Source organism: Theropithecus gelada, chromosome 15 (genome assembly GCF_003255815.1).
Source record: "Theropithecus gelada isolate Dixy chromosome 15, Tgel_1.0, whole genome shotgun sequence".
NCBI classification, from domain to species: Eukaryota; Metazoa; Chordata; class Mammalia; order Primates; family Cercopithecidae; genus Theropithecus; species Theropithecus gelada.
Window position 1 is genome coordinate 66088612 of NC_037683.1, and position 126428 is coordinate 66215039.

A 126428-nucleotide genomic window follows, 5' to 3' on the forward strand; every position below is an offset into this window, starting at 1 on the left:
CCATTTGCAGAGTTTACTTAGTGCAGTGGTTTGTTCTATGTCAACTTGAGTAAGCTGGATTACATTTCCAAAATTCCCTTCTCTGGAGAGTTCCAAATTAGAATTGGCTAAAAGATGATTTGACTAAGATTTGGGAGGTAGCAGTGAAGCAGGAACCATAGTGTCCAAAAGTCATTGTGGTTAGACACAGAAAGAGGCAGACATAGATGACCAGCAGCTTCCAGTTTGTCCTTATTCTTTTCCAGTTCATATCTGGGTCTTCTTCCCAATTCCTGATCCTGTGGACCAACAATGGTCCCAGACCCAACATATACTTGGCAGCTAACTCACTGAGGTGGTAGCTGAACAGCGGCACAGCTTTCCATGAGTCTTCCTAAAAGCCTTCTTATCGTCCTCGTGTGGCAGCTGGATTTGCTTGGCTTCTCAGGTTGAGTTGTTACTTACTACCGCTCTAATCTTCTATTGTACCTGTTGGACCTTCACTTCCACACTTCTTCCCATAATTGTATAAGGTCTACTTCCTACTACAAAAAAAAAAATAGATGGAAAAGGAAATTCTTGTCCCAAAACTTCTAGTGGTCCTGCTTCCCTAACCAAAAACGTTATTAATGTCAGAAGTAACTAAACTCACAGAATCATTCTAGAATAATTATTTTTGGTTTAAAGTTCCAGTTTAAGAACTCTAGTCAACCAGGCGCAGTGGCTCACGCCTGTAATTCCAGCACTTTGGGAGGCTGAGGCGGGTAGATCACAAGGTCAGGAGTTTGAGACCAGCCTGACCAACATAGTGAAACCCCATCTCTACCAAAAATACAAAAATTAGCTGGGCATGGTGGCACGTGCCTGTAATCTCAGCTACTCAGGAGGCTGAGGCAGGAGAACTGCTTGAACACGGAGGTGGTGGTTGCAGTAAGCCGAGATCACACTACTGCACTTCAGCCTGGGCAACAGAGCAATACTCTGTCTCAAAAATAAAAAAAGAAAAAGAAAAAGAACTCTAGTGTTGTTTGTAGATGTGATACTAGGAGAACACTTAAAATTGCCTGGTATAAAGTCTGAAATGACTAACTCTGATTAGATCTCTGATCTCACAGAACTTTGAAACTAATTAGGGAGATACAAGATTTATCCAAATGAATTACACAGATATTTATGCATATGTATGCCAGATATTGTTTTGCTAATTACATTACTGTTCACTACCCCTTTCTCACTTGTACTTTGCAGTTAGGAGTGACTATGTAACAGAATTCTGTCCAATGAAGCATAACACCTGACTGGCGGACGAGGCTTTTGGGAGAGCTTCTGTTTTCTAAATAAAAAGAGGTGGAATTGACAAGCCTATTCTTTCATCCTATGCCCTTTCTCCTACCTGAAATCCAGATGTGGTTCCAAGAAGAGCAGTCATCTTCTGTTCATCAGTCAGCCCAGTCAACATGAGAAAAATGCCAAGTAAATTCAAAGATACTGGCCCTTAAATCATCCAGCTACAATGCTAGCATCTGTCTATCTCTTGACATCTTTTGCAAAAGCCAGCTGAAAGCATTGTTAACTGAGAAAATGTTAATCTAAAATGAGTACTACAGAAAGAAATGAATATAGGATTTTAGGATAGGATGATGAGGCTTAGAAGAAGAGACATAAGAGGTATGATTAGGTTTGGATGTTCAAGAGAAGGAAAACATGGATACGAAGAAAGTGATTAAAGGGCATTTCAGATGGAGAGAATGGTGTGCAGAGGGGCACATGGAGAAAAGCATAAAACAAAACCAATATTTTAATTCCTGCATGAGGTAAGGAGTTTCTATAGTAGGGTAGTGCACTGAGAATATAAAGAAAAGAAAGTTACCAGGATAATGTAGTGACAGGAAATATTTACCAAAGGCCTTTTATGTGCTAAGCACTGTATCCTGGGGATACAGTTATAAACAAAACAGAGACTCTCCCATCATGGAGTTCAATTCTCTGGGAGATGAAGGGTAAAATATGCATGATGAAGGGAAAGAACAGAATGTAAACTATTTTTTCCCTCCAGAAGCTTGGTGACAAACAAAAGGAGAAAAATGGGTCCACTGGACATTATAAATAAAACAAATAGGCTGGGCACGGTGGGTCACGCCTGTAATCCCAGTACTTTGGGAGGCTGAAGCGGGCAGATCACGCGGTCAGGAGATCAAGACCATCCTGGCTAACATGGTGAAACCCCGTCGCTACTAAAAACAAAAAAAATACAAACAAAACAAAACAAAATCCGGGCATAGTGGCGGGCACCTGTAGTCCCAGCTGCTGGGGAGGGTGAGGCAGAAGAATGGCATGAACCCGGGAGGCGGAGCTTGCAGTGAGCCAAGATCACGCCACTGCACTCCAGCCTGGACGACAGAGTGAGACTCCATCTCAATCAATCAATCAATTAATCAATCAATCAAACAAATATAAAATGTCTCTGAAAGATGGGAAGAAGGCAGAGTAGCTAGGCATCTTGGGATCCAAGACATGACAAGGTGGTGAGTTCCCTGCTGGGTTTCCTTTTGCTTTATATATTTCGGACTGGGTGCTGGATGAGCTAGCAACTGGAAGTACCCCAAGATAAACCTGCTCCCTCTAGCCAATGGACCAGGAAAGAGGAAGTCTAACAAGACAAAAACATTTTAGAAAATTGTTGCCCGATTCAACCAAATGCCTTGGAAAAAACTGTGGCCCTAACACCATGATGAAAGAAGGAAACTTGAGCATCAAGGAAAAAGAAAAAACAATGAAAACAGTGAAAATTTGGGTAAATACAACATACCTTACTTCTCCTCTTGAGTTTTCTAAATTATGTGGGGGGTCTTTTTGTGTTTTTTTTCTTTTTTAAGAAACAATCTCATTCCGTCACCCAGACTGGAATGCGGTAGTGCAATCATAGCTCACTGCAACCTTGAATTCCTGGACTCAAGCAGTTGTTCGCCCCAGCCTCCTGAGTAGCTAGGGCTACAGGCACATGCCACTACACCCAACTAATGTAAAAGATTTTTATTTATTTATTTTTTTTGGAGAGGTAGGGTCTTGCTATGTCACCCAGGCTGGTCTTAAACTACTAGGCTTAAGGGATCCTCCTGCCTCCTAATCCCAACTAGGATTACAGGTGTGAGTCACTACATCCAGCCCCTCTAAATTATGTTTGATGATTGAAGCCCTCATGTGGCTGTAAGAAGGCGCCCTACCCCCCAGTTCTGCTGCAGTGTATCAAAGATGCTCAATTGGGAGCCTGACTTTTATCCCTGTCTAACAGTAATGTCCCCAACCCATAGTTAGTGGGAGCCTGATGGAGAGTAGTAATGAGGCATTCTTTTCCCTCTCAGCCAGGGTGACGTCAGCAGAGGCCTAATGGAGAGCCTGGATCACCGTCTCCACTTAGCAGTAACAAGGCAACAAAGCACCTCCTAGCCCTCCATCCCAAAGAGATGGCCAAGTGGGGAACCTGGGCTTCCACCTCCACCCAGCAGTAATGAGGTAGCACTCTTCTCCTCTCACTGATGCAGTGTCAGACAAGGCCTGCTGACATAAATAAGATCCAGAGTCTCAAAACATAATTCCCCAAATGTTTCGAATATAGTTGAAAATTGCTAGTTATATGAAGAACTGGGAACATCTCAAACTTACCGAGAAAAGAAAACCAGGCCGGGCGCGGTGGCTCAAGCCTGTAATCCCAGCACTTTGGGAGGCCGAGATGGGCGGATCACGAGGTCAGGAGATCGAGACCATCCTGGCAAACACAGTGAAACCCCGTCTCTACTAAGAAATACAAAAAATAGCCGGGCGAGATGGCGGGCGCCTGTAGTCCCAGCTACTCGGGAGGCTGAGGCCGGAGAATGGCATGAACCCGGGAGGCGGAGCTTGCAGTGAGCTGAGATCCGGCCACTGCACTCCAGCCTGGGCTACAGAGCGAGACTCCGTCTCAAAAAAAAAAAAAAAAAAAAAAAAAGAAAACCAACAGATGCCAACACGGAGATGACACAAACTTTGGAATTCCCTGACAATACTTTAAAGCAGCCATCATAGTCAAACTTCGAAAAACTAAAGATAAGGAAAAAATATTGAAAGCCATGAAAGAAAAATGAAGGAAAAAGACCCGCTCAAATGACAGCCAGTTCCTCATTGAAAACCATGGATGTTAGAAGGATTTAGCAAACAATTTTCAAGTACTAAAGGAAATACCTGGCAATGCAGAATCTTATGTCTTAGGAAAATGCGTTTCATGAATAAAGGGAGGCTATCAAAATACTCTTTTTTTTTTTTTTTTTTCCTGAGACGGAGTCTTGCTTTGTCACCCAGGCTAGAGTGCAGTGGTGCAATCTCGGCTCACTGCAAGCTCCGCCTCCCGAGTTCATGCCATTCTCCTGCCTCAGCCTCCCAAGTAGCTGGGACTACAGGCGCCTGCCACCATGCCCAGCTAATTTTTTGTATTCAGAATACTCTTAACTGAAAAAAAAACTAAGAGTATCTGTTGCCAGCAGACCTACTCTGAAATAATGACCAAAGGAAATTCTTGAAACAGAAAGGAAATAATAGAAGGAAACTTGGGACATCATGGAGGAAGAAATATTGGTAAATGCAATAGACTTTACTTCTCCCCTTGAGGTTTCTAAATTATATTTAATGGTTGAAGCAAAAATGTGAAGCCTGTCTGATGTGCTCCTCAATGTATATAAGGGAAATATTTAAGACAATTATAAATACAGCAGGGTAAATGGACTAAAAGTTTTGTATACTTCACTCCAACTGGTAAATGTCAACAGAAGTAAGCTATGTTAAATTATGTATGTATAATGTAATACCTACAGCAAACATTAAAAATTTATATGAAGAAATACACTCAAAAATACTAGATAAATGAAAATGGAATTCTAAGAAAAAGTTCAAATAACCTGCAGGAAGGCAGGAAAAAGAAAATAAACCAAAAACAAAGGGAACCAACAGAAAACAAAAAACAAAATGCCAGAATTTAGCCCTAACATATCAATATCATATTTTTTTTTTTTTTTTTTTTTTTTTTTGAGACGGAGTCTTGCTCTGTCACCCAGGCTGGAGTTCAGTGGCCGGATCTCTGCTCACTGCAAGCTCCGCCTCCCGGGTTTACGCCATTCTCCTGGCTCAGCCTCCCGAGTAGCTGGGACTACAGGCGCTCGCCACCTCGCCCGGCTAGTTTTTTGTACTTTTTAGTAGAGACGGGGTTTCACCGTGTTAGCCAGGATGGTCTCGATCTCCTGACCTCGTGATCCGCCCGTCTCGGCCTCCCAAAGTGCTAGGATTACAGGCTTGAGCCACCGCGCCCGGCCCAATATCATATTAAATGTAAGTAATCTAACCATATCAATTAAAAGACAGAAATTTGCAGCATGGATTAAAAAATATGGCCCAACTCAAGAGGCTGAGATGAGAGAATTGCTTGAGCCCAGGAGTTCAAGTCCAGCCTGGGCAACATAGCAAGACCCTATCTTAAAAAATAAAATGTGATCCAGTTATCTGCTGTTTACAAGAAACGTACTTTAAATATTAAAAGATTAGTTGAAAATAAACAGCTGGAAAAGTCATATGGTTCAAACATTTATCAAAAGAAAACAGGAGTGGCTGGCCGCAGTGGCTCACACCTGTAATGCCAGCACTTTGGGAGGCTGAGGTGGGCAGATCACCTGAGGTCAGGAGTTTGAGACCAGCCTGGCCAACATGGTGAAACCCCATCTCTACTAAAAATACAAAAATTAGCCAGGCGTGGTGGCAGGCACTTGTAGTCATAGCTACTCGGGGGGCTGAGGCAGGATAATCATTTGAACCCAGGAGGCAGAGGTTGCAGTGAGCCGAGATTGCACCACTGCACTCCAGCCTGGGGGATAAGAGTGAGACTTTGTCTCAAAAAAAATAAAAAAGAAAACAGGAGTGACTTTATTAATATTAGATAAAGTAGACCTCAGAGGAAAAAAAAATATACCAGAGACCGAAACATTATTTAAGGACAAAAGGGTCCAGCCGAGCTTGGTGGCTCACACTTGTAATCCTGGCACTTTGGGAGGCCGAGGCAGGCAGATCACGAGGTCAGGAGTTCAAGACCAATCTAGCCAGCATGGTAAAGCCCCCTTTCTACCAAAAATACAAAAAGTAGCCAGGTGTGGTGGCGTGCGCCTGTAGTCCCAGCTACTCGGGAGGCTGAGGCAGGAGAATTGCTTGAAGCTGGGAGGCAGAGGTTGCAGTGAGCCGAGATCTGTGCCACTGCCCTCCAGCCTGGGTGACAGAGTGAGACTCCATCTCAAAAAAAAAAAGAGAATTCTGGCCAGGTGCAGAAGCTCATGCTTGTAATCCCAGTGCTTTAGGAGGCCAAGGTGGGAGGATCACTTGAGCTCAGGAGTTTGAGACCAGCCTGGGCAATATAGTGAGACCTTATCTCTATACAAAAAAAAGAAAAAAAGAACTCAACAACACCATCATCTGGAAGGATCTAATTGACATTTATCAAATATTCCATCCAACAAAAAGCAGAACATACAATCTTTTAAAGCACCAAAGTAACATATACAAGATAGACCATATCCTGGGCCAGAAAAGTCCTCAGAAAACTGAAAAGTGTTGAAATCACACAGAGTGTACTTGTTGTCCCTATTTCAGATAACATGACGGTTTATGTAAAAGATCCCAATAGATCTACAAAAAACAGAGAAAGGAAAAGAAAATGAAAAAAAAAACCTTTAAACTTAATTGGTGAGGTCAGCAAGGTCTGAGATACAAGCTAAACACACAGAAATCAACTGTATTTCTATATCTAGCATTGAACACTGAAATTAAACAATCACTCCGAAAAATAAAATACTAGTTGTAAATCTAACAAAACATGTATGGGACTTGTAGGCTGAATGCTACAAAATGCCAGTCAAAGAAATGAAAGAACGAAATTAACAGATATACTGTGTTCAAGGATTAGAAAACTCAACCTAGTAAAGATCTTAATTTTCCTCAAATTTATATATAAATATATGACATATTTTTGATGTAATATCTAATTATATATAATTAAATATATAACTTATTTCTATAATATATGTTTATATATCTATGTAATATGTAATATAGAAATGTATACATATATGTATATAATATAATTATATACATATAAATTTATATACAAATATATAAAAAATATTTTTTAAAAAGCTAGGTGTGATGTATACTTGTAGTCCCAGCTATTCAGGAGGCTAAGGCAGGAGGATTGCTTGAGCCCAGGACTTCCAGGCTATAGTGCACTATGCTGAGTGATCAGGTGTCCACATTAAGTTCAACATCAATATGGTGACCTCTGAGGAGTGGGTGACCACCAGGTTTCCAAAAGAGGGGTGAATTGGATAAAGTTGGAAATGGAGCAAGTCAAAACTCCCATGCTAATCAGTAGTGGGCCCTTGCTTGTGAGTACCCAAAGCACTCCAGCCTGGGCAACATAGTGAGACCTCATCTCTTACAAAAGAAAAAAATCCCAGTAAAAGTTTTACAGATACAGACAAACTTATCCTAAAGTTTTTGACAAAGGTGAAAAGGCAATTCAAGAAAACAAGAATAACCTTTCTAACAAAGGTGCTAGAGCATTCAGACATCCATAGACAAAAAAATGAACCTCCGCTTAAACCTTACAAAAATTAACTCAAAGTAGATCACAGGGTTAAATATCAGACATTAAATGCTAAAGTTTTAAAGAGAAAACAGAAGAAAAATCTTTGGGATCTAGGGCTTAATGAAGAGTTCTTAGACATGACAACAAAAGAGTAATCCATCAAAGAAAAAAACCTGGTAAGTTGGACTTCATCAAAATGTAAAACTTTTAGTCTGTGAAAGACCTATAGGGAAGATGAAAAGACAAGTTACACAGACGGAGAAAATATTTGCAAATCACGTGTGTGACAAAGAACTCTTATCTAGACTATATAAGGAATGCTTGAAACTGGGTCTCTTGCCATGGCAACATGATTGGGAGCACCAGGAAGCCAGGGTTGGAGCAGGATGCCATGGATTGCTTTAACCCTTTTCCTGTTTAGAAAAACAAGGGGCAGCTCACTGCCAGTGCTCATTTAATTTTACATAAACAGGCTCTTTGAGGCTGAAGCAAATCTGACTGATTTTCGATGTGAAAATAAAATATAAAAACCGTTCCTGAAGCTATTTCTAAACAGAACTAACATAAAAATAGTCTGAATCATCAGAATTGTCTATTTTGGAAAAACCAGATTCGTCAAATGAATCTTCGGGCAACAACTGTTTGAGAACGATGTTAACATCATGTGTAGGAATGTTATATTTTCTAGGATCTGGCAATTTCAGTGATTGAGAATCACTATATTTTGCAAAAGGAAATACCACTACTAAAAACAAAATATATAAACAGAGTGATGTCTTTTGTTTCCAAAGGCAATATTCTAGAACTATGTGAAAATAGTAATGAAAGTGAGATATTTTGTGGCAAAGTTATCTCTGGGTAAACACTGCAGCCACAAGTGCTGCTGGAGAGTGTTCTCAGAGCAAACGGGAAAGGGGTTAAGAAAATGGCACACAAACTGGACCTGGGGGAAATTGCCGGCTTGGATAAGGTCAAGCTGAAGGCCACAGAGATGCAGAAGAACACTCTGCCGACCAGAGAGACCACAGAGCAGGAGAAGAGGAGTGAAATTTCCTACGCCTGTCATCTTTGAGCCCTGACTTGAGATGTGGAGGAAGAGCCAACTACAAGTTGGATACGCCCCGCAAACCGCACTGTGAACCAAACCTGGGCTCTCCGCACCGTGCCACTGACCTGTGAGTCTCTGAGGGGCGCTCCAATGGGACTGCCAAATTCTCCGGCTTGCCCCTGAATATTATAGAAAATTATCTGTGGCCGGTTGCGGTGGGTCACACTTATAATCCCAGCACTTTGGGAGGTCAAGGCAGGCAGATCACCTGAGGTCAGGAGTTCGAGACCAGCCTAACATGGTGAAACCCTGTCTTTACTGAAAATACCAAAATTAGCCAACTGTAATCCCAGCTACTCGGGAGGCTGAGGCAGGAGAATCACTTGAACCCGGGAGGCAGAGGTTGCAGTGAGCCGAGATGGCGCCACTGAACTCTAGCCTGGGTGACAGAGGGAGATTCTGTCTTAAAATAAATAAATAAATAAATAAATATGTATATATGAAAATTATTTGTATGAATAATGAAAATAAAACACAATTTGTGGCCAAAAAAAATAAAAAAAGAATGCTTGAAATTCAACAGTAAAACCACTCTAATTAGGAAACAAGCAAAGGACATGAAGAGACATTTCATCAGAGGATGTACAGATGGCAAATAAGCACACGAAAAGATGTTTTATATCAGTATCCATTTGGGAAATGCAAACTAAGACCACCCTGTGAGTAGAGTGTAAAGAAAAAATAGTGACAATACCGAATTCGGTGAAGATGTGGAAAAACTACATTTCTCATACATTGTTGGTGAGAATGTAAAATGGCTTAGCCATTCTAGAAAATAGTTTGGCAGTTTATTTTAAAAACTAAGTGTGCAACTATCATACACTTCAGTAATGATACTTCTGACCATTTATCTCAGAGAAATAAAAACTTATATCTACACAAAACCATATGTAAATGTTCATCAAACCTTTGTTTGTAATAGGGGAAATCTGGAAACAACCACAATGTCCTTCAATAGGTGGATGGTTCCACAAATTATACCATTCATACCACGGAATTCTATTCAGAAATAAAAAGCAATGAATTATTGATACATAGATAAACTTGGATGGGTTTTAAGAGCCTTAAGATGAGTGATAAAAGCCAATCTCAGAAGGCCACATATTACATGATTTAATATAGATAATATTCTCAAAATGATGAAATTATAGGAATGGAGAAATGATTAGTGATTGCCAAGGGTTAGGAATTGGGAGGAGGAGAAAATGACTCTAAAGGGGTAGCACAAGGGGTCTTCATGGTGGTGGAATAGTTCTGTATCTTGATTGCGGTGGCAGGAATCTGCAACGTGTGATAAGTGACAGGTAATTATACATACACATTGTTCCGAGATCAACTTCCGGATTTTGTCATTATACTATAATTAAGATATAACCATTGGAGGATATGAGTGAAGGGTTCAAAGGACCTTTCTGTATTATTTTTGCACCTTTCTGTGAATCTATAATTATTTCAAAATAAAAAGTGAAAACACACAGATCTATACACTGTAGGTTCAAGAGAAAGGTTTTGTTTAAGGTGAGGAAAATCTGCCTTGTTTATAGATATTATGAAGGTATCAAGAAAAGGACCAGCAGTGAGAGAAATACAGTATTTGCAGTGTTTACTCAGCCTTTTTTCTAACAGATGACCCCTACAAAGCTTCATTTTCTTCTCTTCTCCCACAGCGAAGTTTTTTTTCAGAATTCTATTTCCTTGAGTTTGTATTGTGAAATACAATACCTTGGACGGTATGAGGGAAATACCTTGGATGGTATGAGGGAAATTCTTTACTTTTCCATCGAGGTAGCAGGGACAAAGACAGACAGGTACTACTTTGAGAAGAGCTTGATGGCAGATCTTCTCTGTGGGGAAAAGGTTATCTGCTAAGACTGAGGATGATTCAAGGTTAAGTGTGAACCTGAGAAGTATTGACATGACTTGAAAGAGTCATAATGGGTTATACAATGGAGAGGAAACAAAATTTAATGAAGGACCAGTTGAGTGATCTTAAGAGTTCAGTGGAAAAGTGGTAAGATACTTTGTTGAGCGGTAAGATACTTTATTAATCTTTCTATGAGTGGTAAGATACTTTATTAATCTTTCTATGATTCTCTACATTTTTTTGCTATCTCCAGGGCTACCAAGACATTCAAGGGATCATCCAATCAGGATGGTCTGAAGATGAGGAGGCTTTTGTATGTACCCAGCACACATCAGCCTACTTCTTGTGAACTTGTAGAAGGAGGAAGGAAACCCTACAGTGAGACTGAATTTCCTGCTAGTCAATGTATTAAAGTCAGAGTTGTTCGTCATAATAGATAAAATGTTTCTTATATAGCTGCTTTTGTGAAATATGATTCAAACTTGCCACATTAATATGAATTTTAACTTAAGGGACCTACATGATTTTGCTGCATTCTTTAGCAACACTTGTGGCCTAGGAGAGAGAAAGCAGACATGGCCCAATTCTGCCTCTTCTATCTTTTGAATTGTATAAAAAGAGTGAGAAAGACTCCCACATGAGCAAAACAAACATAGCATTGATAAGAAATATGGAACATTAAAGTGTTTCTCACTCTCCCTTCAAATAAACAATTTTGTTTGTTTTGAGACAGGGTCTTGCTCAGTCACCCAGGCTGTGGTACAATGGTGATCATAGCTCACTGTAACCTCGAACTCAAGTGATGGTGGGTTCAAGTGATTGTCCCACTTCAGGCTCCTGAGTAGCTGAGACTACCACACGTGCCACTGTGCCCTGCCAATTCTTTTTAGATGTTCTAACTACTCATCTCTAAGACTTGTCATTAGAGCTGGTAAATAAATCATCTCTGCACAGATGAAGTGGTATAAACTGGTGAAACTTGATTCTTAAAATGTAACTGGAAAGTTTCCCATGACTACTAAATATTTCCAGATACACTGATTAAAATCCAGGGTAAAAATTTAAGTGATTCTCTTAAATTTAATATGTTATTCAATAATATACAGTTGGCCTGCCCTATCTGTGGGAGATTGTTCCAGAACCCCCGTGGATACCATAATCCAAGGATACTCAAGTTCCTTAGTTAGCACTCACAGGGGGAGGTGGGATGGAGGGGGTGGGGTGAGGAGGTGCCAGATTCTGCATCCGCGGATTCTACCAATGCAGAATGCAGGTACTGTTTTTTCCATCAGGGTTGGGGTTGGTCGAATCCACGAATGTAGAACCTGCTGTTAGAGAGCCAACTGTATTTCAAGAACCTATCATCATATAATATTTTTTTCTAGTTTATCTTTATCTTATAAAATGTTTAAGCTAGGCAGTGATGCGTGCCTGTAATCCTGGCTGACATAAGGGGATAATTTGAGCCCAGGAGTTTGAATCCAGCCTGGGAAACATAGCAAGACCATATCTCTAAAAAAAAAAAAAAAAAAAAAAAAAAAAAGTTAAAAAATTTAACTCCTAGTAAGAAAAAATTAAAATATATACTAACTGCCAGACTGAATAGTATTTACCATCTACGCCTTTCCTTTTCATTAAATATTATACTTAGAAAAAATCTGATCATGACTCATCTGCTTGAGAAGCATTTCCAATATAATTTTCGTGAATGTATTAAAATGTGTAACATATGTTGATTTGGTCAATTATATATGACTAACTTTAATGAAAAACAATCTGAGGAAAAAATCTATGTCTTATAATCACAAGAAAAAATGTGCACTTTATAATTTCAATTTATATACATATTACAGTTACAGAGAACTATGATGGGTTCATCAATACTTTCTTTTTTTTTTTTTTTTTTGGACACAGAGTTTCACTCTGTCACCCAGGCTGGAGTGCAATGGCATGATCTTGACTCACTGCAACCTCTGTCTCTCGGGTTCAAGTGATTTTCCTGCCTCAGCCTCCCGAGTAGCTGGGATTACAGACACATGCCACCATGCCCGGCTAATTTTTGTATTTTTAGTAGAGATGGGGTTTCACCATGTTGGCTAGGCTGGTCTCAAACTCCTGACCTCAGGTGATCTGCCCATCTTGGCCTCCCAAAGTACTGGGATTATAGGTGTGAGCCACCACGCCTGGCCCTAAAGTACTTTCAGATATAAAATGTATTGGATTACAACAAAATTCTACAGGGCAAGTAGAATGGGAATTAGAGTTCAAGGAGAATAAGCAAATATGGAAAAATTTTAAATGCTAATAATTTTTATTAAAGAGCAAGAATTCTGTATTCCTTAAAATAAAGATGTATTTATTCACATTTTTCTGAAAATGAATAATAGTGGCTATGAAATCACTGTGGGTATTTATACTACACTTCATGTAACATTTTTATTTTAAAATATCTCTAATGTGCTAGAAATTGCATCTTTTGGAATGATTAAAATGTTGAAAAAATGCTATATTTCAACTTAAAATATTTGGCAGGGGGAATTATAGCAGCAAAAAAATGTGAAGACTGTTGTCATAGGCATCATCTAAGGCTGGAAAGTGGGATATGCTGAGTGAAGCGGGATGCAAAAATGACTAAAGTCAAGTTAACTGAGAAAAAGAGGTTCAATGGATAGAACAGTGCTGGAGAGTTGCCTGGATTATGATCACAGCAGAAAGCTCCAAGTTTAAAATCTTGGAGATAAAAGAGTTCTCAGTCAAATAAAATATGCAGGCCTATGCTCGAGAGGTATTGATTTTTTGAAATTATAAATATATGTTCCTTGGGGCAAGGAATGTCTTTAAAACACTACAGATAAAAATGCAAAATTTAAAAACCCATCATATGATTATAAATTATTAATACAAAACTCTCTAATTAAAAAATTGCATACCACCTAAATGTGCAACATTTGAAGACTACTTAGCTACATTATAGTATAGCCAGTAATGTAGTCACTAAAAACAGTATTTATAAATAAGGGGGAAGAAACAAATCTTTTTTGTAGAAGAATTCCAAATTATATATACAGAGAAATACTCCCCTCTCTAGGAGGTGAAGCTTCATTCCTGGGTGCCCCTGACCCCCCTGGGAGTGGGCTAGACTTAGTGACTGTTTCCAAAGAATAAGTAGGGAAAGGAAAAAACAGTAACTTTATAGTGGGGAAACCTAACAGACATCACCAAAATCATGATGAAGGTTAACATTACTCATGGTGTCATGTTCATATCATATAGCTGATCAGATGTGACCAGAAGGACACTTTACTTTGGGGTATTCTTTCCAAAATCCCATATCACCAGTGTAATCATGAGGAAAACATAGACCAACTCAGATTAGGGGACATTCTACAGTGTATCTAGCCAGAACTCCTCAAGACTGTCACGGTCAGGAGAATGGCTTGAATCTGGGAGGTAGAGGTTACAGTGAGCCAAGATTGTGCCACTGCACTCCAGCTTGGGCGACAGAATGAGACTCTGTCTCAAAAAAAAAAAAAAAAAAAGACTGCCAAGGTCATGAAAAACAAGGGAAGACTTAGAAACTGCCATAGACTGGAAAAGACCGGGGAGGACATGACAACTCAAAATAATATGGTATCCTGGACAGGATCCTGTAACAGAAGGAGGACATTAATGGGAAAGTTGGTGAAACACAAATACACTCAGTAGTTTAGGTAACAGCGTTATAGAAATGTTAATTTCTTAATTTTGACACCCTTACAATGCTAATATATTAACAACAGTGAAAACTTAGCAAAAGGTATACAATAACCCTCCGTACTATCTTGGTAACTTGTCTGTAAAATAAAATTATTCAAAAAGAAAAAGTTTATTTAAAAACAATGATTACAAACTATGTTTAAAAATCCAGGTGTGGTGGCTCATGCCCGTAATCCCAACACTTTGGGAGGCTAAGGAGGATTGCTTGAGCCCAGGCATTCAAAACCAGCCTGGGCAACACAGAGACCTCCTCTCTACAAAAAAAAAAAAAAAAAAAAATTAGCCAGGCATGTTGGTGCACACATGTAGACCCAGCTACTCGGGCTGGGAAGATCACTTGAACCCAGGAGGGTGAGGCTTCAGTGAGGTGTGATTGCACCACTGTATTGCAACCTGGATGACAAAGCAAGACCCTGTCTGGGAAAAAAAAAAAAAAAAACTATACAAATGAAGACGGGAAGATAATTCACAAACATTTTAACAGGGTAATTTGTGGGTACGGAAATTTAAAAAATTCATCACTACTACTTTGTATTTTTTTTTTTTTTTTTTTTTGAGACGGAGTCTCGCTTTGTCGCTCAGGCTGGAGTGCAGTGGCCAGATCTCAGCTCACTGCAAGCTCCACCTCCCGGGTTTATGCCATTCTCCTGCCTCAGCCTCCCGAGCAGCTGGGACCACAGGTGCCTGCCACCTCGCCTGGCTAGTTTTTTTTTGTATTTTTTTTAGTAGAGACGGGGTTTCACCGTGTTAGCCAGGATGGTCTCGATCTCCTGACCGCGTGATCCACCCGTCTCGGCCTCCCAAAGTGCTGGGATTACAGGCTTGAGCCACCGCGCCCGGCCCTACTTTGTATTTTCTAAATATTTTGTTATCTGTACATAAACTCTGTTTTCTCCAAGCCACCTTAGGTTTCCACATTATTCTAGGTTAATGTCTTAACAAATCTTAACAAATATTTTCTTGACTAAAGGACACACATAAAACATACTTAAGCAGAAATCTTCTACTAACCACTGCGGAGGAGCTAATAAGTTATGAGCTATAATATAAAAAAAAAAAAATAGAATAACAATGAGATACCTAATACACATCTAACAGAATGGCCAAAATCCAAAACACAACACCAAATGCTGATGTGCATGTGGAGCAACAGGAACTCTCATTCATTGCTGGTGGGAATATAAAATGGTACAACCACTTTGGAAAACAGTTTGGCAATTTCTTAAAAGCAAAACATATTCTTAAACATAAACATATGAATCAGCAATTACAGAACTTGGTCTTTACACAAATAAGTTGAAAACTTATGTTCACACAAAACATGCACATAGTTGTTTATGGCAGTTTTATTCATAATTGCCAAAACTTGGAAGCAACCAACATGTCCTTCAGTAGGTGAATATTCGAATAAACAATGGAATATGATTTGGAACTAAAAAGAAATTACCTATTAAGCCATGCAAAAACATGGAGGAAACTTAAATGCAGATTACCAAGTGAAAGAAGCCAATCTGAAAAGGTTACATACTGTATGATTTGGAAAAGGTGAAAGTATGAAGACAGTAAAAAGATAAGTGGTTGCCATGACTTGGGGAATGGATGGATGAATAGGCAGGGCAGAAAGGATTTTGAGGGCAGTGAAACTGCCTCATTCTGTATGATGTTACAGTGGCAGATACATGTCATCATAAATTTGTCCAAACCCACAGAATGCACAAAGCAATAGTGAACCCTAATGTAAACTATGGACTTTGGGTGATATGTCAATGTAGTTTCATCGATCATAAAAAATGTAACACTTTAGTGGGCGATGTTGATAATGACACAGGCTATGCAGGTGTAGGGGTAGAGGGCACATGGGATACATCTGTATCTTCTCAATTTTGCTGTGAATCTGAAACTGCTCTCAAAAAAATAAAATCTTAAAAAAACAAAAACAAAAACAAAAAAAAACAAAAAACAAAACAAAAAAAAAAACAAAAACCCAGGCCAGGCACTGTGGCTTACGCCCATAATCCTACAATTCTGGGAGGCCGAAGCAGGAGGATTCCTTGAGACCAGGAGTTTCAGATCAGCCTGGGCAACATAGGGAGACCTTATCTCTACAAAAAATTAAAAAAAAAAAAAATAGCTGGGGATAGTGGTATGTGACTGTATTCCCAACTACTCCAGACGTTGAGAGGCAAGGATCACTTGAGCCTGGGAGTTTGAGGATGCAGTGAGCCGAGATCAGGCCACTGTACTCTGGCCTGGGCAACACAGCAAGACTCTGTCTCAAAAAATCATAATAAAAAAAGACCAATCCAACAAGAAAAAAAAAAAAAATCCCCAAACAGCAAAGTCAAACCAGTAATTTGTCATTCAGCAGTCCTTAGAAGTGAAGTTTTCATACAGAACTTTTCCCTCTATATCTAGTTGGATTTTAGACCCAGTCACAGCATAACCCTATGCATACATGGAAGATAATTATTTATTTTTCCCCTAGGTTGTAAATATGGCTAAGATACTAATATGCACATTATATATGTATGATCTAATTTAATCCTCACAATAGCCCTCCAAGGCAAGTGTCCTTATTCACATTTCACTGATAAGAAAATAAGTACATGAAGTTAAAGGAGTTGCCTAATAGCACTTGTGGAAAGTGACAGAGCCATGATCAGAACTCATGCTTGACTCCAAAGCCTGTGCTCTCTTTTCTTATGTCATATCAAAGTTGTAACTATTAGTTTTTTCTTTGCAATTGAACATTGAGCATGTGAGTTACTTTTCCTAAATATTAAGATACATTAAATTTGCGTTTAAAGTAAAGCCTCTGGTGTCTGTCTGGCTATCAGAGCTCAACCTCACATCCCCTGCTTATCAATGAGCTCATAAGAAAGCACATCGCCAAAATGTTGCATGGTACAATATTTACCATCACTAGTCCTAGGTGAGGGTTTTCCAGGAAAAAAGAAAGGGGGGTTCCATTATCAAATAACTTTAGACTGATGGCTAAAAACCCATTTTAGAAATTCACAAAGCAAATTTAATATATTAACAGCTTTGAGATGTCTTACTTTAAAGAAAGCCATGCAACTTTGACTTGGTGTTTCTCAAATTCACTTGCCTATAGAATTTCCTTTTCCCTAATTTACGCCTTTTAACTTCTCAAGCTATACTATTGTTCTCAAAAAACACTCTGAGAAAGCTGACCTAGAAGAATCAATGGCACAAAGACAATAAAAGACATCAGTAGGTTGGTAGGTCTATTGACCAGAGCAAGAGATCATTTTACTTTCAAAGCTACACACCTCACACACCAAAATCACGGAGTAAGAACACGGAGGAGAATGAGAAAGAATGTAGACAAAGGAATAAGATGAAGAATGGACAAAGGCAAAATCAGGCAGCAGAGTCAAAGAGGAGTATGGCATACACACATGTGGGATAAGAGAAGCCTTAACTGAGACTGGAGATGGAGATATAAGAAAGCAGCAAACCAAGTACCTGAGATGAAAAGTAATCAGGTCATCTAGTGATTAAAAAAAAAATCCCACTGGAGGTTGGGCACTGTGACTCACACCTGTAATCCCAGCACTCTGGGAAGCCACGGAGGGCAGATCACCTGAGGTCATGGGTTCGAGACCAGTCTGGCCAACGCGGCAAAACCCCATCTCTCCTAAAACTACAAAAAAAAAATTAGCCAGGCATGGTGGCACAAGCCTGTAATCCCAGCTACTTGGGAAGCTGAGGCAGGAGAATCGCTTGAACCTAGGTGGAGGTTGCAGTGAGCCACGACTGCACCACTGCACTCCAGCCTGGGCAACAGGGTGATATTCTGTCTCAAAAAAAAAAAAAAAAAGAAAAAAAAAAAACAAACAATGCCGGGTGCGGTGGCTCACTCCTGTAATCCTAGCACTTTGGGAGGCCGAGGTGGACGGACGACTTGAGGTCAGTAGTTCAAAACCAGCCTGGCCAACATGGTGAAACCCTGTCTCTACTAAAAATACAAAAAAAATACCTGGGTGTGGTGGTGGGCGCTTGTAATCCCAGCTACTTGGGAGGCTGAGGCAGGATAATTGCTTGAATTCAGGAGGTGGAGGTTACAGCAGGCTGAGGTTGTGCCAGTGCACTCTAGCCTGTGTGACAGAGCGAGACTCCATCTAAAAAAAAAAAAAAAAAAAAATTCCCACTAGAACAGCCCACAGTCTAGGCAGTCTTCACAAAAGGCACCAATAGTACACACAGGTCAACTGTCAAACTCTGTCTTTGCCTTGCTTCTTTCTAGTCTTTCTAAAGAGCATTCAGATTCCTTAAGACTTCTCTCATCTCATGTGCCGAAAACAACTCTCTTCTAAACATTGGTAAAGCAGCTCAGCAGTAAACCTAGTTATCAGCTCATAAGCTAGTACATCTTCGCTTTTGCCTACCTAAGAGCCAAAGCTTCAAATGCTTATTGATTTTCATGGGAAGCAAGACCTAGATTGGATTTATGACATCCCCAACTAAACTAGCTCTTTGATTAATGCTCTTTATTTCCCCCATATTCTTGCTAACTTCCCACTATTTACCCACCATGAGGATTTACATATAAAACATGAGAAAACCGTTCAATACTTGTTCATACCAATAAGTTGAAGGTGCATCACTAACACTGTGTATCAAGGTAGGAAATTATGTAAAAGATACGAAGGAAGAGACTGTTGCTACTTTAGAATAGAGATCTCATTTAGAAAGATTTTCATTAAAATGGTTAAAATGAATGTATTTGTAGTGAGTGAAAAATGTCACTGCTGTTAAAGGGTTAACCTTCAAGCACTGTACCAGAAAAGTTCATAAAGTCAAAACAAAAACTTTCATGTGTCATACTTACCTGCTTTCTCACCCTAAAGGATTAATGAGTCTGTTGGGGTTTTTCACTTGCCACTCCCTCTCATTCATTCAATAAACATTTTTGAAAACAAATTGTTTTTTTTTGAGACAGAGTCTTGCTCTGTTGCCCTGGCTGGAGTGCATTGGGGTTATCTTGGTTCACTGCAACCTCTGCCTCCCAGGTTCAAGGGATTCTCCTGCCTCAGCCTTCTGAGTAGCTGGGATTAACAGGCGCGCACCACCACGCCCGGCTAATTTTTGTATTTTTAGTAGAGATGGGGTTTCACCATATTGGCCAGGCTGGTCTTACCTTGTGATCCGCCTGCCTTGGCCTCCCAAAGTGCTGGGATTACAGGCATGAGCCACCATGCCCGGCACTTTTTTATTGAGTACCTGCACCGATGAATAAGATAGTGCCGACTTCTAAGCAGTTTACAGATTAGTAGGAAAGAGTGTAAATAAGAAATTGTTACTCTAAGATTAGGTCACAGCCTTTCCAGAGGTGATTTTTGGGTTGAGTTTCTCAGGACCAGAAGGAGTTAAGTGCTGGGGACAAGCTGGGGAATGGCATGGCGTGGAGGGAGGTTGTTAGGCAATTTTAAGCTGGGAATACTTTCAAGCCCAAAGGCGGAAGGTGGAAGAGTAAGTACTGGGCTGCTTTTCCTTCCAGCATCTTTTTCTAATTATAAGCCACTCCTCCTTCAGCCTTGCTGACTCCCTGCCCCACCTAGAGGCGATGTGGAATCGCGAAAAGGCATGGGCAGCTAGCCAGAGGGGCCAGAATGTTACTTCGGCCCCTGGACTAGAGTGTGATCTTGGGCAAGTTGCTTATCTCCTGTGAGCCTATTTTCTCATCTGTGAAATGGGGATAGTGGCACTTTGGTTAAATGAGAGAATGTAGGCCAAGTTCCTGCCTCAACTCATTTAGATTTTCCTGCCCCCCACCTTTTCTTCAGTTGTTTTGGAAATTATATTCTTTCTCCTTATAACTTTTCCCATTGCTCCTCTGATCTCCATTTTGGTATACTTTTTCAAGCATCCCCACTAAGGCGGCTGACTATGGGGGAGGGCTGCACCAAGCATGGCTGGAAAAGATCACAGCTGGAGAAGAGCACAGAAAAGTTCTCCAAGTCGCTAGGATGTGCCCAGCTTTCCTTCCCTGTTCCCTGCCCTCCCCTCCCCCTTTCCTCTCAGATTCAGAACTGTTGCTCCCAGGGATCCTGGGCTTTTGTTCTTTGGAAGCTTAAACCACCACCTGTTTTGCCTTTATTGTTTAAAGGGTATCTCCTGTTGTCTACAAACTACCACAGGTTGAAACGGACAAAACTTAAAGGCAGCAAGAGCTAAGTATGGTACTTCCTTTTTAAAAAAACAAAAAAACAAAAAAACCCAGTAATACTAAAACATCAACACTTTTCCATTTTCTCTTGGTTTTTTCTTTTCTGAGGTCCCCCCCAACACTAACTACCCCCTCTTTACTTGTTGGTCCTACCATTAGTACTAATGGAAAGTTATCTTTAACATTAATTATAACTTATTTTATGTCTGTTTTCCTTAGTTTGAAGTTCTTACAGTCTGAGGTATCCTCTAAAGCAATTTCTCAAACTGAATATGCGTAAGAATCACCTAGGGATCCTGTTAAAACGCAGATTGTGATTTAGAAGGCCTCCGGAAGGGCTGAGCTTTACCTGAGCTCCCAGGTAGCCCTTGCTGCTGGGCCCTGGACCACACTTGAGGTAGCAAGGCCTTACAGGGTTTTGAACAAATAAAGTGAACACAAACACACACACAAAAATTATTGCTGGATGATGCTTTGGTCTCTCACTCTGTATCTTGGGCTTTTCTTCAATACATCTTTTTCCACATTTTCTTATGCATAATTTATAGCCAACACCTGACAACTATTCCGTTGTGTAATTACTTAGTTGTGCTCTTCCTTCCCCTTTCTTAGTCACCAGTCTCACTGAGAAATGGGTCATTTCGTGAGTACTCCACTTACCCCCAGCCTCTTTCTACTATAATTTACCTTGAAACATCAAGAACTGGTTAAATAATCATTTTTACCCCTTTCTTGCTCAGCAACCTATAGTAGCTTCCTACTACACACATGAAATTCAAATTTAGAATGAGAAGCTTCAAGACATATCACCAACCCTTCCTTCTCCTTTGCCAGCCAATTTCTCTTTTGGCTCCACTTGGAACCCTCCGTGTATTGCCCAGGTATAGTTTCTCGAAACTCCTTGCAGGACATTTTACTTTGGGACGGTCTTCTTTCATTCCTATTTAAAGACATGCTGTATTGCTTTCAAAAAATTCTCAATTTTTACCAGCTCAAAACAACTTTTCCTAATTCATTTCCAGTTGAGTCCCGTATTTAAAGCAGTATTATCTAGGTGCTAATATATGTCTTATTATTCCTATTTTTATGTCTTAACATTCTGTTTAAAAATATTTTCAGCCTCTCTAAAGGATCAAAAAATAAAATAATCTTTAAAATCCCTTGAAGAGCATTTTAAGAGAGAAAATATTTGAGGTTTAGTAACACTTATACATTGTACCACCTACCAGCTCCTATTCTACTAGGGAGAAAAAATTTAGATGCAGCTAAAATTTAGTTAGGGCCCGAACCCACATCCTATCTAAAAGATTTCTGTTTTCCTGTCATTGTTTTCCACCCTTCGCATTTTGCATTCGGTAGGGTTGCATTTTTCTTAATAGTTCTTGGTGATTCAAATGTAAAAGAAATCAAATAGGGCTCTCTCATATTACAATTTCAAGGAAAAGGAGACTACGAGGCCCATTCAGCGAGGTGCAAGAGGCCTACATGCAGCACACCCTGCAACCGCCGCATGCTCCAATTTCATCTTTGGGTTTTCGTACAGCTCTTCTTTTTTGGATGATGCAAACCGCGCAAAAGCAGCCTTCAAGCCTCCCCACCCTGGAAAACGATACAAGAACATGAAGCTTTACTGCCAGTTTCTCCCTAACACGCAGCCAAGGGATACAGGCCCGGATACCCGCCCCCAAACCGCGTCCACAACAATCATTTCCTCCCTCCCCGCCTTTTACATACAGTACACATACAAATACACACACGCAGAGAGGCCAGCAGGGGCGGGCCGGGCCCGACCACTCTGCAAACCGCAGGGGGAACTTGCGGCAGGCCGAGCTATTTTCGCCCAGTCCTTTCTTCTTCGCTTGCGTCTCCCTCTCCATCTGCACGCACTTGTTACATGAAAGCGAACTTGGGGACTTAGGGTTTTCAGAAAATCGGCTTCGGAGCCACACGCCTTCGCCGGGTGCTGCATCATCCCCCCTCTCTCGGTAAGCAGGTGGTCGCGCCCCAGTGCTAGCGGGCGCCGAGCGGGAGCCGCGCGGGAGCAGCGCAGCTACGGCGGCGGCAGCGGCGGCGCGGTTGCGATTCCGAGTCGTTGAGACGCCTCTGCGGCAGCTGGTGGCGCAGGTGGCTTGCGTGGACGCGGGTAAAGGCGACCGGCCAGCAACCGCAGCGTCGGCGCCCGCGGCCCCGGCAGGTGAGCGGGCGACGGGGACTCGCCCCGCCCCCCCCTCGGTGGCCTCGCTCCTGGCTGTAGCGGAGAAGTGGACGCGGCCCGCCCGGGAGCCGAGGGGGCCGAGGCTGCAGTCGCTGGGCAGCAGGTTGCGGGGGAGGCCTTGCGTGGGCGGAAGGGGGCCGCTCGCCTCTCGGAATCCCTGCCTTTTTCTCTCCCATGCAACCCCTCCCTTCTAGGGCTTAAGCCCGGTGGAAAAAGCCCGGAGAAAGATGGGGCGAGCGGACGGGAGATTTCGGGCCGGGCAGCATCCCCGCCTCAGGTGGTGGCGTCTCTTCGGTGGCGGGGCGGAGGACCTGCCCCGGCGCGGAGGCAGCGCACTGGCGGGGGAGGAGCGGGAGGCGGCCCTCCCCTCGCTCTGCCACCCCCCCCCGCCGGCTCCCCTCCCCCTCCCCTTGCGGCCCCTCCCTTCGGGGTTCTTCGCTTTAACAGCCCTCGGTGCTCTCCCTGGCAGGCGCGTCGGGACGCCCCGAGGCATCATCCCCCGCCCGTGGGCGGCCAGTGTCCGCCGCCCGCATCCCCGCGCCGCCGCATCTCCTCGCTGCCTCCCGGGCTTCGGACCCCCGGTCTCGCCCCCGAAACATGACTCGCGATTTCAAACCTGGAGACCTCATCTTCGCCAAGATGAAAGGTTATCCCCATTGGCCAGCTCGAGTAAGTGATTTGTAGCCCTTGCGCTTAGCAGTGCTACCCTCTTCCCCGGAGGCCTGCTGCCCACCGTGTCTCTTCATTTTTTTCCTCTGTCCTTTCTCTCCCTCGCTTTAGTCTCATTTGTAACCTGATTTTTCATTTTAGTTTTTTACCCAATAATCTCCCATGTAATTATAAAAATTCAGACATTTCTACATACCTGTGTATTTCTCTATGGTTTATTGGCCGACTTGGACAGATTTTTTTCCTAGGAAATATTTAAATACGTTACTAGTTAATATTCCATTGTAGGTGAAATAATGAAGAATGAATTTTGTTTAAAAATTATTGAAACATTGACATTTCCGTAATTTTGGATCAAGTACAAAATATCTGGAATTTGTGCAGATTACACACAAACTCTTGGATGTCAGAGAAGTGCGTATGTGGTTAAATTGCATTTACAGGGTTTTAAAAAAAATACCTTGTACTTGATGAGGCCTTCTGGATTTGCTTGTTTAATACAGAGATTCAGGACTGGATATTCTTGAAAGTATTACAGTAGTTTAGCACCGAGGAAGGGCCAGAAAATTCATTTCCCCCTTTTTATTTGAGGTGTTTATGACCTTGAAGTTGTTGTTTTACCTTTTTGTTTCCAATAGGCAAAAAGGAGGTGTGGACCAGATTCCTGAGTTCACATCTAGTGGTACAGAGAAATGATTAAGGACCCAGGATGTTTTGTGACATTTAGGAATTGAGACTGTTTAAAAATATACGCTCCATTTTTAAAAAAAGGGGTATTTTTGTTTATGGTGGTACCCAGGCTCTAAAACAGTGATAGATAGGACCTAAAATATGTTGCAGTCCATTAGATTGGGTAAACTCGAGATCCTTTAAAAATATACTATATGGTGTTCTGAAGTTGTATTTTTCAAAGCCATTTATTTTCAACTAATTTACTCTCCTTTGAAAATGTGTTTCTTAAAAATAATTAAATTCTATAGTTTTAGTTATGTCAGCAGGGAAGAGGAATGGGGGAAAACACCCATTAGATAACAGAGTCCTGTCTAGGAGTTGAGAGTGCCATCCAAGTGTAAAATGATCACTGTTCCTTGACTTTCTTCCATCTAGCTGCTCTACGTAGACTCCTGTTCACAAGTTTCCTTCCAAAGCTTTTTTCCTTGCCTATAAAGTCTGCCTTTTCGGTGCAGTCTTACTTGAACAATCCTTAGTCATAATCCTTGTCTATATATTTTACTTTCTAATCTATTCCTTTCGTGATAATCTTTTGTTTTAATTCTTACTCTGTGTATGCTTTGACTTCCAAGTATATTGTGAGCCTGAGGGCAACAACCTTAAATGGAATTTCTTTATACCCTCCACAGCCTGTAGTACGTATAATGCACACAATTCATGTTCAAATGGAGCCTAGGGAAACTGATCAGGTTTAAGGCCCCTCTAATACACTTTTTCATGATTATCGAGGTATCCTTGTTTATTTTGAGGTGTTTGAAAATCTGAGGTTGTCTAATACATCTGTATTCTGATTTGCATGCCACAGTGCAGTTGAAAGCCAATGAAATGTTTTAAAAATCTCCCAAATCACCCTCCCCACGCTCACGTTAAGTGACTAAGAGTGCTACTGAAAATAAAATAGGGTAGCCTTTGGAAGACCACAGTGTTTTCCTTATTTAACAATTCATTTGGATTGGAAGGGAAGTGTTTGTCTTTTCCCTTTTCCCCGTCATTTTGTTCTGAGAAACAGCTGCATTTAGTTTTGGTGTATTCTGTGTCCAACAATGATTTCCTTTTTCTGTCTTCATTAGAAATTTGAAATCTTTGCTCTAGAGAGTTTAGAGTACATATTTAAAGTCTGAGCTGTAAAGGTGACACCTCTTGTTGCAATTTTTGCTTTAACATTTCTGTCTACATGTCCCAGACTTTAATTTTTAAGTCTTAAACATTCATGTACATAATCCTTTACCAGTAATAATCATTTAAAAAAATCGAATTTTGCCTGGCATTTGTTAAAGGCTATAGGTGCTAGGTATTTGCATAAACTCTTAAAGCTGTTTGCTAGCAGAAAGAAGCATATGAACTGGGTTAACAGAAATTATATCTTAAGGGATTAAGCATTTTTGCAATTATCGGGACCTTCCCACAAAGTTCAGATAACAGGTGTGATCTTCATATTGGTGGGGAAATAGGTCCCTAGAGATACTGGGTGGTAATGATTCTGTTGATGTGTGAGAGCCTTTAGACTTCCCTCACAAATAACCAGTTCAGTCATCCTCATGGTCTTTTCTGCAACACCATAATGATTACAGAGGGGATAGTAGGTCCTCTAATGGTCAGCCCCCTTCTTAACAAAGTCAGCTGATTTTCAAATTGAAGTGTTTCTGAAATTATGAAAATTATGACATTTAAAATAGATATGATGTTAAATTCTTTTTTTTGTTTGTTTTTTGTTTTTTTTTTGTTTTTGTTTTTTTTTTTTTGAGACGGAGTCTTGCGCTGTCGCCCAGGCTGGAGTGCAGTGGCGCGATCTCGGCTCACTGCAAGCTCCGCCTCCCGGGTTCACGCCATTCTCCTGCCTCAGCCTCCTGAGTAGCTGGGACTACAGGTGCCCACCACCGCGCCCGGCTAATTTTTTGTATTTTTAGTAGAGACGGGGTTTCACTGTGGTCTCGATCTCCTGACCTTGTGATCCGCCCGCCTCGGCCTCCCAAAGTGCTGGGATTACAGGCGTGAGCCACCGCGCCCGGCCTGTTTTTTGTTTTAAGACAGAGTCTCACTCTGTCACCCAGGCTTGAGTTCAGTGGCGTCATCTTGGCTCACTGCAACCTCTGCTGCCCAGGTTCAAGCGTTTCTCCTGCCTCAGCCTCCCGAGTAGCTGAGATTACAGGCACCTGCCATCGCGCTGGGCTAATTTTTGTATTTTTAGTGGAGATGGGGTTTCACCATATTGCTCAGGCCGGTCTTGAATTCCTGACCTCATGATCCACCAGCCTCAGCCTCCCAAAGTGCTGGGATTACAGGCGTGAGCCACCATGCCTGGCTGACATGTTGTTAAATTTTAGCTAGGTAGTACTGCTTTAGTCCTGAGGTCTGCTTTTCCTTTATTGATAAGGGAAAGTAACAAGTATTATGGATATATTAGATGTGATAGCACCTGATGATTTCTGCCTTACATAATTTAAAAGGTTGAAAGAGCAGTGAAAAAGGAACAGCTAGCCTCATGTGATTCAGGCATATTAGCGAAGGATCTTTTCATAAGCTTTTCAGACTTCGGGAGGTACTAATTTAAACTTTTGTCAATGTCTGCTTTTACATTATTCTGTTATTTGTATAGATTTCCTGCAGAACTAACATTTAGGGTTGTCAAATAGATTCAGACTCCTTACCTGAAATGATGATATGATTAATAATTCCAAATTTTGGGATTTTAGGAAGGCAGGGAGAGTACATATACCATATATTTTGCTTCTGGTGTGGTCTGGAATAGCACATGATAATCTTAATTATCTGCAAAGAACAGTGGAAGCAGTAGGTGGACAAAAGAAATGACTGATACCCGCAGTGTCAGTCCAGGTTTTGCCACCAAATGAGTTTTAACAGAAATTTTGGTTTTCAGAGTTTCTTGGGTTTCAGATTTGGGGATAGGAGATTATGGGCCGGCAGAACTGGTCCATTTTATAACAGATCCTTTTTGGATGTTTTGCTCTCGTTTATTCAGATAAATGTTGAGGTGTGTGTGTTTTAAAATATTTTAATTTTTCTCACTTTTCTTTTAGGTAGATGAAGTTCCTGATGGAGCTGTAAAGCCACCCACAAACAAACTACCCATTTTCTTTTTTGGAACTCATGAAACGTAAGTCCTGTTAGCTTTAAAGGCAAATCAGAGCTAATTTAACAGGGTTATTTGGCAGTAGACATTAATTCAAGGGGGAAATAGTAACGTAATAGGAAACTTTAAAATCTTTGAACTTTGGAAAGAGCCTTTAAGTCTCTATTTTTAAGGTAGTGTTTACAGATGCTGTAGGTTTATTTTTTATTGGAATTGATGTTTCCTTAACCAAAAAGGAAAGTAGAAATTCTCTCAGCAATAAGAATGATTGATGGATGAAAATATATAGGGAAAGTTTTAATAAGTTATCTGATATTCCTATGCAGTAAGTGCTTTTTATAAGGACTACTTGGTACCTAATTTTTGGTTTTATGATATCAGATATACAAACTGTGTATATTGTGGGGAAGGTGAGAAGAGGAAGTCTAGATAGTTCCCTCCTTGTGTTTATATCGTCCCTGAAGCTCTGCTGCCTCTGATGGATATGTGGGCAGAGAACTAATGTGGTGAAGCAAATTTTTCAAAAATTGCAGCTGAATGTTGAAGCATGTTACTGCCAAGTGCATGGGATCACTCTGGAGGCTACCATTAATTTCCCAAAGAATATTCCTACGTACCTATAATTTAATGGCCTTGCAAATACTATATGATCTGGTTGATTTTGGACTTGAAGTTTGGAGTCTGTCATAATTTTGGTAGTGTTGTTTACCTGGGATGAGGAGAAACAAAACTATTGCTATTCTGATTAGAATTACCTATTCCTAAGAGTGGCTACGATGGCAATATTTGGTTTAATGTTGCTTAGCTACTGTATAAACTTTCACACAATGTCTTTAATAGCTTTATTGAGATGGAATTTACAAAGAAGTTCACCTGCTTAAAGTGTGTAAGTCAATAGATTTTAGTATATTTACTATCATAACCTATTGTTGATCACTTTCCCCTCTCCAACCCTAAACGACCACTAGTCTACTGTCTGTAGACTGACCAGTTGTGGATATTTTATTTTAAAGGTATAGTACAATATTTCATAATTAGTTTTTTAAAAAATACAACTTTGGATCCAGAATTGATTTGGCCTTCATCATAATTAGAATTAGGTTCAAGTGTATTCTATGTATAATAATAGAATTTTTAAGAAGTGATAAATTTCTGATTCCATGGGATACTCTAAAGAAACTCTTTAGTAAATTTAGTAGAGGACAAAGGTATCTTTTAATGGAAAATTGTGCAGTGTATATTAGAGTAGGGCTTTTCAAAGTGTGTTGTCAGGTCTAGCACCATTAGCATCTCATGGGAACTTTAGTTAAAATGTAAGTTCTTGGCTTCGTGTGGTGGCTCATACCTGTAATCCCAACACTTTGGGAGGCCAAGGCGGGAGGATCGCTTGAGTTAGGAGTTTGGAGACCAGCCTGCAGCATGGTGAAATTGTGTCTCTACAAAAAATACAAAAATTAGCCGTTTGTAGTGGCACACACATGTGGTCCCAGCTGTCCGGAGGCTGAGGTGGAACCATCACCTGAGCTGGGAAGGCAAAGCTTGCAGTGAGCCAAGATCTCACCATTGCAGACCTTGTCTCAAAAAAAAAAAAAGTTCTTAGGCCTTACCCTAGACCTACTGAATCAAGCTGTGAGTGTGGAGCCAAAAATCTGTTTTAACAAGCCTTCCAGATGATTCTGATCTGGAAGTTTGGATTCTGATCTGGAAATTGAAGTTTGGAAATACTGTGGTAATGTGAGTGGACATTCCTTAGCATTTTTCAGTTTTATAAGCTTAGAATTCTTTAATTCTGATTTTTGTCTGAAATGGAACAGATCTTTTTTTTTTTGAGATGGTGTCTTGCTCTGTTGCCCAGGCTGGAGTGCAGTGGCGCGATCTCCGCTCACTGCAAGCTCCGCCTCCCGCGTTTATGCCATTCTCCTGCGTCAGCCTCCCCGGTAGATGGGACTACAGGCACCCGTCACCATGCCCAGCTAATTTTTTGTATTTTTAGTAGAGATGGGGTTTCACCGTGTTAGCCAGGATGCTCTCGATCTCCTGACCTCATGATCAGTCTGCCTCGGCCTCCGAAAGTGCTGGGATTACAGGCGTGAGCCACCATGCCCAGCCTGAAATGGAACAGATTTTATACTTCTATATATCCTTATAGTCTTACAGAACACACAGTCCCTTCTTACATTACTATTTTAAATTCAGAAGAGGAATGATTATCCCTTCCCTAGCATTTGAAAGGATTTTCACATTATAAATATATGTACCCTTTTTTTTTTTTTTTTTTTTTTGAGGCAGAGTCTCACTCCGTTGCCCAGGCTGGAATGTAGCGCCGTCTCTGCTCACTGCAAGCTCCACCTCCCGGGTTCATGCCATTCTTCTGCCTCAGCCTCTTGAGTAACTGGGACTACAGGTGCCCGCCACCACGCCCGGCTAATTTTTTGTATTTTTAGTAGAGATGGGGTTTCACCGTGGTCTCGATCTCCTGACCTCATGATCTGCCCACCTGCCTCCCAAAGTGCTGGGATTACAAGCGTGGCCTGGCCAAATATATGTACGCTTTAAACCAAAGCAAACTAAACCAAGTAACTAAACTTAACTGTTGTTTAGTTAATAGGTAATTAGGTAGTTAATGAAGACAATGAATTACTAATAATTCAAGAATTTAGGATATATTCAAGGAGTTCAAATGTATTTAACTTTAAAGTTAATGATACTGAATTTTCATTTCCAAATGCACTTGGTTTTTGCCTAAGTGTTCTTATATCATTTGTCTTTGGAAAAGCAGTGCTGCCCCATATGTATGTTGGTCTGGCAGTGACTTGAGATTAATTTTGGGCTGGGCGTGGTGGCTTAGGCCTGTAATGCCAGCGTTTTGGGAGGCTGAGGCGGGAGGATCACGAGGTCAGGAGTTCAAGACCAGCCTGGCCAATATTGTGAAACCCCATCTCTACTGAAAATATAAAAATTAGCTGGGCGTGGTGGTGTGTACCTATAGTCCCAGCTTCTCGGGAGACTGAAGCAGGAGAATTGCTTGAACCCAGGAGGCAGAGGGTGTGGTGAGATCATGTCATTGCACTCCAGCCTGGGTGACAGAGTAAGACTCTGTCTCTAAAAAACGAAAAAGATTAATTTTTGGAAACTAAGTTGCTGATGATCTTTTTTCCCCTCAAAATTTGGGAGGGTAGTTATTTGAAGTTTTTTTTTTTGAGATAAGTCTCATTCTGTGGCCCAGGATGCAGCACAGTGGTGATCATAGTTGACTGTAGCCTTTTAACTCCTGGGCCCAAGTGATGCTCCCATCTCAACTTCCCAAGTAGCTGATACTACAGTAGTTGACTAATTTTTGTATTTATTATTATTATTATTGTTGTTGCTGTTATTTAGAGACAGAGTCTTGCTACATGGCCCAGACTGGTCTCCTGGGCCTGGTTTCAAGTGATCCTCCTGCCTTAGCCTCCCAAAGTGCTGAGATTACAGGCTACTTGATTTTTTTTTTTTTTTTTTTTGAGATGGTGTCTCCTCTGTTGCCCGGGCTGGAGTGCAGTGGCACAATCTCCGCTCATTGTAACCTCTGCCTCCCAGATACAAGCGTTTCCCCTGCGTCAGCCTCCCAAGTAGCCGGGATGACAGGCACCCGCCACCACACCCAGCTAATTTTTGTATATTTAGTAGAGATAGGGTTATCACCATGTTGGCCAGGCTGTTCTCAAACTCCTCACCTCAAGTGATCCACCTGCCTTGGCCTCCCAAAGTGCTGGGATTACAGATATGAGCCACTGTGCCTGGCCTGTTTGAACTTTTTAGTTTGGATTTTGCATAAGTAGTTTAGTCTGCTAGCCAGGAGTTAGGGAGATGGGATAGTAAGAACATACAAGAAGAAAGGGGTATTTGGAAAATTGTACTAATTCATAACTGATTTATAGATTAAGATTTTTTAATTGTTAATTTAGAGCAGAATTCTTTTGTAACTGCATTCTTTTCCTGGCCTACAAACATCTGATTTTACTTAGGACATTCATAGTAAATGTTCAGCAATCAAGTTTTGAATATTAGACAATGAGCCCTAACTGTGACCGTGTACTAGATATTTTAAACGTAACATATTCAAGGAGATTTTTAGTAAGTGGGAATGACGTAGACTCAATTCTTGCTGAAGCCAAGTCTTGGTATTATCCTTGATTACATATTACAGTCTTTCCCCTTTCTACATCTAGTCAGTCAGCAAATCTTCTTTTCCTTTCAAATGCATTCGGATCTGTCCACTCTTGATCATCTTTGTATAATTCAAGTCCATGCGTAATGACTTCTGTAAATAATGTCCTAAGCTGGGCACACTGGGACATGCCTGTAGTCCTAGCTACTCAGGAGGCTGAGGCAGGAGGATCCCTTGAGCCCAGGAGTTCAAATCAGGCTTGCAACATAGTAGGACCCTGTCTTGGGGGGTAAAAAAATTAAATTTTTTTTTTACTTACTTACTCTATGTTGGTTTCAGTTTCCACTCTTCATATACAGTTGGCCTGCTGTATCTGTGGGTTCTGTATCCATGGAGTCAACCTGTCACAGATAGAAAATATTTGGGGGAAAAAGATGGTTATGGCTGTACTGAATATGTATAGTTTTTTTTCCTTGTCGTTACCTTAATGCAATGTTAACAACTATATAGCATTTACATTGTATTAGGTATTGTAAGTGATCTGGAGATGATTTTTAAAGCAGTGGTGGAAGACATTTTTTCCGCGGGGGTTTGCGGGGATGGTTTTGAGATGAAAACTGTTCCACCTCAGATCAGCAGGCATTACTTAGATTCTTATAAGGAGCACTCAGCCTAGATCCCTCGCATGTGCAGTTCACAATAGGGTTTGTGCTTCTGTGAGGATCTAATGCTGCCACTGATCTGACAGGACACAGAGCTCAGGTGGTAATGCCTGCCTTCTGCTGTGTAGCCTGGTTCCTAACAGGCCACAGATGGGTACTGGTCCTTGACCCGGGGACTGGGGATCCCTGATTTAAAGTATATGGGAGGGTGTGCATTATATATATGTGCTGTTTTATGTAAGAGACTTAAACATCCATGAATTTTGGTATCTGTAGGCGTGGGGGAAGGATAATCCACAATCTTACGGATACAGAGGTACAACTGTCTAGTCAAAGAGATCTTTATATCCCAATTAGATCATGTCATTTCACTGAAAACTTTCAGTGACTCCCTATTTTAACATTAGCAATGAATCAAAACCAAAAACTACCTACAAATGCTATTTGTAAAACCCTATACGAACTAGCCCATGCTTACCTCTCCAGCCTTATTACATTTTTCACCGCTTATTTCTGTTGTACAAATAAGCCTCATCTTGTCTCAGGTCTTTTGTTTTCCCTTTGCAGGAAAGGTTATGCCATCGAATATTTGAAGTCATTTAGATCTTAGCTCACATCCTCCTCCTCGTGTTTATTTTCTCCATTGCAACAATGACTGAATTTTTTTTTTTCCTTTTTTCTTTTTCTCACCCACACTCGAAGAGCTGGATCAGCAGGGACCTTGTCTGTCTTGTCATCATTAACTTAAGTGCCTGGCACTTAGTAGCTGTTAAATAAATATTTGGTGATTGAAAGCCTCGTGCACTAGATAAAGTCAGTTGTCGATTATGCATCTGCTGTCCATTAGCCAACGTTTATGTAGAGTTTAAGACAACTAGATCAGAAGTTTGTTTTTGAATCCTGACTGCCACTTACCTGCTATATAATCTTGGGCAGGTTACTTATATTTGTGTTTTTTTCTTTCTCGTTTGTAAAGTGGGGATAATAATATCTTGCCTCAGAATTATGGGATGCTAGTAAGACATGACATGAAAAATGCTTAGAACAATGCTTGGCATGTATTGAAGACTAAATAGCAGCTATTATTTATTTAAAATGTTCAGCTTTGGCAAACTTATGTTTCATTTTGGGAACAAGACTTGTGGGGATTTACCCATTTTTCTAAGACTTCTACTAGTAGTATTTATTAAGTTGAAATGCAGCTCAGTTTGAGGTTTGCTGACTAATTACCTTTGCTAATTCAGGGAATATTCCTATCTAGCTCTATATCTTTGAAGTCTAGAAAATTTAAATAAAGATATTTTGCTGTTTTTTCCTCCTTACTGCTCTTAATTGTCTTAATGCAAAGAAGTTGGGTGCTTAGTTTTAGGAACTTTAAATATACATCACAGGCTGTTTTAAAACCCATCTAATTTATAGTTTTAGGAGTGAAGGTCAATGCAGAGGTACTGACAGTGGTCACAAGAAGAAAATAAAGTAATGAATCATAGGATAGGGTTTTTTTTCTTCTACGGTAGTTCTTCTATACAAGTTTCATAGCTGCATGTATTGGTGTGGGACTTGTATGATTTCTCTTAAATTTTACACCAAATAATGAGATGAACTGTTTATTCATCTCTTTTTTATTTTTATTTTTTGAGGCAGAGTCTCACTGTCGCCCAGGCTGGAGTGCGGTGGCAGTGGTGCGATCTCCGCTCGAAGCAAGCTCCGACTCCCAGGTTAATGCCATTCTCCTGCCTCAGCCTCCCTAGTAGCTGGGACTACAGGTGCCCGACACCATGCCCAGCTAATTTTTTTGTATTTTTAGTGGAGACAGGGCTTCCCTCTGTCAGCCAGGATGGTCTTGATCCCCTGACGTCATGATCCGCCCACCTCGGCCTCCAAAGTGCTGGGATTACAGGCGTGAGCCACCACGCCTGGCCCTATTGATCTCTTTTTACCAGCAGGTTCATGACTAATAGTGCATGCATATTCAATTGTCTGTTGAATCATTTTTCTATTATAGAATAATACATGCTATTATAAAATATAAAATATTTATAATAAACTTTCATATTTTGTGATTTAGTAACGTAGAAATGAAGCAGCAAGTTAGAATCAATATGTTGTTAAAGATGGGATTTTTCTGTTTAGCAATATTACTTGGCAACAGTTATTGTTTTGAGCTTCATATATTTGGCTCTGATAGGATTTCTGTTTTGTATATGTGACTCTTTTTTTTGAGACAGTCTCTCGCTTTGTCACCCAGGCTGGAGTGCTGTGGCGTGATCTTCGCTCACTGCAACCTCTGCCTCCCGGGTTCAAGTGATTCTCCTGCCTCAGCCTCCTTGGGTAGCTAGGATTATAGGCACGCGCTACCAAGCCCAGCTAATTTTTGTATTTTCAGTAGAGACGGGTTTCACCATGTTGGCCAGGCCGGTCTCGAACTCCTGGGTTTGAGTGATCCTCCCACCTCAGCTTCCCAAAGTGTTGGGATTACAGGCATAAGCCATCATGCCTGGCCTGTGACTTGTTTCTTTTAAGCGTTCTAGCCGGGCGCGGTGGCTCAAGCCTGTAATCCCAGCACTTTGGGAGGCCGAGATGGGTGGATCACGAGGTCAGGAGATCGAGACCATCCTGGCTAACATGGTGAAACCCCGTCTCTACTCAAAAATACAAAAAACTAGCTGGGCGAGGTGGTGGGCGTCTGTAGTCCCAGTACTCGGGAGGCTGAGGCAGGAGAATGGCGTAAACCCGGGAGGTGGAGCTTGCAGTGAGCTGAGATCCGGCCACTGCACTCCAGCCTGGGCGACAGCGATACTCTGTCTCAAAAAAAAAAAAAAAGGGTTCTAGTTGGGTAACAGCTGAATTTTTGTGTGTGTTCTTGTGGGTATACATATTACTCACAAAAAATGAATTAACAGAAATAACTGCTTTTCTTTGTTTATAAATCATTAGGAAAATAGGGATGCACATGTGTACACTTAGGGCTTCAAAGTGTGTGCCATGTAAGAAACACATTGTAGGATTTGAGTTGCCTCAGTATTACAAAACTAGTATTGAATTCAGTTAATGATTTGCAGTTTTCTTAGGATGTTTTACATTAGTCTTGACTCATAAGCTTTGACATTGGTGTTTGAGGTCTGAGTTTGTACATATAGAGAAATAGCATGAATATTTTATTCGGAGATGTTTCAAAGACTGTATTACAGTGGTTAAAGGAAAGCCCAAAACCTCTTTAAGGAACACTGCAAGTTAAGACTCTGCTGTTTTAATAGGTAGATGACCTTGCCTGAGTCCGTCTTTTTGAATTTTAGTTTTCTAATATTTAAAATGAGGTTTTGGTGATCCCTCAGTTTCCTTTCAGCTCTGAAATTTGGTAGATAAGTTACCTTGAATGTGTATCTTGTTAAAATTTTTTAAAATATAAAAGGAAACAAATCATTTTTATGCCTATTTTTAGAAACCCCTAAACCTGGTAATATTTTGGTGTATTTTTTTCAAACTTGTCTATGCATTTTTTAAAGGAGTTTCTGTCGTATATAGTTATGCCCTGCTTTTGTGTGCATGTGCGTATTAAGCATTTGGTATGTTATTTTAAAATGAAATGCCTTGAAGAATGAATCAGTCAGACCTACTGTTAACATTTTGATATATTTTCTTTCAGACTGACTTTTACAATTTTTTGGTATTTGCTATTATGTATAATTATATCCTGCTTTTACTTAGCATATTAAGGATTTTTTTATATGTAATTTTAAAGTGGAATGCTTTGAAGAATGCATCAAAAGCACAGCTGCATAAGGTTGTACCCTTGGGAAGTAGTATAGTGATGTCTCGAAAAACTAATCTGGTTCATTGTTTACCAAACCCGTAGGACTGTGTGCCCAAGGAAGATTTTTTTTTTTCATCTTCTGTCATTTTTAAGTCTCATTAAGAGCTCATGAGTCTTGAGCATATCTTTGACCTACTTACTCTTAGTGTTTTTGTTTTGTTTTGTTTTTTGAAATGGAGCATCACTCTGTCACCCAGGCTGGAATGCAGTGGCACAATCTTGACTCACTGCAACCTCTGCCTCCTGAGTTCAGGCGATTCTCCTACCTCAGCCTTCCTAGTGGCTGGGATTACAGGTGCCCGCCATCACGCCTGGCTAACTTTTATATATTTAGTAGAGATGGGGTTTTGCCATGTTGACCAGGCTGGTCTCGAACTCCTGACCTCAGGTGATATGCCCGCCTTGGCCTCCCAAAGTGCTGGAGCTGGGATTACAGATGTGAGCCACCATTCCTGGCTTGACCTACTTACTCTTTTTTTTTTTTTTTGAGACGGAGTCTCGCTCTGTCGCCCAGGCTGGAGTGCAGTGACCGGATCTCAGCTCACTGCAAGCAAGCTCTGCCTCCCGGGTTTACGCCATTCTCCTGCCTCAGCCTCCCGAGTAGCTGCAACTATAGGCGCCCGCCACCTCGCCCGGCTAGTTTTTTTGTTTTGTATTTTTTAGTAGAGATGGGGTTTCACCATGTTAGCCAGGATGGTCTGGATCTCCTGACCTCGTGATCCGCCCGTCTCGGCCTCCCAAAGTGCTGGGATTACAGGCTTGAGCCACCGTGCCGGGCCGACCCACTTATTCTTAGAATTTATTGTGAAGATAGATGTAGAGATTGAGCAATATGTTTATTACAGCAGTGTGATTTTATAATATAAAATTTGGTATGGAAAATGGCCCAACAGTAGGTTTAGCTATTTAGTGAAGTACTGTGTAGGTGTTGAGTAATTGTTGACATAAAAAGATGGCTCACGCCTGTAATCCCAGCACTCTGGGAGGTCGAGACGGGCGGATCATGAGGTCAGGAGATCGAGACCATCCTGGCTAACACGGTGAAACCCCGTCTCTACTAAAAAATAACAAAAAACTAGCCGGGTGAGGTGGCGGGCGCCTGTAGTCCCAGCTACTCGGGAGGCTGAGGCAGGAGAATGGCGTAAACCAGGAGGCGAACCTTGCAGTGAGCTCACATCCGGCCACTGCATTCCAGCCTGGGCGACAGAGCGAGACTATCTCAAAAAAAAAAAAAAAGATACTCATTTTAATTTGAAGAGGTCTGCTTTTGAGTATGTTTGTATCATATACATTAAAATTGCATAGTTGTGTATGTATATATACAAATAAGTGGGCTGAAAACAGATTGAGTTAGTGAAATTATGGATTGGTTTTCTTTGATAGGATATGTTATTGTCAAAACTTTTAACAGCTTTATTAAAATATAATTCATTTCTCCAAAAAGAGACCATGTATCCATTTACTTTCCATTTCTACCCAATCTTCTTTCCCACCTTGGTCTAGGTGGCAGCTAACCTCCTTTCTTCCTATTCTGGGCACTTCATTATAAATGGAATCCGCCGGGTGCGGTGGCTCATGCCTGTAATCCCGGCTTGTGGCAGGCGGATCTCGAGGTCAGGAGTTCGAGACCAGCCTGGACAACATGATGAAACCCCATCTCTACTAAAAATAACAAAAAGTAGCCAGGTGTGGTTGCACATGCCTGTAATCCCAGCTACTTAGGAGGCTGAGGCAGGAGAATTGCTTAACCTTGGGAAGCAGAGGTTGCAGTGAGCTGAGATCGCGCCACTGCACTCTAGCCTGGGTGACAGAGCGAGACTCTGTCTAAAAAAAAAAGATGGAATCCTAGAACAAGTGGTCTTCAGTGGCTGGCTTTTCTCACTTAGGATGATGATTTTCAAGGTTCATCCATGCTCTCGCCTGGATGTGATAGTGCATTATTACTTTTTATTGTCAAATATTCCTTTATATTGAGTTACCGTATTGTATTTATTCATCACTTGATAGACATTTGAGTTATTTTTACTTTTGGCTTTCATGAATAATCCTGTGAACATTTGTGTCGAAGTTTTTTTGTGAACATAAGTTTTCATTTCTCTAGGAGAAAATTCCTGGGTCAGATGTAACTTAATGTTTAGTATTTTGAGAAACTCTCAGACTTTCCAAATCAGCTGCACCGTTTAACATCCAACCAGCAATTATATGAGGGTTCCAGTTTCTCCACATCCTTGCCAACACTTGTTATTATTTGTTATTTTTTGGCCGCCTGAGTGGCAGTGAGGGTGGTATCTTGTGATTTTTGATCTACATTTCCTGAATAACTTAATGATGTTGAATTATGTGAACTAAAAAAAAAAATGTGCAAATTTAAAAGTTTTCTGTACTTATCATGAATTTACATTTGTAAAAGTCTTTCAGTTGGAAGGACATAGTTAATTTTTGGTATATTAAGATTTGTGAATTTATGTATGACATCAGTTGAACCATAATGGTTAATGAAAGGTACAGGGCCGGCCGCAGTGGCTTATGCCTGTAATCCCAGAACTTTGGGAGGCCGAGACGGGCAGATAATGAGGGCAGGAGATCGAGAGCATCCTGGCTAACACGGTGAAACCCCATCTCTACTGAAAATAGAAAAAATTAGCCAGGCGTGGTGGCGGGCGCCTGCAGTCCCAGCTTCTCGCTCGGGAGGCTGAGGCAGGAGAATGGCGTGAACCCGGGAGGCGGAGCTTGCAGTGAGCCTAGATTGCACCACTGCACTCCAGCCTGGGCGACCGAGTGAGACTCCCTCTCCAAAAAAAAAAATTTGTGAAAGGTACAACTTGTAAATCTGAATCTGGGAGTAGGAGTAGGGGTGAATTTTTTTAAAAAACTTACTTAGCAAAATTAAAAACCAATTGTAATGAAAAGGTACGTGTAGAATGAGGTGGTGTGAATAAAGCTAAATGCAAACATTACATTTTATGAATAAATATAGTTTCATTAATACTTTCTGTGTTAATAAACCATTTTGCTATGTCTTTTTTTTTTTTTTTGAGATGGAGTCTCGCTCTGTCGCCCAGGCTGGAGTGCAGTGGCCGGATCTCGGCTCACTGCAAGCTCCGCCTCCCGGGTTCACGCCATTCTCCTGCCTCAACCTCCCGAGTAGCTGGGACTACAGACGCCCACCACCTCGCCCAGCTAGTTTTTTTGTATTTTTTAGTAGAGACGGGGTCTCACCGTGTTAGCCAGGATGGTCTCGATCTCCTGACCTCGTGATCCGCCCGTCTCGGCCTCCCAGAGTGCTGGGATTACAGGCTTGAGTTTGCTATGTCTTAATTTTGTGAGACAAAGCTCAAACAAAACAAGACCAAGTAATGATATAATGTCACAAAGAAAGCAGGAATGGCAATACTGCTGTCTGTTAAAAGTGGAATTTAGGCCGGGCGGGGTGGCTCAAACCTGTAATAGGCAGTCCTTAGCTTTACATAGTTCCTGTAGGCACAAATTTCAATTGCCATGACTTAGCTAAATAACAGTCCCCTAACAACATTGTTAAAATTTCACCTACCCTGCCGTATTAACTGTAATTGCATCAACTACAAAATTTACTGCTAGTCTTTCAACCCACAAATTGAGATGTAAATTACAGGTACATATAATGTCACTTTCAAAGTTTCTTGGTGATGGGTCACCGTGCATCAGTTTCTCAAAATCATGCACAGTGGGATGTGTAGTTGGCCTCTCCTAATGATGTCCCCATGTGACAGTTTACCAAAATAAATGAGGAAATTGATCATCAAAGATGATAGTGCGGCAAAAATCATAATGCTAGATGGGAAATTTGAATTTAATATAAATGGAATAATAGAATAAATAGCTTACCTTGTAAATATAGATGGTTTGCAGTTGGACAGACACTAATTGTCCAGCCAGAGAAACTTAGTGGAGGCAAGCTTATCAGCATAAATGAAAAAGGTAGTTGTAATGGAAAAGATGAAGATATCCTATTAGTAGAGGTGATACCAACAAAAAACATTGAGGATATTTCACAACATTGAAAGCATAAAGGGTAAAATATTGGAATCTGATCCAAACTTAGAAAGGAGTATAACAATTTGCCAAGGCATAGAAGATAGACTCATGCCATATCATAATTAGTATCACTAGAAGAAGGCAAGCACTGTTCAAACTATTCTTTTTTTTTTTGAAGATGGAGTCTCGCTTTGTCACCCAGACTGGAATGTAGTGGCGCGATCTCGGCTCACTGCAACCTCTGCCTCCTGGGTTCAGGCAATTCTTCTGCCTCAGCCTCCCGAGTAGCTGGGATTATAGGCATGTGCTACCACGCCCAGCTAATTTTTTTGTATATTCAGTAGAGATGGGGTTTCACCATATTGGCCAGGCTGGTCTCGAACTCCTGACCTTGTGATCCACCCGCCTCGACCTCCCAAAGTGCTGGGATTAAAGGCGTGAGCCGCTGCACCCGGCCCTGTTGAAAACTATTCTTGATTGTTTTGTTTTGTTTTGTTTTGTTTTGTTTTAACGAAGAAATGATACACTTTAATCTCAGTGTTCCTAATGTTTTAAGTTACAGCATACTAAGTAAGTATTGGTTTTACTATTTCGTTTCCATATGCATTTACATAACTGTCAGTAACAGACTGCTTAATGTTCTGACAGTTTTTAAAGGTCACAGAACAGTTGTAACTTTTCCAATTGATTATTAAGATTGCCTTGCTTGGTCATTTTTAAGAACTGCTTTGAGGTTAAGAAAAATGATTCATGTAAAAAAATTTATCTCTAATCTTTATACAGTAACTTTATGGTAGATCAGTCTTCAGTGGCTTTTAGACTTAGAGCCAGCCATACCGTTAAAAAAAATCCACATTTGAGGTTTTAAAACATTTTCTTGTAATTATTTTTGAGGTCTTTTCCTACACCTGAAGTTCCTGGTGACCGCAATTTTGAGCCCTTGGGGGATGTTAATTTAGTAAATGGGGGTGCTTAAGATTCAACTTCTTCAGTCTTGTTTTTAGCTTCCAAATTTTATTTTTGTCTTAAGAGTTTATACTTTTAAAATAATCTCTTTACTGTTGTTTTTCAGGAGGGAGAATTTGTGTTGAATTGGTTTGTTCTGACCAGAAATACATTTTCATGGAGATTTAACTCAAGTCATTTACTTGGAATTTGAAACCTGTTACATAAGAGGAATGTTGTACTGCTATAGCTAAATGTGTTAATTTTTCTAATTTGAGATTATGGACAGAAATTAATGATATCTAGTAAAATCTTCAGTTTTTGATGGAATGAGATGATTTCAGTTTAACTCCAAAGTAAATTTGGTAAATAATTGGTTTGCCTTAATCCTAGCATAATATTACTTTGAAAATGGGATGTACAGTTAAAATACATGGATACAATGAACATTACAGAATTTAAATATTAAAGCTGACTTTTATATACCCTAATTTTATATATATATTTATTTATTTTATTTTTTTGAGGCGCACTTTTGCTCTTGTTGCCCAGGCTGGGGCGCAGTGGTGCGAACTTGGCTTCCCACAACCTCCACCTCCCGGGTTCAAGCTATTCTCCTGCCTCAGCCTCCCAAGTAGCTGGGGTTACAGGCGTGCGCTACCACGCCCGGCTAATTTTGTATTTTTAGTAAAGATAGTGTTTTGCCACGTGGGCCAGGCTGGCTTTTGACCCTGACCTCAGGTGATCCCCCCAGCTAGGCCTCCCAAGTGCTGGGATTATAGGCATGATCCACCACTCCCGGCCATATTTAAATAGAACTCTTAAGCTTTCTTTTAATTGAAATTTTATTTTAGAGCCTTTTAAAAATTCTAACTAGAATGTTAACTTACTCATTAGTTCCCTAATGCTTAAAGAATTTTAGCAGATAAGGAATTTGTGATATACATCTAACGATAGTAATAATTTTAAAAGTTAGTACATTTTAGAGGAAAAAAGTATCAATTCCATTTTCCTGTTGCTTTGGGGAGTGTATGTATATCAGCTGTCATAGTAAAATTATCAGCATACTTATGTCTAGCTTTATAGAACTGACAGACTTCTATATGACTCACTGATGTGGGGAGGAGATGTACAGGGTCCGTCCTGGATAATGCATCTAAATATATATGTACAGATGGTCCCTGACCTACTGATACGATTTGGCTCTGTGTCCCTACCCAGATCGCACCTCGAATTGTAATAATCCCCACAGGTCAAGGACAGGACCAAGTAGAGGTAATTGAATGATGGGGGTGATTTCCCAAATGCTGTTCTCATGATAGTGAGTCTCATGAGATCTGATGGTTTAAGTGTCTGGCATTTCCCCTGCTTGCACTCATTCTCTCTCCTGCGCCCCTGTGAAGAGGTACCTTCTGCCATGATTGTAAGTTTCTTGAGGCCTCTCCAGCCATGCGGAACTTTGAGTCAATTAAACCTCTTTTCTTTATAAACTATCCAGTCTTGGCTATTTCCTCATAGCAGCGTGAGAACCGACTAATACGGTAAATTGGTACCAGAAAGTGGAGTGATGCTGTAAAGATACCTGAAAATGTGGAAGTGACTTTGGAACTGGGTAACAACAGGCAGAGGTTGGAACAGTTTGGAGGGCTCACAAGAAGACAGGAAAATATGGGAAAGTTGAGAACTTCTGGAGACTTGTTGAATGGCTTTGACCCAAATGCTGATAATGATATGGACAACGAACTCCAGGTTGAGGTGGTCTCAGATGGAGATGAGGAATTTGTTGGGAACTGGAGTAAAGATCAGTCTTGCTATGCTTTAGCAGAGAGACTGGTGGCTTTTTTCCTTTGCCCTAGAGATCTGTGGAACTCTGAACTTGAGAGAGATGATTTAGAGTATCTGGCAGAAGAAATTTCTAAGCAGCAAGGCATTTAGGAAGTGACGGAGCATAAAAGGAAAATTTGCAGCCCGATGATGCAGTAGAAAAGAAAAACCCATTTTCTGGGGAGAAATTCAAGCTGGCCACCAAATGCTAATCACCAAGACAAGGGGGAAAACGCCTCCAAGGCATATCAGAGACCTTCATGGCAGCCCCTCTCATCATAGGATCGGAGGTCTAGGAGGGAAAAATGATTTCCTGGGCTGGGTCCAGGGCCTCCCTTGCTGCGTGCAGCCTTGGGACTTGGTGCCCTGTGTCCCAGCTGCTCCAGTCTTGGCTAAAAGGGACCAAGGTATAGCTGAGGCTGTTGTTTCATTGGGTGCAAGCCCCAAGCCTTGGCAGCTTCCACGTGGTGTTGGGTCTGTGGGTGTGCAGAAGACAAGAATTGAGGTTTGGGAAACTGCCTAGATTTCCGAAGACATGTGGAAATGCCTGGATGTCCAGGTAGAAGTTTGCTGTAGGGACAAAGACTTCATGGTTCAAGAACCTCTGCTAGGACTGTGTGGAAGGGAAATGTGGGGTTGGATCCCCTACACCGAGTCCCCACTGGGGCACTATCTAGTAGAGCTATGAGAAGAAGGTCACCATCCCCCAGACCCCATGATGGTAGATCCACCGACAGCTTGCACTATGCACTTGGAAAAGCTGCAGACATTCAACGCCAGCCCAAGGTGGGGTGTGTAGCATACAAAACCATAGGGGCAGAGCATTTTAAGGCTATGCGAGCACACCTCTTACATTTGCATGATCTGGATGTGAGACATGGAGTCAAAGGAGATCATTTTGGAACTTGACTGCCCCTATTAGATTTCGGACTTGCATGGGGCCTGTAGCCCCTTTGTTTTAGCCAATTTCTCCCATTTGGGATGGGTGTATATAGCCAATACCTGTCCCCCCATTGTATCTAGGAAGTAACTAACTTGCTTTTGATTTTACAGGCTCCTAGGTGGAAGAGACTTGGCTTGTCTCAGATGAGACTTTGGACTTGGACTTTTGGGTTAATGCTGGAATGAGTTAAGACTTTGGGGGACTGTTAAAAGGGCATGATTGTGAAAGGGGCCGGGGCAGAATGATATGGTTTGGCTCTGTGTCCCCTCCCAAATCTCACCTTGAATTCTAATAATCCCCATGTGTTAAGGGCGGACCCAGGTGGAGGTAATTGAACGATGGAGGTGGTTTCCCCCATGCTGTTCTTGTGATAGTGAGTTTCATGAGATCTGATGGTTTCAAAAGGGTCTGACATTTTCCCTGCTTGCATGCATTCTCTTCTGAGGCCCTGTGAAGAGGTGCCTTCTGCCATGATTGTAAGTTTTCTGGGGCCTCCCCAGCCATGTGGAACCTGTGAGTCAATTAAACCTCTTTTCTGTAGAAATTACCCAGTCTCGGGTATTTCTTCATAGCAGTGTGAGAATGGACTAACACGCCTACAATGGTTCAACTTAGATTTTTGACTTGAGTGGGTTTTTCATGGTATTTAAATGGATTTCTGACTTAAGATATTTTAGATTTACAGTGGGTTTATTGGGACATAACCTCTTAGTAAATTAAGAACTGTCTGTGTATATATGTACACACACATGCAAACAGTTGAGGCTCATTATTTGTGGATTCCATATTTGCAGTGTACCTACTCACTGAAATTTATTTGTAAGCCCAGATCAGTAGTACTTGTTGTACAGGTCAGTCACAAACATGCACTGAGTAGCAGAAACATTTGAGTGTCCTGATACAACACATTCTTAGCTGAGATTGAACAAGGGAATGCTTGCCTTCTTTTTTTCAGCACTCATACTGTAAGCAAGTATCTTTTTTGCAATCTGTTTATTGCCATGGGTTTTTGCATTTTTGTGCTTTTGTTGGTCATTTTGCCAATTAAACCAGCCCCCAAGCCTAATGCTAAAGTGTTCTTTAGTGTTGGTAAGTACGAGAAGGTTATAATGTGCTTTACAGAGAAAGCGCATGTTACATACGCTGTTGGCTATGAGTTCAGTGTTAACGAGTTAGCAATCTGTATTAAATAAGGTATCTTTAAAATGGAAACACGTAAAATGAGTTTATGTATTTATTGGTTTATGAAAACCTTGTGATTACAGGAACTTAACCCTGTATTTCCCCAGGAGCAATGGTTGAGTTATTTGCTAATTCAGTTTTCACAGTGACTTTATAGAACATTATTACCGCAGATAGCAAGAATTGATTGTACATATATGAATGAATGGGTTATAACATGTCTGATTCTCTCATTGAGTAAAATAAAATTCTTAACATACTCATTGATCATTTTAAAAACGTGGTAAGTTTTGTGAGTTGTATAATATACGAAGTTATTTTGAAGTGAAACTATATTTGGGGTGCAGTTAAATGATTGATTAATGCTAATGTGTCAAAGTTTGTAGTTTATCATTGTAGGTTAAAAAAAACCAAATTTATTAACTTTGTGTTTTTTGAGATGGAGTCTGACTGTTGCCCAGGCTGGAGTGCAGTGGCATGTCAGCTCACTGCAACCTCCGCCTCCTGGATTCAAGTGATTCTCCTGCCTCAGCTTCCCAAGTAGCTGGAACTATAGGCGTGCGCCACCATGCCCGCCTAATTTTTGTATTTTTAGTAGAGACAGGGTTTCATCATGTTGGCCAGGCTGGTCTCAAACTCCTGAGCTCAGGTAATCCACCCGCCTCAGCTTCCCAAAATGGTGGGATTATAGGTGTAAGCCACCGCGCCTGGCGATTTAACCATTTTTAAGTGTATCATTCAGCAGTGTTAAGTACATTCACATTGTGCAACCTCTGTGGTTTTACTTAATAGAATTACAGATTTAAGTAGTAGCTTGTTAGTGAATTTAATGAAAGTATTTGGAATTATTAATTGTCCTTTAACTTATATAAGATTTGTAATGCAGTTTAGATTATGCATTTTTGATAATTGCATAATAGGGTGTATTATTTAATAAATTATATATTTGAGCTTGCTTTGTACTCACGTCCTCCCTCCTCCTTTTTTAGTGCTTTTTTAGGACCAAAGGATATATTTCCTTACTCAGAAAATAAGGAAAAATATGGCAAACCAAATAAAAGAAAAGGTTTTAATGAAGGTTTATGGGAGATAGATAACAATCCAAAAGTGAAATTTTCAAGTCAACAGGTAAGTCATTACATAAAATTTGGTATTGCTTATTTAATCCTGGGGAATAATCACTATCCTGGCTGTAGGAAAATAAATACTAAAAGCCTTGTAAATTTCATATTAGCTTGTTGTGTTCTTATTTGTGAGGTTGAACCTTGGACATTTTATATCAAAACGAATTGACGAAATCATTATTTTGTGTAAACAGATCTCAAGAAACTGGGAACTATTCAGTTATTTAACTCTTCCTGATTGAGGGTTTAATACATCATTGAATTTAAAGCTGTATGTACTATTCTCCTAAATTTAGGTTTTGCAACTTACATGATGTGTGCTTTAATTTTCTTATTCTCTAATTAATTAATTAATTTTTTTTTTTTTTTTTTTTTTTTTTTTGAGATGGAGTTTCGCTCTTGTCACCGAGGCTGGAGTGCAATGGTGCAGTCTTGGCTCACTGCAACTTATGCCTTCCGGGTTCAAGTGATTCTGCTGCCTCAGCCTCCCGAGTAGCTGGGTTACAGGTGCCCGCCACCACACCTGGCTAACTTTTTGTGTTTTTAGTAGAGCCAGGATTTTGTCATGTTTGCCAGACTGGCCTCAAACTCCTGACTTCAGGTGATCCACCCGCCTCAGCCTTCAAAAGTGCTGGGATTACAGACGTGAACCACTGCACCCAGCCTTTAATTTCTAAATCCATAGAATTGTATTCAAATATGAACCTCATGAGTTAAATTAATATGTGACAAATATAACACTGTGCAAATTATATTTATTGGTGTCAGCAGCCACCTTATACTTTCTTTTCTGTGTTTTTTTCCATGGGTCCAGAGCTTTTATTAATTTACATGTGATACTAAATTTTCATGGAGTGGTTTGCCTTTATCCAATTTGTTTCATTTTTATCATACTACAGAAAACACTTGTTCTCTTACTTTTCCTTTGTGCTGGTATTGATGTGATTTAGAGAAAAAAAATTTTTTTTTTTTTTTTTTTGAGACAGAGTCTCGCTCTGTCACCAAGGCTGGAGTGTAGTGGCGCCATCTCAGCTCACTGCAAGCTCCGCCTCCTGGGTTCACACCATTCTCCTGCCTCAGCCTCCCGAGTAGCTGGGACTACAGGTGCCTGCCACCACGTCCGGCTAATTTTTTGTATTTTTAGTAGAGACAGGGTTTCATCGTGTTAGCCAGGATGGTCTCGATCTCCTGACCTTGTGATCCGCCCGCCTCAGCCTCCCAAAGTGCTGGGATTACAGACCTGAGCCACCACGCCCAGCCTAATTTTTTGTATTTTTAGTAGAGACGGGGTTTCACTGTGTTAGCCAGGATGGTCTCGATCTCCTGACCTTGTGATCTCCCTGCCTCGGCTTCCCAAAATGCTGGGATTATAGGCTTAGAAAAATTTTTTGTAATGTCGATTGCACTCTTCAATTGTTGTACATATTCCCAAATGAATGTCTCAGAGCTCTTACGATTTAAAGTAAACAGATGGCTTTATAATAGGATCAGAGCGCTATGAGAGGAGGTCTTTATGAAGATAATTGGGACCGTTTCTCATTCATCAATAAATGTCCTCTTTTTAAGACCTGAGGTCCAAAAATTGGGAAGAGCATGAGTAAACCTAAAGAAGGGAGGTAGCAACAAAGTGGAAATTCTGCAGCTTTTTAGCCTTTTTAATTTTATTTTTATTTATTTATTTATTTATTTTGAGACAGAGTCTCACTCTGTCTCCCGGGCTGGAGTGCGGTGGTGCAGTCTCGGCTCACTGAAGCCTCTGCACCGCCCCCCCACCCCGGGTTCAAGCTATTCTCTTGCCTCAGCCTCCCGAGTAACTGGGATTACATGCGCCTGCCACCATGCCTGGCTAATTTTTGTATTTTTAGTAGAGACGGGGTTTCACCATCTTGGCCAGGCAAGTGTTGAACTCCTGACCTTGTGATCCACCCGCCTTGACCTCCCAAAGTGCTGGGATTACAGGCATGAGCCACCATGCCCGGCCTAGCTTTTTACTTTTTTTTTTTTTGAGATGGAGTCTCGCTCTGTCGCCCAGGCTGGAGTGCAGTGGCGCGATTTCAGCTCACTGCAGGCTCCGCCTCCCGGTTTACGCCATTCTCCTGCCTCAGCCTCCCAAGTAGCTGGGACTACAGGTGCTCGCCACCTCGCCTGGCTAGTTTTTTGTTATTTTTTAGTAGAGACGGGGTTTCACCGTGTTAGCCAGGATGGTCTCGATCTCCTGACCTCGTGATGCACCCGTCTCGGCCTCCCAAAGTGCTGGGATTACAGGCTTGAGCCACTGCGCCCGGCCCGCTTTTTACTCTTAAACCAGTAAATTTTATTTCTTCACATGTGCCATGCTTTTTCTTAGAGAACTTTTTAGATACTGTTCTATCTGGAACATATAAATCTTTCATTGATGCTCCAAGGCCACATTAAATGATCATAAGTGACTTCATTATCTCCGAGTACTTACTTGTTAATGGATTCATCAAACCATATCATAACTGTTTCTGTACTTGTCTGTACCTGCTACAGAGTTATGTTGCCTCTGTGAACAAAGGTTAATGTCCTGTGTGCCCAGCATGTGCACGTGTGAGAAGAATAGCTAATCACTAAATATTTGTTGAATGGCTACATGGTTTCTCATCATTATTGCCTTGACTGTGTAGTGGGAAGACATCTGTCTAACAGACGGAATTGATTGTTTTCTGAAAATTAATGTCTTGTAATTTTCTTTTCTTTTTTATTTTTTTTCCAGAGACAGAGTCTTGCTCTGTCACCCAGGTTGGAGTGCAGTGGTGCAATCTTGATCTTGGCTCGCTGCAACTTCTGCCTCCTGGGTTTAAGCTATACTCGTGCCTCAACTTCCTGAGTAGCTGGGATTACAGGCGCATCACACCGTGCCTGGCTAATTTTTGTATTTTTGGTAGAAATGGGGTTTCACCATATTGGCCAGGCTAGTCTTGAACTCCTGACCTCAAGCAATCCGCCTGCCTCAGCCTCCCACAGTACTGGGATTACAGATGTGAGCCACAGTGCCTGACTACGTTTTGTAATTTGTCTTGGATCATTTGTCCTGTGATTGCACCTTTATGGTCTTTTTCATCCTCCAAATTGCCAAGCCTTGTCAGCATATAGTCTTGGAATTTTTTTATTTTTTGAGACTGCGTTGCAGAGGCTAGGGTACAGTGGTGCGATCATGATTCACAACAGTCTTGACCTCCTGGGCTCAGGCTTAGGAGGGAGGATGCCTTGAGCCCAGAAATTGAGGCTTCAGTGAACCACGGTTGCACCACTGCCTCCAGCCTGGGTGATAGAGTGAGACCCTGTCTCTAAAAAAAATAAAAATAAAGAATTGCGCATATTATTGGGGTAAAAACTTATTTTGCAAAATTAATAGAGTTGATTGCTCACAGGCAGCAACTAAACAATCAAATGCATCATCTGATGTTGAAGTTGAAGAAAAGGAAACTAGTGTTTCAAAGGAAGATACCGACCATGAAGAAAAAACCAGCAATGAGGTATGTTCTATTTCTCCTAACATTTTAAACCCGTTTTGTTTCAAGGAACAAATAATGAAATAAGTTGGCCATGATTATTAGTAAGTAATTTTTAAAGTACTTAAAAAGTGAATTAGAAAATATTTAAGGCTTATTTCCTTGTGTAAGTATTAAATACAGTATTGCTAAACAAGTTGTGCATCTTTAAGATGCATACATGTTATTATTTGAAGTTATTTTTATGCGTAAAACATGAAGTACAACTATAGGGTGTGGTAGTGTTAAGAATATTTTTTAAAGGGAAGTATTGTGGGATGGATGTACTGGAAAGAGCATTAGACTAAATTTTTAAAAACCTAGATTGATGTCCAACTGTATATGATCTGTGTATAAAGATTACTCATTTAGCCCTTCTAGGCCTCATGAAGTGGTTGTTAGACGATCTTCAGAGTCCCAGCCACCCTTTAAAATTCACAATCCTAAAATTCAGAATTCTAGTGTAGAAAAAGTAGTTTTATAAATGTAAATAGACAGAATTCCTGGTGTACTAGCAAGCATGACTTTTATATTTGATCTGACAGTGGAAATGCATTTTTCTCACTTTATTAATTTTGAGACATAATGTTTATAATTTCAGAACTCTACAGAGCAAAACAAATTTCCCCAGTGCTTTTAGTTAAACATGCTTGTGACTGTTAGTTTAAGAAGGTTTCTTTCATTCCTGGAATGATTTATTCAGTATTCAGTTTTCTTTTTTCTTTTTTAGGATGTGACTAAAGCAGTTGACATAACTACTCCAAAAGCTGCCAGAAGAGGGAGAAAGAGAAAGGTAATTTCACAGACTTACCAACCACAGGGATCTGAAAAGAATTTTTATTTCAGTTGGGTTGAGGGAGAGTAGATATAATGAAACTTTAAACTTCAGCTTTTATTCTAAACCCTTTAATTTTTTATGGGTTATGTTTTACTTGGCAAAACTATCTGTGTTTCTTTCTTAGTGATGTAGCACCTTTAAAATAACTTGAGTGGTAAAGGAAATGAAATGCACCAGTTTTCATTCATTTTAATGACTGCTTCAGTTTCTCTAAAATGGCTAGAAATACATACTCGAAGGTTGTGGAGGATGAAATGATTTAACATATGTAAAATGTTTATGCTAAATCCTGGTACCTAAACACTAGTAAGTGCTATATAAGTGTTGTCCATTATGTTTTTGTTATTGTTACTTCACAACATTGTTGTGAGAAATGAGTGTGAGTGACAGTGTGCAAGGTTAGGTACATAGTAGGCTTTTAATTAGTATGAAACTTACGAAGTTTTGTTCACACCCTTTTCTGACCTATTTATGTCTCAAATTATTATTATATACCAAAGATACAAAGAAAACCAAGAGTTCAGTATCTCATGAGGAGGTAAACTGTGAAAATAAATAATTATAGTGGCTTATTTGCTATGTAGTGTGGGTTGGAGGTGGTGTGATAACAGGATTTTAAAATACAGGCAGAATTTTGTCAGGCAGATGAAGGAGCAGGGAAGGACACGTGAAGCAATTTGAATAGCATATACAGACACATAGCAGAAATTCCGTTTCAAGCATCTTGAGTATTGTATTTCAGTATTAACACACCATAAAGTTTGAGGGAGTAGGTACCCAAAAAACCTGATGTTGTCCTAAAGACCTTGGAACTTAAAGAACTGATGGGAAATGATTGAATTACTTCAAATTTTAGATACCTCCTTTAAAAAATTTTTTTAAGGGATGGGGTTTCGCTCTGTCACATAGGCTAGAGTAGTGCACTGGTGCAATCACACCTCACTGCAGCCTCAAACTTTTGGGCTCAAGGGATTTTCCCATCTTACCCTCTCTAATAGTGGGGACTACAGAAGTGTGCCACCACACCCGGCCTTTTTTTTTTTTTCTGAGACGGATCTCGCTCTGTTGTCCAGGCTGGAGTGAAGTGGAGCAATCTTGGCTCACTGCAACCTCCACCTACCGAGTTCAAACAGTTTTCCTGCCTGGGCCTCCCAAACTGGGATTACAGGCACACACCACCATGCCTGGCTAATTTTTGTATTTTTTGGTGGTTTGTTTTGTTTTGAGATGGATTCTCACACTTGCACCAGCTGGAGTGCAGTGGCACCATCTCGGCTCACTGCAACCTTCGCCTCCCAGGTTCACGTGATTCTCCTTCCTCGGCCTCCCGATTAGCTGGGATTACGGGTGCACACCACCATGACCGCCTAATTTTTTTGTATTTTTAGTAGAAATGGGGTTTTACTATGTTGGCCAGGCTGGTCTTGAACTCCTGGCCTCAAGTGATCCACCTGCCTTGGCCTCCCAAAGTGCTGGCGTGAGCCACCGCGCCCGGCTAATTTTTGTGTTTTTAGTAGAGACAGGGTTTCACCATGTTGGCCAGGCTTGTCTTGAACTCCTGACCTCAGGTGATCCGGCCACCTCAGCCTTCTGAAGCGCTGGGATTATGGCACCGGGCCTGGCCAATTTTTTTTTTTTTTTTAATAGAGATGGGGTTTTGCTATGTTGCCTAGGCTTATCTCAAACTCCCAGCCTCCGGTAATCCTCCCAAAGCACTGGGATTACAGACGTGAGCCTCTGTGCCCAACTTGATGCCTCATTTTTTTCTTTTTTTTAATATAAATTTGGTTTTTTTTTTTGGATACAGAGTCTCATTCTGTCACCCAGACTGGAGTGCGGTGGCGTGATCTCAGCTCACTGCAACCTCCACCCCCTGGGTTCAAGCGATTCTCCTACTTCAGCCTCCTGAATATCTCGGATTACAGATGTGCACCACCACGCCTGGCTAATTTTTGTATATTTAGTAGAGATGGGGTTTCACCATAGTGGCCAGGCTGGTCTCAAACTCCTGGCCTCAAGTGATCCGCTCACCTCTGTCTCCCAAAGTGCTGGGATTACAGGCGTCCGCCACCATACCCAGCTAATTTTTTGTATATTTAGTAGGGACGGGGTTTCACTATGTTGGCCAGGCTGGTCTTGAACTCCTGACCTCGTGATCCACCTGCCTTGGCCTCCCAAAGAATGCATCATTTTTTAAAGCAGTGTGAATGGGGACTGGATTGGGGCATTGAAACCAGTTCACTGTAAAATTCTTTCAGAATTTTAGTACTAACTTTACTGGCCTTGGCATGGATTTGAGTAGTTAATAAAGAAGACAAGGTCTTTGTTTCCATTGAACTTAATGTTTTTGGTTTTTTTTTTGAGACAAAAAATAAATATTTAAAATAAGAGGGTCTAAATGGGGAGTTAGTGAGTTGGCAGCCAACTAGGCTACAAAAGGCCTTTCTAAGGAGTTGGCATGAGACTGGAAGGACAAGGATCTTATAGCAGATTTTTTAAGTGGTATAGAGGAGAGATGGGATTTAAGAGCACTTAAAGAGGTTAAGTTGATGGTTGATGAGAAGTGGCTGGTGAAGGCGGGGGGCAGAATCTAAGGTGGCTCCAAGGTCTTTACTTGAATAACTAACTAGTTATTGGGAGTGCAGAGGATGTTGGTTTGGAATCACAGGCATGAGTAAGGGGAAGGTGAAGCACCTGTGGGAATTGGAGTGAAGAGATATATATTTTGTGTATATATTGTTCTGGCACCAAAAAGAGAGAAGATGTAAGTTACAGATGCAGTCTCTGGCATGAAGACAGGGTAATAGATGAGGTCAAAGGAGAATTGTTTATTGAGAGGATGCAGAAACCAGAATCCTGAAGGAATATAATGGAGAGCGGGGGAGGTTGCTCTGTGAAATTATGGCTGAGAATGAACTGTCAAGAGAAAATCTAAGAGGATATCAAGCTAAACAAGGGAAGGGAGAACGTTCCAGAATGAAGAAGTGGTCAGTAATGTCCTGATTTACAGAGGGTCCCAGTAGGATACTTGCCAAATAGACTCTTCTAGGATACTTTCAGGTGAACTCCATTTAGTTGAATGGTAAGGACAGAAACTAGATTAAGGGGTTAGAGAATAAATGTTTAATGGTAAAGTTACACTGTGCTTTTGAAATCTTTGAAGGAAAGGAGAATGTGGCAACTTAATAGGGGTTTTCATGGCTAAGGGAAAGTGTTAAAATGACAAAAGACAGTAGATGCCCTAACACTTTTTCTTTGCAAAATTAGGAAAGCCTGTAATGCCAGCACTTTGGGAGGCCGAGACGGGCGGATCATGAGGTCAGGAGATCAAGACCATCCTGGCTAACACGGTGAAACCCCGTCTCTACTAAAAAAAAAAAAAATACAAAAAACTAGCCGGGCGAGGTGGCGGGCGCCTGTAGTCCCAGCTACTTGGGAGGCTGAGGCAGGAGAATGGCATAAACCTGGGAGGCGGAGCTTGCAGTGAGCTGAGAACCGGCCACTGCACTCCAGCCTGGGCGACAGAACAAGACTCTGTCTCAAAAAAAAAAAAAAAAATTAGGAAAGATCAAAGATGTAGAGTCAGTATAAATTATTTTACATAAATATGTGTTGGATGAGAGAATGGAGGGGACATTGAAGGAATTGACTTAACAAGGAAGAGATGGATATTACAGTCTCTAACACTGAAGGGGAGGGATGAAAGAGGCTCTGAAAATTTCTTGGGACACTAGGAAATTAAGGGAATTTCTTTCTATGGCCCTTACTCCCTTCTGCCCTACCCACATCAAAGCAAGACTTTGGGTGTGGTACAAGTCAGGAAGAATGGATTGAGTGTTGATGCAGCTGTTGATGGGAGAAGGAGGCCTGATCAGAGAGGGTAAAGTGACTTTGAGATCTCAACTGAGATTGCATAAAATGAATGCATGTTTGTACATTTTTTTTTTTCCAGCAGGCCTCAGCAGCTGGGAATAATAGAACAGAGAAGGTAGAATTGTATAGTAACCTCTTTCTTGAGGATTTGTGGGACAGATATAGCAAAACAAGGATGTGGAGGACTTATGAATGCATTTGAATGGTAATCCCATGAGGTTTTTGTGTGAGTGTGAGGTGGCATGTTTTTAGTTAAGATCAAGGAAGCTGTTAGAGCTAGAAAGTGGGGTAAAAAATGAAGAGAAAATGAATTAAGGGGTTAGAGGTCTCAGAGCAAGTAAAATACGGAAGAAATAAATCTGTAGTCAAGAGTGTAAAATATTTGCATTTAAGATGTTTAAATATTTAAGCATATCCTAAGAGTGGAAAAAACTTTAAATATGTGTATTTCATATAACTTCATTGGTCCTTTCTTTAGATAAAATGTTTCTGATTTTATTTTCATGAGGAATGATTCTGACTTGCATGATTTTGCTATAATAGTCGTGAACACACATGCATGGTAGGGCTGATCTCTTAGTGTTAATATATTTTTAATTATTATCGATGAACTTGTTACGCTTATTGGTACCTCCTTAGAAACCATCTCTTCTACCTATAATTTTTTTTTTTTTAACTTTTTTATTTTTTTCTGAGATGGAGTCTTGCTCTGTTGCCCAGGCTGGAGTGTGGTAGCAGGATCTCAGCTCACTGTAATCTCCACCTCCTGGGTTCAAGTGATTCTCCTGCCTTAGCCTCTTGAGTAGCTGGGATTACAGGCGCCTGACTTATTTTTGCATTTTTAATAGAGATGGAGTTTCACCTTGTTGGTCAGGCTGGTCTTGAACTCCTGACCTCAAGTAATCTGCTCGCCCCAGCCTCCCAAAGTGCTGAGTGGGATTACAGGCATGAGCCACTGCGCCCAACCTTACCTATAATTCTTATTCAGTGTCTTGATTTATTTCCAAAACCAGAAAGTTAAGTGAAGAGAGTCGTCTTTGCACCAAAGAATTGATCAGTTATAATTTTAGCCAAATTATGCCCTCTTCTCAGTAGGAAAAGAGCTCTCAGTCTTGAGTTATTAAGCTTTGTTACCTGGGGAGCTTTTTAAAAACACAGAATCCTGGTTCCCTGACTCAGAGCTATCGAATCAGGATTGGGGCAGGTCAACTTTGTAAGTTCTTAAAACTCTAGAAATAAAACCTGAGCTAATAATGTTCAGGGAGGAATTTTCAGTGTTCTCTGAGAACAACTCAAGGGTTACCTTAGATGAGTTTTAATAATACTTTTAATATGCTTCATTATGTTTCAGTTATTAAAAGAAATGTTTAAAAACGTAATAAAGAAATGGATACATTCGTAGAAGTGGAATTGCCGTATAAAGATTTTTTTTGTTTGTTTTTGTTTTTTGAGACAGTCTTGCTCTGTCGCCCAGGCTGGAATGCAGTGGTACGAATCTCGGTTCACTGCAACCTCTGCCACCTGAGTTCCAGCAATTCTCCTGTCTCAGTCTCCCATGTAGCTGGGATTACAGGTGTGCACCACAAGCCTGGCTAATTAATTTTTTGTATTTTTAGTAGAGAAGTTGGTCAGGCTGGTCTCGAACTCCTAACCACAAGTGATCCACTTACCTTGGCCTCCCAAAATGCTGGGATTACAGGCGTGAGCCACTGTGTCCAGCCCTATATAGAGATTAGCACATTCTATATTGCCAATACTCATTCATAATTATGCTCTTTATCATAAAGTATTAGTTTATTGGTACCAGCTTATTGATCATTGATAGTCAATGTATGAATGCTTCTCCGCCTGCTTACCAACACTGGGCATTATGTTTACAAATCAAATCATTGATGAAAAGGCATTAATTTTTTTAATCAATGAGATTGGATTATGCATGTTTTTGAGTGCCTTGCTTATATCTTTAGTGATACAGTTAATGCTGAATCCTAAAGAGTTGGGGGAGATGGGAAAGGAGCCCATCTCCTTTGGTCTCTCTTTTTCCTCCTCTTGCAGTTATGATCAGTACCAACTGCTGCCTCATGTTTACATTTCGTTTCTAATTTGTGGTTATTAACCTTTGTTCCATGCTAATGCTTAAATCAATAATACTGATTCTCTTTTGAGGCCATTCTCTCCAGGAGAGTCATACCAGCAATTATCAAAGGGCATTAGAGTTTGCAGATGGTCAGAGGATTCCTTACTCTATGCTGTAGTAAATCCCTTCTTATGGGAAATGAGAATAACTCCTAGAGAACTGTTAGGTCACAGTCGCAGTTTAGAAATGAAACGTGTCTATATGAACGAAGAATTAGAAAAAGCAGTGTGTTAGTTGCAGTGTAATGACATACTTTGTTCTCCATATTGCATCAAGAATATTAGCTTTATTTTTACAAATGACTTCATTTCTAAGAAGTTAATTTTTAAGAATTGTTCACTAGAGTTATAAACTAAGTTTGAAGATGTTACTCTGATTGTTGAAAAATAACAAAGATCATACAGAGGTTATATCTGTACTTGAATTCACGTTACCGTAGACTGGCATATTTTTGCCATGGAATTAAACTTTCTGAGTGCCTACTATTTGCTAAATAAGTTAATTAAATTTTTGTAATTCAGGCAGAAAAACAAGTAGAAACTGAGGAGGCAGGAGTAGTGACAACAGCAACAGCATCTGTTAATCTAAAAGTGAGTCCTAAAAGAGGACGACCTGCAGGTAGGATTACTGATGTTTAAATATCTGTTTGGCTTGTGATTAATATTCCAGTCCATTTAAAGTGTTGTTGCCTCAAATATTTTGGAATGAAGCGAATAGGCAATTGATTGTGTGTAACATACAGATTTCAAAGGAGATAAACATGATTTGTGCTCTGTTTCAAAGTATTTAAATTTGAAATAAACTTTGCTTTATCTCTGTTGTTTTCCCTAAATAGTGGTAAGAGAGGCTGTGGTGAGGTTAAAATTATCATGAATAATGGGTTTATTTTACCTTTCACTTAAGAGTCATAAGATTTCAAAATGGAGTTATAATCAGAGAGTGAGAAATAGCATTTGATTAAAGCCATTAATATTTTAAATTTTTGCGTTCTCTGTTGATAGGGATTTTGATTTTTACAGTATGCAGCTCTGTAAAAGTATTTTCTTAATTTGGCAAATTGGAAATATTTTGGAAAGATCTTCCTAATACAAAGTAAAACAAAGAAAACCAAAATTGAATTTTTTTCTACTTTTTACTGGGATTCTTACTGAAAATGGGGGGTAAGATGAGTAATACCAAGAAAAGAAAAAAAATTTTTTATTTACATAATATTTTGGAGTTTAATATTGTAGTGGATAAAATAGTGCTAGGAAACTCAGTGAATTCTAATATGAACTTCCAAAGATACGTAACTGCATAAGTAATATTATATATAATATGTATATGAATATTAAATATAAGTGCTGCTTCCTATTCTAAAGTTGAATTTTGTGACATTACTGTCAAAATGATAGAGAAAAATGTTTTAAGCCCTCTCAGTCATAATAAGGACAAATTGAGGATTACTCAGTTTACCTCTTTATAAATTTTTTGTTGCTCATTTGAATCATGGTGGGGAGGTGTTTTTTAAATTTAGCAATAATTGTATCTAATAAGCTACTCATTCTTATATAGTATGTATCATTTCTAATATTTATATCAGATTTGTATCTTAACTAGAAACTAGTACTGATTTTTTTTCCATGTGTATATTAGCTACAGAAGTCAAGATTCCAAAACCAAGAGGCCGACCCAAAATGGTAAAACAACCCTGTCCTTCAGAGAGTGACATGTGAGTTTATTTTTAATGTATAATTAGTTACGCAATAAATGAGACATTTGACTTTAAACAAGCACATATCTCTGCATTTTTATCAGTTTTCTCTTACAGGATGTTTGTTATTTTGATATTTCTTAAAATTACAGAAAAAACTGGAAAAATTTTGTAAAGTAAAAATTGGTAAGGAATGGCTGTTTATCATTTCATTAAGTAAGACTTTTGGGTATATCAATTTATATAGATACTTAGATAAAACAAAGTAAAATACATAATAGAGAAATTGGGCAAGATGTTATGTTTCGGGAATTTTACACAGAATATATTTGAAGCAATGTCAAAAAAAAAAAATTTTTTTTTTTTTTAAGATGGGGTTTCACTCTGTCACCCAGGCTGCAGTGCAGTGGTGCAGTCACACACTGTAACCTCAAACTCCTGGGCTCAAGGGATCTTCCCACTTTAGCCTCCCAAGTAGCTGGGACCACAGGCATGTGCCACCACACCTGGCTAATTTTTTTTCATGAGACTGGGCTCATCTTTCCCAGGCTGGTCTCAAACGATTCTCCCACCTCATCCTCCCAAAGTGCTGGGATTATAGGTGTGAGCCACTGTGGCTAGCCTACAGATCTTTTTTTTTTTTTGAGACGAGTCTCGCTTTGTCGCCCAGGCTGGAGTGCAGTGGCCGGATCTTGTCTCACTGCAAGCTCTGCCTCCCGGGTTTACGCCATTCTCCTGCCTCAGCCTCCCGCGTAGCTGGGACTACGGGCGCCCGCCACCTCGTCTGGCTAGTTTTTGCTTTTTTTTGTTTTGTTTTGTTTTGTTTGTATTTTTTAGTAGAGACGGGGTTTCACCGTGTTAGCCAGGATGGTCTCGATCTCCTGACCTCGTGATCCGCCCGTCTCGGCCTCCCAAAGTGCTGGGATTACAGGCTTGAGCCACCACGCCCGGCCCAGATCTTTTTTTAAATCTCCTCCAGAATAGATGCTTTATTTAAAAATGGGCTAAAATAATTTTTGTATGTAAATTTAATTTTTAAAGCATTTCAGAATAATTATTCAGTTATCCAGGAAATACGAGTGTTTTTTGTTTTTTTTGCATTTTTCCCTTGCTGCCTTTTCTACTTGGATCCTTTTTACTTTGGCTTTTTGGGGGCATCTTTGCCAGAGGGAATACAGTATATTTAGACAAAGGAGGAGAAAAACTTCTTGTGGCTATTGTGTTTAAAGATTTGAAAGGCTTAAGTGGGGTATGTCTATTAAGCATAGATTTACATTGTTTTGAATGAACTGATTATAGAAAATTCTAATTGTAGAACACTATTAGATAATTGGTATGTTTCAACCAAAATATATTTAAAGAATTTTACTGCCGGTCTGTATTTACTTTGAAAAATAGTGACACATAACAATATATTGTATACTTGAAAATTACTGAGAGAGTGGACTTTAAGGGTTCTCATCACGAAATAAAAATACGTATGTGAGGTAGGTAGTACATTAAATAGCTTGATTTAGCCATTCCACAATGTATACATACATCAGAACATTGTGTTGCACACCATAAACACATAGAATTTTTACCTGTCAATTTTAAAAAATAGTGGCAGAAAAAATACAGTATACTTTATTGTAGTGGAATTAAGAAATTGGGTACTTAACAGGTGAGTTTGCAGTCATTATTCCCTTGGAAATCTGAAATTCTGCTGGGAAAATATTGTGAGATCCCTCAATTTTGGATATAATTAGTGTTCCCTGATTAGGTCCCAGTTTTCCCTGGGAGTATGCTTCCCACTCTGTTTGTATTCATGGCTTTTGGCTGATTCCTCTGGAACTTCTCTACTTTTTCAGTATCATCCTTTGTTGCATCTGAAAAGGTCAGTGGAAAATACCGCCCTGCTTATCAGCTGAGCAGCTTTCTCAGCCTGCTTTCAGACCATAGTAATCTGAGGGCCTGGTGTTCCTTTTTAGGAACTTATCCTTCTCTCACTTTCTCTTGATGCAGTCTGGTGTCACTTTTGGTAATATAATACTTTTGTATGTGTGTTTAATTCTGATCAGCTTCCTATGCAATTATTCGTAAGGCTTTTCTCAGACATGCTCATCTTTATATATTTAATAACAGATACTTTGAGTTTATAGGTTTTTCTGAGAAACCATCCCTCAGGAATCATTTGTCCATCTGAAGGATTAAGGAAGTCCAGTTTTAATTCTTAAGGATTGCAGCTATACCCTTTACTGGGTCTTTGACTCAGGCTATCACCCTGTTCGAAAGTCCTACCTCCTTCCTTGAAAATAGGCTAATCTTTTTTGAACACATCTCTTTCTTGAACACTATCAGATTTATCTTGATGGTCATTTCATGCTGCCAGTATTCCATTTTGAAGCTTCTTCATCCAAAGCCACAAGTTCATTGAATGTATTTTCTTATTTGTGCTACTGTCCAATGGTTTTACCCATTGTATAATAACGTATTGGGTTTCCAGTCTCCCAGCCCCAAAGCAAGTCACTACATGTTTTAGGTTTTTGGTCCTGGTGTCAGTTTCTCTATTAGTGAGCTTTTTCCTGAGGCAATGGACAACCCTAAAACAGCAGTAGCCTTTACAACATTTATTTCTTATTCATGCTGTACGTAGGCTAAGTGTGAGCTGTAACTACTCTTGGTTGTGTATCTGGGCACATACTCAGTGGAGTGCAGAAATAAACTGTGTAAACTCTTTTTAAACTTCTGCTCTTCACCATTAGAACACCATGTATCTCTTAGCGTCTGTTTCTTTGCCATGGGTACTGATGTGACACGACAGTAAAATAGAGCCCAGAAGAGCTAAAAACCAACTCACAATCCTCAGAAATGTTTGTTAAAGCCTACTGAAGTATTTGGGGTTGTGTTTACATTAGTCTTTGCTTATATTAACATATATTAAAATATTAAGAAATTTACAAATACAACTTTGCTAATATCTCTTGAACTACTAAAAAGGGAAATTGTCACAAGTCTGTATTTTACGAAAGAACCACTGGGAAAAGACTCATTGGTAGCAAGCAGTGATAGTCATGTTTATGCAAATTATTTGTTTTGGCACAAAGATTATTTCACACCTTGAAATAGTCTTTTTTATGACCTTAGGATAAATTTTTAAAATAAATCCTTAAAGTCACTTTTTAAAGACGTGCTGTATGGTATCCCACTGTATATGTTTTATAATTCTTAAGATCTATCCTATGTATTGATACACGATTTTAAAAACATTGTCATCTATTCTTTTGTACATAATGCAAATATATTGGTTAGGATACATTGTTAGAAGCAAATTTGCTGGGTCAAATGGTATTTGTATTTTTCATAGCTATTTCCTTCCATACAGGTGTAACATTTTGGGAAAAGTAGTTGGCCAGTATTGTTTAAGAGACAAAGAAATGCCTTTTTAAATGGGACTCTAGTCCCATTTTTAGGAAACTGATTATCAAAAGATATACATCAGTAGATATCCTGAAGAAAGCAAATAGTTTCACTTGCAAGCTTTTACTTTCATTTATTAAAAGGATGGTTTTAATCCCAGAGAGGCTAAAGTTAAAAGGATGAAACCCATAGGACCATTAGAAAATAAGCATACCCAATGATAATTATGTAATAAAAAGTTTGTAAAGGGGCAAAAGTAAATTTATTCTCTTCCAATTTAATAGTTCTTAAGTGGTCAAGGAATCATCACTTGTCTGGAAAGAGGTTAATGGATTTGGAATTCAGATACTGGGCTTGTTATTTGACCTTTTGCATCATCATTTTCTCATCTGTCAAATGGAAGAGGTTGAACTGAATAAGTCTCTTTGAGCTCTCAAATTCATTGATTTAACTGAATAATTTGAGAAAATCTCAATGAAATTCTTTGGACAGTCAAAAGGTTATAGTTTTTAAATAGCTTATTCGAGCTTTAAGTGTTTATTTATAAAGGAATTGTTTTGGAAGAATATGTATCAACCATAAAAGTAATTACGTGGTTAGTATTTGCATAATTTGATTCTCTTAGAGCCTATTTCTGTAGTACCAACTTGCATAAATATGCAGCAGTAATTAGGATTATTGAGCAATTTAGGTAGTTTCTCTTGTTTTAGTGGTCTCTGTGAAATTCAGTGGTGATAGGAATACTTAGGTGCTAGTCAGCACAGCACTGTCTGAAAACATGCTTAATTGGCTATGTATTTATCATTACATGTTTAAGTTGCGACCTTTTTACCCTGCAAAGAATATTTGTATGAGTTCTAAAATGACCGTATTTGATTTCACTTCTGCAATTCCAATTCTCCCAGTATATCTACTTTTTAAACATAGTTTATTCTTAACAAATATGTAGAATTTAAGTTCTATAAGAGCCAGGGATCTGCCCACCTTGTATCTTCTAATTTATACCAAAAGGATGTTCTGGGACAGAATTCCTTTTATGATTGGATAGTGAAGACACTCTGTTTTACTTTAGGTTGCCTTTAAATTAAAAATTATAGCTTACTGATACCTAAAATACTGTTCACTTGACTGGGAGAATATAGTTGAATGACAAATATACATTGTTATGTTCTCTGAAATAGCATTACTGAAGAGGACAAAAGTAAGAAAAAGGGGCAAGAGGAAAAACAACCTAAAAAGCAGCTTAAGAAGGATGAAGAGGGCCAGAAGGAGGAAGATAAGCCAAGAAAAGAGCCAGACAAAAAAGAGGGGAAGAAAGAAGTTGAATCAAAAAGGAAAAATCTAGCTAAAACAGGGGTTACATCAACTTCTGATTCTGAAGAAGAAGGAGATGATCAAGAAGGTGAAAAGGTATAAAGTCTACATATATAAAATGGCTGTTCTAGTCTTAGTTTTTATGTATATTTTTTTCTTTTCTTTTGAGATGGAGTCTCGCTGTGTTGCTTAGGCTGGAGTGCAATGGCGCGATCTTGGCTCACTGTAACCTCTGCCTCCTGGATTCAAGTAATTCTCCAGCCTCAGCCTCCTGAGTAGCTAGAAGTATAGGCGTGTGCCACCACTACCGGCTAATTATTGTATTTTTGGTGGAGACGAGGTTTTGCAATCTTGGCCAGGCTGGTCTTGAACTCCTGACCTCAGATGATCCTCCCACCTTGGCCTCCCAAAGGGCCTGGATTACAGGCTCCACACCTGGCCGTTTATGTATTTCTTAATCTTTACCTAGTTAAGGAGCTTTTAATATTTTGGAGGAAGTCTATAAATATCAGTGGCAGTTAAACTGAATTTGTTCAAGTTTTTGAATAGACTTGAATTAGCTATGTTACAAAGCATATTTAAAATGTCCCTTTATTGTCTGTTCTCTAAATTTATCTTACCGTTTTACAATTATGATCTGGAAATTAAGTAAACAGTACCTTTCCAATAACTCCATCTGTCTAGAAAAGGTAGATGAAATAGGCTGTGCCCAGTGAAGACACATGTTAAAAGAGGTGGATTTATATACAGATTTTTGTTATTTACCCCCAAGAAATTATTATTATTATTATTATTATTTTTTGAGACGGAGTCTCGCTCTGTTACCTGGGCTGGAGCGCAGTGGCCGGATCTCAGCTCACTGCAAGCTCCGCCTCCCGGGTTCACGCCATTCTCCTGCCTCAGCCTCCCGAGTAGCTGGGACTACAGGCGCCCGCCACCTCGCCCGGCTAGTTTTTTGTATTTTTTAGTAGAGACGGGGTTTCACCATGTTAGCCAGGATGGTCTCGATCTCCTGACCTCATGATCCGCCCGTCTCGGCCTCCCAAAGTGCTGGGATTACAGGCTTGAGCCACCGCGCCCGGCTACCCCCAAGAAATTCTTAACACTCTTCAGGCCTATTGTACATTTTATCAGTGGTATGTAACTTTATTTGGACGCCATAGTGGTTGGGAATCTTACTAAAGCTGTGTATCCTTTTGTGTAGAAAATAAAATTTTGTGTATAGCCTTAGAGATTTACAGATCCAGGTCATGCAAATCTTTTGTTTGCTTTTATCTGATTTTTGGCTCATTTCTTAATCTTTTAGAAACCAAAAATTTTAAACTGGATAGGTCATGTAGTGTGCTTGTCACTACTCAAGTTAACTCACTCTGTAGAGAGGCAAACAGAGAGACATACTACATTTTATCCAAAGGACATCACTCCTATAGCCGGGCATAAAACAAGATGATTATTTCACGGTCATTAATCAAAGTTAAACTTGCAGAGATAGGTGTAATTCAAAGACTATTTTTAGGTTGCTAATTTGAGTATTCATCCCTTTTTTAAAAACTAGCTGCTGCTTTTCACAAGGTTGTAATTCCATAAGCACTAGTCACTGACTTTATAGTTAACTGAAACCATCCTAATTCTCAAAACAGAAGAGAAAAGGTGGGAGGAACTTTCAGACTGCTCACCGAAGGAATATGCTGAAAGGCCAACATGAGAAAGAAGCAGCAGATCGAAAACGCAAGCAAGAGGAACAAATGGAAACTGAGCAGTAAGTATTTTTTTTTTCCTAAATTTTGGGTTCTTTTTAAAGGCTAGCATGGAATTTTTAAATAATAGACTTTCATTTTCCAGACTTTATGAAGCCTTTTGAAGAAGTGACTTTTCCCATGTGTTAGAAAAATCTTCAATATATGATGATGATCTTATTTCAGGCTTCATTCTTTTCTGAGAGGATGAAATTGACTCAGGCAGTCACTCTGTAAATTATTTTTGAATTTAAACAAAGTGCAGATAGGATTTGATAGTGGCTTTGCAATAAGTGTACTCATCCTCTACTATTTGTTTGTATGATATAATACATATAGAAGGAGGGTTGATAATATACTGGTGGAGAAAGAATGCAGGAAATACCCTTATTCACCACACCACCAAGCAGGCCTCACCCTAAAGACCAGCAAAAGTAACAAAAGCACATTTGGAAACCCAGGAAGCCAGTAAAAGCAAATCTGAAGGCTGACAGGGTGTACATTATTATATATGTACAATATAAATCAAATTCAAAGCTGTTTTCTCTTAAATTTTGATAGAGACCGTACTTGCCATGGGGAATTTCTTTCCCCTTATTATTTTATTACTAGAAGGAAAAGTAATAGCAATGATAATAAACAGACTTCGTGTCTTTATTACATTTGCTTTCCTAGTTACCTTTAGACTGTCACTTCTGAGTTCTTTCTCTGACATGCTTTTCTTTCCTTGTGAAGCGTCTTACATTCTGACTAAACTTTGTTTTTTTGTTGTTGTTTTAGTGAGGTGATTTTTAAAACATGCTCTAGGTCAATGAGACAAAGTTAATCATGAGCAGTGAAACGATTCTTGGAATAATTTTGTACTCTTTTTCTTTATATAATATATCCGTAAGCCAAAGTCTTTCTTGACAAGTACAGTGTTTTACTCTGCTTTCTTAGTTTGGAGGATATACAAGTAGTTTTAGCTCCTTGAGGGAGTAATTTAAATAACTTATCTAAAGCTCAAAAATATTATTCCCTCTAATCTGTTAGACTTTAAGCACTTCTGTAAATATTTAAGTTATTCTTTGTCACCTATCATTTTCTATTCTATCTTTTCACTGAAAAGCTGTTGGACTGTTTGTTGCTTTTGACTTTATTGTGCTCCCAAAATTAAGATATAAAATTAGTTGTTATTAGTATATGTAGCCCAACCCTTCTTTAGTATCTTAAAGTTAACTTTATGTATTTCAGTTTCTTTTGAATGTCCTCCAATGTAACTTTCTCAAATTCTAATATTTGTGTTTTCTTTCCTTCTCCTGTTATTACAAAACTTTGTACTTGGACAGTTTTGCTCTGTAAAGCATTTCAGATGCAGCTTGTGTGAAATGCATTATGCAAAATAAAGTTTATTGTATTGTATTCCCAGCCAAACAACATGTAATCTACAGTAATAAAAAATATATCTCATTTTGGGCTCAAAGCATTAATCCAGTTACTGAAAAGAGAATACAAGTGGAGCAAACAAGAGATGAAGATCTTGAGACAGACTCATTGGACTGAATTTCCCCCTTCCCCCCATTGATGGAAGAATGTTCCAGATTCTAAATTGAGGACTTCATTATTAATGGCATTACTGTGTTATGATTGTTAACAAATTTCATGTAAGGTACACACTACATACTAAGGTCGGCCATCATTCCTGTTTTTTTTTTTTTTAAACCAAGCTTAAAATGAAGCTTTGTGTTTGAAAGTAATAACTCAGACGAAGATGGTGGTTGTACATTATTCATTTAGAAAATATAAAAATTCATTTTGTTTTGAAGCTAGTTATTAAACTGGAATAGCAGTTATACCCCCTGAGAATGGGGCCCTTCCCTTGACATTCCTTTGTTGTTTAATTCTTTAGAATCTTAATAAATGTTTTTTTAATCCTGAGAGATTAAACAGTAGTAGACTTGTTAAGAAAAAAATGAAACTGTAACCAAAATTTTAAAATAAAGTTTTTTTAAAAAAAAAAACCTGATTTTTAGATATTTTTTGTTCTTGTCTATTTGAATTGGTTCATAATATGGCCTGAACTCTTAAGCTAAGATACTAGAAATTAAGATTTTAATTTTAAGTGGTGATTTTTGTGATTGACAATAAAATGGTACCTTTTAATTTGTGAAATGTTAGTGAATGTTACTGGACGTCATTCAAGTTTGATATATTGGCCAAAATAAAAAAAAAAAAAGGTATCTTACGTCTATTTAACGTTAAAGCTAACTTCAAAACTCATTTATCTACGTGTTATGTGCACAACAATTAAATTGGTCTATTTTAACATGCAGCTTTTAAAAAGAATTGATGTAGAAGCCATTAAATATTTATAGGTATTATCTTCCCATTGTGGCCTATTTGTCCAGTGACCCTGAAATCGTTCTTCTAGCAACACACTATAATGTCACTGAAAAGTTAGATATGATTTAATTTAGCATGTTAATTTGAGTTTTGCTTATATTTATGCTATGGAACTGCACCATTCAATTCCTACAGTCAATTCCTTTGCAGTCTAGGTTATTGACTTGTTTTAAGGAAAACATTTTTAGTTTTTGCATAGGGATTGTGGGCATTTAGTGATCAGTCACAAAGTTCCAATGTTTTGAAATATTTGTGTTAACATTTGATAGGCAGAATAAAGATGAAGTAAAGAAGCCAGAAGTTAAGAAAGTGGAGAAGAAGCGAGGTTAGTTATTTCACTTTCTAAGATACATAAAATTATACATGGAAAGGAAGTTACATAGACATAACTTTTCGTGTATTGGTTTTGGAATCATTTCATACTCATATCCTACAAATATACTTTTTCAAATCCCTAATGGGCTTTATATAAATTGCATTGTATTTTCAGCATAATCAAGTGAACTTAAGTTGTCTTTGTTTAATGCTCCTTAATTATTTGACAGCGTCAACTTTTAGTACACTTGCTGAAAGCTGGATGCTTTCCCATTTCAGACAAATCCCTTGGTTAAACATAAGGAAAAGGCGGTGTTTAGGGACTGGAGAGCAGGAGTTATCATATGCAGACTATTCATTGTAGAAAAAACGCAGCCAGGTGGTGGTTTTGTGCTTTTACACTGCATGTTGTTTTCCGCATACAGACGCTAAAAATGGCAATAAGTACTTATTCTTAGTTAAGCTATTGTGTGTATCTGTGAGCTTCTTAGTAAAGATCACTGAGAATTTTTTTTTTTTTTTTTGAGTCCACTAATTCACTATACTTAGCCTGTATACAGAAATACTGGTTTTGGAAAAACTGTTCACTGTTTTCCACATATTTTAATTTATAGAAACATCAATGGATTCTCGACTTCAAAGGATACATGCTGAGATTAAAAATTCCCTCAAAATTGATAATCTTGTAAGTGTTTAACTTCATTTAAAACTACAGTACTGCATTTATAGCTTCATCTTTGATTTTCTCACATGATCTTATGAGTATGTAAATTTAAGATAAGGGATAAATTACTGGTCATTTTGCACTACCTTATTTTTTTTAAGTGATCTTTAGAAACAGATTATAAGTATTATGATAATTAACAGCTATGAAATTACTGTTTTGTCATGAAGGATGTGAACCGATGCATTGAGGCCTTGGATGAACTTGCTTCACTTCAGGTCACAATGCAACAAGCTCAGAAACACACAGAGATGATCACTACACTGAAAAAAGTAAGTGATTTCAAGTCATGTAGATTCTTTGAATTTTGTCATTACTTCATTTAAAAATTATTTAAATCAATTAGGCAAACAATTATGATGAATGTATATTGTTTTCTCAGATACGACGATTCAAAGTTAGTCAGGTTATCATGGAAAAGTCTACAATGTTGTATAACAAGTTTAAGAACATGTTTTTGGTTGGTGAAGGAGATTCCGTGATCACACAAGTGCTGAATAAATCTCTTGCTGAACAAAGACAGCATGAGGAAGCGAATAAAACCAAAGATCAAGGGAAGAAAGGGCCAAACAAAAAGCTAGAAAAGGAACAAACAGGTATGTGATAAAAAGCCAACAATTTTACGCCAGTTTTTTGAACCATTTGCCAGGACTGCTCTTAAAAATGGCTTTGATGCATAGTTTCAGTGTTAACACCACAGAAAAAGTATACATAGGCAAAATGGTGAAAATGTGATGGGCTTATTGAAGGACTAGAGCAGTGTGCATTCAGAACAAAAAAGTCCTGTCAGTTTCTATTAGACTTCTAAGGCAGAAACCATTGTTCATGAGGCAGATGACTCTGGATAAACATTTTAAAAAGCCATCCATCACAATGCCTCCTCATCCCTAGAGGACCCACTTCCTGGTTGCTCAACTGCTTCTGATGTTTTCTTCTCACCTAAAAAGTAAAATAGCATACAGTAGCCTTTTAAAACACAGCATCATAGGTGGAGACTACACCTGCCATTATTTGTTGCTGTTGACAGGCTAATACAAGTATTCTGATGATGCTGCTGAGTTACCCTGAACAGACTGTATTTTCACTGTATTTTCACTGTATTATGCCATGTCATATTTTTTACTATAAAGTACTTATGTGTGAATAAAGACAATGATTTCTCATCGGTAGCATATAAATTTAGTCAACAGTGATGGTGATGCCAAGCAACCACAGATTGTCCATATGGGTCGCTAAGATACACCTTTGCTTTCTAATGGTTTTAAATGTACACAAACTTTCATATATAAAATTAAGATTGTGTGAAATTACCTTTAGGCTGTGTTTATAGGTGTGTACAAAACATAAACTAATTTCATGTTTAGAGTTGGGTCCCATCTGCAAGTTAAACTTACGTATATTCAAATATTTCCAAAACAATTCTGTACCTTACCTACATTAAATGAGAAAGTATTTTTGGTTTTTTTTTTTAAAGATGGAGTTTTACTCTTGTTGCCCAGGCTGGAGTGCAGTGGTGTGATCTCGGCTCACCAAAACCTCTGCCTCTTGGGTTCAAGCAATTCTCCTGCCTCAACCTCCAGAGTAGCTGGGACTACAAAAATGTGCCACCACACCTAGCTAATTCTGTATTTTTACAAATTTACATGGAAAAATTACAGATTTCTCCATGTTGGTCAGGCTGGTCTTGAACTCCCGACCTTGGGTAATCCACCTGCCCCGGCCTCCCAAAGTGCTGGGATTATAGGCATGAACCACCGCACCCAGTGAGAAAGTCTTATAAAGCACTTAGATGTGTAGCATATATGTAAAGCACTCAACCCTAGCTTCTTTTTTACTAACTTTTAGTAGTAGTTAAATCCTGCTAGTATTTTTTACTAACAGTAGTTATTTTCATTTGTATTAGTAAAAATTTATAACATACACAAATAGAAATAACTTCCCATATCCCTGTCATCCAGCTTTGGTAGTTCAGTTTATGATCATTGTGCTTTTGTAGCCCAAAAGCTTTCTCTGTGCCCCTCTTAAAAGTTGTTTTATGACAAATCCCAGACATATCATTTCACTCATCAACATTTCAGAATGTATGAAATACTCTTAAAACAGAATCATAGTACCATTATCAGCTCTTCCAGTCTTGTTACTAAACATCTTAGTGGCAGCTGCTTAAGTTCTGCTGGCATTTCAAAAGCGGTTGTTTTGTTGTTGTTGTTGCTTTTTTGGGGAATGATATGGGTCCCCTTAGAGAATTATTAATATGACTTACAGGAAAACCCCCCTTTTTTATTAGGCACAAAAATATCAATTAGGAAATACTCCTTTAGCGCTTTGTTCTAAAATAATGAATTTTAAAATTTGATTCACATTGCTTTTTCTTAGTAGTAGAATAGATCAATATGCTAAGAATTGTAACACCCTGTAGTCTTCCTGGTAATAGTAACCACCAGAATAACCAGATTAATAATCCACTTCCTGTACCATAGATACAGTTAAACTGCTTTTTATGGTACCTTAGCTACCCAAAGCCTCCGGTGGTGATCCGCTCCCCTCTTTTTGATAGAGCATCAAAACCCAATTCTAACATTCAAGAGAGGGCTGTATTACAATGTAATTTCAAATAAAAGAAACTAAGTAGTAGAAACACGAGGGCCATGTTGTATTTTGATTTTGGAACTTTTTAGTAGACACCTTCACTTATTATTTTGTAAGCTTTTAACAAAGTTTTTCCATTGGATTCCTTCTCAAGGGTCAAAGACTCTAAATGGAGGATCTGATGCTCAAGACGGTAATCAACCACAACATAACGGGGAGAGCAATGAAGAGAGCAAAGACAACCATGAAGCCAGCACAAAGAAAAAGTGAGGAATAGGTTTTAATGGGTCTTGTGTCTTTTTTTATTCAAGTTTTTAATCACAGTTCTGTTCCAAGGTTATTTTAGTATAAGCAATTATCTTTTGATCACCCAATTCCTGAATTCAGTAAGCAAGTTACAATTCAAAAAGGCAGAAGAGTAAAAACCTTTTATTGACAATGACTTTGCCACTGAATTCAAGGGAATGGAGCTAGCTCGCTGGGAATGCAGTTAAAAAGAAAATATTTGCTCCTGGACTTCTTTTACTGAGATACTGTTAGTAATGACTTGCATTCACACTTTTGTGAATTGTGAGAGGATAATTGTAAACAGTTAGATGGAGAATCACAGGCTATTTTTTTTTTCTTTTTTTGAGACAGAGTTTCTCTCTTGTTGCCCAGGCTGGAGTGCAATGGCATGATCTTGCTCACTGCAACCTTCACTTCCTGGGTTCAAGTGATTCTCCTGCCTCAGCCTCCCCAGTAGCTGGGATTACAGGCACTTGCCACCACGCCCATCTAATTTTTGTATTTTTAGTAGACAGGAGGTTTCACCATGTTGGCCAGCCTGACCTCAAACTCCTGACCTCAGGTGATCCACCCACCTCGGCCTCCCACAGTGCTGGGATTACAGGTATGAGCCAACACACCCGGCCATCACAGGCTGTTTTTTAATACCCACCCTAAAATAGGCTATGGAGCCATAGTTGAAGTCGTGGTTTGTTCCATTGTGTATTTGAAGGACTTTGAAGCATCCCTTCTAATTCTGAAATTGAGGGAAATCTTGTTGTCTATGTGTATATCAACCTCACTTTTTGTTAAGATTTTGAAATGTGTTGGTATCACAGATACAAAACATGCTCATGTTCTTTAATAATCACTTTTAAGCTAGAAATGATAGAAAAGGCTTGGTCTGTGACACTTTCCTGAGTTATTTTGCTTCATCTGCATATTACTTTGGGAAGAAGATGTAACAGTTTTGAAGAAGAAAAAAATGACTGTTCTAATAAGTCAAGTTTAATTTTGGTTTGATTTCAGTCTTTTCATGAGTTTAAAAATATAATGCAGACTTAATGTCTTTTTTTCTTCATTAGGAGAAAATCCTAATTCCAGTTATTGTACCTTTCTTTCCCCCTTTTCTTCAGGCCATCCAGTGAAGAGAGAGAGACTGAAATATCTCTGAAGGATTCTACACTAGATAACTAGGTTGACATACCGGGAATATAGAGAACACTTGAGAAGTTTGTAATGGCTTTCATTTGAAATAGACTGCTGAAAGTTTTAAATTTTTATAAGCATAGGTTTGATGTTGAAAATTTGTTACGGGGGAGAAGATCCCTTTATCTTTGTTTTAAAGTAAACATTATCGCTAAGTATACTTGTGCAGTATTAACAGCTACATTATATACAGTAAATGTGGGATAAAATCCATTGAGAAAATGTTAAACTGCTTTTCCAGACATAGTTGTAGCATATTTTCAATTAGTGTGTGTATGTTAATGTGTAATTGATAGTAGAACAAAGTTACATTTTTAAAACTGCTACTTGTATAAACCTTGCCTCTTTCCCCAAATACCGTGGGTTTTGTGCATAGTTTTTACAAACCTTGGATTTACCAGACTGTCTTTTCACTGTTTGTGGGTTTTGTAGAAGTTGAGCATTTTTATGGTAGATAAAATGTTACTTCTATACAAGTACTCACTCCCTTTTTATCAAAAGTCTGTATGGTTTGTTTTGGTATGACAACTAGTTAAGTAACTGACATTGAACTGACTGAGAAATCTACAAACTATAAAACATGATGTTAATTTTTGAAGGTAATTTAGTTTTGTGGCTGGACATTCAGTGAAGTCTTAGGACTTCTCTGCAGATAACTGACTGGCTATATATAGGAATGAATCTGGCTTTAGGGTTAAATCATTTAAGGTCCTTTTATAGGCAGGCACTAGTAATTAAAACTGAAAACTAAGTAAGTTTATTTTTGAGAAATATTAAAGATGTCTTCAGGAAATCACTAAGTAGTACTTAATTGGAAGAAAAAATCATGATGCTTAGACAATAAATATAAATAAATGCTATATAAGGAAACTCACCTATTTAAAATTATGGCTATATTATTTTTATTTTCTAGATTCCAAAAATACAAACACTAGTTCTTCCAACATAGTACTTTGATAGTCTACATTGACGTGTATGGACTAAATCCAGGGTGAAATCAATGTTACAAAATTTAAGGGTATGTTAACTAAATGATAGCATTTCTAAGATATTTTGAATATTAGGTCATTTGGCATTTTTCAGTAAGTAGGATACTTCTCATGTTTTGAAACTATATGAATATGGAAAAAAATGGCTTAAGACCAGTGTCTGTGTATGACATTGTATGGTTGACTCTCTGGGATAACTGTTTTCATCTACAGAATTGAAGTTTTGCTTTTATGAGGTCTTATAGTGGAACTAGGAATCACTGTTTTGAGAGAACCTGCATATATACCAGTCATTATCTGTTTGATCCTTATACAGTTTTAACTTAGATTTATTCTAGTTAAGCCATAAGTTCAACGTGTAAACTTGTTTTGATTAAAGAATTTTTCTACCAAACTCTACTAGTAAATTACTTTCTTCCTATTTACAAGAGTAAGTGATGAAATTCTGGGTTTGCTGCCAAGGAAATAATTTCTTAGTTAACTGGTCACAGAGTTTGTGTTGTTTTGGGAAACAGGGTTAACTAAACAGTGAGCTCAAGATGATAAAAATAAAGGAAATATTTATCTTTTGTTCACCCTCCCTTTCTTCCCATAACCCACTAGATCTATAGTTTTACAAAGAAGCCACAGAATATTCAACTTCTAGAGATACAGCATCATTCTCATAATTTATGTCAGCTTGTACAAGCTGACCTTGCTCTAACTAGTTGATGTTCGCTTCAAGCATAACTGCCTTTTAATTGTAACTCTCAAGAAATTTGCTTTGTCATAGGCTGATTTACAGATAACTATCATTCTCAGAACTCTTGATAATTATTCATAAGACTTAAGAACTTTCAGGATCATTGAAATTGTTCATTGGCTCAATTGGTGTGTGTGGTCAAAACTCCACAGCTTGACAAGGCACCAAGAGGTAATTTTGAGATAGCCCCCACCCTGCCCCACAAAAAGTATGTGTAATATGTATGTTTTAACACCTCTTTTGGGCTGGTGTGTGTGTACGTATGTGTTTTGATTACTGGGTAAAAGAGTCATACATCAGGTGGGCACAGTGGCATGTGCCTGTAATCCCAGCTACTCGGGAGGCTGAGGCAGAAGAATTGCTTGAACCTGGGAGGCAGAAGTTGCAGTGAGCTGAGATTGCCCCACTGCACTCCAGCCTGGGAGACAGAGCGAGACTCCGTCTCAAAAAAAAAAAAAAGTCATACGTGACTGAGCAGAACTATTGAAGGTTTTCTTGGCTGCTTGGAGAAATCGCAGATACATCCATCTGGATTTGGTATGTGAACAACTGGAGAGAACCATGCACTTTAATATTATATCCGGTGATTTCAAATAATATGATAGATTTTGCTGATACAGTACTGCTGTCTATGTTCCTACTCACATACACTTACCTGGTTACAGATGTCAGGTCAAGATGAGGTCTGCATCTAATCCTGTATAAGAGCAAAGATTTTTCATAGGGTGCTGTGAGGGCTTCGCTAACTTTATTTTGTCCGATTGGCCAGAGAAAGGATGCTCTAATGGAAATAGCAAACCCGTATCATTAAACTCTTTAGAAACAAAGAAGCTGGTTTAATAGGCAGAAGTGTGTGTGTTTGGGCTGTGTAATTCTGCACCACAATGTTAGAGATGACCTTTCTCCTAGTAAAACTAAAATGTCTAATTATCCTTAAATGGTACTGAGGCCTGAAGAACGTTTAAATAAATAGCTATTGCTTCTCTGGTGACTTTTGTGCATGTGCATCCACTATTATATAAAAGTCAAATTCAACCACCAAGCACGTTGATTGACATGTTCATGACAACATTTTCACATTTGCCTATCTTCATTAGATAATGTGTTACATGTAATTTGACAGGTGTGTTGTTTTGATTGAAATAAGCATAAAGAAAAGCTGTCTCGAAAAAAGAGAAAAGCTGTCTTAAATCAGGGGTTTTATAGCTCCAGAAATATACAAAGTTAGAAATTTCTTTTGACTTGAACTTGGTTGGATACCTGTATAACCGATACATAACACATGGGCAAACTGGGAGTAACCTGGTTAACTTTTCTCCTCAGTTTCACCAGGAAACAATAATAGGTACCTGAGTCTTTGATGAAAAGATTAACCTTAAGAACTAGCAGAAAAACATTCTCAAATAATAGAATGCCAGTAGCAGAAATGTTTTAACTGGCATGTTTCTTCTTTGTCCACTAAAATGAATTGACACCACACATGGAATAATGCATTATGACAATACTTAACTTTTTGAAGTTTGAGAGTATGAAATGAAAATGAATAAAATATCCTTGCATATGCATGTAAGACCTATAAGGAATGCAGTATTACAAATAAAGGAATCAAAATTTTTACCCATGGAATTTTAGGGTTGGGTAAATCATTTATCTTAAATCTATGGTTTGCTGGCTGTTATCAATCTGCTCAATTTTAGCATTGTGGTATACAAGAAAGTAAAAATTTAGGTATAACATAAGCCAGCCTCTGAGTTCTCTATACTGATTATCTGCGTACTGACTGAATCAGTGAATGAGAACACTAGACATACCAGAAGCACGTGCTTGTCCTCTCCAAGCCAACGGACTTAACTTTGTGGCATTTAAGTCCATAAAACATACTTCACTGTCAATCTTTTAAACACATAGGCTTATAGGTTTCGTCAGTTTTCCATTTATATAAATGTCTGTTCTTAGCCATCCATTTTTCAGTCAAATTTAAATACAACCTAGGAGAGAAAAAGTGGAATTTATTTATTTTAAATGATGCATTTGAAATCTATAGTATTCCTAAACGTTTTTAAACAGTATTAAATTTTCTACCCATAAAGGTTTCCAGAAAATATTTGAATGTAGATAGTTATAAATCTATCTGATGGTCTAAACCTGAAAATAAATAGTTTCTTTTGCTGGGTGCTATGGCTCATGCCTGTAATCCCAGCACTCTGGGAGGCCAAGGCGAGTGGATCACTTGAGGTCAGGAGTTCGAGACTATCCTGGGCAACATAGTGAAACCCTGCCTCTACAAGAAATAAAAAAATTAGCCCGCCATGGTGGCCTGTGGCCTGTGCCTGTGGTCTCAGCTACTTGGGAGGCTGAGGTAGGAGGATCACCTGAGCCTGGGAAGGTCAGGGCTCCAGTGAGCCAAGATCACACCACTGTACTACAGTCTGGGTGACAGAGTAAGACCCTGTATCAAAAAATAAGTTTAAAAAGTTTTTTTTTTTTTTTTTCTCAGAATAAGATGAGAGTAACTAGGATTACTATAGTAAGGGGACCAGAAATATGGAAGACCTGGGCCAGAAAAACTTATTTTTTTCTTTTTGCTTATAGAATACTGGTATATATCCAATAGTATCATTACCCAAGAATAAGTGAGCCAGAGCTAGCATATCAATAGGATCTTGATTTCTCCATGTCTCCACAGTCATACGAAATCTATTGTTTTTTAAATCACAGTATTAAATTGACATATTTTAAACTCATAGCATTCATAAAGCTTTTGTCAAGAAATAAAGCTTCAAGCTAATGTTATTTCTGGAGTTGTGAGTATACACTCAGTATCTTTTTAAATCCATTATTCACAAAGTCTTATTAACATGTCTTGTATGCCTAGTTTCCTTCAAAACAAAACCTAACATTACTCAACAGCACACGAACATTAAATTACCCCAAAGCAGCCGGGCGCGGTGGCTCATGCCTGTAATCCCAGCACTTTGGGAGGCTGAGGCGGGTGGATTGCCTGAGGTTAGGAGTTTGAGACCAGCCTGGCCAACATGGTGAAACCCCGTCTCTACTAAAAATACAAAAATTAGCCAGGCATGGTGCCAGGTGCCTATAATCCCAGCTACTCGGGAAGCTGTGGCAGGAGAATCACCTGAACCTGGGAGGCGGAGGTTGCAGTGAGCCGCGATTGCCCCGTTGTACTCCAGCCTGGGCAACAAAAGCGAGACTTTGTCTCAAAAACAAAAATAAATTATCCCAAAGCTATTAATTTTGTCTTATTTGTAAATAATTCATTCTCCCTAATTTCCGTTACAGATATTTGAAGGATCTTTACCTTGGAAGCCTCATGGTAGAAGGTGTAGCTCTCACATTCTTCAAAGCATTTTCAAAACACTTCCACTACTTGATGTATCATTAATTCTATCTTTAGCAAAAAAACACTCTGGACAGAGAATGAATAGGGAAGGCATGGATTGGGAGAAAGAATATGTGTGTCTGACAAAGGATTTAAAGTCAGAATATATAAAGTACTACAACTCAATGGGTAAAAAGCACTAAATTAAATACTCTTTGGAATAAATATGAAATTTAACTATGTTATAAACATTTAAATACAATCATTATAAGAAAATCTGTGACTTGGAATTTTTTTTGGTAGCTTTAGCAGACTGTTCAAAGTGGATCCTGCTCCTCAGTGGCATTTCTTAGAAAAAAGGTAATCATCCAAGAGAACAGTTATTTCATGAGGGGGTACTTTTGTGAGTGTAGCTATTCTTAATTAAAGGTTCCAGGATCAACATAAGGATAAGCAAGGAATTCCCCCAGTTTGTTGCCTTCTGAATCATAGTGGAGCATTCGGAAGCAAACATCACAAAAGAAACATGGGTCCTCTGGTGCAAAACTGTCATTGTTCGTCACCCATCTGTAGTTTTTAAAAAAAGAAGTACATCATTACAATCAAATTTTCCATACCTTAACATGCTTTAAGTTATGACCTGTAGCAATATGTAAATATTACATTCTCACTATTTCCTTATCAGTCAGTTGTTAATGCATAATCTTTAATTTTGTATACATAGATACAAATACCACCAATACTCTCTACAAAGCCAAAAGGTCATTTAATATTAAGAAACACTGCAGAATGCTGTTTCTCTGTAATAGTTACCTTTAAAGGAAGAATATAAATCTACTTGAAAGCATCACACATTTGCCATGACATACCTATCCTCCAAGTATGAATATAGTCATTTTCTTCTAACAGACCATCTTGAAAAACTGTAACAAAATTAGATGCTACAGATCTGATACACTTTTGCTTAATATACCTTCTTAACTGATAAATGAGTACTGGTTACTTTGAAAACTTATGTAACTCTATTTACCTATAACTCAAGATTATGTTATAAAGTATATACAAATGGCAATATGGGCAACATTATTCAACCAAAATGTTGAATGGCATGAAGATGCTATTGTATGGTATGTTTGAATTATGCATCTCATGGAATGTTTGCTTTTAACATTATTTTCCCTTTTATCTGATTTATCATGTTTTCCTGTTGATCTTTTAGAAAAGAATATTGTGGGGTGGCGAAAACAAACTGAAGATACAAGCTGAGTATCCTTTATCTGGGCTGGGTGCGGCGGCTCACGCCTGTGATCCCAGCACTTTGGGAGGCCAAGGTGGATGGATCACAAGGTCAGGAGTTTGAGACCAACCTAGCCAACATGGCGAAACCCCATCTCTACTAAAAATACAAAAAAAAATTAGCTGGGTGTGGTGGTGTGCGCCTGTAATCCCAGCTACTCAGGAGGCTGAGGCAGGAGAATTGCTTGAACCCGGGAGGCAGAAGTTGCAGTAAGCCGAGATTGTGCCACTGCACTCTAGCCCAAGGGACAGAACAATACTCCATCTCAAAAAAAAAGAGTATCTTTTATCTGAAATGCTTGGAACCAGAAAGAAGTATTTCAAATTGCAGATTTTTAAATATATTATGCATATATTTGCCGGCTGAGCATTCCACTGAGAATGTGAAATCCAAAATGCTCCACTGATCATTTCAGCATCAGATGTTGCCACTCAAAAACTTTCAAGTTTTGGATTTCTGATTCTTGAAATTTGAAATGCTCAACCTATACTAAATTTCCTGTCCTCTGAGTGGCTTTCAGATTTTTTTTTTATAGTTATTGCTGTGTTGTCCAGGCTGGTCTCCAGGCCTCAAGTGATCCTCCCACCTCAACCTCCAAAAGCAACAAACTTTTTTTTTCACTGACCCACAGTAAGAAATGCTTTATAATCTAAACATGCAGAATCACATGAAATAAAAATTTTATAAAACTATATTTTAACTTCATGTGATGTGCTGTGGTATTTTTTTAATTGATGAAGTTTTATTGATGAAGCTGATTATGTAAACTGTGTGGACAAGAGGCAAAAAGAACATGGTTCCCCAAGCATTTTGGATTAAACAAGGTTTTCTTTCCTTAGACTTCCCAAATCCCTTTATGGTAATGTACACTGTGACCCTCTAACAGGGAGTTACTGTACAGAGCTTTTCTTGAGTGTATTCTATCAAAGAATCCTTGCTTTCTTAACACTATTAACTTTTATTTTTATTCACCTAGCTGTATACATTTTACAAGCCTGAAATTTGACCTACCCCTGGACTTGTGTACATATAATATTTCCTTACTATTTAAGAATGTCAGTTTTAACTCACTAAACTAGTTTTGTGGCACTTCCCTACTACATGATACTTCATATTTATAACCTAAAGTACAAATATTCTTAGATCCAAAGTGGAAAACAAGTACCAAAAGTCAAAACTACCATTTCTCAGAGAAAAAAAAATACATTATCACTCACCTAGCTGTATACATTTTACAAACAAAACATTTTCTGGTCCATAGCCAATGCTTCTTGATAAGGAGGGGATACAGTGTCCTATCCAAGCAGTCATCATGATGCACAAGCCTTTTGTTCATGGGAAAATAAAGATATTAAGGTGATAAATATTAAGTGACAAATTTTTATGAGCTATTAAATAAATCTGTACCTGAGTATTAGGAAAATAGATACTTTCAATTTTTGCTTACAAGATGTTGCTAAATTACTTGTTATACCATGTTTGACCAAACTGTGTTCCACAAAATACTTTCTCCAAGAGCATTTTGGATTAAACAAGGTTTTCTTTCCTTAGACTTCTCAAATCCGTTTACGGTAATGTACACTGTGACCCCCGCTAAGGGGGTCATCATATAGAGCATTTCTTGAATGTATTCTACCAGAGAATCCTTGCTTTGCTTAACACTAGTACCTTTTATTTTTATTTATTTGAAATGGGGTCTTACTCTGTTACCCAGGCTGGAGGACGGTGGCATGATCTTGGCTCACTGTAGCCTCCTCAAACTCCTGTGCTCAAGCAGTCCTCCCACCTCAGCCTCTCCAGTAGTTGGGACTACAGGCATGCACCACCACACCTAGATAATTTTTAAAATTTTTGTAGAGACAGGGTCTTACTATGTTGTCCAGGCTGGTCTCAAACTCCTGGCCTCAAGCAATCCTCCCACCTCAGCCTCCCGAGGTGCTGGGATTACAGGTGTGAGCCACCACACCTGGCTAACATTTAGTACCATATAATGAAACAATTTGGGCAAAGCTACTCCGTAATATTTTACCTAGATTAACTGGTTGTTAGAATGAGGCTCTTGTTTTTTTAATGTCTCCTTTTTATTAAAATCTAATTCTGACTCATGGCATAATATGAATTGGTAGAATCTTAGTTTTAAGTGTCAGAATTATGAAACCTTTAAGAAGTTTCATAACTTTTATTAAAAAAAAAAAATTGAAGTCAGTCTCTACTCTGCCACTAATCAGCTCCACGGCTTTGGGTAAATCCTGTAAATCATGACAGACTTCAGATTATTCTGAAAGATGAAAGGACTACACAAAATTGTTCTAAAGGTCTCTCACAATTCTAAAATACCACTTTTTTTAAATTAAAACTTTCACCATCAGAAAATAATTAACCTTTTGATAGCTGGTATTATGGAATGGCACTGAATGATTAAATCCACCTGTAAGATAAAAATGACTTCTCTAAATTGCCTTTTAAAAAGCCCTACATTGCATACTCTTAATAAATGTAAACTTTTTTAAAAAAACAAAAGGGCAGATGTGGTGGCTCACACCTGCAATCCCAGCACTTTGGGAGGCCAAGGCAGGAGGATCACTTGAGCTCAGGAGTTAAAGACCAGCCTGGGAAACAGAGTGAGACCCTGTCTCTACAAAACATAAAAAAATTGGCCACGCATGGTGGCATATGCCTCTAATCTTAGCTATGGGAAAGACTGAGGGAAGAGGACTGCTTGAGCCCAGGAGGCCGAGGCTGCATTGAGACATGATTTTGCCACTGCACTCCAGCCTGAGCAATAGAGTGACACCCCCTTCTCAAGAAAAAAAAAAAAGTGTAAATTGCTTTTTCTTTGACATTCAAACAGATCATGTTTCTTTTGTTGATCATTGTATCAAGAAGTTACCATGAGTTTAAGGGTCATGTTTTTATCCTTCAGCCTTGGAATCACATTGTTTATAGAAACAGGCCTACACTATAAGAAATGTACGGAAAAGGCCAGGCACGGTGGCTCATGCCTGTAATCCCAGCACTTTGGGAGGCTGACGTGGGCAGATCACCTGAGGTCAGGAGTTCGACACCAGCCTTGCCAACATGGTGAAACCCCTTCTCTACTAAAAATACAAAAATTAGGCCGGGCGCGGTGGCTCACACCTGTAATCCCAGCACTTTGGGAGGCTGAGGCGGGCAGATCACCTGAAGTCGGTAGTTCAAGACCAGCCTGACCAACAGATAGAGTAGAAACCCCATCTCTACTAAAAATACAAAATTAGCTGGGCATGGTGGCACATGCCTGTAATCCCAGCTACTCAGGAGGCTGAGGCAGAAGAATCGCCTGAACCCGGGAGGCAAAGGTTGCGGTAAGCCGAGATCGTGCCACTGCACTCCAGCCTGGGCAACAAGAGCAAAACTCGGTCTCAAAAAAAATAAATAAATAATACAAAAATTTGTCGGACAAGGTGGCACGCACCTGTAATCCCAGCTACTTGGGAGGCTGATGCACGAGAATTGCTTGAGCCCAGGAGATGGAGGTTGCAGTGAACTGAGATCATGCCACTGCATTCCAGCCTGGGCAAAAGAGCGAAACTCTGTCTCAAAGAAAAGAAAAGAAAAGTATGGAAAATAAAGCCATCAGAGAGAACTGGGGGTTGCCTTCCATCTTATGTTTATTACAAGGCTAGCATATTTTACCACATTTGAAAGGAAGAGCAGGCAGAACAGCTTATATAATTTTTTTTTTCTTTTGATACAGTCTTGCTCTGTCGCCCAGGCTGGAGTGCAATCTTGGCTCACTGCAACCTTCGCTTCCCGGATTCAAGTGATTCTCGTGCCTCACTCTCCCAAGTAGCTGGGATTACAAACGTCCATCACTACACCCAGCTAATTTTTGTAGTTTTAGAGACAGGATTTCACCGTGTTGGCCAGGCTGGTCTCGAACTCCTGACTGCAAGTAATCTGGCCACCTAGGCCTCCCAAAGTGCTGGGATTACAGGCATGAGCCACAGTGCCCAGGCTGCTGATATAAAATTTTAGTAACATCCAAGACATAAATGTACTGTCTATAATTTTAAAAGCCATATAAACAAGGTTTATATATGCTTCTGGCTCTTGCCTCCCCATTCTTCTTCCCTAGGGGCAACTGTTTTCCATTCTTAATTGTTTGTTTAGAATTTAGCTCCTCAACTTCTCCCCACAGAACTACCATAATTTTGGTTAAACAGATATTTAATTCATGACGAATTAGTGCTATTTCTACCTAAGCCACACAGTTGACATTTATGGGACGACATTTTGTTTTCTAGCTATTAATCTATTAGTTCTCTCCCATTTACATTTGCTTAATTTTCTTTTCTTTTTTTTTTTTTTTTTGAGACAGAGTCTTGCTGTTGCCCAGGCTGGAGTGCAGTGGCACAATCTCAGCTCACTGCAAGCTCCGCCTCCGGGTTCACGCCATTCTCCTGCCTCAGCCTCCAGAGTAGCTGGGACTACAGGCGCCCGCCACCATGCCCGGCTAATTTTTTTTTTTTATTTTTTAGTAGAGACAGGGTTTAACCGTTGTTAGCCAGGATAGCCTCAATCTCCTGACCTCGTGATCCACCTGCCTTGGCCTCCCAAAGTGCTGGGATTACAGGCATGAGCCACCACACCTGGCCCATTTGCTTAATTTTCAATGTACCTATCACGAATTCAGTCACCTATTTTCTCACAGAACAGTGAACAACCGGGAGTCAACCAGTTTATTTCCCCCCCCAGACATCCTTCCTGAGTTCTGTATGCTCCTGGCTCCAGACCCTGGATCAAATCTCCAGATCTGGTACAAAGCTCTCACACTGGGATTTCACTTTTCCATCATTCTGAGAATCCCTTTTATGTCTATTTAATCTATTCTGCCTATTCTGTGTTGCATTCCATGTCTTTCTTGTTCATGGTGTACACCTTCTGTGAAGCACTTTTACATCTTCTGGTAGTTTCCGGAGATGGAGTGCATGAGATACAAAATTTTGGAGATGAGTCAGTAAGACCAAAAATAGAAGCAGGGACTTTCTGAAAGCATCAGTTTCTTTCTTTCCTATTTTTTATTTTTGAGACAAGGTCGCACTCTGTCACCCAGACTGGAATGCAGTGGCATGATCATAGCTCACTGCAGCCTTGACCTCCTGGTCTCAAGCAATCCTCATGTTTTAGCCTGAGTAGCTGGGATTCCAGGCATGCACCACCATGCTCAGCTAATTTTTGTATTTTTTGTAGAGAGGATTTCACTGTGTTGTTCAGGCTGGTCTCGAACTCCTGGGCTCAATCTGCCCACTTCAGTCTCCCAAAGTGTTGGGATTATAGGCGTGAGCCACTGCACCTGGCAGGCATCTGTTTCTATTACTGGTATAATAAATTACTAACTAATACTAGTAATTACTGGTTTCTAATTACTGGTCAAACATAGGTACATTATTGTTCCACCAAAAAGTTTTAAATGGTCTCTCATAAGGAATCAAACCAGCACTGGAGCAGGGTTTATTCGTACATAGTATTCCTTCTTAAACAGATTTCCTAAATAAAGAGGAAATGAATAGCCTTATTCATGGAATAGAGCTATGAGCTGTTTAAATTTATAACTCATCCCCAAATCTCATTTTAGACTATCTTAGCTCCTTCCCAATTTAAATCTTTGTCAAAGCATTAAGACTTCACATTTGTCAAATATTAGAATTACTCTTCCTCCAATTCCCTTTTATCTCCTTCAAATTTTGGCAAAAAGAGAAACCTAAAAACAAAGTTGCAATGTTATCTGTAAATGGATAACTACTACCTGAATAACAGCTGTTTAATACAAAATGGAGATACTTTTTAAATTATTAACAGATTTTTAACCTTCTAATAGTAAAGTATTTCTTATAAATTTTCCAAAATAATAAACAACAGAGGATGCAAATGGATGGAAAGAGTTGGTCTTTGCATGGAAAGAAGACAGCATTTTTGCTGCTTCCAAGTCAAGTTGCAATGATCATTACTTTTACTCCTCTTATTTTTAAAAAAACTATCTCTGCTTTTGTACTCTGAAATAAAGGAAAAAAAAAAGTAACCTACCTTATGTCAGTAATGACAATGACATGTTCACAGTCTCCCTGATGACAGTATAAGTAAGGAAAACCCAGTTTAATACACAAGTCATTGAAGGTGAAATCTTCCATTCTAGCAGTCTGAAACTTTCCATATCCTCTATCATGGGACTCTGACCACTCAATGATAGTTCTAAGGGGGAAAAAGGCAAGGATATATCATTTTTCCAGAAAAACTTAAAAACTACAGAAAACAGTTTGTGACTGCAGTAATTCACATTAACCTAGCTCACTCAACTAACTGGACAGTTGCCATCTTGAGATGAAGACCAAAATGTTTGATACATGTTGAGATTAGGAATGCTGAATTTTCATAAGGGATCAGTTTTCTGCAGGTTACATGATGTGTATCACTTTAGCTTAAATGCAGAATGTGTAACAATGTCACTCATTATTGAGTTTTGAAAAATATTTTTCACAAAATGTTAGTATGTAATGAGATTTAATATTTCAAATATTTCTTAGTTTCAATGTTTAATATCATAAATATTGATAGTTATAACCCACATAAGCAGAAGCTCATCAGAATCTTCAATTATTTACAGTATAAAGAAATGCAAGGCTGGGCACGGTGGCTCACACCTGTAATCCCAGCACTTGGGGAGGCCGAGGTGGGCGCATCACTTGAGGTCGGGAGTTCGATTCCAGCCTGACCAACATGGGGAAACCCCGTCTCTGCTAAAAATACAAAATTAGTTGGGTGTGGTGGTACATGCCTGTAATCCCAGCTACTTGGGAGGCTGAGGCAGGAGAACCGCTTTAACCCGGGAGGCAGAGGTTGCACTGAGCCGAAATCACGCCACTACACTCCAGCCTGGGCAACAAGAGCAAAACTGTCTCAAAAAAAAAAAAAAAAAAAAACCCAAAAATGCTGAAACCAATAGGTTTGAACTGTTGGGTTAGAATACAGATTAAAAATGGCTATAATAGGCTGGGCATTGTGGCTCACACCTATAATGTAGCACTTTCGGAGGCTGATGCAGGCGGCTTGAGGCCAGGAGTTCAAGACCAGTCTGGCCAACATGTCGAAATCCTGTCTCTACTAAAAATACAAAAATTAGCCAGGCATGACACACACCTGTAGTCCCTGCTACTTGGTAGGCTAAGGCACGAGAATGGCTTGACCCAGGAGACACAGGTTGCAGTGAGAGCTGAGATCGTGCCCCTGTACGATGACAGAACGACACTTTTATTTTTTTTCTTAAAAGGCAACAATAATATATATACTTATATACTCTAATTGCTAAGACATTGATAATGAAAGTATGGTCTCATTAAAATGAGCTTAGGTATAGATTTTTTTCTATATTATGTACTTAAGCAACATATATATCACCATCATCTAGCACAAACAATAGTATATACTAGATAGGCAAAAAAACAGTGACAGGTTAATTTACCACTATTACTTATATGTAAAGGCCAGAGACTAATAATGCATGTTAATAGGATTTAATTTATTATTATTATTTTTTAGAGACAGAGTCTTGCTATATCACCCAGGCTGGAGAGCAGTGATGGTATTCACAGGTGAGATTATAGCATGCTATACAGCCTTGAACTCTTGGTCTCAAAAGATTCTCCTGCCGCAGCCTCTGGAGTGGCTGGGACTACTGTACCTGGCTGATTTTTTTTTTTTTGGATGTATGTAATGCTCAAGACAAGATTTATCAATAATTCCTCGGCAAAGGTCCTTAATAGGCCAATAATAGGATTTGTGGAGATAACACTACTTTGATAACTAGAAATAGGAAGGACTTCGAGAAGATTTTTGGAAACTATACCTGCTCAAATCTCTGCATTCCGGGTATCTTTTATCATTATAAAATGTTCCTTCAAAATAAAAGAAGGCTGATTTGTATAGGTCCTACAAGAAAACAGATGGTATTGAGAGAAAGTCAACTATTAACAATTATGAAATTGCTCTAAGTATTAATTCAAAATTTATGTATCATAAAATCACACTAATACAGGTTACAAAAACTGCTGCTACTTTCAATTTTACCCTACTGCTGTTTTAATCACTACGTTTGATTGAAATGTGTATATTCTCCCGAGATTCATGAAAGAAACCCAATTAGAAATCAAATAAACATCATTATTTTATCATATGAATACACAGCAGTAAGTAGTGTTGGATACTAGAACTAAAAACTAAACAAAGTCCTATCTTTAATGTTTCCCCAGTGATAACAATGATCATCAAGTTATGTTTTTCTGGCATTTTTTGTATTTGCAATGTTTTTACAAAAATTCTCTCTTTATATTTTCAGTAACTCTCAGGCAGACAGAATCTGAATTTCTATTTTTACTCAAGCAATCTTGCCCCAGGTACCACAGTTGTACCACAACTGGTGGGAACCTTCAAGGTTTCTTAACTCATTCTACCACAGCTTCCGTCAAAGGAGTGGCTCTCACTCCTGACTGCAAAATCAAATCACAAAAAAACCAAACACCAAATGTCAACTCGGACTCATTAATTAAGAATCTTTGGGGATCAGTATTTTTCCAAAGCTCTCTAGAAAAAAACATGCAACCAGAGCTGAGAAGCACTCTGTTAAACTGTTCCTTCACCATCTATTTAGACCCCTGGATGAGGGTCAGAAGACCTGAGTTCTTTTCCTTAACCTACCACTTACTAGCTTTGTGATTCTGGTATGTAGCAATCACTTCTCAGAGCTGTTTTCTCATCTGTGAAATAAGAATAATAGTATATGCCACGATGTCTTACAGGATTGTGGTGAAGACCAAAAGCAATTTATGTATAGGAGATATATGCTTCAGGTACTAAAATAATTTTACCCTAATATTTTATTTTTTTCTCTTACTTCTTTGAAGCTTCCATTTTTCTTTCTTGTCTTCATTCCCCCACTTACAGATCATCTTGTGTTCGCATCAGACACTCTTGTAAGACTGGCTATCTTGTTTCTTCTTGGACCAGTCACTAAATCTCACTCACCCTCTGTTCTCCCATGTAAAATGTGAGTAAAGCCTTTACCTTTCTCATTGGTTGTTATGGAGATTAAAATGTATAATGTACTTAATGTCATATGACCAGCTGCTACAATACAAAATCTGCCACTTAATATACTTCTACACCCTCAAAGAGGTAAGCAGGGTCTGAAATAAAGGTTCTAAATAAATAACTATTGACTTATTTTGGAAACAAAATGAAGTTTAATATATATAATTGTGTTTTACAAAACACTTCCATAAAACCTCATCTTAGGTGATTTAAGCAACTTAATATCTTTTGGCATAATTATTAATTACAAGGTGAACTCTAAAAGAACAAGAATGTTTTCCATTTAAATCAAAAGTCATCCACTAATAAATTTCCCTGGCCGGCATAGTGGCTCACGCCTTGTAATCCCAGCACTTTAGGAGGCTGAGGTGGGTGCATCACCTGAGGTCGGTAGTTTGGGCCATCCTGGCCAACATGCTAAAACACCGTCTCTACTAGCCGGGCATGGTGGCTCATGCCTGTAATCCCAGCACTTTAGGAGGCTGAGGCAGGTGGATCACCTGAGGTCAGGAGTTCGAGACCAGCCTGGCCAACATGGTGAAACCCCGTTTCTACTAAAAATACAAAAATTAACTGGGTGCAGTGGGGCTACCTGTAATCCCAGCTACTTGGAAGGCTGAAGCACGAGAATCACTTGAAACTGGGAGGTGAAGGTTGCAGTGAGCCGAGATTGCATCATTGCACCCCAGCCTGGGCAACAGAGCCCCATCTAAAAAATAAATAAAATAAATAAAATAAAATAAAATAAATAAATCTCGTATTTCCTGGTTCGCATAAAATTTTGAAATTCTACTTTTCTTTTTATCCTAATGTTTCTCTCCAAAAGCACTAAGATGGCAACCCTGAAGAACCTAAATATCTAAAAACCATTTTTAGCATAACTCAACAGGTACTTAAGTGAAATCTACATGTGAGCCATGATGCTAGTCTCCACACTGGTCACCAAAAACTGGAATACAGTCAGCCTGTGGAGCAGACACACACACATTACACTGAATCAGCATACTGAAATATACACTACAATGGACAAATGAAAAGGTGCCAGGGTAAAAAAGAAAGGAGTCAAGAAAACTTGTATATAATTGGTGAGTTTTGAGCTGGGTTTGGAAATCTGAGAATGAACTCACAAAATGGATGGAAGGAAGGAAAGGGCTTCCTACCATGTTCAAATACTCAGAAACATGAAAAAGTATGGTACACTGATGAAAATACACAAATTCACTATGGATGAATAAGGTGTAAAGGCAGTAAGTGAACAGTACAGAAAGTTAATTTGGGAATCATCATTATAAAAGGTCTTATATATCAGCCTAGGGAGAAAAAAAAAAAAAAAAGCTAACATTAAACCTAAGTTATACCAACATTTATGTGGCTGGTGGAACAGGAACCAGGAAAAAAGAAGATTGTATTGGTTCCTGTCCAAACACTATCTCCATCCTTGTTGTTCCAAATATCTTTTTACTTATCTCTAGGAGATGCTATCCCTCCCCTGAAATGGCCCTGTAAACCTGAGGCCCTCTGCCAGAGTTGTAGCAGGTATAGTTCAATCCTGCCCTATGATGAAATGTGGAAGGGATCAAGGCCCTCCTGCTTTATTAGGTAAACGATCCTTTCTGAAAACATTGTGGGTAGCCAGTCTACCACACTGCTCCTTTCCATCCTTATGGTATGCAGGACTTCTCTTTCCTTTTGAGAGCAACACATTGGGGAAACACCAGCAAGGACCAACTTTATATGGTCTCTCCTTGTTTGGTACTGGTCCTTGGGCAGCGAAAGGCAAAGAATGGGTGCTAACTATTAAGGCTCTCAGGTCGACTCCAGCCTTTTGCTGGGGGCAATTACGACAGATCGCAATGCTGACAGAGCTTAAAACAAGAGTGAATGAACAGCAAAGTCATATGCTACAGTGAGGTCAAGTTATATAAAAATGGAAAAGTGACCAACTGCTTAGAAAATTAGGTGGTCACTATTAGCCCAGAAGGAAAAGTCTCCATACAATAGTTTAGAAACAAATGAGAGATGAAGAAATCAAAACAGAGTCTAGCCTCTTCTTTGGAAAAGTTCCAGTGATAAAGGGAAAAAATGAGATAGTGTAGTAGCTTGATGGAATCCCACAGGAGAAGAAAAGGATTTACTGGGACATTTATGAACCTGCTAGAGTAATCACTATTTTCTTAGCTTGCTATTTCCTCTTGTTTTATGGTAGGAAATCACCTTACTTTGCTGATGTGCTCAGGGGCTTGGTCAGGAGTGTTGCTGAATTCACCACCAATCTGGAGGTCACTGACACAGCGAATTGAATCCCTCAGTTCTGTGAGCTTTTGACTGCCCAACACCAGCATTGTTTGGTATGGTTTGTGTTCTTTGTGCTAAAAGTCAAAGAATAAATAAGTGTTCATTTAGAGACAAAGCAATAAAACTACAAATCCTGTCATGACTAGAACAAAACTAAATTGCTGATTTTCTTAAGTTTTTTTTTTTTTTTTTTTTTTTGAGATGGGGTCTTGCTCTGCTGCCCAGGCTGGAGTGCAGTGGCACAATCTTGGCTCACTGCAAGCTCCACCTCCCAGGTTCACGCCATTCTCCTGCCTTAGCCTCCTCAGTAGCTGAGACTACAGGCGCCTGCCACCACGCCCGGCTAAATTTTTGTGTTTTTAGTAGATACGGGGTTTCACCATGTTAACCAGGATGGTCTCGATCTCCTGATCTCAAGATCTGCCTGCCTCGGCCTCCCAAAGTGCTGGGATTACAGGCGTGAGCCACTGTGCCCAGCCAGTTTTCTTAAGTTTAAATTGTCCCCATAACTTGATGTTCTATATTTTCACATCCAATAATTATAATTAAATAAATATAATTATAATTAGCCAAACTAATGGTCAAAATTCAGAGTGGCTCCCCTGTGATCCAGAGCCACTCTGAAACCACCTCCTTTATCACACAACAAGCCACTATTTCCCTCAACCTGGTATTCCCTCAACCTCAATCCACCCAGGGCCCAGCACCAGGCTACAAGGGACAGCCCCTCTGCCCCCAAACCTACTGGAATTATTCAAATTAGCCAATCCTAAACTGTTTACTCTTCCCTACCTTGTCTTTCCCACAGAAATCCCCAATAAAAACTGTGGTATATGCCTTCCCCTCTCCCCTTTCAGCCTCCTGACTGAGAATGGTGCTTCTTCCTGTGGCCCTACATGGTATGCGCCCTCCTCTAAGGAAATGTAATAAAAATCTTCTTTCAAAGGCATTACAGCCTCTCCATGTCATCACTCAGTCACCTCCATAAATCAAAATAGTATGGAATGGCCAAGCACAGTGGCTCATGCCTGTAATCCCAACACTTTGGGAGGCCGAAGCAGGAGGATTGCTTGAGCTTAGAAGTTCAAGATCAACCTGGGCAACATAGAAAAACCCCATCTCTACAAAAAATTTAAAAGTTAGCTGGGCTTTGTGATACATGCTTGTAGTCCTAGCTACTTGGGAGGCTGAGGCAGGAGGATTGCTCGAGCAAAGATGCAGTGAGCTGCGATTGTACCGCTGCACTCCAACCTAGGCTATGGAGCAAGGCCCTGTCTCAAAAACAAACAAGCAAACAAAAATCCCATAGGTACAACCGACATACTTAGCCATGGAAATTTTCTGGTTTAAACTAAAGCTTATAATCAAGATGATACCAAACTGACATGAGCATTAACAGTCACTGGAAAATAACTTCATTTAGCAAGACTGTCTTAAAATTTCCTAAAAGTTACTTCATTGAGGTCAGGCAATCTATACTACAACCTAAGGTTATAAACCCAGATACATTACTTTGGTTTGGTTTGTTTTTATGATTGGTCATTTGGGATCTTTTTTTGGGGGGAAGGGAGCGGTGGAGGGAGCAGAGTCTCATTTTGTCACCTAGGCTGGAGTGCCATGGCATGATCTTGGCTCACTGCAGCCTTGACCTCCCGGGCTCAAGCAATCCTCCCTAGTAGGTGGGACTACAGGCACAAACCGCCACACCTAGCTAGTTTTTGTATTTTTTGTAGAGATGAGGTTTTGCCACATTGCCCAGGCTGGTCTTGAACTCCTGAGCTCAAGTGATCAGCCCACCTCAGCCTTCCAAAGGTGCTGAGGATATAGGTGTGGCCCATTACACCTGGCCAGCAATTTGAGATCTTAATTAAATAAGATAATTAGTACTAACTACATCCCAGATGCTTCGTAAAAGCCTATTTATTCATAAGTGCAATTTGTATATATTAATATTTCAATGACAACTCATCAGAATTTATGACACATCTATTTAAGGAATCAAGAATATATACACTCTGGGCTAGGAAAGAGTTCTTTCTCCTAAGAGAGTCTTGGATACCCTTGACTTAATAACGTTCTGGGCCGGGCGCGGTGGCTCAAGCCTGTAATCCCAGCACTTTGGGAGGCCGAGACAGGCGGATCATGAGGTCAGGAGATCGAGACCATCCTGGCTAACACGGTGAAACCCCGTCTCTACTAAAAAATACAAAAAACTAGCCGGGCAAAGTGGCGGATGCCTGTAGTCCCAGCTACTCGGGAGGCTGAGGCAGGAGAATAGCGTGAACCCAAGAGGAGGAGCTTGCAGTGAGCTTGCAGTGAGCTGAGATCCGGCCACTGCACTCCAGCCTGGGTGACAGAGCAAGACTCCGTCTCAAAAAAAAAAAAAAAATAACGTTCTGTATTTTCATCAAAGAGTCATCTCTGGTCAGTTCAATAACTTCCCAAGTATTCTAAATTAGTGAACATAGGTCACTCCATTTCTCCGTTAGCCACCTATTCTGCAAAAATCTCTCAAGAATTTGTAGAATTAGAATCATTATGGATTTACATATACTTTCAGTTGCTTCTAGTGTAGAAATCAGGCATATATTTCAATACTATAGCTGTAATCCTATTGGATCGAGAGATTGTTTGAAATTTGACCTTATTTCAATATTCCTTATTAGAACAGATGACACAAGATTACAGATTGTCAACTCTAAAAAGAAAATGTCAGATAGGCAGCATATACTTGCATTTATTAGACAAAATCTCACTCTGTCTCCTAGGCTGAAGTTCAGTGGTGCAATCAGCTCGCTTGCAACCTTGAATTCCTAGGCTCAAGTGATCCTCCCACCTCAGCCTCCCAAGTAGTTGGGACTACAGATATGCACCACCATGCCTAGCTAATTTTTCTGATTTTTAGTAGAGACAAGGTCTCACTATGTTAGCCAGATGGGTCTCAAACTCCTGGCCTCAAGTGATCTTCCCACTGTGGCCTCCCAAAGCGCTGAGATTACAGGCATGAGTCACCATGCCCAGAGCATTTATTTTTTAACGTAAGCATAGGGACATGACTCTTCAAATAATTAAACACTTGTACAAAAGTTACTATTATCCACGAAATCCAAAAGGTTTTACTACTTACCTTATGAAATATAACAGGGTACAGGATATTCACAGATAGGATAAGCTCCCCTTCTTCAATCATGTCTGCTGAATTTTCAGGCTTTTTTCCTATGGCATGTGACTCCTGAAGAAAGAAAAAGAGACAGTGAAATCAGATACTATAACTCAGGTAAGATGCAGTGTGGTACAATGGCTCTCAGCAAGGGACTGAGTCAAGCAGCCTTGGGTTTGAAGCCTAATTATACTCCAGGAAAATTGTTAAGACATCTCTAAGTTAGTTTCATCTTCTTTCAATAAACAAACAAAACCAGAAAATACTTACTTTACAAAACTGTTGCTGGGAATGTGTACATAATGCATCTAATAAGATGTGTGGTACTGAATACTTAGCAGTTGATGAGCAAACAGGAGTATCAACTAATGTTGGTATAACACTGGCATTTCCAATTATATTTTTACATTCCTTATCAAATATTCCTATGAAAGCTATTTTACAGATAAAGCTCACAGGTTCAGTGATTTACTCAAGGCCATACCAGAGAGTTAGGATGCAAATACAGATTTGTTTGGCTCTAAACCCCATGCTTTTTATAACACCATGACATCTTTAATATATTTTGATCTTTTATGTGTGCTGAATTAATATAAAACAGGGGCCAGGCTGAACTGGTTTAGATGCAGGATGTTTTAAAAATAAGTGGGAATGATGTCACAAAATAGAGTACGCAGCTCCAGGGCTCAGTCCCTCTAACAGAAGCAACCAGTAAGCTGGAATGAAAGACTGGAATAAACTACTTTGGAACTCTGGAACTTAATGGGACACTTACAACAATCAGGGGAGTGTTTGATGAAGGGAGAAGTTGCTGCTTTTTATTAGTAAGCACTGTGTGCAAATCAACTACCACCCTCACTCCCTTCACCCCTCTGTTGATGAGACAGCAGCCTGAATTCCTGGAGAAGCTGGCTGGTGCCAGGGCAGACAGTGAGGACCTGTTCTCTAAGAACTGGGGATTGTATGTTCTGGTTGGTGTGGTGATACCGAGTGCCTGGCCCAGATACGTGCATTGGTTTTGACCCTCTTGGTGGCAGCAGCTTCCCCCAGCAGGATCTATATTGGAAGACTTAGAGACAAGATGCCTTTTTTCTTTTTGGAGCCAGGTATTTAAGGAAATCTTTGTCAGATCACTGACCGACCACAGAGATAATGAAACAGAAACATCAGTGACCACGTACAGTAAGTAATACACATGCTGCAATAATTGTTTGGAAAAGTCACAGGCAACTCCAGCAATGCACAAGAAAAAATATACCTAGAATGTCTAGTTCTCAACAAAAACATATAAAACACACGAAAGAGGAAAGTATGGACAATTCTTAGGAAAATAAGAATTTGACAAAACCAACCTTGAGGAGGCCCAGACACTGGAATTACTAGTCAAAGTGTCAATTAATTATTCCTACAGGCAATAACTACATTCACATATAAATAAAAGTCCACTAAACAAAGATGTTAAAGCAACTGACTTAAATGTGCTCAATGAGTACCCCAGAAATTTGTACAATTCATTATGTATCAACTTTAAAAATGTGTTCAATCAGCTAAAGGAAACCACAAATACTTAAAGAAAATCAGATTCCTCATAAGATTAACAGCAGTTTTCTCATCAGAAGCCATGGAGGTAAGAAACCAGAGAATGGGCAGATAGACAGATGAACTGACTGATTTTTAAAATCTATCTATCTGTGTACTCTAGGTTGGCCTCAACCTCGGGATCAAGTGCTCCTTCTGCCTCAGCCTTGTGATAACTGAGACTATGGGAACCCACTACTGTGTTCAGCTTTTAACTTTTTTTTACCTCTGGATGACATATTTAACCCCATGAAAGAAAAAAAAAAATCCTGTTAACCAAGAATTCTGTATTTGGCAAAACTATCCTTCAGGAATGAAGGAGAAATTAAGCCATTTGCAGATAAACAAAAGCTAGGGGAATTAATTACTACCAGTAGACGTGACCTGTAAGAAGTGTTAAAGAGGATTCTTCAGGCTGAAATGAAAAGACATTAGGCAGTAAACTGAAGCCATAAGAAGAAATAAAGAATACTGCTAAAGGGAACTACATAGGTAAATATAGAAGCCAGTATCACTCTACTTTTGGTTTGTAACTCACTCCTCTACGATTTTTCTGTTTTTCCAATATAATTGCAAAATAAATGGATTAAACAATACTTACAAGGTTATGTTAATGGACACCCAATATATAAAGACATGATCTGTGACAACCCAAAGAGGGACAGACAAAGATGTGGAAGCAGAGTATTTGAATACTATGGAAACAAAACTGACATAAATGCTCAACAATCATGGGATGATGCCCCACTAAACCCCATAAATAAAAAACATCACAAGTGGAAAATGCATTTAAGACCCCAATAAACCCATCATAAAAACACCCTAAGTCAAACCACTGTAGGGTAAGGACTGTCTGTATAAAAGGAAGTTGTTTCAATTTTAAGACTTAATTGTAATCCTAGCTGGGCACAGTGTTTCACACCTGTAATCCCAGCACTTTGGGAGACTGAGGCAGGCAGATCACTTGAGGTTAGGAGTTCCAGACTAGCCTGGCCAACATGGTGAAACCCTGCCTCTACAAAAATACAAAGATTAGCCAGGTGGGTGCTTGTAGTCCCAGCTACTCGGGAGGCTGAGGCACAAGATTCACTTGAACCGGGTAACAGAAACTGCAGTGAACCAAGATCAGGCCACTGCACTCCAGCCTGGGCGACAGACTGAGACTCTGTTCAAAGAAAAAAAAGTAATCCTTAAGTTACAGAAAAATAAGATGTTTTCACATGTGTTTGTAGTCCCAGCTATCAGAAAACTGATGTGGGAGAGTCACTTGAGCCTAAGAGTTTGAGGCCAGCCTGGGGAACACAGCAAGACCCCATCTCTAAAAACAAAAATTTTTTAAGGTTTCAATAGACAAAGAAAGATATTATACATTGGGAAAAGAAGCCATCCAGCAAGAAGATATATACATATACAATTACAAACTTATATACAGCTAACAGAACTCTAAAATTTAAGAAGCATGGGAGACCAAGGTGGGCAGATTGCTTGAGTCCAGGAGTTCAAGATCAGCCTGGGCAACATGGCAAAACGCCATCTCTACAAAAAATACAAAAACTTAGCTCAGCATGGTGGTACACGTTTATAGTCCTGTCTACTCGGGAGGTGGAGGTGGGAGGATAACTTGAGCACAGGAAGTTGAGGTAGCAATGTGCAGTGATGGCGCCACCACACTCCAGCCTGGGCAACAGAGCAAGACCCTGTCTCAAAAAACTTAAGTAAAATAAAATATATGAAGCAAAAAGCCAAGAGAATTGAAGAAATAGACAGTTCTATGGTAATAGTTGGAGACTTTAATATTCCACTTTCAATAACGAGTAGAACAACTAGACAGAAGATCAATAAAGAAACAGGAGACTTGAACAACTGGAACAATTAGACCTAACAGATATACAAAGAACTCTCCATCCAACAACAGCTGAGCACAGGTTCTTCTCAAGTGCATATGAACCATTCTCCAGGATAAATCAACAAATCTTAAATTAAAAAAAATTAAAGTAATAAAGGTATCTTTTCTGATCATAAGTATCAGAAATCAGTAACAGGAGGAAAATTGGAAAATTCACAAATATGTGGAAATTTAACAACACACTCTTGACAAAAATCACAGCACAGGAAACTTAGGGAGATGCAGTAAAAAGAGTGATTTTAAAAAGTTATAGCTGTATAACTTTATATAAAAAGAACAATCTCAATAACTAGATAAGGAATTAAAAAGAATAAACTAAACCCAAAGCTAGCAAAAAAAAATGGAAATTATAAAGATGAGTGGGCCGGGCGCGGTGGCTCAAGCCTGTAATCCCAGCACTTTGGGAGGCCGAGGCAGGTGGATCATGAGGTCAGGAGATCGAGACCATCCTGGCTAACATGGTGAAACCCCGTCTCTACTAAAAATACAAAAAACTAGCCGGGCGTGGTGGCGGGCGCCTGTAGTCCCAGCTACTCGGGAGGCTGAGGCAGGAGAATGGTGTGAACCTGGGAGGCGGAGCTTGCAGTGAGCCGAGATCGCGCCACTGCACTCCAGCCTGGGTGACACAGCGCGAGACTCCGTCTCAAAAAAAAAAAAAAAAAAAAAAGATGAGTGGAGACAAATGAAACAGAAGAGAAAATATAGAAAAATCAATAAAAACAAAAACTAGTTCTTTGAAAACATCAAATTTGACAAACTTTTACTGCACTGATTAAGAAAAAAGAAGACTCAAATTACTAAAATGAGAAGTAAAAGTGGAGACATTACTACTGATTTTACAGGAAAAAAAGGATTAGAAGACAAAACTATGAACTACTGTTTGCCAACAAACTGGATAATCTCGATGAAAAGGACAAAACCCTGGAAACATACAAACTATCAAAAGTGATTCAAAAAGAAACAAAAAATCTAAATAGACATGTAACAAGTAAGGAGGTTGAATCAGCAATGAAAAACCTCCCAAAAAAGAAAAGTTATCAGAACCAGATGACTTCACTGGTAAATTCTACCAAATATTAAAAGAAGAATTAATATCAGAGTTTCTCAAACTCTTTCAGAAAATTTGAAAAGCAGTAAATACTTCCTAACTCATTCTATGAGACCAGCATTATCTTGATACCACTGTGAGAAAAAGACACTACGGGAAAACTACAGGCCAATATCCCTTTATAAATAGGAATGCAATAATCTCAACAAAATACTAGCAAAGCAAATTCAGAGCCATATTAAAAGGATTTTGTCAAATGCGTTAATTTTTGTGAATTTTCCAACTTTTCTTCTGTTTATAAGAAAAGGTACTTTTCATGATTACAATTTTTACTGAATTCCACAACCAAGTGGAATTTATTTATCCTCAAAATGCAAGGGTAATTTAACATTAGCAAGTCAATCAATATAATACACCACACTAATGGAATCATGAGGAAAAAAAAACAGATCATGACCTCAATTGACACAGAAAAGCATTTGACAAAAATCTAATACCCTTTCATGATAAAAACACTAAATAAAATAGGAACAGGGCTGGGTGCAGTGGCTCATGTCTGTAATCCCAGCAATTTGAGAGGCCAAGGTGGGTGGATCACCTGAGGTCAGGAGTTCAAGACCAGCCTGGCCAACGTGGTGAAACTCCATCTCTACTAAAAATACAAAAAGTAGCCAGGCATGGTGATGGGTGCCTGTAGTCCCAGCTACTTAGGAGGCTGAGGCAGAGGTTGCAGTGAGCCGAGATTGCGCCACTGCACTCAGCCTGGGCGACAAAGCGAGACTCTGTCTCAAAAAAAAAAAAAAAAAAAAAGGAATTAAGAAAACAATTTCACTTACTATTAATAGCATTCAAAAGAATAAAATATTTAGGATAAATTTAACCAAGGAAGTGAAAGGGTTGTATACATAAAAAGTATAAAACACTGCTGATAGGCCGGGCACGGTGGCTCACGCCTGTATCCCAGCACTTTGGGAGGCCGAGGCGGGTGGATCACCTGAGGTTGGGAGTTTGAGACCAGCCTCACCAACACAGAGAAACCCTGTTTCTACTGAAAATACAAAAAATTAGCCAGGCGTGGTGGCACGCACCTGTAATCCCAGCTACTCAGGAGGCTGAGGCAGGAGAATCGCTTGAACCTGAGAGGCGGAGGTTGCGGTGAGCCACAATCGCGCCATTGCAATCCAGCCTTGGCAACAAGAGCAAAACTTAGTCTCAAAACAAACAAACAAACAAACAAAAACTGCTGAAAGAAATTAAGTATCTAAATAAATGGAAAGAAATCTCATTCATGGATTGGAAGACTTGATATCATTAAGATCTCAGTACTCCCCAAAGTAATCTACAGGTTCAATGCAATCTTTATCAAAATCCCAATGGCATTTTTTCCAAAAATAGAAACACCCATCCTAAAATTCATAGGGAATTTCAAGGGACTCTGAATAGTCAAAACAATCTTGAATAACATGAACAAAGCTGGATTTTGAAATCATACTCCCTGATTTCAAAATTTACTACAAAGCCAAAGTAATCAAAACAGAGTAGTTCTAGGTTAGAATAGACATCTAGACCAACAGGATATAACAATGAAACTTATATGGTCACTGACTTTGGACAAAAGTGCCAAGATCATTCACTGGGGAAAGGACAGTCTGGAAAAATTAGATATCTATATGCAAAAGAATGAAGTCAAACCCTTACCTTACATCATATAGAAAAATCAACTCAGAAGTGGATCAAAGACAAACTTAGGAGCTAAAGCTATAAAACTCCTAGAAGAAAACATATGGGAAAATCTTCGTAATGCTGCATTAGGCAATGTTTTAAGTATGACATCAAACACAAGGACAACAAAAGAAAAAGAAAAACTGTACTTCATCAAATTTAAAAACTTTTGTACATCCAATAACATTATCAAGAAAGTAAAAAGGTTGGGTGTGGCTGCTCACACCTGTAATTCCAGCACTTTGAGAGGCCGAGGCGCATCGATCACCTGAGGTCAGGAGTTCGAGACCAGCCTGGCCAACATGGTGAAACCCCATCTCTACTAAAAACACAAAAATTAGCTGGGAGTGGTGGCGAGCGCCTGTAATCCCAGCTACTTGGGAGGCAGATGCAGGAGAATCACCTGAACCCAGGAGGTGGAGGCTGCAGTGAGCTAAGATTGCTCCATTGTTGCTCCATTGTACTCTAGCCTGGGAAACAAGAGCAAAACTCTCAAAAAAAAAAAAAAAAAAAAAGAAAAGAAAAGAAAGTAAAAAGACAACATATAGAATGGGATAAAATATTTTTAAATTACATATACGGTAAGGGTCTAGTATGCAGAATATACAAAGAACTCTTTTTTTTTTTTTTTTTAGACAGAGTTTTGCTCTTGTTGCCCAGGCTGGAGTGCAATGGCACAAATCCCAGCTCGCTGCAACCTCCGCCTCCTGGGTTCTAGTGATTTTTCTGCCAGCCTCCAGAGTAGCTGGGATTACAGGCACCTGCCACCACGCCCGGCTAATTTTTTTTTTTTTTTGAGACAGAGTTTCATTCTGTTGCCCAGGCTGGAGTGCAGTGGCATGATATTGGCTCACGGCAACCTCCACCTCCCAGGTTCAAGCAATTCTCCTGTCTCAGCCTCCTGAGTAGCTGGGATTACAGGGGCATGCCACCACGACCGGCTAATTTTTGTACTTTTAGTAGAGACGGGGTTTCACCATGTTGGTCAGGCTGGTCTGGAACTCCTGACCTCAAGTGATCCACCCACCTCAGCCTCCCAAAGTACTGGGATTTCAAGTGTGAGCCACGGCACCCGGCCAAGAACTCTTTATGACTCAACAGGATAAACAACCCAATTTCAAAATGGACAAAATATTTCAATAGATCTTTTTCAAAGAAAATATACAGATGGCCAAAAACCAAATAAGAAGATGTTCAGTATCACTAGTTATTAGGGAAATACAAATCAAAACCACATTGAAATACCACTTCACACCCACTAGGATGGCTATTATTTTAAAAAGCTAGAAAATACATGTTCACAAGTACATGGAGAAATTGGCACCTTCATGCATTACTGATGGGAATGTAATATGGTATCATTGCTATGAAAAACAAGTTTCTCAGAATTAACCATACAATCCATCAATTCCACTCCTAGGTGGAGATACAAAAGAACTGAAAAAGGACTTAAAAAGATACCTGTATACCAATTTTCATAGCAGCATTATTCACAATAGCCAAAAGATAGAAACAACCCAAATGTCCATCAACAGATAAATAGAACAAAATGTGGTATATCCATACAATAGATATTATTCAGCCATAAAAAAGAATGAAGTTCTAATACATGCTACAATATGAATGAACCTATAAAATATTATGCTATGTAAAATATGCCATAGGCTGGGTACCGTGGCTCACGTCTGTAATCCCAGCACTTTGGGAGGCCGAAGTGGGCAGACTGCTTGAGGTCAAGGGTTCGAGACCAGTCTGGCCAACATGATGAAACCCTGTCTCTACTAAAAATACAAAAATTAGCCAGGCATGGTGGCAGGTGCCTATAATCCCAGCTGCTTAGAAGTCTGAGGCAGGAGAATCGCCAGGAGGTGGAGACTGCAGTGAGCCGAGATGGTGCCACTGCACTCCAGACTGGACGACACAGTGAGCCTCTGTTTCAAAAAAAAAAAAAAGCCATACAGAAAAGGACAAAAAAAGCATTCCACTTACATGAGATATCTAGAATAGGCAAATTCATCGAGAAAGAAGGTAGAATAGAGGTTAGGAGGGGCTGCAGGAGGAAAAACTGGTGAGCTATTGATTAATAGGTATAGAACTTCTGTTTGCAATGATGAAAAAGTTCTGGAAATAGTGGTGATGATTATACAGCATTGTGAATGTACTTACTGCCACTTAATTGAACACTTTAAAATGATCAAAATGGTAAAGTTTATGTTATGTAAATTTTACCACAATAAAAGTAAAATAAGTGGGAGAGACAATAGGTGCTCATATGCATGATCAAGTGCCAGCACACTGATTCTGAACCCATCGTGTCTACTAGCTCCCAATTCCTCAAGAGTCATCACCTTAAATTTTCCCAGAGTTTTACACAAGAGACAATAGATAAGGATTAAGAACGTGGTTAAACCAAAATCAGGAGCAGAACAAAAAGACCAGAAATAGGGCAGTGAAAACGCATAAATTTAGCCTAATACCAACAGCAAGATAAAACCAAACAAGAATAAAGGCAGAGATCTGAAAAAGTCAAATATGTAGTCACTTGAGTTCTAAGGGTCCTCTTCTCTCACTAGTTCCCAGACTCAAAGGAGTTTCTCTAGTTTGTTTTCAACTAATCATATCCAGTATAAAGCTACCATACTGTCATTACTAACCCTCAGCCAATGTCAGTTTACTGTTTTAAGAGAAAAGGGTGAAAAAGATGAGACTCTTAATTACCATCTCATAAACGAATGTTTCTTGTCTGCAGGCTCGATCTATTGTAATGGTTTCTTCCCGATGTTCCAAGAACCTTTTTCTAACCCTGTTGTAGAAGTAAAAGGAAAAAAAAAAAAATCAAAGTTCAACATTTGTTATTCAGACTTCAAAACATTCAGTATATTTTATTTTGAACTAATTTTAAGTAGCAAAAGCAGGAAAAAGTTCCCTTCTCTTGTTCAGCTTCCCTTATGTCAACATCTTATATGATCATGAGACAATTATCAAGAACAGGAAATAAATTATTATATAATATTATTAGCTATAGGCCTTTTTAAAATTTCACACAATTTTTAATTTACTCGGTTTTTTTTTTTTTTTTCTGTTCCAGATTCCTATTCAGGATCCCACATGGCATGTTATTTGTCCTTAGTCTCCTTGAGTTTGTTAAAGTTCTTCAGTCTCTACTTATGTTTCATGATCTTGACAATTTCAAACAGCTCTAATCAGTTATTTTATACAATGTCCTTCACTTTGTGTTTGACTGCTAGTTCCTCATGATAGGAATAAATTTAGCATTTTGGTAAGAACACTACAATGATGTCCTTCTCAGTATATCATATCAAGAGGTTCATGATATTAATATGACATTTTACTAGTGATGTTTAGCTTATTTCTGTCTGCCAGGTTCCTGCACCAGAATGATACCTTATTTTCTATGAACTTGGTAAATATTTTGGGGAAGATACTTTGACACTATGCAAATCTTGTTTCTCCTCAAACTTCACCCAGGAATTTTAGCATTCATTGATAGATTTTCTCTGCAATATTTGTTACTGTGGTGTATGCCTAACAGCAATTCTGTCTTTCCTTTCTTCTACATTTATTCATTGGAATTATATTTTGAGGAAGACCTGCCTCTTTCCTCCCATCTGTCTACTTCATCATTTCTATTAGTATGAACCTACAGATAATTGTTTTATTCTGGGGTTAAAATCTAATATTACCATTATTTTGTTGTTCAAATTGGTAGTTTTAGTCATTAGGAGCTCCTGTTCTTTCAGCAAGTCCTCTCCTTTTTAAAATTATTTTTTATTTTTTGAACATTCCCTTACTTTCTGGCACCACAGGATGCTCAAGGCCCATCCTGTATTTTTCTTGTCTCATCCCAGGAATCGACCACTTGTAAGAGCCCTAGTTCCTTTACCGGAAAAAGGTGTTTGGAGACCAGTATCTGGGTTCTAGGCATTCTCATTGTCACTGGAGTCACTGCTTCTAGGCTTCTCAGCTGAGATAGGCAGGAAATATATGTATGTATACTAACCTATACATGTATAAATATCTGTATTTCTGTATTTTACTGTTACACATTTAAAACTATGAGTTTATACTGATACTTCTGATTCCAAACTAAAACCACAGGATTCATTTTAGCCTTTAACATTTCCTTGTTTATAACTTCTTTCTCCACAAGTGAGAAATCCAGCTTTCACTGTCGGCAACTTATTATTTGTTCAATTCTAGTAAATACATAAAATGGTTACAGAATTGCTAACCTATACCCCTGTGAGAAACACTAACTTATAAAAAGTTCTGTCTTCACCCTTACATTATATCAAGATATGCCTTTGGTAGCATTTTATTATTTAAAAATCGGAACAATATAGTTAAGATTAGCACAGCCCCTATGCATGGATGATATGCAAATTCATGAAGTGCTCAAAAAAAAAAAAAAAAAAAGATAGGCTTTAATAAAGACTTTAGTTCTTTCTTCCCCACCCTCTTCAGTGGTGTTATATTACACATTTGTAATGCAACTAGGCTTATTTTTTAGTTTTTGAATTCAGTTTTGGGTTCCCCCTACATCCTAGTTGGTTTTAATTGTCTGATTACATCTAGGGTATGTGAAAAATATGTGACACATCACTATGATCCTAAGAGTCAAAAGTGTCATTCCCTCTTTGTCCCTACTAACCCGATCCCATTCCCTCCCTTCTTTCCACCCCTTTCGCACCCACCCCTGCAGGCAATCAGTCTCTACAGTTTTGCTTTATCCTTTCCATTTCTTTTGTTCAAATAAACAGATATTTGTGTATACTCTTTTATCTCCTTCTGTATCAATCTGAGTTCAATTAGGAAGAAAGAAAAAAATGAATAGCAATTTGAACAAAGGTTAAGGATTCAACAACTTTAACAGAGGATTGGAATAATGAGGGATTGGCAAGGAAGCAGTAAAAGGGAACACTAAAGAACAGAATAATCGCAAATACAAGGAGCACCCTACCCCTAGGGCTGAGAAAAAGCTCAAGGAAGTCCTTTTTTCTTCCCAGGACTGAGATCCAGAGGAGCAAGAGAAAGAAGTTGCTATAGTGCTGCATCAGTGGAACTTGCTGGAAATCTACCCTTAAGGGCACCAAGAAAACCTGTTCAGGGGAGCTGTGGAGGGAAATGGGGTTGGCAGGGAAAGCTGCTGGGCGCGGAGTGCTTCAGACTGCAGTGTATTGCAGGAGCTGGGCACTGGGGAAGCTGTGTGCACTGCAGAATCCTGCTGGGCCAGCACATCAGATCAGGAAGCAAAACCCTTGAGAGTCCTGAAAGGTCTCTCCATCGCCCTTCACTGACAAAGCTTAACGATGTGCTAGTTGGCAAAAGAAAAGTATTTAAAAGGCCAAGGTCCATTTTTACAGAGCAGGAAAAAGAAGTAAATTTGAAGATGAGAGCCAATAAACTACACCTGGCACACCTTTCTTACATGAAAGGTGGCATATACTTTGGGACTTTGCTTTTTTCACTTAATAGAATGTACTAGAAATTACTCTGAGTTAATCCTTTCTCATCCTTTATTACGGCTGCAAAATATTACAGTGTGGATTTCCCATAGCATATTCAACAATCTCCTCTCCTATGTCTGTATATTTAAGGTATTTCAAATATTTTGCAATTATGAACAATACTTCAAGGAATAACCTTGAACACACATGTTTTCATATTGTTGGAGGGGTATCTTTGGTATAAATTACTAGAAGTGGGATTGCTGGGACAAAAAGTACACATATATGTAATATTGTGTTAAGTATTACAAAATTTACCCTACAGAAAAGTTCTAACAATCTGCACTCTCTTCAGAAATGTAAAAACAAACAAAAAACCACCTGTTTCCCACAGCCTTGTCAAAAAATGTATTATATATTAAAATTTATGCCAGTCTGATAGGAAGAAAAGGTATCTCAGTGTAGGTTTAATTTTCACTTCTCTAATTTTGAGTGTGTTTGAGCATTTTTTCATGTTTGTGAGTAACTTTCATGTTTTTTGTGTGAATTACTGGTTCATGTCTTTTTCCCATTGGGTTTTTGGTCATTGTTCCTCAACTTTTAAGAGTTCTTACATATTAGGGATATTAGCCCCTTTGTGGTATATGTCATAAATATTTTTCTCCAAGTTTGGCAGCTGTCTTTTGACTTTATGTTGTGAAAACATTTTAATTTTTAGTTAGTTTTATCCATCTTTTTATTTCCTCTGGATTTGAGTAACAGAAATCCTTTCACTACGCACCATGGTATGCATGTTTCATTCTCTACACTTTGTGTTTTTTTTGTTGTTGTTGTTGTTGTTGTTTTTGAGATGGAGTCTCGCTTTGTCGCCCAGGCTGGAGTACAGTGGTGCCATCTGGGCTCACTGCATCTCCGCCTGCCAGGTTCACACCATTCTCCTGCCTCAGCATCCCAAGTAGCTGGGACTACAGGTGTGTGCTACCACATCCAGCTAATTTTTTGTATTTTCTGTAGAGACGAGGTTTCACTGTATTAGCAAGGATGGTCTCGATCTCTGCCTACCTCAGCCTCCCAAAGTGCTGGGATTACAGGCCTGAGTCACCATGCCCGGCCATTCTCTACACTTTGATCCCTATCTATTATTCTTGTGTATAGTGTCATACTACATTTGTATATGTATTTGACTCTAATTCTGGACTTTTTATTCTGTTCCACTGGTCTATTTATGAGCTACTACCCACCATTTTAATTATAAACGCTTTGTGGCATATCTTAATATCTGGTAAAATTACTACTTCAATATTTTTTTTTTTTTGGAGACAGAGTCGTGCTGTGTCCCCCAGCCTGGAGTGCAATGGTGTAACCTTGGCTCACCGCAACCTCCGCCTCCCAGGTTCAAACGATTTTCTTGCCTCAGCCTCCTCCTCCTGAGTAGCTGGGATTACAAGTGCCCACCACCATGCCCAGCTAATTTTTGTATTTTTAGTAGACACGGAGTTTCACCATGTTGGCCAGGCTGGTCTCAAACTCCTGACCTCAGGTGATCCACTCATTTCGGCCTCCCAAAGTACTGGGATGACAGGCGTAAGCCATCGCCCCACCAGCGAGTGGTGGGTTTTCTTTTTCCCTCCAGAGTCTTCCTATTCTTGCATGTGTTTTCTGCACGAACGCTATTATCAACTTGTTTAACTTCATAACAGATACTTATGGTATTTTTATTGGGATTACACCATATTTATAATTTAATTTAGGAAGAACTGACATCATTGTAATGTTTAGTCTTCCTATCCAAAACAGAGAATATCTTTCAAATTGTTCAGGTTTTCTTCAGTCTTTCAGAACTGTTTTGGAATTTCCCTCACATAAGTCTTATACATTTATTGTTAAATTTATTTCTCAGTATTTAACCTTCTTTTGGGGTATCATAAAAGGAATTTTCTCCACCATCTCTAATTGTTTATTGTCATATATATGAAGGCTATTAAGTTCTATATATCAATTTTGGATCCTATTTCACTAAATTATTTTTCTGTTTGAGTTAGTTTTCACATTGACTAATTTTCCATGCATACTAATCACATAACCGGCAAATAGAGAAGTTTTTATTCTTTACCTACCCCATACCTCTAATTAATTTATCTTGCCAAATTGCATGGTTATACCTATAGACTATGTTGCAAAGTAGTAGAGATAGTAAGCATGCTTGCTTTTTTCTGGATCTTAGAAAATGCATGTATTGCTCCCTTACTAAATAAGGTGCTAACTTTACAACTAAGATATATATATGTATATTTTATCATGTTGGAACAGTATTCCTCCAACTTCTATTTCCTTAGTATTTTTATCATGAATGTGTGCTGAATTTGTTAAGGCCTTTGCAGCATCTCTGGAAATAATACTTTGTCAGATTTATTAACATGATATATGACATTAATACATGTTCTCATACTGAACCAATGTTCCATTCCTGAACTAAATCCCACTTGGCAATGGTATAGAGTATCATCTTAATATGATGTTGGATTGTCTGGTAATATTGTGTTGAATGATCCCCATGTCAAGTTTTCTTTCTCTGTATTGTCGGTATCTAGTTTAAGTATCTGTCATGTTTGCTTCAGAAAAATAATTAAGAAGTTTTTCTTCCTTCAAGGCCCTGAGGCACTGGGAGTATTTAGTCTTCGAATGTCTGGTAGAATTCTGTGAAACCATCTGGACTTGCAGTCTTTTTGAAATAGTTCCTTACATAACTTTCTCTGTTTTTCTACAGAAACTGTCTAAGTTTTATAAGTCTTAAGGGCTTAATTTCAGTAATCTGTTTTTCCCTAGGAAATTATCCATTTCATTTAGGTTTTCAAATTTATTTGCTTAGAGCAGGGATCAGCTAACTTCTCCTTAAGGGGCCAAATAGTAAATATTCTAGGTTGTAGGCCATATGACCTCTCTCACACAACTACTGAACTTGCCATATAGTACAAAAGCAGCCACAGACAATATGTGAATAAATGGGCGTGATTATACACAAAAACAACCAGCCAGCCCATAGGCTGCAGTTTGCCAACCCTTGAAAAAAGTACTGCTAACCAGTCTCAGCCATTAAAAAAAAAAGTTTCGGCTGGGTACGGTGGCTCAAGCCTGTAATCCCAGCACTTTGGGAGGCCGAGACGGGCGGATCACGAGGTCAGGAGATCGAGACCATCCTGGCTAACACGGTGAAACCCCGTCTCTACTAAAAAAATACAAAAAAACTAACCGGGCGAGGTGGCGGGCGCCTGTAGTCCCAGCTACTTGGGAGGCTGAGGCAGGAGAATGGTGTGAACCCAGGAGGCGGAGCTTGCAGTGAGCTGAGATCCGGCCACTGTACTCCAGCCTGGGCGACAGAGCAAGACTCCGTCTCAAAAAAAAAAAAAAAAAAAAAAAAGTTTCCATTTCTTCTTAATCAAGTTAACTATTATATCATCTGCCAATAGGGGGACTTTTTCTTCTTTACCTACTCTTATGCTTCTAATTAATTTCCCTTGTCAGACTGCATGGCTAACACCGGTAGACTATGTTGCAAAGTAGTAGAGATAGTGGGCATGCTTGCCTTGTTCCAGATCTTAGTAGAAAATGCATGTATTGCTCCTCTATTAAATAAGGTTGGGTGTGGTAGCTCACGCCTGTAATCCCAGCACTTTGGGAGGCCAAGGCGGGCAGATCACCTGAGGTCAGGAGTTCGAGACTAGCCTCGTCAACACAGTGAAACCCCATCTCTACTAAAAATACAAAAAATTAGCCGGTGTGGTGGTACGTGCCTATAGTCCCACCTACTCAGGAGGCTGAGGCAGGAGAATCTCTTGAACCCAGGAGGTGGAGGTTACAGTGAGCCGAGATCAGGCCACTGTACTCCAGCCTGGGTAACAGAGTGAGACTATCTCAAAAAGTAATAATAATAAAATAAAATAAACAAGATGTTAGCTTTATAACTATTCAGTTGGATATAAAATCCTTAATTCACACCTTGAGTTTTCTTTTAAAATACAGCTCTATTGTTGCCTTGTTTTATATGTTAGTTAACTAACTTTTAAATTGTTTCAGAAAGTCACCATTTTAAATTTAATTAGGGCCGGGGCAGTGGCTCACGTCTGTAATCCCAGCACTTTGGGAGGCTGAGGCAGGTAGATCACCTGAGGTTGGGAGTTCGAGGCCAGCCGGACCAACATGGAGAAACCCTGTCTCTACTAAAAATACAAAATTAGCTGGGCGTGGTGGTACATGCCTATAATCCCAGCTACTCCGGAGGCTGAGGCAGAAGAACTGCTTGAACCTGGGAGGCGGAGATTGCAGTGAGCCGAGGTTGTGCCAATGCACAATCTACTCCAGCGTGGGCAACAAGAGTGAAACTCCGTTTCAAAAAAAAAAAAAAAAAGATTAACTAGACCCATGGTTTTCCTATCATTTTCCTCATTAATTTCTGTTACCTTTATTATTTCCTTTCTAGTATTTTCTTTTCACTTACTTTGTTGTTCTTTTCTCGTTTTCTGAGCTGGAAATCTATTTTCTTTTTGTTTTTTGACAGGGTCTTTTTCTGTTGCCCAGGCTGGAGTAAAGCAGTAAAATCATGGCTCACTTCAGCCTCAATCTCCCAGGCTCAAGTGATCCTTCTACCTCGGCTTCCTGAGTAGCTGGGAGCACAGGCATGTGCCACCACAGCTGGTTAACTGTTTTTATTTTTTTGTAGAGGCAGATTCTCCCTATCTTGCCCAGGTTGTTCTTAAACTCCAGGGCTCAAGCAATCCTTCTACCTTGGCTTCCCAAAGTGTTGGGAGTACAGGCATGAGCCATTGCACCCAATCTGTTTGTAATATTCTATTTTCGGAATGTCATTGATGTTACCTTTGTGACCTAATACATAATCAATTTTTGTGAAGATGTCATATAGTTTTCATTAGCAGGGAGCAAATTTTATGTATACGTACCTCCATAAGATATAAATTAAAAAGTGTCCTTTATCCCATGTAATACTTTGGGGCTTGAATACTATTTGTCTGATATCAGCATCACTACTCCTGCTCAATTTTTGTTTCCATTTACTTGGTATACTTTTGTCTAACCCTTTATTTTTAGCTTTTCTGAATCACTTTATTTTAGATGTGTCTCTTGTCTCCCCAAGATTTTTGTTTTACAAGCCAAACTGAAAATCCTTTAATAGGTTGCTTAAGACTGATAGATGTATTTGGTATCAACTCTATCACAATATTTTCTAATTATCTGTATTTTGTTGTATTAGCTGTTTTTCATTATGAAATGTGTATTCTTTTCCATTTATTTTTTAGAAATTGAGGGGGAGTTGGTATTTCTATTATTGTTCTACTGGTTACCTTTGTACTCATATTTTTTAAATCCTACAGTTACCCATTTTCTTATTTAACACTTTACTATCCGATGTGTCAGATTTTGTTTTCCCTCTGCGGTAGTCTTTAAAAAACCCATCTATTGCCCACACGTTATCCATTTTTCTCCTTCCATCGTTTTAGTTGCAATACCGCACTTTGTTACAATACCCAACAGTTACACAAATCTTCCACCTCATCCTTTCTGTATTAGTCCTTTTGCTGAAAATTTCCCAGTCATCAATTGGTTGGATAAAGCTCATTCTCTTGTATGCTCCTCAGAAACGGCCAGCAGGTACAGAAATTACCCAGGTTCTTGTATATTGAAAACTCTCTTTCTATAACCTTGATATTTGAGGACATTCAGTTAAATACAAAATCCTTAATTCACACCTTCATCGAGCTTTAAAAAAACACTGCTCTATGTTGCCTTGCTTTGTATGTCAGTTTTGCAACATCTGATGCTTTCTGTAAGTTTGCCTTTGCAAGTTAATGTGTTCTTTTTGGGCATGGAAGACGTGATGATTTCACCTTTATCTCTGAAATGTAATAGTTTTACTAACATATATCCCAAAAGCCAGTAAGTCTGGGTTAATTTTTCCAGGTACCTAGCGAACCCTTTCCAGATTTAGTTTTTTTTTCAATTTTGGAAACTTTTGTTAGATTCTGTTTTTAAATATGAATTCTGCTCCATTTCTTTTTCTTCTTCAGGGACTCTGATAATATGACTATTATATCTTTGCCTATCTACCGTTCCCTACTCTCTCGGATTCATCTTACTTTTTTTCTTTGTCATTTTCAATTCTCTTGCTTGTTTTTATGCCTTTCTTCATTGCCTCTTGCTTTCATTTCAGTCTATTTTCCCTTAGGTATCTTAAAATTTATTCGCTTACGAACTAATTGTCTTTTCTTCCATTTCTTTCCTGCGTTTCATCAACTCTTTTCATTTCTCCTTTAGTCATCATTTCCATTCTTATTAATAGTTTTAAAAATTCTAAGCCAGCCGGGCGTGGTGGCTCATGCCTGTAATCCCAGCACTTTGGGAGGCCGAGGTGGGTGGATCATGAGGTCAGGAGATCAAGACCATCCTGGCTAACACGGTGAAACCCCGTCTCTACCGAAAATACAAAAAATTAGCAGGGCGTGGTGGTGGGCGCCTGTAGTCCCAGCTACTCGGGAGGCTGAGGCAGTAGAATGGTGTGAACCCGGGAGGCGGAGCTTGCAGTGAGCTGAGATTGCGCCACTGCACTCCAGCCTGGGTGACAGAGCAAGACTCCGTCTCCAAAAAAAAAAAAATTTCTAGGCCAAGGTAAACATTTTTATACCCTCAAATGCTTATCTGGGTATATTCAATTCTGTGTGGAGTGTAGACTTACAGGTTTTCTTCTGTTTCCTCATTGTTTTCTGGGTGGAAGCAGGTAGTCTCCAAAGTTGACTTGTATAAACAGTTACAGTTATTTCCTCATTATCTACAATAAGCTCTCTTTAAATTTTATTTCCTCTTGCTCATTTTTGTAATATCTGGGGTATAGTGATAGTTTACAAGATTCCCAGTTTGACGGTGCTCATTTCTGTCATTCTAGTCAACCTCAGATATATGAGAGTTGTTTGAGTGTTTTTTTTTTGGAGACAGAGTCTCGCTCTGTCACCCAGGCTAGAGTGCAATGGCGTGATCTCAGCTCACTGCAACCTCCACTTCCCGGGTTCAAGTGATTCTCCTGCCTCAGCCTCCCAGGTAGCTGGGACTACAGGCAGGTACTACCATGCCCAGCTAATGTTCGTATTTTTAGTAGAGGTGGAGGTTTCACCATATTGGCCAGGCTGGTCTTGAACTCCTGACCTCAAGTGATCCTCCCTGTTTGAGTTTTTTAAAAAAGTCATTTGTGGTTGGTTTGGTGGGATAAGAGTTTTGAGTTCTCCAATTTCATGGTTCTTTTGGTTTTTTTTTTTTTTTGCAGGACTCTAAAGTTCCCTTTTTTAGCCTTTAAACAGTACATTCTGGACCTGTAAACAGTACTTTCTTGGTCACAAAAGTGAGGGGGATGGGCAGAATAATCTAAAATTTCTATTGTATTAAAAGTAATGTTGCTGAAGGGCTGGGCACGGTGGCTCACGCCTGTAATACCAGCCCTTTGGGGCAAGGCGGGCAGATCACTTAAGGTGAGGAGTTCGAGACTAGCCTGGTCAAAACGGTGAAACCCCATCTCTACTAAAAATATAAAAAATTAGCCAGGCATGGTGGCACATGCCGGTAATCCCACCTTCTTGGGAGGCTGAGGTAGAAGAATCGCTTGAGCCCAGGAGGCAGAAGTTGCAGTGAGCAGAGATTGAGCCACTGCACTCTAGCCTGGGTGATAGAGTGAGTGAGACTCTGTCTAAAAAAAAAAAAAAAGGAATGCTGCTGAAGCTTTTGGAATGACAAGTAAGTTTTAGCAGCACCCATGTATTAACAATTCTCTCTCCTATTCCTAGGAATTAAAACCTTCCAACTAAGTAGTCAAAAAAAATTTCAAAACTGCTGAAGCTATGCTATAGATTAAGGGAACAACAAGTATCAAGAAAGAATCAATATCTACCAACTACCCTTTGTCTCTCACATGCATAAAATGAGCTCCATCATTCGATGTAGGAAAGAAAAAGTACCAGAAATTTATTTTATGTCATAATAAAGAGATGATGTACTTATGTTTTATTTTTATAATAGAATAATGTTAAATTACTGGTGAGGAGAAGGAAGGTTCAGAGAACAATAAAGCATAAAAACACAAATTTAGGCTTTTGCCACAAGTCTTAATTTTTTTTGGCAGGACCATTAAGGTTAACAATGGTCATGTATTAAATACACTAGCTTCACAGTATATCAAAATAACCCCAGTTGAAGAATACTGTACTGATTTACATTAGATTATATATAATTTTACCCACAAATCCTGTTTGGAGGGACTAGAAGATAACCAGAGAGATCTAGTTGACCTAGTAGTGCAAAGTAGTCATGAGAAGCAATGTTTAAGTAGTCTTAAAATTACTATTTAACATGGCTTAACAAAATTACTATAAATCAATTAATGTGTTAACTATAGCAAAAAGAGTCTGCTTTAATATGATTATCATCAACGTTCTTTTTTGTCTATCTCAGAAATCACTTCCTGAGTCTTCTGAAAGTTTCATTTATTCCACTCATTCTACAAATATTTGTTAGTGTTAGCTAAAGGATTATGGACTCCATTTAGGTCCTCTTGTATGCTCATGTTATATCTGCCACACTCACTGCTATATTACCAATTCCTAGAACAGTGAGTGCGGCAGATATAACTTAAGGAACTTTCAAGTGTAGCTAAGAAGACAGAAAATTAAACACGTATATTACAGATGTGATGAGCATTTCATTAGGGAAGCATGGGGTGCTACATACAAGAGGACCTAAATGGAGTCCGTAATCCTTTAGCTAACACTTGCAGGATGAGTAGAAGTCAGCAGGGTCAGGAGATAAGCAAGAATGACTGTTCTGGGCAAAAGCCTGGAGTGAGAGAGCACATTCCAGGAACTGAAACACAGTGCAGTGTGGCTGTTAACACTGCAGAGAGAAAGCTGAAAAAAATCAGCAAGGTCAGCCAGGCACGGTGGCTCACGTCTGTAATCCCAACACTTTGGGAGGCCGAGGTGGGCAGATCACGTGAGGTTGCAAGTTTGAGATCAGCCTGACCAACATGGAGAAACCCCATCCCTACTAAAAATACAAAATTAGCCAGGCATGGTGGCGCATGCCTGTAATCCCAGCTACTTGGGAGGCTGAGACAGGAGAATCACTTGAACCCAGGAGGCGGAGGCTGCCGTGAGTGGAGATCGGGCCATTGCACTCAGGCCTGGGCAACAAGAGCAAAACTCTATCTCAAAAACAAAACAAAATGAAAACAGCAAGGTCCATTCCTTAGAGGCCTTTGTGAGCCACTACAGACTCAGGACTTCAGCCTAAGGGACATCAAAAGGTTTTAGGCAAGGGAGTAACAATCAGCTGTGCATTTTAGACAAATACAACTAATCAATCAACAATAGTTACAGAGCACCAACTGGAGTAAGGCAGTATAGTGGCTCTGAGAACAATACACAGATGGGAGTTTGGACTCTCATTGAGCCTTCAAGGAGTTTAGAAATGGCAGAGTTTAAGACAGTACAAATGTACCTGTTTCCTAAGGGAAAGATGGGTTGTAGTAATCTGGAAAGGAATCTTTAGGTTTTTAAAGAAGTTGGTATGGGCCAGGTGTGGTGGGGCTCAGGCATGTAATCCTAGCACTTTGGGAGGCCAAGGTGGGCGGATCACTTGAGGTCAGGAGTTGAAACCAGCCTGGCCATCACAGTGAAACCAGTCTCTACTAAAAATGCAAAAAAGTTAGCCAGCCCAGGTGGCGGGCGCCTGTAATTCCAGCTACTCCGGAGGCTGAGGCAGGAGAATCACTTGAACCCGGAGGCAGAAGTTGCAATGAGCAGAGATCACGCCACTGCACCCCACCCTGGGCAACAGAGTGAGACGCCATCTCAAAAAATAACATAACATAACATAACATAACAAAACATAACATAAGTGGTATGTTTCAGATGGGGGAGAGGCCACATGCATCCTGAGCCATCTGAAAGTGGTTGAAAATAAATCTGGAAAGGCAGATTTGGGGTACATGTGGAAGGCTTCAAATGTCTAGCTAAGGAGTTTGAAATTTTTCCATATAGGAGGTGTAGGGCCATAGACCATTTTTAAGCAAAATACATGCTCAGGCGATAGCATGATGGATAAATCAGTGGGAGAAACGACTGTACTTAGCAAAGACAGTTAAGAACCTTGCATAGCGCTCCAGGTGTTGCTGCTGTAAAAGTTAGCAGTAGGGACCAGGGGAACAGATCTGGCAGTTATTATGAAAGAAAACCCAAGTAGAGTTGAAATGACTGCCTGAATATTTGAGGGGGATAATATCAGAGGATCAAGAATGACAGAACATAGCTGAGGTGGTATGAAATAAGTGGACTATAAACTGGAAATTATAAATTTCACTATTACATGCACAATTTCTCTATATTATCATACAACAGTGCCTCTCAAAGAGTGGTAGGCAGACCAGAATTCATCTACGACCTATTTGTTAACCAATCTGTACAGAAAATGCGATTAAGCATTTAGAAACTTCCATTATCAGCTGACAGTATTTTTATGTCTGTTGAATTTAATTAAAAATTTGAACTTACATTGTGTTTGTCTTTTTTAATTCCATTTTTCTAGCAATTCTTTTTGTAGTATTTTATCAAAGTATAAATCTGCCAAAAATTTAAAATTTTTAAAAACAAAAACTGTCCTTTACCACAAATAGTTTGAGAAACACTATCAGAGTATTTAGCTTGCCCCCCAGATCTAAGTAGATTAACTCTACCTCTATAAACACACATTCAAGAATATTAAAAAATAAACACAAGTTTGAATATGGACTGAATATTACAGATTATGCATTTATGGTTAATTTTCTCAGATATAATAATACCACGATAATTATGTAGGAGAATGATACTTTTAGAAGCTATATGCTTATGTATTTAAGGGTAAATCATCATGTCTAACTTACTGAATGGGGGATAGCAAAATGAAAACACACACAGCAGGCATCCGATACACACGGCTAAAGTAAATATGGTCAAATGTTAAGAACAGCTGAATTTAGGGGGTGTGTATACAGATAACAATCAACACTGTACTTTCAACTTTTCAAAACATAATGTTGAAAAAATGTTTAAATAAATACGTCATAAAAACCAAGTCCTCCATACCCCAAAGTCACCAGGTCAGTATTCTCCGGAATGACTTCAGGATCCTCACCGTCCTCAAGGCATTTCAGTTTATCAAGGCTAAAACAAAAAGGAAAAGCAATACTTTAAGGTCGACTCTGCATCTGGTTCACAGCGAGTTAGGGTTGTTTTCCTAAATACATTACTGAATTACGAAGTCAGATAAAATCCAGCAGGCGGCTCAGAGAGACCAGAACTTAAGACAAAGATTTCTGTGGTTATATTTTATAATGAAAAGGCCGATGAAGGCAGCCAGTACTGTTAAATGGAGAAAGAGATTAAACTTATTTTTATATTTTCACCCCCAAATAAGGCACTTTTAGGAAAAATTTCAGTAACAGAATACCCAGAAGGTCCCCAAAAGAAACCAGTTAGTCGGGGTTTTAACACTCCTTTGATGAAGTCTCCCGCAGCTTCACCATTACTCAGATTCCTCCACTGTCAAAGTGTCTGTCAATGGCAGGTACACCTCGCTGTTGCCCTGACTGCTATTCTTTATTAACAAGCACTTTTAGAACAAACAAATAGAAAAACTAGTCTTTGATGCAGCTGTCTTGGCCCTTTGCTCCAACTCGCGGAAACTGGGCATTCGGGTCCCAGGACTTCTCCTGGTGTTCCAGGGAGGCTCCAGCGGGTTGAAAGCTTTGAAAGAGTAATACTCCTAGCCCAGGTCCAAACCACAGGACCTTCTCAGGGATGAGTCCCAGAGGAGCGCAGAAGCAAGGATGCACCCTGTTTGACCCCAAGCTGCAAGAGCCCCTTTGCTCGGCACTCACCCGCACACCGCCCTCAGTTCAGCCGCCGCCTCCAGGCTGCAGTCCAGATCCCCGGCCACCGCGGCATCCTCCCGGTCGGAGTCCGCAATCCCCCGGCTCCCAGGCAGAGCGGACGCCGGCGGCTCCCTCAGCGACAAGTCCCCGGCCCCGCGCAGACGGCCCCGCCACAGCTCCCCAAAGGCGCCCACATGGAAAGCGCGCGTATTTAGCTCGGGAAGCTCATACTCTGGAAAGTTGCAGCCGCCACTGCCGGAGACTGGGTCCTGCCTGCCAGCCACCCCGCTACACGTTGGTACACCTCGGCTTCCTTCAGCCATGTTCGCCCCACTCCCTTCCCTGCAAAAGCCTGGAGATCAAGGCCTCGCAGAGCGTGATGGAACTTGTAGTTGCTTGGAGCTCCCGGCCGGCAAGCCACGGGGCGGCAAGGGCGGGGCTTCGGAAACTACATTTCCCGGCAGGCCCGCCCCAGGGCGCGGCACCGCGAGGCTCTACGGGCAGGGTGCAGCATTGTTCTCCGACCTGGGCGGGGCGGGAACCGTTGCGGCTGTCGGTTAACGGCAGCGGGTGAGGCTGGGTGTCTGGTGCCCGAGTTACACGGCAACTGCCTCTGCTGAGTAGGGCGGCCGCGCCAGGCGCTTAGGCCCCGCTCCTTGCGGCTCTCGGACCAAGGGGTGCAGGGCTTTTTCTTGACTCTGGATTTCAAGGACTGCTCTGCTGCCTGCTTGCTTTAGAGTCTAAGAAACAAGGAGGGCGAGGGCCGAGACCAGCGACACGATCAGTCCTCCAGATCTGGTTCTTTCAGAACCTCCCCAGAGGCGCCATGTGCGTGTGTGTGTGTGTGCAGTAGTGTTTCAGAGCGTCTGTGTATCACACACTGCACATGATTAACCCTGGTGTATGTTTTTTAATGTTTTTAAAAATTACAATGACCTTTCCGGATAGAGAGTATCACCCCGTGATGCTGTTAAGGAAGGAGTTACCTGCGGGGAAAATGGAAGCAGGATCGGAACTCAATCAGTCTGGCTTCAGATGGAGCCCTCTCCATTTCTCAGAGGCCCTAAAGGATACAGCAGGACATACTATTTATTTATTAGGCTGTAATCACATGCCGTATAATACACCCATTTGAAGTGTTCAATGCTTTTTAGTATATTAACAGACTTGGGCAACCATCACCACTATTTGAGAACATCTTTTACCACTCCAAAGAAGAAACTTTTATCTTTTAGCTATCACCCCTGATCCTCCCACCTCCTCCAGCCCTAGCCAACCAAGAACCTACTTTCTGTCTCTCTAGATTTAACTAATCTGGACATTTAATATAAATGGAATTATATGGTCTTTTGGTGGCTGGCTTAATATTTGCAAGGTTTGTTACAGGTAGTTAGGCATGAGCAGGGCAGGAGAGGGCTCTTCCCTCACCCACTAGGAATGCATATTGCCTCTAATAGTGATAAATTGGCAGCCGGTGCCGGGGAGAGGCCATTTCCTGATGGCCCACACCTGTTGCACTAAAGTGTTAGTTGAATGCAGATGACAGGGAGAAGCAACTTCTTGGGCATATGCATTAAGAGACAAAATCGGGGAGTATGACCTTCCAAGAGGACTCTATCGGAAAAGGCAAGAAAGCCTCAGATGGGCATGTGTGCAACTGCCTACATACTGCGCTGTGCTCACTTCCCAATGATAAGGAGGGCACTGCGCATGCAGGCAGCCCACCCTAAGGGAAGAATCATGGGAAAGGAGCCAGCCTATAAAGTCCTAGGATCAAGGTCAATATCACAGTTGACCTCAGTGATGGCTTGGGACTCTTCCGAGCGTGCTTTCCTTTCTTTCCTATTCTAAAGGCCTTTTAAATAAACTTCCACTCCTGCTCTGAAACTTGCCTTGTCTCTTTTTCTGCCTTATTGCTCCTCAGTCAAATTCTTTCTTCAGAACTCCCGACCTTGTGATCCGCCTGCCTCAGCCTCCCAAAGTGCTGGGATTACCGGCGTGAGCCACCGCGCCCGGCCTTCTGGTTGTTTTGTTGTTGTTGTTTGTTTGAGATAGCGTCTTGCTCTGTCACCGAGACTGGAGTGCACTGGCACAATCATGGCTCACCGAAGCGTGTCAAGCTAAGTCATTATATCCCCTGTGACCTGCATGTATACATCCAGATAGCCTGAAGCAACTGAAGAACCACAAAAGATGACATTCCACCATTGTGATCTGTTCCTGCCCCACCCTAGCTGATCAATTGACCTTATGACAATACACCTTCCCCGCCCTTGTGATAACGTACTTTGTAATATTCTCCCCACCCTTGAGAATGTACTTTGTGAGACCCACCCCCTGCCCACAAAAAATTGCTCCTAACTCCACCGCTTATCCCAAACATATAAGAACTAATGATAGGCTGGGCGCCGTGGCTCACGCCTGTAATCCCAGCACTTTGGGAGGCTGAGGCAGGCGGATCACAAGGTCGGGAGTTCGAGACCAGCCTGGCCAATATGGTGAAACCCCATCTCTACTGAAAATACAAAAATTAGCTGGGTGTGGTGCAAGATGCCTGTAGTCCCAGCTACTTGGGAGGCTGAGGCAGTAGAATCGCTTGAACCCGGGAGGCAGAGGTTGCAGTGAGCTGAGATTGTGCCATTGCACTCTAGCCTGGGCGACAGAGTGAGACTCTGTCTCAAAAAACAAAAAAAGAAAACAGCTAATGATAATCCCACCACCCTTTGCTGACTCTCTTTTCAGATTCAGCCCGCCTGCACCCAGGTGATTAAAAAGTTTTATTGCTCACACAAAACCTGTTTGGTGGTCTCTTCACACAGACGAACGTGACACAGCATAGACCTCCCAAGCTCAGGTGATCCTCCCATCTCAATCTCCTGAGTAGTTGGGACTACAGGTACACTGCCACCACATCCAGCTAATTTTTTTATTTTTTGTAGAGAAGAGGTTTCGCCATATTGCCCAGGCTGGTCTTGAACTCCTGGGTTCAAGTTATCCTCCTGCCTTGGCCTCCCAAATTGTTGGGATTATAGGCATGAGCCACCACGCCCAGCTGGAGCTCTGGTTTTTATCAGTATATCGTTGTAGGGAATATCTGTTGTTTTTGTCAGCCTAGTATTGTTTAATAGATCTGACCTTCCCTACTACTTTTGATCCTCCTGTGGCTGCCAGTCACAGAACCATTCCCAGTCTGGCCATAGTGGTTAGTCCAAGGATGAGCGAGTGTCTCAAATAGAGCCAATCAGAATTCTGTGGGGTTTTATCTATAAACCAAGAAGCTCTTTATCCGTTCTAAGGACCTAATAATGTGTCCTAGACACAGACTGTTCCTGCCAGTGGAAGAGTCAGAAGGAACAGAGGCAAGAGTTTGAATAAGCAAAGGCAGAAAATGGAGAAGAGAGAAGTCAAGTGACTTGGAGGTACTGGAGCTGAGGCCATGTGCTCCCTTATATTTGCCATTAGGTAAAAGAGGCAAAATTTTACCTCTACTCTGTTAGGATTTTTCAGCTGGGCCTGAGAATTAAATTGACATAAGACAGAGCAACAGGAGAAAAACGTACAAATTAATTTCATACAAGTGTTATGTGGCATACGATCCTTCATAAGGAAATGAAGACCCAAGGAAGCAGTTACAATTGAACACTTATAAACTGAATTGGATAAAGAGTAGTGAATTATGAAAATGTGACAAGGCAAAGTGTCATGCACATCCGTGTGAAGAGACCACCAAACAGGCTTTGTGTGAGCAACATGGCTGTTTATTTCACCTGGGTGCAGGTGGGCTGAGTCCGAAAAGAGAGTCAGCGAAGGGAGATAAGTGTGGGGCCGTTTTATAGGATTTGGATAGGTAATGGAAAATTACAGTCAAAGGGAGGTTGTTCTCTGGCAGGCAGGAGTGGGCACAAGGTGCTCAGTGGGGGAGCTTTTTGACACAGGATGAGCCAGGCACAAGATAATGTCATCACTTAAGGCAAGGACTGGCCATTTTCACTTCTTTTGTGGTGGAATGTCATCAGTTAAGGTGGGGCAGGGCATTTGCACTTGTTTTGTGATTCTTCAGTTACTTCAGGTCATCTGGGTGTATATGTGCAAGTCACAGGGGACGCGATGACTTGGCTTGGGCTCAGAGGCCTGACACAAAGCACACAAGGATAGGGTAGTTAATTGAGTGGAGGAGTGACTAGGAAGGTAAGAGTTAGTTTAACAAGGTTGGTTTGTACAGATTTCCCTCAGCCTCAACTTCCTGTCCTTGATGAGAAGAATGATGTTTTCCTTCTGGGTATAGGGAGGACACCTTTTACATGGGAATTTCATCTCCTGCTTTTAAGAAACAGAAGAAAAGTCAGAGTGAACTCTTTTCTTTTTTTTTTTTTTTTTGAGACGGAGTCTCGCTGTGCTCCTAGGCTGGAGTGCAGTGGCCTGATCTCGGCTCACTGCAAGCTCCGCCTCCGGGGTTCACGCCATTCTCCCGCCTCAGCCTCCCTAGTAGCTGAGACTACAGGCGCCCGCCACCACGCCCGGCTAGTTTTTTTTTTTTGTATTTTTAGTAGAGACGGGCTTTCACCATGTTAGCCAGGATAGTCTCGATCTCCTGACCTCGTGATCCACCCGCCTCGGCCTCCCAAAGTGCTGGGATTACAGGCTTGAGCCACCGCGCCCGGCCCAGAGTGAACTCTTTGCACCTGTTTTCTAAGTGATACGGCTCAGATGAGTGGAGGAACACCGGGGTTGTTGGTCCTCATGCCGGTTTAGATAAAACAACATGGACACAAGTGGAGTGGTTTTAAGGAGCGGAGAGTTTATTAGGCAAGAAGGAAGGGAGGAGATAGAGGGAAGAAGCTCCCCAGTAGAGAGAAAGAGGGAGGCTGGCTCCAAAGCCGAAAGAGGAGATCCCCACCTGCCGCGGATATCAGCCAGGTATATATGCAGAGGCTGGAGAAGGTGATATCTGATTTGCATAGGGCTCAGGGGATTGGTTTGACCAGGCATGTCATTCATGTAGCCCTCGGAAAAAGCTGGCCCTCTCATCCTAGCCTTTTAATATGCAAATGCAGGGCACTCTGGATGTTCTACACACGTGGAGATATGTGGGGAGGCCATGTTGCCAGGAACATGTGGGGCAAGTCCTCAGGAATTGCTATATTAGGTGGACCCAGTTTCTAACGGCCTGCATTTGCATATCAAAGGTTGCCAGCCTGGCTCTATGAGCTTTACAAGAAACTTTTCCGGAGATGCTTTAAAAACCACAAACTCCCCAGGGACCCCTTTTCCGCGCCCCCCTCCCCCCCCCGCCTAAAATAATTTCTTAATAACTCTTGGCCAGGCGCGGTGGCTCACGCCTGTAATCCCAGCACTTTGGGAGGCCAAGGTGGGTGGATCACGAGGTCAGGGGTTCAAGACCAGCCTGACCAACTTAGTGAAACCCCGTCTCTACTAAAAATACAAAAATTAGCTGGGCGTGGTGGCGGGCGCCTGTAATCCCAGCTACTCAGGAGGCTGAGGCAGGAGAATTGCTTGAACCAGGGAGGCGGAGGTTGCAGTGTGCCACTGTACTCCAGCCTGGGCGACAGAGCGAGACTCTGTCTCAAAAAAGAAAACAAACAAGCAAAAAACTCCTACCACACAAGTGCCTTTAACTCAAAATAGTATGCCACTACTTTGGGGTGGTATATTCTTAACTCCTTCACTAGTAACTTTTTATGTTTTTGTTTTTATTTTTTATTTTTTTTATTTTTATTTTTTTTTGTGAGACGGAGTCTCGCTCTGTCGCCCGGGCTGGAGTGCAGTGGCCAGATCTCAGCTCACTGCAAGCTCCGCCTCCCGGGTTTACGCCATTCTCCTGCCTCAGCCTCCCAAGTAACTGGGACTACAGGCGCCCGCCATCTCACCCGGCTAGTTTTTTTTTGTATTTTTTAGTAGAGACGGGGTTTCACCGTGTTCGCCAGGATGGTCTCGATCTTCTGACCTCGTGATCCACCCGTCTCGGCCTCCCAAAGTGCTGGGATTACAGGCTTGAGCCACCGCGCCCGGACTGTTTTTATTTATTTATTTTTGAGATGGAGTCTTGCTCTGTCGCCCAGGCTGGAGTGCTGTGGCGGAATCTCGGCTCACTGCAAGCTCTGGTTCCCAGGTTCGTTCCATTCTCCTGCCTCAGCCTCCCAAGAAGCTGGAACTACAGGCGCCCACCACCACGCCCGGCTAATTTTTTGTATTTTTTAGTAGAGATGGGGTTTCACTGTGTTAGCCAGGATGGTCTCAATCTCCTGACCTCGTGATTCACCCGCCTCGGCCTCCCAAAGTGCTGGGATTACGTTCCCGGCCTTTTTGTTTTAATCTTAAACTAGTTTGAGTTGGATTCTCTTGCAACCTAAAGTCTTCTGAGGTCCTGAAATACTTGACCCAAATTCCTCAACAGGGGGTGCCCTCACTTGAGAGAATGAGGTCATGTTTCAGGTAGAACTGGTCTAACATATTATCTAGAGATTTAGTAGCATTGGCTTCAGGACTGGTGACCACACAGGTTCCCAGGCAGCAGTGGGCAAGGGCAGGATCAGAATGGCTGTAACCAAGGGAAGTGGTTCATTGTCACTGTGAGGAGTACCACTTGGGAGCAGCAGCTTCAGAGGTGGCAATTACAGGGATCACTGGGGAAAGAAGAATTCATGGTGAGCATCAGCAGCAGTCACAACAACATGGCAGTCATTTGGGTCTTAGCCTCCATGTAACACCCCTTCCTGGAAGCAACCATAATCATATTAGCAGCTGCCCTTCTTGGGATAAGGTCATGGCAAAGGCAGCTTCTAGGTCTGTGGCAAATTTGGCAAAAGATGGGAGTGTCATAGTCCTGGCACTAGGAATAGCAGCAAGGAAGTGGAAAGACTCCAAGGTCCTGGGATAAGTATAGTCCCTGAAATTCTGTATGAGTTTTCTATAATTCCTGGGGGAAAATCCCCTAAGGTTTCCTGATTATGGTTATTGGACCTGACCACTAGGTTGGGGTAGTGGTGTGGAATTTAGAATCAGGAATACTGAGTAGTGGGTCAAACCAAGATCATTATGGAGTGTTATCTGGCTCTTGAGTTCCCAACTCTGCTTATTGAAGAAAATATTAAAAACTGGGGAGTAGGAAAAGGGGCCACTAACTCTTACAGTTGGCCTCTGAACCAGCTTCCTCACCTGAGATACTTATATGGGCTCTGCAGGTGATGAAAATGAGAAACACTGGCTGGTGGGAACTGTGGCAAACTGGCGAGTACTCTATCCTCTCTAATGGGGGCAGCTGTGATGGTGCCATGTGAGAATGTGGGCCTCATCTACCAGAGTTTTCATAATTTCAAAAGATTCCGGAGTTAAACCATAGAGGTCTAAAAAAGTAACAAAATAAAAATTAAAAATAAAAATTTCAAAAGAAGCCAGATAGCCAATTTAAGTGTGAAATCTCTTGATCTTAAAATGTTGGCAATTAACTTATACAACATTTAAACACAGTATTTCCTTCCAGGCTAGTCTGAGCAACATAGTGAGGCTGTGTCTCTAAAAAAAATTAAAACAATAGGTGGGGCACAGTGGCTCACACCCATAATCCCAGCACCTTTGGAGGGAAGCTGAGGTGGGTGGATCACCTCAGGTCAGGAATTTGAGACCAGCCTGGCCAACGTGGCAAGACCTGTCTCTACTAAAAATACAAACATTAGCCAGGTGTGGTGGTGTATACCTGTAATCACAGCTATTCTGGAGGCTGAGGTAAAAGAATCACTTGAACCTGGGAGGTGGAGGTTGCAGTGAGCCGAGATCATGCCACTGCACCCCAGCCTGGGCGACAGAGCGAGACTGCATCTCTAAATAAATAAATAAATAAATAACAACGGTATGCAGTATTCAAGTCAAACACAACTCACAGGCATCTGGCGTTCGTGATCTTTGATCTGTACTGTGATTTCTGATCTTTCATATCTCTAAAATCCATCCAGCTCCCAGTTTATGCAATTCCACATGTAAAATTCTTTCAGTTTGTTTAATTCTGCCACTGTCCGAAGGCCTTCTTTCTTGTAATAAGGCTATAGGTACCTGGGAGTCTCCCTGGGATTGAGGTCATGTGTGTATCCCACCATTTCAGTGTTGGCTATCCAAGTTGTATTTCCAGTTAGTTTCCCCTACTGTCTAAATCTTTCCTATAGATAAATCATTTATTTTATTCTACTTCTCTGGCTTCAGTTTCTTTTTCTCTGAGTGTAGAATTGGTCTAGATTTTTAACAATTATTTTTACCAGCTTGGGCAGCATGGCATTTAGTATTTTTCTACTAAAAATACAGAAAATTTGCCTGGTTTAAAAAAAAAAAAAAAAGAAAAAGAAAATTTGTCTGGTGTGGTGGTGCATGCCTGTAGTCCCAACTACTCAGGAGGCTGAAGTGGAAGGATGGCTTGAGTTTGAGTGACAGAGCCGAGACTGCACCACTGCACTCCAGCCTGGGTGACAGAGAGATACCCTATCTCAAAAAGAATTAAAAAAAAATAATAATAAGGCCGGGCATGGTGGCTCACGCCTGTAATCCCAGCACTTTGGGAGGCCATGGTGGGTGGATCACAAGGTCAGTAGATCGAGACCATCCTGGCCAACATGGCGAAACCCCGTCTGTACTAAAAATACAAAAATTAGCTGGGTATGGTGGCGTGTGCCTGTAATTCCAGCTACTCGGGAGGCTGAGGCAGGAGAATCACTTGAACCAGGGAGTTGGAGGTTGCAGTGAGCCGAGATCATGCCACTGCACTCCAGCCTGGTGACAGGGCAAGGCTCTGTCTCAAAAAAAAAAATAATAATAATAATAATAATTCTGAATAGGTAATAACTTTATAAGGCACATAATTTAAAAGATATAATAAATTATACATTTGTTATTTATATTATTGTTGTTTCTATTTATGAAAATAGTATTAAATATTTATAATGTACAGATTTTATACACTAAAAGAGAATTTTCCCTTCCCTCTTCCCCAGCCATGTAGAGCTCTTTCCTGGAGACAACCGTAATTATGTTAGCAGATTTTTTTGGTATTCCAGATACACACACACACAGAAATACACAGGCACACACAATTTTTGGCACACAGTGATAGCATACATACTACACACGCTGTTCTATAGTCTATACTTCAGGTTTCCTACTTCACCACATATCTTAGACTTCCTCATATATTAACATATAAAGAGTATCCTAATTCTTCTACTCTTGAAATACATTTAGGTTATTTGTAGTCTTTTGCTACTACAAATAAGGCAACAATGAATAATCTTACAGTCATTTTGCTCATGTATACCTGTGCTCTGACCTTAATTAATAAATCTATTTAAGGCCGGGCGCGGTGGCTCATGCCTGTAATCCCAGCATGTTGGGAGGCCGAGACGGGCGGATCACGAGGTCAGGAGATCGAGACCATCCTGGCTAACGCAGTGAGACCCCGTTTCTACTAAAAATACAAAAAAATTAGCCGGGCGTGGTGGTGGGTGCCTGTAGTCCCAGCTACTGGGGAGGCTAAGGCAGGAGAATGGTGTGAACCTGGAAGGCGGAGCTTGCAGTGAGCCGAGATGGCGCCACTGTACTCCAGCCTGGGTGACATTGCAAGACACCATCTCAAAAAACAAAAAAAATTCTTTAGTTTTTTTTTTTTTGAGACGGAGTCTCGCTCTGTTGCTAGGCTGAAGTGCAGTGGCGCCACCTCGGCTCACTGCAAGCTCCGCCTCTGGGGTTGAAGCGATTCTCCTACCTCAGACTCCCAAGTAGCTAGGACTAGCAGGCGTGCACCACCACACCCAGCTAATTTTCTTTTCTTTTCTTTTTTTTTTTTTTTTGAGATGGAGTCTCACTCTGTCACTCAGGCTAGAGTACAATGGC

The 126428-nt window shown here is 39.9% G+C and overlaps 3 protein-coding genes and 1 non-coding gene across 9 annotated transcripts; 3 read left to right on the plus strand and 1 right to left on the minus strand.

Annotated features, from left to right (window-relative positions):
• Positions 1–8558: 8558 nt before the first annotated feature.
• On the plus strand, positions 8559–8705 carry LOC112607723 (thymosin beta-10). The gene has a single exon (XM_025358877.1). It carries the CDS (start codon positions 8559–8561, stop codon positions 8703–8705), a length of 147 nt encoding a protein of 48 aa, XP_025214662.1.
• A 13846-nt stretch (positions 8706–22551) lies between these two features.
• On the plus strand, positions 22552–73285 carry PSIP1 (PC4 and SFRS1 interacting protein 1). 6 transcript variants are annotated; one of them, XR_003115916.1, is made up of 16 exons: positions 22620–22748; positions 23239–23438; positions 27209–27285; positions 45782–45920; positions 49312–49416; positions 50162–50224; positions 56801–56897; positions 57915–57990; positions 62553–62781; positions 64326–64444; positions 67073–67128; positions 67733–67803; positions 68013–68118; positions 68225–68438; positions 70586–70697; positions 71835–73285. XR_003115916.1 is itself a non-coding variant. In XM_025359119.1 (16 exons), the coding sequence occupies exons 2-16, from the start codon at positions 23367–23369 to the stop codon at positions 71893–71895; spliced, it is 1593 nt and encodes a 530-aa protein (XP_025214904.1). In that variant the 5' UTR covers positions 22620–22748; positions 23239–23366; the 3' UTR covers positions 71896–73285. The 6 variants fall into 6 exon arrangements, 5 of the variants coding, with proteins under 5 accessions (XP_025214907.1, XP_025214908.1, XP_025214904.1 ...); XM_025359119.1 differs by having other exon boundaries at positions 68013–68114; XM_025359122.1 differs by lacking the exons at positions 67073–67128; positions 67733–67803; positions 68013–68118; ... (1 more) ...; positions 70586–70697; positions 71835–73285 and adding an exon at positions 65750–66410 and having other exon boundaries at positions 22552–22748.
• Positions 73286–74689: 1404 nt separating this feature from the next.
• SNAPC3 (small nuclear RNA activating complex polypeptide 3) lies at positions 74690–117666 on the minus strand. The gene is made up of 9 exons (XM_025359124.1): positions 116544–117666; positions 115750–115827; positions 101826–101910; positions 92821–92925; positions 89618–89767; positions 86158–86240; positions 84342–84506; positions 79493–79600; positions 74690–77545 (listed from the first exon to the last, which is right to left on the minus strand). Exons 1-9 carry the CDS (start codon positions 116858–116860, stop codon positions 77398–77400), a joined length of 1239 nt encoding a protein of 412 aa, XP_025214909.1. The 5' UTR covers positions 116861–117666; the 3' UTR covers positions 74690–77397.
• LOC112608765 lies at positions 103426–103534 on the plus strand. The gene has a single exon (XR_003116056.1). It is a non-coding gene; the product is annotated as a U6 spliceosomal RNA (small nuclear RNA).
• Positions 117667–126428: the final 8762 nt, after the last annotated feature.

Excerpts from the sequence above, each read along its gene's own strand:
- SNAPC3 (XM_025359124.1), bottom strand. The coding sequence starts at position 116,860 with ATGGCTGAAGGAAGCCGAGGTGTACCAACGTGTAGCGGGGTGGCTGGC. Across the intron at positions 92,926-101,825 it reads AAACATTCGTTTATGAGATG|GAGTCACATGCCATAGGAAA; the intron begins GTAATTAAGAGT and ends TTCTTTCTTCAG. Across the intron at positions 79,601-84,341 it reads ATTGTCATTACTGACATAAG|GCTTGTGCATCATGATGACT; the intron begins GTAGGTTACTTT and ends CATGAACAAAAG.
- LOC112607723 (XM_025358877.1), top strand. The coding sequence starts at position 8,559 with ATGGCACACAAACTGGACCTGGGGGAAATTGCCGGCTTGGATAAGGTC.
- PSIP1 (XM_025359119.1), top strand. The coding sequence starts at position 23,367 with ATGACTCGCGATTTCAAACCTGGAGACCTCATCTTCGCCAAGATGAAA. Across the intron at positions 23,439-27,208 it reads ATCCCCATTGGCCAGCTCGA|GTAGATGAAGTTCCTGATGG; the intron begins GTAAGTGATTTG and ends CTTTTCTTTTAG. Across the intron at positions 50,225-56,800 it reads GAAGAGGGAGAAAGAGAAAG|GCAGAAAAACAAGTAGAAAC; the intron begins GTAATTTCACAG and ends TTTGTAATTCAG.